Genomic DNA, 144,179 nt, shown 5'->3' with positions numbered 1-144,179 from the left:
TCCAGCAAGGCCCCAGTCCTAACAACAGCTGCAGCACTTTCCATCATTCCCACTAGGGCTTCCATCCTGTTCAGCTACCCCCACAGCACACCCTAACTTGTGGGTTTCCATACACATACATGTATACACTCCATCCTAACCTTCATATTTATCCCCTAGTCACAGGAATGCCTTCCTTCCTGAAATATACAAATGTCATAGATTGAGAAACAGAGTGGGTCAATATGTCTTCCATAAAAAACAGTGTGTGAGCTCTAATTTGTATGCCTTTTTATTCAGGTACCAAGCAGGGCAGGGAAGTTCTGCACATCCCTACTCTCTAGTCACAGTGCAGGCTTTCCATTTTCCTTCTTTCTCCTAATGGCAGGGTCAGCTCAAGTACACACACAATACACTGGCACTCTCCATTCATTTGAGGGGACACTAGGCCATTTTGTATTTTAAGTATATTTTTTATTTTAAACAATTTTTAAAAATGCATGACTAATGTGTTATCGATCCATCATTCTCCAAACAATGAATAATGCCCAATAAGTTATTTTTTACAAGAATATGTAATACATAACTAATGACTTTTTCAAAACAGTGTTACCGGCGCTGGCCTGCTGCTGCCAGAAAGTCACAGAGTTTTTGTGACCAAATAAAGAAACTGTTTTACTTTAGTATCCATCTAACTGATGATCCAGGTAGAAACTCTCAGCACAAGCAAAGCACTGATGTTCAGTCAAAATCTCTGGATGAAGAGATTCCTAAATGTTGATTTTGGCTACCTCTGACTGGTACTCATGTGTAATTAAAATTTAAAAATGGCATGTAAATTATGCAAAGGTTCTGCACGACAGATTTCTCCTCAGCTGTAAAGCTGACCTTCAAGGCTCTGGAAATCTGCTACTGTTTGGCAGAGTGACAGCAATGTGGTGGAGACACAACTGCCAGATAGGAATTACTGGGCATTTAGCACTTTCATCCATCATGCAGCAGATGGAGAGCTATACTGGAGTTGGTGGTGATTACTAGATCAGCAAATGTTAGCACTTTTCCCAGTGCCTTTGACTGCTGTGCTATCATCAACTTGCTAATTCAGAGAGCACACACACAAAAAAAGGCCACCAGTGGCATGAACCAATAAAGCCTCCAACATATTCCTACAAGCTACAGCCCAAGTCTCTAATTTACCTAGTACAGATAATTCGCCTAATTTACCTACATGCTAATTTACCTAACATGTTGTTGTTGTTTCATCATTAAGTCATATCCAACTCTTCATGACCCCATGGACCAGGGCACGCCAGGCCCTCCTGTCTTCCACGGCCTCCCATGGAAGACAGGACATAGTAGATGGAAATGAGCTTTTGGAGCCAGGTGCCATGCCTCTCTTTAGTCCATCCTTCGAGCATGTTCTGGACTCTAAAATCACTTGTTCTGTCAGCCCACCCATGTACCTTGGCATTAAAAAGTCAGGGTTGACATTCTGCCTTGAATGGAATGAGACCAGCCCATTATGGTATAATTCTACTCTGAATTGCAATAAATGTTCTACTGAACCAAGCCAAACCTGCTCCAAGCCCTTTTTGTCCGTAAAGGCCTGGAACTTGGCACTTGCTGCTCTGTAAATGCAGTGTGTGCCACAGCTATGATCATGGCCTCCTTTACCTCACCCCCTCCAGGATGCCATACCTCTGTAGGTAAAACTTTGGGACAAGCTCAGGCTTCTGAGGCTGCATCCATTGCCATGTGGCCAGGCTAATTGCTAGCAGATCAGACAGCCTCTCATTTCAACAGATGTTCAGCTCCAAAAGGGGCGGGATTGAGGGTGGAACTGCCCTATAAAGGTGCCCAGTTTCTGCCTCAGCCAGCAAATCTGAGCTGCTGTTGGTGCCCACAGCAGTCCATCTCCTTCCCAGAGTTAATGCCCACACAGCAATAGTGGGGCTAGCTCTTTGGGAGATCAAAAGACAAGACTGAAAATACAACAGTGCTAGAAAAAGTTGAAGGCAGCTGGAAAAGAGAAAGATCAAATATGAGATGGATTAACTCTATAAAGGAAGTTATTGTCTCAAGTTTGTAAGAACGGAGCAGGGTTGTTAATGACAGGACATTTTGGAGGCCACTCATTCATAGGATCACCATAGGCTGGAGATGACTTGATGACACATCACAACAATTTTTAGAGCAGCTTTTCATGGTTTTGCACTCTTAGTTCAGCAGAAGCCTCTGTGATAATCCTTATGATTAGCTGTCGGAGAATCATTTTTTGCCCATCTAGCATAGATAATTAGGCAAAAGAGAGGTATTGTCACATACCCTATAGTTTCATATTGAACAAAGAAGATCAAGCAACCATTCTATCATATAAGCCTACCAAGGTTGTAAAAACTCACAAGATGCCTTTTTCTCTTTTCTGACGCCATCAGAGCTATATGAATAGTGAGAGAAAAAAAGGACCTCTTGAGGGCCACGATGAAGCACAAAAGGAAAACAGGTTGGTTCCATCTTTATTGTCTTCTGCTGAGAGGCAGATAAATTTATTATTTTATTTATTACTTATTCATGCAAAATTTCACTTTTAAGCTGACTTATTACTTGACAAATATTTTAGTTAGCACTAAATAAATAAGTTCAACACTGCTTGGATTAGCGTTACATGAAAAGCATATCTGTATTTTCTCTGTTGGATTTGTACATTCGTGTTTCATTCCATTAGAACAGATTGAGCAATTATAGCTTTGAAAAATATTTTCCCTGCAATGGATCTATTTTGCTAAGCAAAGTAGTTTCAGAGCTTCAGAGCTTTGTCTCCAAAAGAGTTTGTGTGGTGAGTAAAAATATAAACTGTTTCGCAGTGTTCCTTGGGTGAATGCCAGTCGTCGTTTCAGGTTTACTGCCTGCATACGGAATGAAGGAACGAATATCTGAGAGACTGAAATGTTTGAATGTTGGTGACAGTGGCCCAGAGGATGAAATCATACTGTAATGGAATATAAAATGATAGAGGAAGGATAAATGTGCCCAGTTCTTTGAGGTTTTAAATTAGGCATTTAAAAAGGAAGTAGTCAACCATGCACTTGTGTTCCAGTGCTGTGAACATTAAAACATGAACGTCAGAGCATCAAAGATACAACGGCTGTTTGTAAGCCATGTGCCTCAGTTATTTTTATTGAGAAGAGGCCTGAACACTCACATTTAAAAACTAGGTCTATTGCTGGCCCTGTAGTATATAAGGGTTTCAATGCACGGAGGAAGAAGAATGTGAAAAAGAACAGTTCTTCAAAATAAAATGTTTTGATTTCTCATTCGTGTTGTAGCAGAAATTCAGCTATTTCCTCTGATTCTTAGCAATATTGCAATTGGTATGTAAACTGCTTCCTATGAATTTATCTGTATAAAAAACAAATTCAGTGCCATCAGATTGATTCCAACTTATGGCAACCCTTTCCTGGAATTTTTGGGAAAAGAGTATTTGGAAGTGGTTTTCCTTTCTTTTCAGAGTACTCTGGGACCGTGTGGCTTGACAAAGGCCACATAGCCTGACTTTTCTCCTACAAGGCAGAGCAAGGAATCAAACTCCTGACTTCTGTCTCTGCAACAAGGTGCTTCATGTCACTGAACTATAAATAAGTATTAAGTATAGAACACAGTTGAGAGCCAGGACCCAGATATGAGAAAAAAGATTTCTAAGGACTACAGTTTCTAGAATGGCCAAGCTGGATTTAAGATTTTGAGAGTGATATGCCAGCCATGTTGCCCAAAACAATTGCTTTCCCCATCCCTTTCAGAGTTCTAACTATATTTGGCTATCTTAATAGTAACAACCACCAGTGAGATGTTTTTGTTCCCTTTCTCCTGTGCGAGACAGATGGCATGCCTTCCTAATACTTACTCTGTTCACCACCACAACCTGTTACTACATTTTGCAATATCTGAGTATTTAATTTATTCCATCAGTAAGCATTAATACATGTGGGATTATAATTGTGGAGGTAATGAGAGGAAGCACCTAAATCTCATTTCCACATTTCATTTCCACCTGGAACTAAGACACACCTTCAGATATTCAACAAGGACTGCAGAGGCGCCTGTAAGGACATCCAATTGAACATTCTTAACACATTTCCATGACTGGGTACTTTGATAAGGGGGAGTCCCTGATCGCAGAAATGCTGTAAGCATTTCTGTAACCTTTGCAGATCTTCGTGGTGAATATGTGAAGGCCTGTCTGAGTTCCTGGCAGGATAGTGAGGTAAAGGGTGAGATAGGGCTTATGTGTGCACCCCCTTCCCCATCATAATTACGGCTTTATCTGTTTTCAATCTTAATGCCTAAATAGGACTTTTTTATAAGAAAAATCCGAGAGTGACAATACCCCAAGAAAACTTTTGGTGTGAAGAAAGTCCAAATCATACACTAATGATGGTTAATGTATCATAAAACTAAGAATGACATAAGATTTAGTTGGGAGACTTGATATACAAGTCCCCTATACTGTACTCATAAGAGAGAGTGCCATCTCAAGTCAGACGAAGACCAAAATTGAGTTTTGCTTATTCCCCGTTCCTACACAAGTCCACTACTGGCCATTTGTTGATAATTATTATGGAATATCCCATTTTCCAACAAAAATGGGGGGGGGGGTTCCTGGAAGGGCCTCTCTCCTACCACACATCTCCTAAATACTTCCTCTATACACTTTTTTTGGGCTTAAGTGAGCCTGGGGTATTTGGTAGAGGTAAAAAAATGGAATATTCCTAGCACTGGTCAAAGTGAATGACTGATTTCAAGGGCATTCAAACTTCAGGGAAGAAAGCTCTTTCAAAAACCAATTAGTTTTCAGGGTGTGCTGGAGGAGACTCTCACACATCAAGTCAAACTAAATCATTGCTCTCTAATTAGAAGTGGAAATCTGCTTTCTTGGATGATTCATTTCATCTTACCTAATGCTAGGGCTGGCTCTGTGTTTCAAGAGATGAAGCCAATTCCACCAAAGGAGCCAATAACTGACCCTTCCCCTTGCTAACCAAAATAGTTTTTGCCCTTGCGAAGTTATGCAGAGACAGCTGTCACAAGTCCAGACTGTATACATTGATTAATTTTATAATGTACCAATTATGGATGGTGGTCGGTCTGTTGCATTTCATTATTTATCTTCATATGTTCTAGCCACCGTGACAGGTGGCTATCTGAAGAAAACCTGAATAAAGGCAAACAAATATGATACTAATCGAGTGGAGGTGCACAGGATAAATTAGGTTATATTCATCTCAAAGACAAAGTTTTGTGTGTTTTTTTTTAAAAAAAACCATGGTATGAATATATTGATATTAATCTCTCCCTTCAGAATTACTTCACATTATGCAATTGAGATAACCACATGTGGTTTTGGTAAATGCCTATACAATCTCCCCGTGCCTCACTAAAAAGAAACTTCAAGGACATCACTATGTTCTATTGAGATCAAAAGCCAAATGCTAGTCATTTCCATTTGATCTCGCGTTTTCGTATTGTTACTATGACCTAACAAAGATAAACAGGATCTTTTTCTATTAACTAACTAAATAACTTCTACAGCTTCTGCCACTTTAGACAAAATACCCACAGAGTTTCTTTCACTCAGAATCCTAGTTTTATAAAAGGTAGCCGTGATAGTCTGTGCCAGCATATCTGGCCAAAAACAAGAGAAAAATGAAAAATACAGTGGTGCCTCGCAAGACGATTGCCTCGTGGGATGAAAAACCTGCACAACTATTGGTTTTTGTGATTGCTATGGTGCCTTGCAAGATGGTTTCTTCTATGACCATGCTTTGCAAGATGTTTTTTTTTCTGAGACCAATGCCTCGCAATATGAATAAATTTCATTCATTTTGTGAGGTTCCTATAGGGAACCTCACAAGATGATTTTTTCGCAAGACAGCGATTCTCGTGAAATGAATTACATTCGTCTTGCAGGGCACCACTGTAAAGACAAAAACATTATGGCATTCCTTAAAACCTGCTATATTTGATGTGAGCTGTGAACAGGTCAACTTCCTCAGATATAACTGTCTTATTTATTTCTTATTTTTCTCCTGTTTTTGGTTTCATACTCAGAGTTCTCTTCATGTCATCTGTGGCAAAACACATGAGAGAAGACCTCAACAGCAGGGGCTGCTAATGCCCAGGATACCTGGGGCCACTTTTCAAGTTTCCTAACTCCTCTGGGAACACACATTCAAAGGCAGTATGGCCTACGCACGGAGCTTAGTTTTAAAAAGGGGGGAAATAGATAAAATAGGCTTATAATGCATTTTGCTATAATTTCTGACATTTCAGTTTGCATTTCATTATATTCCATTTTATATTTCATTTTAATAAGATCTCTGAGTATTAAGAGAAAAAGGCCCACTCCAAATCACTGATTAATATTTTTAAAGGCTGGTTTATTTTTTAATTTAATTCACTATATTAAATTTATTGTGGAGTGAATAAATGTACATATGATTCATGAGCTTTAAATTTGCCTACATTTAGTTACTGTAGTAAGCACAGAGAAATACAGTCAGAATTGACTGAACAAAAAGAAGAAGTTACAGCAGCCACCAAGCTGCAGGTCTGTGGTTAACAGAGAGCTGATAGTGCCAGCGCCATACAGATAAGGCATATGCAGACAAACCATAGACAGAAGAAAGAATCAGCATGTGTTTAAATATACAACTATCAAAACCTTCAGCTAAACATCTGAAAGAACTACAAGAAAGGATAATGAAGTTCTTCTATATTACAAAGCATTTAGTTGTTTGCTGCCAAAATTTCTTGGCAAACTGAAACATTGACTTTCAGCAGCAGCTATCAATTCATGCCATAGCTAGTTTACTTTTGCTTCATTTCGCTGTGGAAAATGCAAATTTGTCTTCCACATGGTGAGATCTGCAAGGCTCAGGTGTCTGCTGTGTATGCAAATAATGGAACATGAATTTGCAAAGCTCAGAGGTAGACTTAAACACAAGATTGACACCCAATCCTATCCTTAACCTATGGTCACTGGACATAGATCATTACAATAGTCCCCTTTGTGCATTTCAGAGAGCATCTAGCTGCACAAGGATAGGGATGACATTGCATTAGGATTTAGGTAAAGGTAAAGGTTCCCCTTGACAATTTTTGTCCAGTCATGTTCGACTCTAGGGGACGGTGCTCATCCCCGTTTCCAAGCCATAGAGCCAGCATTTTGTCCAAAGACAATCTTCTGTGGTCACATGGCCAGTGCGACTTAGACACGGAACGCTGTTACCTTCCTACCGAGGTGGTCCCTATTTATCTACTCGCATTTGCATGCTTTCGAACCACTAGGTTGGCGGGAACTGGGACAAGCGACGGGCGCTCACTCCGTAACTGGACTGGTATATCTGGTACTGTGGATAAAAGGGGCAAAAATAGAGAGAGGAGATGAGGAGCACTGGCTAGTCACAGTTTTATACTTCCTTAGGAATGGCTTTCACCATCAGCACCAGCTTTATAGTTCACCAAATAGATGCCATGTATAAAAATACTGAGGTCAGTGTAGCACCTTGGACAATAAGCATGTTGTTAGGTAGAATTGGCCCTCATAAGGGGTACAGAAATGAAACAATGAAGCTTGAAAACAGAAGGAGGAAGTGCTATGTGTCCAGGTATATCCCTGGTCTCTGAAAAGTTTAGGAAGTTTCTCTTCCTCCTGCTCCTAGTTTCATAAGTTGTGAAAGCGGGAAGCTCAAATTCTCTTACTGCTCCCTGGGAAACCTAGTTCCAGCTATGGCTGACAGTTTCTTAGAAATTTTTCCCCACAACCAGAGAAATGGGGAGAACACATACATGGGAAGAAAATAATGTTTAGGTTCTAGATGAGGAGCAGCATCCGCATAAAATTCAGCAATAAAAATATTCATATCAGGTATACAGCACATTTTTAACCCTCCTCCAGATGTTTTTGGATTTCAGCTTTCATCAAGCCCACCAGTATGTCCAATGGTTGTCATCTATTGCAGATATTCATCAAAGCTACTTGACTTGTTGGACCTCAATACATTGTTCAGAAAAATAGGAGAGAAGTTCATCAATAGCAAGTGTCTAACACTAAGTATTACATATGGGTGTCATCCACCTGCCTGCTACCTATACATTTATATATTCTCCTTTTAAATTCTAAACTGAAGAAAACAGATCTTGGAGAAATGGTGCTTCAATTGCAATCAAGATGACTAAAATGTAATGAGCAAATCTGTATTTTGAACCAGGTCATTATGATCTTCAACAGCATTTTGACTCAGTAATTTCCTCAGCCTGAAACTTTTAAGAATCTTGTGTGGAAGTCATTGCACTTGAAATAGTATGAATGCTATAAAAGTTGTGCCTTACCTTATAACAAAGAATCATTCCTCCCTCTATCCACCGTGTCTCTCTCTCTCTCTTGGAAGAATAAATTGCTATATGGTTCAAGAATTCTTCACTGTGTAAAATTAAATGAGCAAATTTAAATTGAATGAAACTTTAAAAGACTGAAAAGGGATTCCCAGTAGCATCTGGACAGCCATGAAACAAAGACAGCTGTAGCCACCGTTTTGGATGACTTCCTTGTGACATTTGGCAGAGGTGAGGTGATATTTCTGAATTTATGTGATCTGGTTGTCAACTTTGATATTTGGGCATTGAGATATTGCAGTAGCAGCTAAGGTGGCTCCCCGTCTCCTTCTATGCAACTTCATCCATCTCTGGATAGCTCCATCTTGATACTACTCTGATGTAACCTCTAAAAAGTTAACAGTTTCTTAGTTTTCTCTGCTGGCCATAATAAGGAAAAGAAGACATTTTGAAGAGCTCCAGGTTCTCTCTGGTGGTAAAAAGTTGAACTACTGGTGAAATAAGTGAGTATACTTTCTCTCTCACTACTGGTGTTTGAGAGAGTATATATAGTCTGGGCAGTTTCCTGTATCATCAGATAAACATGCTTGCCTATCTACCAGTTTGAACCTATGGAGGGAAATCCATGCTATCTTTCTTCTGCTGCGTGTTGCCTAATGGTTTCTAGGCAGTCAATGCTCCTTGATGACAGGTGTCTGCTCTCTGATAAATTATTACAGTGAGAGTTTCCAGATTTAAAATGCAGCTATTAGAGAACTGAACTGAATAAGCATAAAGGAGTAAAAGCCACTGCTGAGAAGATTATGGAATAGAGAAGATAGCTACAAAAATATTTCTGAAAACCAACAATTCAATAGCTCCATGTACATCTATTTTTAAACAAAATCTATCCTTAAATTATTAAATGCCATCAATCCATTCATACCTCCAATCTACTCTTAGATACACTTATGAATTGTCAAGCAAAGGGTGTGTTAATAGGGTGGTGCATATAAAAATATCTGCAGTGTTTAAGGTCTTGTGCATACATGTGTGAGATAAATATTCTAACTCACTGTGCAACCTACATCCTGCACTTGGTGGCAGGTGCTAATTTTCTCCCCAACTGCTGGAATTTTTGAATAATGGAAAAGGAGAAAGAAAGAAGCAAAAACTAATCTAAAGCTCTGTCATTCTTTTAGAAATTTTGGAGCAGAAATAGTAACAGCCATTTCAGAAAAGCTCTATGTTATAGCAGACAAAATCCAGAATATGAATAGAGCTGCTATTCAGTAGCACATTTATGGCACAAAGTTAGTGAGATTTCCCAGCTGCATCCCTGTCTAGACATGGGGGTGCTCACCATGCTGGTCCATGCGCTCGTAGTCTCAAGAATAGACAACTGTAATGCTCTTTATCTGGCGTTTCCTTTGAGACAGATGTGGAAGCTCCAGATCGTCCAGAACACAGCGGCCAGGCTATTAACAGTGGTGAAAAGATTTCACCATCTTTTCCCCACTTTGGCCACCTTACACTGGCTACCTATCTGCTTCCGCATTGATTTGAAGGTGCTAACCATTACTTACAAACCCCTTAATGGTCTAGGCCCTCGATACCTGGCAGAGCACCTTCTTCTGCCCTGTTCTACCTGTATCACCCATTCCAGTCAGGCCAGGCATCTGAGGAGGCCTAACACCAAGAGAGGTCTGGTAGGAAAAAACTAAAAATCAGGCCTTCTCGACAGTGGCCCCTCACCCATGGAATAACCTACCTGTAGAGATCCGCCTGGCTCCCTCACTGAGGGCCTTCAAGACTAACCTGAAGACATGGCTATACAGGCAGGCCTTCCCTACAGCTATTACCTAGCCTATCTCCTCTTTTCTTTTTCTCTCTCTTCCTTCTTCTCTTCCTTTCCCCATCTTGAACTCTGCGATTAACTTAGATTTTGCCTTAGCTTATTTTATGTTATATGTAAACCGCCCAGATTATACACATTCTAGATGGGCATTAAATAAATAAATAAATAAATAAATAAAACACATGTTTCTGCCTATGGACAGATCTGGTATCCACAGGAAACAGATTGATAACAGACTTAATAGAATAGATATGAAGGTCACCTGATTACAGTGTTCCTCACTATAATGAGTAGAGATGGGGGTATTAGTATATGAATATCCTCCCACAGGTGGAAATAATGAGGGTCTGGCCCCATGGGGCCGGATGGTCCACTCACAATTCCATCGCTGCTGCAAGCTCTGCGGAGCCTTCCAATGGATCCAGAGACCGCATTCGGCTCACCACTTCTGGCAGGAGCCAGGACAACAAGCCTCTCTGCTAGGTTGAAGAGTGACTCGCAAATTCAGCAGTATTGTTTGAGGCAAGAATCTTGCCCACTAGTAGGAAGGCTTATGACTTTAGCTTTCATTCCCATGTCTTGGACAGGAAATGGTTCTTAATCTTTGTTGCTCTGTTGGTTCTGAGGTCTGTCAGGATTTCTGATTGTGGCAATGTGAATAATGCCATTGATTACATGATTCATCTTTATAACTAAAGTACAATTCAGGATTTACCATGTATACATATATTACAGCTAGCATATAAGGGGATGACAGAGAACGAGATGGTTGGACAGTCTCATTGAAGCTACCAACATGAATTTGACCCAACTCTGGGAGTCAGTGGAAGACAGGAGGGCCTGCCGTGCTCTGGTTCATGGGGTCACGAAGAGTCAGACACCACTTAACGACTAAACAACAAAGCCTTTAAAAATGGAGAGAAGTCTATTTCTTCATGTATTGCTTAACTCAGATAAAATCCCAGAGTACCCATCTGTTCCTTATGAGCAAGAGACAGAAAACTTGTGGCAATCAGCAAACTATATACAATCGTAGCAGAAGAGGAACTAGGATTCATCTCTCTGTATCAGTAACACTTTCATGGTTTGATTAATTTCACTATTAGTTATCTGCTTCCTTGGTATTCATCTCTCCACAGTGGTCATCCAACTGCCATTTCACCATGCTGTAACAGCAGCATGTTTTGCCTCCCTTGGAAGGCAGCTTCATCAGGGTTTGCCTCAGGTCTCTCCCTTTCACAAGGTACCAGTGAAATTAATTTGGTACTCATGTGACTCCAAATTAACTTCACTGTCAAACCCACAAGAGCCTCCCCTGGCAATATTTAATTTAAGCCTTTTATTTAATCACTGTATTCTTTAATCTCTGTAATAACGGTTTATGTGTTGTAAATGTCTTAACTGCTTCATTATTTAATTTTATTTGTTATTTATTTTATGTTGGCTCTGATTGTGTAGTGTTTTGTTACACTCTTATTATTCCCGTTAACTGCCCAGAGTGATGCCTCAGTTCTGCCTCTCCAATACCGGTGTACTTTCAGCCTTAATCCTAAAGGAGGCTTTAGCCACTTCACTGAAGGATGTTTGCTGTTGATTCAAACTAGACATGGGGACAAATATAAAAATGAATCATGATATTTGTTAAATATCCCTGATTTGTCAGATATTCATTGCTTTGTATTCTTGGGGATCAGAGACCCCAATGAATACGAAGGAACTAATATAACCCTTTCATATTTGTCCCTTCATTCCCCATCTGCTTATGCCCCTGTGGATCAGCTGTTCCTCGGGGACATAAACAGAGAGGGATTTTCCCTTCGGGCGGCTTGCTAAAACCTGCCCAAAGGGAATCCAACCCCCGGGGCTGGGGATGGCTTGGTTCCCCTCCTCTTCCTATGCCCGCACAGCATAAGCAGAGGAGGGAAGGGATCAAAAAGGGATCAAAGGGATCCCCCAGCCTGTGGCTGCAGGATGGCTTTGATAGCTACTTTCCCTCCCCTTGAGGAGAGAAAGCAAAACAACAACAACAACCCTGTGAATGATGAATTCATTCACTGTTCTTTTGGTCACTGGGGGGGGGCAATTCATGCTTCATGGGTCATCAAGTTTGATGACCCATGAACCAAGATGAAGTGTCATTTTGGCACTTTGTCCCCATCTCTAATTCAGACACCAATGGTTGCAGGGCATTCCATCGGCTTTCCAGCCACTGCAATGATATATAGGTCATGGCTCTTTGTTCGATTTTATTTATGTCTTCAGGATAGTAGTATCACTTTAATCTTCTATGGATTTTCACTGAATGTAAGCACTCATTTTTAAGGGTGTATTTTCTCAGATTAGTGGGGTTGCCACACACCATTCAACTAGGGTTTAAATTCATAGATACAAAGACTGAACCACTTATGATATTGTTATACTGTCACTAAAATGTCACATGAGGTCTTGAATTTTTTCAAATCTGAAAATGATTTGGCTAAACAGTATTTTAAAACCATGCAGCTCAGAATGGAGAGATTTTGTCCCCATTGCTTCTCAAATTAGTGTTGCTTGTTTATGCTGCCATCTACAGGTAAGAAGATGTATTTCCACAACTTTTTTAGTTTAGTCATTTTAACTACTAGAAAGAGTTCAAGCTTAGTTTTAGGTAGGTATTTCTGACCATCCCTCGTATCTCGAAAGCTCTGCTCCAGAACCATATTTTGAATGAATCCTTTTCCTCCCACATTGACTTCCTTCACTCTCCAGCTTTCATATCTATACATGCTAACTGAGAATACAATAGTGGAGACATAAACAACTGCCTTTAAAGTAATCTGAATGGCCCGTCTACAGTCATGGCCAAAAATGGCACCTTTGCAATTCTATCAGAAAATGCAACCCTTCTCTCAGAAAATTGTTGCAGTTGCAAATGTTTTGGTACTCACATGTTCATTTCTTTGGTTTGCATTGGAACAACACAAAAACACAAGGGAGAAAAATCAAATCTGATACAATCCCACATAAAAACCCAAAAATGCACTGGCCAAAATTATTGGCATCCTTTCTAAATTGTTATAAATAATTGCTTTTCCAGCATGTGATGCTCCTTTAATTTGTATTTAAGCACACCTGTCAGAAGTAAGAGGCGTGGGCAATATAGTAATCACACTTGCAACCAGTTAAGATGGAGAAAAGTTGACTCAACCTGTGTGTTTTGTATGACACTGAGCATGGAGAAAAGAATGAATTGTAAAGAGTTGTCTGTGGATTTCAGAGGAAAAAAATGTGAAAAAACATTGACAGTCTCAAGGCTACAAGTCCATCTCCAGAGAGATTAATGTTCCTGTATCCATTGTGCACAATGTCATCAAGAGGTTTACAGCTCATGGCACTGTAGCTAACCTCTCTGGACGTGGATGGAAGGGCAAAATTACTGAAACATTACAACAAAAGGTTGTTTGAATGATGGATACAGAATTCAGATTAATTTCCCAACAATTTCAAGCTGATCTGCAGAACAGGGTGCAATAGTGTCAGCTCGCACTATCCATCACCATCTGAATGAAAAGAGACACTATGGTAGGAGACCCAGGAAGACACACTGCTGATATAAAGGCATAAAAAACCAAGACTGGAGTATGGCAAAACCTATGTGACAAAACCACAATCCTTCTGGGAAGACCGTATTGTGGACAGATGAGACAAAAGTAGAGCTTCTTGGTAAAGGACATCATGGCACTGTTTACAGAAAAAGAAATGAGGCATTCAAATAAAAGAACACAGTCCCTACAGTCAAACATGGTGAAGGTTCCAAGATGTTTTGGGGTTGTTTGTTGCTTCTGGCACTGGATGCCTTAACTGTGTGAATGGCATCATGAAATCTGATGATTACCAAAGAATTTTGGAGCACAATGTACAGTAATGGCCAATGTCAGAAAGCTGCATCTCCACCAGAGGTCATGGGTCTTCCAGCAGGACAATGACCTGAAACACACTTCAAAAAGCACTCAGAAATTGTTGCAAACAAAGCACTGGAGAGTTCTGAAATGGCCAGCAATGAGTCCAGATTTGAATCCCATACAACAGCAGTCGTCATCGTTTAGTCGTTTAGTCATGTCCGACTCTTTGTGACCCCATGAACCAGAGCATGCCAGGCCCTCCTGTCGTCCACCACCTCCTGGAGTTGGGTCAAATTCATGTTGGTTGCTTGAATGACATTGTCCAACCATCTCATCCTCTGTCGTCCCCTTCTCCTCTTGCCTTCACACTTTCCCAACATCAAGGTCTTTTCCAAAGAGTCTTCTCTTCTTATGAGATGGCCAAAGTATTGGAGCCTCAGCTTCGGGATCTGTCCTTCCAGTGAGCACTCAGGGTTGATTTCCTTCAGAAGGGATAGGTTTGTTCTCCTTGCAGTCCAGGGGACTCTCAAGAACCTCCTCCAGCACCACAATTCAAAGGCATCAATTCTTCGGCGGTCTGCTTTCTTTATGGTCCAGCTCTCACTTCCATACATCACTACAGGAAAAACCTTTGACTATTTGGACTTTTGTTGGCAAGGTGATGTCTCTGCTTTTTAAGATGCTGTCAAGGTTTGTCATCACTTTCCTCCCAAGAAGCAGGCGTCTTTAATTTTGCGCCTGCTGTCTCCATCTGCAGTGTTTTTAGATCTCCAACAGCAGTGAAGAGATCTAAAAACAGCACTTGGGGGAAGGCATCCTTCAAATCTGAAGGCCCCAGAGCAGTTTGCAGAAGAAGAGTGGTCCAAAATTCCAGTAGAGAGGTGTAAGAAACTCATTTGTGGTTACAGGAAGCAATTGATTTTTGTTTTTCCCCCCAAAGGAAATGCTACCAAATATTAAGTTAAGGTTACCAATAATTTTGGCCAGTGCATTTTTGGGTTTCTGTGTGGGATTGTATAAAATTAGACTTTACTTCTTTTTTTGTGTGTGTGTTGTTCCGACAAAGCAAAGAAATGAACACGTGAGTCCCAAAATATTTGCAACTGCAACAATTTTCTGAGAGAAGGGTTGTCTTACAGAATTGCAAGGGTGCCAATATTTTTGGCCATGACTGTATATAGACTTAAGTGCCTTCCTTCCCTCCTTCCTATCTGCCTGCCTGCAATCAGGAATGGTCTTTTTGTGTGATTGTATAGGTGATCAAAGTTCACAGACTGAAACAGTAATACTATAATTTTAAATTCTAAAGCTGCTTCCTTTTAACAAACAATATAATTATGAAGCAAATTGTGGGGAAAGATCATACATCGAATAATTAAAGAGCCTCCTGTAGTTCATACTACAGTATTCGCACTTTAGTTCACAATGTTTTGGGACCATGAATGTAATTTTTGGGACCATGAATTAGGGTAATAGTATGAGACTGTGGGTGCTGGGTATTCCTAACTGCCTATTTTATAATATTTAATCTGCTCCCTGGCCCAATTATTTTAAATAACAAACTATTTTCCCTAGAAGTATAAATTTTTAAAGCTATATAAGAGGATTATCTTTAGTGGAATTTGCCATAGATTTTCTACACATTTTGGAAAATCTAAGTCTCAGAATATACATTAAGGTATCCAGTAATATAAACTTGAGGATTTATTTAAAGTACAGTACTCAGTAACATTAAAGTCCAGGAAGTTCTAGATACAATGAGGCTAAAAAGCTAGTACAGAACTATAATTGACTGGTGTTTTAAACTTGTCTGGCTTCTGACATTAAGGATTTCTTCCTAGTATTATCTATCTTGGTCGTTTTTCTAATTCCAAGATTCCTCTTTGTGAGGAATGGTAAGCACTTGCCAGTTGTCAGCTGAAGCTAGCAGAGGCCTGGTAACGCTAGCTGTGGCCTTGCCAGCTGTTCCACTGAAGCTCTGATGTCGACTCATGTCAAATGAATTGCAAGAGAAGGAAGAAAGCTCAAGAGTCACAGCATGTGGAGAAGGCTGCAGATTCAATCCCGTCTCGATTTAGCAAATAATCAGATCACAGATGTTAGGAACAACCTCTGTCAAAGATGTAACTTTCAAAGGAGTAGTCGTATTATCCTCCGCAAGCACATCATACAAAAACAAAACAAGAGGAACAAGAAGAATCAAAATGTTGTGGCACCTTAATGACTGTCATAAAACTCACATTAAAATATGGCACTTAGTCTTCAAGGTGCCACAACGTTTTTTTTCTCTTTCTTTTGTTTTGTCTTGTCTCATACACTCTTTCAAAGAGTTTAGACAATTGTGGCCAGGAAGAGGAGACAACAGTCAAAAACATGGATGTACAATAATCTTCCTTGATAAAAAGTAGTGTTATGTGTGGGTGCAGATACGGTATCTTGCAATGCCATCTGCAGCTCCTCTTCCCCCCCCCCAAGCTTGGCCCAAGATTTGAACCAAGCCCAAGTTTCTAGATATCAGGAACTTCCTAACTTTTTGAATGGGGACTTACAAGTGGCTATAGCCAAAGGTGGGTATGCCACACCACTAAATGTGGTAACATGGTAGACCTGAAGGGAGGATTCAGATTTCTCCTTTGCTGCCCGCTTATTTAATTTTTAAAAATTAAATAATTGGCAAGACTCAGCAGCTGTTTGCTGCTGCCAATTCAGGAGTGGGCCTTATATTGGAGGTTAGGTCTAGGAGAGAGAAAAGAGGCTGTCTTCATGTACCCATGAGTGGAAAGAACCAAAGGAAGTGTGAGTGTACATGCAGAAACATAGCACCTTCTTCACTTTCCTTCTTCCCTTACCAAGGGAATACTGTGAGCAAGTACAAGGAAACCTCAGGAAGGGTGGAAAAAGGACTTCATCATGCTGAATTGTATGTCAAAACCCACACAAGAGTGCAAACACCCGTACACACACACACACACACACACACACACACACACACACACACACACACACAGAGAGAGAGAGAGAGAGAGAGAGAGAGAGAGAGAGAGAGAGAGAGAGAGAATCCTAAAAGTGAAACCACAAAAAAGCAGCAATGCAATATGTGGCACCTGTCCTACCCTAGTGTAACAGTAAAATGTGGAAAAATTCAATAAAATAAAATAAAATGTAGCATGCAAAATAGTATAAACCCCATGACCACAGTCTGATCCTTAGTCTTCTGTAGGATGGTGGAAGGAAACTGTCATTTCCTTCCCCAGATTTGCCGATGTCACTGCAGCATCTGCCTTAAATGGCAATGCTAAAAAGTTATCCTTTCCCTGTTTCTCAGCACATCTTTGAATTATATTTAATCTTTCCAGTGCCTCTCCCTGCACATTATGATGTGGGACAAACTTGATTGCTCCAATCCTGAAGGTTCTTTGCAAGAATCAGGTGTAGCCTGAAGCTCATCAAAATATCCCCAATTAGACCTAGAATTTGGCATTTATCAGAAGCTTGTGAACAGCCCCAGTACATCCGTGCTTTTGTTATTACATGCTGTCAAGTCGCCTCTGACTTATGGCAACCCATTTAGGAATTACAATCCATTCCCACCCATTCCACATTCCACATTTCACACCAGATAGAGCTTCTGCCTTTTGTCTATTTACTATTAAATATGAACAGTAATTGCAATAGATGTCCTTGAAATTTTATTTTAAACATAAGCCAAGACAAACTCTTTTGGGTTTTTACCAAAATTCTTCACACACAATGTCTTTTCCTTCTTTGTGACTGGAATCTGTGATGGTGGATGTTATTGTTATGTGCCATCAAATTGCCTTCGACCTATGGTGACCTTATGAGTGAGAGACCTCCACAATGTCATGTCCTCAGCAGCTCTGCCCAGGCTGTTCAGGCTTGATTTGCTGCAGGACAATTTGTTTCTCCTTCTGGTGATCCAGTTCTATGTGAAAAGCTGGTTCAAACAGATGTACAAATGTCCGTTTATACATAGAGATGAGTAGTAGGTGAGATGCATAAAGATTTGAATGAATGAATGAATGAATGAATGAATGAATGAATGAATGAATGAATGAATGAATGAATGACCACATAGTATCTCAGAGGTCAGTCCAAACAAAATTACAGACAAACACAAACAAAACTGACACTTACTGGAAAGAGACTGATCCATTCGTATCCAAGTGTGCTATCAGGGCATGCTCCTCAACGCTAACTGACAGTACTGTACAATGTTGCCCACTCCTGCAGTACATGGTTTGCCCACAAGATGGCTTTACGTGATGATGGCATGGGGAGACTTTGGACAGCAACAGCAAATCTGCTGTGAATCTTTTGTGAGTGCCGATGTTAGAAGGAGACAAATTATCTGATTTTACATATGAGGCAAAACCCACATAAAAAAAAAAGACAAAACCTGTATGGCACCTTAAAGACTCAATGCCAATAATGGTTTGTCTGTATATAAAGACTGCCAGACTTTATTCTGAGCTTTTGTGGACATATGAAGTAAAATACAGAATTCCTAAGTAAAACATTCATGCCAGCTTTGAGATTCAGTGGTGTCTGATTTTACAGACACTCTAAAAGCCTCTGTCTACAACAGGACAGCGAGAAGAAATTATTTGTCAGACCAAAAAAAAGCTTTGAAATGCTACGAAATACGTGTATTTATTCCAATGGAACAGAAAGTCTAGGGAACTGAATGGCATTTTCTATCATTTTTATTCAAATAAGGATGGTAGCTCAGCGGCTTAGTTATCTGGCTGCAGAGCCAGAGGTTTGGGGTTCAATTCCCCACAGTGTGTCCTGCAAGTATGGCCTGCCTGTGTGGCCTTGGGCAAGCTGCACAGTCCCAAGACACCCCCAGAAGAAGGGAACGGTAAACCTGAGTACCCTCTACCTGAGAAATCCTGAAGAGTGTTGCCATAAGTCAACATTGATTTGAGGGCACATAATTGTTGTTGTTCTGTTCAAACATTCTTGCATATTCTCTTTTCCTCAAAATAGTTGCCACTTACGTTTTTCCTAAAATGAATGAATTTCAAGGGAGTACAGAGAGTATGGAAAAGACCAGAAGCAGGAGAAACAGTGGAGGTAACTTCCCATGTATTTAGTATTTAGTGTACACACAAACACAGACACACAGACAGTCAGATACACAGATGTGTGTGATTTAAATCCCTTGCATAAGAGGAAAGTAAATTCTAGTGCTGGGGTACAGTTCCACACTACAAAGTGAATCATACAGCTGAAGCACATTTTTGTTTTTCTAGTGGAAAATTGTTTCAGCAGCCACTTGCAAACACAGTAGCTGTACATCTTCAAGCCCCTAGAAGCACACAGAAAGCTTGTTCAGGAATTGTTTGCACTGTAGCCATTGGGACTTGCTTTGCATGGAGCCTGATCGTCTTCTTGTATACTGTGACACAGTTCCAGATGTTTCTTGGGGCCAAGTCTTTATGCAACAACTGATGAGATGACACTAATAAGTGAACTTGTTCCATTCATTACTCTCTGGCTGTTTTCCAGTCTGCCAATGATAAAGATTGTTTGTTTGTTTGTTTGTTTGTTTGTTTGTTTGTTTGTTTGTTTGTTTGTTTTGCAGAACATCAGTTTCCCAAACAAGCATTCAGAGACCTGAGTGACCCTACTGGATGTGATGGGTGGGAGTTGTAGTCCAGCACATCTGGAAAATGTCAGGTCGGAGAAAAATGTCTTATAACAGTGGTGCGATTGATGTTCTAAATGGTTCTACATCATTGCTCAGAAGTATCTGCCTGTTTGCAGAATAGTGGCTATACATTAGGAGTCTGTTAGTGAAAGCCTTCCTAGGAACATCCACTAAGGAATTTGTTGAGAAGGGCAAGGAGAAAATTGGTTGTTGTGGGTTTTTCGGGCTCTTTGGCCGTGTTCTGAAGGACCTTCAGAACATGGCCAAGGAGCCCGAAAAACCCACAACCACCATTAAATCCCGGCTGTGAAAGCCTTCGCGAATACAAGGAGAAAATTGTTTGCCCCGTGGTGCAACTCTACAGCCTGTCCTTCAAATAAATTTCCCAGATTGGAGGTCAACCAGTAAAGTGTGAAGTGCCACAGAGCTTTCTTTCCTGCTGCAAATAATCACAAGTCTAAGATTGTTTATAGATATGCGGTTCCTTATCTTCCTGTGTCTTTTGTAGCATTCATTGGAAAGCATTAACAAATCTGCTGTGTAATTGATTTGCCCATGAATGAACAACTCTATAATCTCCATCTTAATGGTCAATGAGAACTACCACCACAAGGCTTGCAAAAATCATGTCTTTCTAGGTGGAGGCTGGTGCGATTCTTAAAACTGAAAGTGGGCACAAGTAGTTTGGTGAAACAAAACAGCTGCTGCAAAAATGGCAGAAAATGTAGCCTGTGTTCCTGCATCTGTATATCCATATTCTAACTTTGCATATTTGGGTCCCTTGTGTAGCGTACAATTCATTTTATGTTTTTCTGGGAACAGAAACCAAATGCCATAAAATATATCGAGCTCACAATGAATGCTGTCAACCACTTCTGTAAACCACAGGCAGATCTCATCAGAGCAGTTTTATTGCACTTTTATTGGTCAACAACCAGAAGAAAAATAATTGAGAGATAAATTAGATTTTCTCTTTGCTTTTATCTTCTCATTTAATTTCATGAAGTTTCATTATTCAAGATTCTCTGCAGAGGATGAGTGTCTCTGTGATGTATCCAGATACATTTCATTACAGCCCAGAATCATCACTCACTGGTTTAGCTCTTAACACTTTTTGACATGAATTTATTTTTCTTTGCAATACTTTGCCTTGCTAGAGGGCAGCCCTTATTATGGGAAGGCTATTCAGCTACCTGGAAGTCTAACTACCTGGTATCTTACTTTTCTATTGAAAGTTGTATTGCCTCATTTTTTTCCCTGAGAGGCTCCTGTATGTTCAATAGGCACACAGCAGGAAGAAATCCAACAGGTAACATTTTCTCCACTATGTGTTTTCCCCATCACTGCATCTGGATGATAGATCTTCATCCTGTGAGTTGTTCAAAAAGCTACAGGAACAGTTGGGAAGTAGTGGTAACTGAAATTGCAATGCACATCCTTGAGGTTATCTAGTACTGAGAGTAATATATATACTGTATAAAGAAAGTATGTCAAATGTCTTCCAGACAACAGAAGCTCAAGGCATTTGGCTGGGATGGGATTCCAGTCCATTTATACAACATAAAGCTCTTACCAACCATATCTAACCAACTTGCTTTTAAGTGCTTTAGAGATTTCAGGCCAGTTCTTCTTACCATAGAGAAAGTAAATGGCAATATAATATAAGTCACTTAATGATTATAATTTGGGAATGATTATTGAAAGCTAGGCCCCTTATAAACCTTTCTCTGACAGGTGGAAGTGCTAAGTAATATAAATCAGTTCTCTGTTAAAATATGAAATATTCATTTTATAAATTTATTTATTCTCTATATAAAGTTTGTTAACCACTCAAAAACCGTAAAATGCATGGAGCTGTACACATGGAACAAAGGTGTGGAAGGCTTATGTTCAAAAAACCACAAAAAACATGTTTGTCAACTGTTCTGGAAGAAACTTTAAAAATGGTGATGTTTAGCAGATATGAAGAGGAGATCGCTAAATGGTGGATTAAGGGCAAGATTAAGGGCTGGCTTTGACAATCTCTTCCATTCAGGTACTGTTTTTACATTGTAGAGACAAGAGGATATAACAGGTCTTATTGACGGCATGGTTGTTTTCTATATTACATTTCTTAGTAAGTTATCTGTAGAGTCATACCAGCAAATGCGAGGCTCACTTATAAAACATTCACTAGCAGCTTATTATAGTCTCACAGCAGGGACGTAATTTATGAAGTACAGTAGAATTGTTTTTTTCTAGTTGACAGCCTATTATGGCTTGTAGTTTGTATTTCCTTAGTATGCTTGAGAATCTATTATCTATCCAGTTTCTGGAGAGCTTGTCATAATGCATAATATCACTCCTGTTTCTTTAGGGAGGGGCTTCTTAATACTTGGGATGGAGAGAAGATGTATCTTAGTTCCTGGACAATCAAATATTTTTAAGATTCATTGTCATCACTCCAGATGAATCTTATGGAAATCTATAATGAGAGGCATTTCCTACAAGTATCAGGTTTATATGTACTGAAGATAATAAACACCAAAATGTGAAGACAAAACAAAATGCAGTGAATAGCAGCTGTGTTATGGAATTTAAAGAGTGAAAGCCTGACTTTAAACATTCTAGAATTGTGGGTCTTTCCTATTATTCCCTGCACATGAACTATAAGCTTTAGATGGCATATGGTGTGTGTATGTGCAAGTATATATGCGTGTATGTAAGCTGCATATGGCTGTGTCCCAGGAAACAGAAGGCACAGTGTCTCTCCTCCCAAGTTCAACATATTCCCTTCTCTTACAGTTGTATGAACAATACCACATACTATCCTGGAGAGCCCCCTGACGTATCTTGGGGATGCACAAGACTTGCAAGCATATTAGCACAGCAAAAGGACTGAAATAGGATTGAATAGTACTGATAAAGGAATGAAACCTATTGCCATTCACAACTAGAGTGGACCCACTGAGTTGATGGCTGAAATCCTGTTGCTGTAACTCACACTACACTAGGCTGTTGACAGCAACTGTGATTTTTTAAAAAATTAAACATTTCTGTATTCTCTCTCAATGCTTCCAAGGCTCCTGAGTTACCCCTTTCATCATCAGTAACCTGTAGAAGCCCTGGGATAGGAGGGAGGAAGTCTTTAATTACTGAAAATCCTTGCCACTGCTAAAGTCATCCTGGCAGCTGCATCTTTTGTTATTTAAAGACTTGTTCCTCCCATCCAGAGGCTTCCACACATTCCCAATGATGAAAGGAATAACCTGGGAGCCTCAAGAGGTTTAGGAGAGAAGTCAGAAGTGTAAGATTTTCTGAAAAATCACCACTGATGATGATGCATTACATAGCTTAAGTTTCAGCAATGAGATTACAACCATTGAGGTTTATAGAAGTTTTGACATAAGATGCAAGCTGAAATTACATTGTTACTGAATTGAATTATGTATCCTGTTGCTGCACACCATGTAAGTCGTCCTGGTTTAAAAATAACTGCCAACCTGTCCTTTTAAAAACAGCATTAAGATTTCCACCGCCAGCTGGCCAATGCTTAGAAGCTTCCCAACTGCTGATGGCACTGGAGTCAGGGCAGTAGAGTCCTCACCTCTTGACATGCAGTGAAAACAGAGCCACTGGAGGTGCCTTCCAAGCGAAAACAGTGTTGTCACCTGGCCAATGCTGGGAGGCTTCCTAGCTACCCTCTCCCTGACTGGTCAGTGATGGTGTTACTGATTGTGAGGTTAGCTCTGGCTGTTTTATTTTTGCCACATGTTGAGCAGGTGAGCTGCTGCCCTGAACCTGGTATTGTCGGAAGCCAGGAATCCTCCCTAGTGCTGACCCAGTGGCTGGACCTACACATCCCATTTAATGGGTGGAATTGCATTAAAACAGGATGTATGTTGCAAGCAAGTTTGTTCCTGTTTGCAGGTAACCCAGAGTAAAAAGCTTTGCTTTCGGTTATTGCAAAGGTTTAGATCCTGCCCCTTTTACTCAATGGCTCTGCTCTAAGGACAGATAACTTGGTTTAGTCTATAGAGTCTAAAAAAATATTACAACTTTGTTCTAGCATGAAAACTATTAAGTAGATATGCAATGACCAATGCCATATCTGATTTCCCAAACAGCTAGGAAAATGAACAATTTAATGTATTTTATAATCATTGATTGAAAAATGTATTTGAGAAGTGCAAAGTTTAGCAAAACGATGTCATCATGTGGATTCTGTGATGCTAAACAGTCCCTTTCTTTCTGAAAGCAGAAGGACTTTGGAAGCTCACAGTGTTGATGGCTTGCCAGTCTTATAGTTGTGCCACAGCAGGGAACTCTAGATCTCATTAGAAAGATAAATTTGAGGCATTTGCCTCCCAGTTTGCTTCCTTGCTGAGATTAAGCTTTATTCAGTAACAGTTACAGTGACAAATTTTGAAGAATTATAGCTTAAGATCTCAGCACCAGCCTGTTTTCTTCCCTCCTCATCTTGTTTTCCTTCTTAGAGTACCTTCCCTGCTTATCAGTTTACCAGCCCATATCTAAGAACCTCTGGAAAAAAAAAATCATTATAGCATACAAATTGGACAAAAATTGAAGTCTTCTGTTTCCTGGAGCTAATCCCTCTTTCCTTCTGCCTGTGTTTTCATTTCTACCAGTCTCTCCTGTAATTTTTGCTGCGCCTAGATTTTCATATTACATTTTCATCCATAGTCACTTAACGTGAAAGGCAATGCATTTAACCACTTCTTTTGCTCTCCCGGTGTGTGTAATGATAATAACAACCTTAACTACACTCACTTGAGAGTCAGCACAACCCCAGTATACTTATGAGCACTGGTCAACATGTTTCCTAAGAAGCAAATCTCCCCTGATTTCAATAGGATGAGCATTTCCTTCTGAATAAATGTGTTGAACCTGAAACATCTGTGTCTGTTTGGTTACAGCTAGTAGTAACTTTGGACACTTGATATTTTTCCTCCCTCCTTCCACTTATCTTTTCAGCAGCTCCTGGAATTATAATTTTTGTTTATCTATGTTTACCAACAATACTACAGCTGTTGCTAATGTATTTTAAGACATACCATAATTGATAAATATAATCGCAGGATGCAAAAAAAAATATTAACATATAAATGTCCATGTCAGTAACAGCAGGCCATTTGTTTCTGTTGTAGTGAAACCTAAGTTTGTCACTGCTAAAGTCATTATGGTGCCGTATATAAAAGAGATAGCCAGTGTGGTGTAGTAGATAGAGTAACAGACTGGGACTTAGGGGGGAGGTATAAAATCAAATCCTTACTCAGCCAGGGAAACCCACTGAGAGAGTAGAACTTAAAAAACTACAGTAGTCCTTAACTATCTCACCTACCTAGAAAGCCCTATTAGGATCACTATGTTCTTACTTGACAGCTCATATTAAACAAACAAACAAACAAAAGGTTAGCAACCACTGTCACAAAACATATTCATGGCAGAGTTCTTGCACCCCCATGTAAATCTTAGGTCTGATAAGTTTCAGCATTTTTTGTCTTCAGTTCCTCTTTTTCCTCCTCTGGGGATAAAAACAGAGATTGTGTGTACATCTCTGAATGATGGCGCTCACGTAGGGGCAAGGTAGTAATTATTAATCAAACCAAAACATTTTTAATTGCCATCATTTGTGGCTTTGGGTTTCTTTTAAAAACAAATTATAGTATTCCTATGAGATAGAGAAAAAAGGGAAATGTTGCTGGATTAAGAGCATAACTTTCTTTCTTCAAGGCATTTGAATGACCTTCAAACTAAGCTGGTTTGGGGCTTGAATATGCTGATGAAATCACTTTGCTTGCAAGATGTTTTGTTTTGTGATGAAACTCTAAACGGCCAGCCATACTGAACAGATGATGTTTTCTTGCTTGTACCCTAATATTCATTAATGTAATCTGTAACTAAAGTTCAAGTATGAATATAGATGAACAATAGGATTTACAGGAAGCTCCTGTGATAATCTCCATTAGGTCTTGGTCTTTTTAGTTTTTTGGTTTTTTTTTTTTGTCCTAAACTATTATGACCTTTCCTCTACACTCTTGTTGGGAGGACAAAATACTTGACCATGCATTGACCATTATATACTGTATATTGAAGCAGTTTGGTTCTGTTCTTGTTGATCATGATTTTACTTGACTATGGCGGGGGCGATAGTTTCCCAAATGTATACAATATCCAATAATATTCTGCTAGTGTTAAAGATATTACACTTAATGAACTTCAAGCTCTGACTGTGTGTGAGAGGAAATCTAATACCCACTTGCTCATATTTCTGGTGGTCCATTACATCTGTAAATCTCTCATGCAATAACACATTTCAAATGAATAACATCTTCCTTTCAGCTTTCTTCACTGTCCAGCTTTCACATCTAGTAATTGGGAATCTCACAGTAGAGTTTATCTTGGTCTTGGTCTTTTCCGTGTCTCTATGTCTCCTTGGGACATGGTGGCACTGCAGGATGTGGTGGCGCTGTGGATTAAACCACAGAAGCCTTTGTTCTGCAGGGTCAGAAGACCAGCAGTTGTAAGATCGAATCTACGTGATGGACTGAGCTCCTGTCATTTGTCCCAGCTCCTGCCAACCTAGCAGTTCGGAAGCATGTAAATGTGAATAGATAAATAGGTATCACCTCTGTGGGAAGGTAACTGTGTTCTGTGTCTAGTTGCGCTGGCCACATGACCATAGAAACTGTCTTTGGACAAACACTGGCTCTATGGCTTGGAAACAAGAGTCAGATACAGCTGGACTAAATGTCAAGGGGAACCTTTACCTATGTCTCCTTGGAGAAGTTTTCTAAAGAAAGCAGAAATCTGCAAGCTGAGACACAAACAATAGGATTTCTTCTGAATATCAAGTAGCAGAAGAGCACTTTTTGAGATAAATAGTTCCTGAATTTTTTAGATGTGCTTATACTAATAGTATAGAAGCATATGATCTAATTGTGTGGATATTGTTGGAATTCTCAAGTATCTCATCTCTCCTCAGAAGTTTTTATTTATAGTATGGATGCCTGTTTTTACTTCATCTCTACTTTCCATTTCATGATGGAAACAGATCTAACAGGCTGTTCCCTGCAAGGTAGGATATGGCTGCAAAGAGATTCAAAACACCAAACAAAGAATAAAGCATACCACACAGTTAAGTGTGACTATGTATTTTGACCATCAGGAATTATTAAAAACATACGTAGATGAAACATGCATTTTTGATCAAATGTACTCATATTGCTATTAGAAGGCAAGGCATGTATTGGCTGAAAACCTGTTGCTTTGTTATGCATACTACATGTGTGAGGGGGTGCAGGCGCACATCCCCAGTGAGCTGTTTGGTGCCAGTGCACAAATATCAGGCAACTGGGAGGAAGGTACCTTTTCTCAGCATCAATACAGTAGGAGCAACAGTTCCCTGATGAGAAAGAGTAGGAGGAGAGGGTCAAGGGGAATTAAAGGGAAGGACTGGAAAGGCAGAGGATCATTGCTTATCTCTGAAGAAGAGAGGAAGGATATGGGAGGTGAGAATGCAAGAGGTGAGAATGCTGGAAGCTGTATACCCTCTCCTGGTTTGTTTGTTTGTTTGTTTGTTTGCTTGCTTGTAAAAGGAGTCAGACACCAGAGACTTCAGCCATGTGCTTAGGCAAGGCTATGTTAACCTGGACACCACCGCAGCCCTGGGGAGGAAAGAGAGTGGTAGAGACAAACTGCAGAGGCTAACTTCTTTTACTCATCTATACAAGCATTCCCTAAAAGAGGTGCTTCCTGGGCTTAAGTTCTCCTCTCTTTCCTGCTTTCCAGAACTTGGTTTCTGGGGAATTCCAGTGAAGTAAACTCGGTTCCCAAGCTGGCAAGTGGTGCCCAAGGGTGCAGAGATTGTAATTCAGCCCTTTGAAGACTGTGGGGGGAAAGACAGGGAAAATGATGCTGTGCTGCTAATAAAAACTGTTCTAAGTCAAGAAGCTGGGGCCCATGGAGTGATTGCCAGGGGACCCTGGTGCTATAGGAGAAGCATAACATCCAGTCTTTTCTAGCTGGCAATTAATAAGCTGTAGTGATGGGGGCACACCTGCTGGCATGGTATGTGTAACACAAAGCAACAGGATTTCAGCCATATTTTAGCAATTGCAATGTTTTCAACTTTTTGAAATATTTAGCTTCCATACCCATTCAAACAAAGCAGATGAAGTCAAAGAAACACTTAGTGACAAGTACTATATCCCGCTGATTTCAAGTGGACTTGAAAACATTTATTTCAGTCTGGATGACACATATTACATAGGTAGTTACAGCAAATATTATATATAAGTACAATGCTAGCTTTGCATGGAATATGTAAAAACCAGCACACATAGAAGCAGCAGATTATCATAAAAATGTAGGAAAAGCATAGAGTTGTTTTAATAGGATGTTTTGTGTTGTACAAATAAAATTTTCAATTTTTGTTTTGTGTCCGTGCCGCGTCCAATTATACGTAATTTAGTGGAACTAATATTTCACCTCCTATATCCATTATTTGTTCAGCAGTGTTCTGAGAACCGTGGGAGCACGGACTTTGCTGCTCACATGATATGCTGCCTGTGATATACATTCAGAGGTTGCTTTTCAGCAATCTAATGGGAGGGCAGGTGTCCCAGGAAAACAAATTATCTTAAATTTTTATCCCTTACCAAGTAGGCCCATTTTCCCCTCAATCGGGCTTTAAGACTATTGTCAGCCATAATGCAATTATGTCTGGTTTTAGTCCAAACCCAATGAACCAAAGCTTGGCAACAGGAGCTAATATGTCTTCTATAGGCTTTTAAAAGCTATCTACACTGTATTTGGTTCATGGGAAAGTGTCTTCTCATAAAATCTCTTAATCCTTTCTCTTTTTCAATTATCTAAGGTGCGACCATATGTAGAATACTGTGTACGGTTATGGTTGGTCACTACACCTCTAAATGAATATTGCACATTTAGAAAAATCAAAGATGCTGGAACAATTCTTCTCTGAAAAGATACGGTAACAAATGGAGTGCATCAGCTCAGAAATAAAGGGAAGTTAGAACGGACATGACTAAGTACATAGAGATATACATGGTCTGGAAAAAGTAGATTGAGAGTACCTTTTCCACTTATTTTGTAGCAGTAGACCCTGCACTGACTGATGTGTTGAGATTCACAAGAAATAAAAGGAAGCACTTCTTCAAACATGGAATTATGGTATTCACCATCATAAGATATCATGCTATCACAGGATAATGTCCACTAGCTTGGAAGACTTTAAAGGAAGATTAGACAATCAGTAAAGCTATTAATGAGTACTAGTCAGGATGATTATGTATGATCTCTAGTATCAGAGACTGTTAGGCTCTGGATACCATTTGCTACGGGACACAAAGAGGAGGATGCTATTGTACTCATGTTCTGCATGGGGGCTTCACCAGAATCTGGTGGCCAGCCTTTTGTACAGAATGCTGGGAAGGGCTTGTCCTTGGTGTATTCCATCATGTCTCTACCTATATACTTATTATCTTTGATACAGTCTACTAAGTGTAGCTTAGTGACTATACAATCTAGATTTGAGAAATATGGCATGGATATTAAGTGGGTGCTGATGATATATACCTAAGTCTTGTTTTATGTTTAAAACTGTGTTCTTCAAGTAGGAAATTAACTTGATATTTGCTATAAATATATTCTTGATAAATTGATTGTTTTGGTGTTGGAAAATGCCACGAATAAAGTTTCTATTCTGCTATCTAAGGGGGGGGGGATTGTGTCCTTACTAACAGGAAGGTTCACTGGAATTAAAAAAGGGCTCAAGACCAAGATCCACTGGAAGTAAGAGATTACACTGCTGTGTAACCCAGTTTGCTGGTGAAACTTTCTTGTCTTTGAGAATCTGAGAGGATTCTGTGAGGGAGAGATGTTAGTGGGAATGGGAGAGAGAAAATATTTTAAAAGGGACTAGAACAAGAATCTAAGAACAATCCTGAATTTGTCCTGCTGTTGCTTATGCCTCTGCATTACTTTTCCTGACTCACTTGCTCTTTGGTTGGACTTTGCCTTTGAATCATATTTCCTTGATTTACCTGTTTTCTCCTAGGTCATTGTTTGAATCTTACACTGCGTTTTCACCATTGGAAGCGTGCCTTTGCCCAAATTGCTGTACTTTAGAATTATAATTTTCTAGTGTAACTAGAAGACACCCCAAGGACCATCAAAGCCATCACTCAAGGAAGAAATCCACAGCTAAATAATCCTTGACTAGTGGCCATCTAATCTCTGATTTAAAAACGCCAAGGAAAGAGAATCCTGCCCTCTGAGGCCATCCTCTGCCAGCAAGTCTTATTTTCAAGATGTTCCTCCTAATTTTAAGCAGGAAATCCCTTTCTCATAATTTGAACCCATTACTTAACTCCTACCCTCTGGAGGTACATGATGCCTTGCTCCATCTTTCATATGATAGCACTTTACATATTTGAAGATAGCTATCAGATCACCTCTCCATATTTTCCAAGCTAGACATACCAGTCTCCTTCAACCACTCCTTGTACTCCTTGGTTTCTAGATCTTTTGTTACTCTAGTCACCCTCCTCTGGACATGTTCCAGTTTGATGATATCCTTCTGTGAGCCCCATCACAGAAGGGCAACTTTGGTGGGAGCTACTTCTTCCCTTCCTGATTCCATAGAAGACACCCTAGGCTTCAACAATAACAGGATTTACTGAAACAGAGACAGAGGAAACACATATGGTACAAGGAGCTCCTTTTGTGATAGTTCCCTTCACTTCCCCTAATTGTCTTTTAGAGTCCTAATGTCTCCCGGTTATGGCCACCAATTTGGTTTCTTTTCCCTCCCTTCTCAACAGGTTGAGTCTTGCTGTTCACCTCCTCGCCATCTGCAAGAGGGAAGGTTTATATGCCCACATCAAAAGCAGCACTGGCAGTCCCAGTTCTGACTAGTGACTCATTGTCCCTTGGCTGGCATTGTCTTTTGGATATTTTGTCCCCCCCCCCAGCATCCTGATGGGATTGAGGCTGGTTCACTGGTCTGGGCTTCCTGCTGGTGATGTCTCTGCTCCTATCATACCCTTTCCCTCCAGGAACAGGGCTTGGGAAGAGGCTTAGTATTTAGATCTCTCTCAGCCTTTTCCAGGGATATTCCCAGTTGTACATTAACTACAGTCCAACAGTCTTCTTTGTATACATACTCACACTCATCTGCAAGTTCTAGTTCTTCTGAGGGTTGTACATCTACTTGGTAGCCTTCTTGGAACTCCTGCAAGGCATTTCCCCAGTTTCCCTCCTTTTAAACATCCTCCACTTTCACATCTGGAGAGCATTCTTTTATCTGTTCTGCTTACTCTCTCTCTCTCTCTCTCTCTCTCTCACTCACTCTCACTCACTCCCCTTCTCCTGATCTTTTCCTATGTCCATAATCTGCATTATATTCCTTAGCTCCCAAGGGCCAGTTGCCCCTTCCTGCTCTAGAAGCATCCCCCTTCTTGTGGTATCACCTCCTCAGGGATGTTAGTGGGGGGTTCTAGATTGCTTGGCCTTGGCTTATCATAGTGCATTGCCTTGATCTATTGGGGAACTGGAGGTCTCAAATTCTCCCGGTTAGGGGGAAAGGGGAGATGGTCTGCCAACTGGAGCCCTGGTGGCCATGTTTTCTTCCTCACATGTTCTTAAACTGTGGTGCCCACAAGAGGACACAGTATTCCAGGGGAAGTCTGACTAAAGCAGAAGAAAGTGGCACTATTACATCCCTCAGATTAGAAATGATATTTTTATTTGATATGGCCTGCTGGTAAATTAGCTTTTTTCCTGCTGACCACACTGTATTCATACTAAACTGGTAATCTATCAAGATTCCTGGATCTTTATGACATGTACTAGTGCCAATCTAGTTGTCACTCACCTTAAATTTGTGCATCTAATTTTTCTTGTCTAAAAGTAGAACTTTTTTTCCCTTTGCTTGTTTTGGTCCAGTTCTCATTCCCTATACAAACCTCTTCAATTCTGATTCTTCCATCTGGTTCTTCCATCTGTATTAGCTACCCATCTAAATTTGGTATTGTCTGCAGATTTGATGAGTGTCCCCTTTGCATCCTCATCCAAGTCATTTATAAATATATTGAACAACCCTGGGTCTAGGACAGAATCCTGTGGCACTCTGCTTGCCATTTCCCTCCATGATGAAAAGAAAACATTGGTTAATACTCCTTGGGCATAACCCATCAACTAGCTACAAATCTGTTTAACAGTGACTTTATCTAGCACACTTTTTTACCAGCTTGGTCACAAGACTATCAGAAAGGACCTTGTCAAAAACCTTGCTGAAATCAGGATATACTATGTATACAGCATTCCACTCATCTACTAAGCTCGTAATTATCATTATTTTTAATAAGATTTCTCTGGCATGACTCATTGCTAAGAAACCCACATTTGGTCTCAGAAAAATCACAGCTTTATTATTATTTATTCATTCTTCATTTCTTCATTCTTCATGCAGCAGAATGCTTGGAGTTTAGCAGAAAAATCCTTTTTTGTTGTTTTCTACATACATTGCAAGTCTGAATTTATTCTAAGCTTTAGCCTTCCTAAAGCATTTATTTGCACATATTGGCTATTTGTTCTGCTTTTCTTTGGTGATTTGTCCCTTCTTCCATTTCCTATGCATGGTGAGGAAAGCTGAAACCTTCTGGTTTACCTATAATCTCTGGATTCTCTATATTGAAACAGGACGTAGGAGAGGAGAAATCTAGTGAGCTGCATTATAAACTTGCTGATGGACAAAATGACACAAAGGCCTTTTTAGTACCACAAATAACAATATTTTTAAATAGTGTAATTAAATATTTAATTTGTTTTTAATTTTACCTGTATCTCATATAAGTCCATAATTTTACATTATGCAACACTCCAATATGAACAAATATTTGGTGTTGTTAACATTGTGCAAGAAATTGTTTAATTCATTTCATTAGCATCAAGTAATTTGTTAATTAAATTGTTGGTTTTGAAATACTCTGTGAGCTTTATATAGAAGGAAGTGAGGTTTATCACAATTGATTCCTAGTATATTATTGGCTACTTTAAAAATATTTTTTTAAGAAGGCATTGTCTTCACTCTAGAGCAGTGGTTTCAAACCTTCTTTGAGTCACAACTGCCTTTTATAATAGCCAAGTAACCTGCGACACCCTTTTGTGCCACATTTGCGTAAAAAGGCATTTTTAATGCGGTGAAGTCGTCCCTTCTCAGAAAACAGAGGTTTCTTTCTCCCCCAAAGGGCCTGCTTCTTATATGTAGTCACTTTAATTTCTGTTTCCGACATGTCAAGAAAAAAATCATTTAACAAGGGATACAGCACACATAAGGTGATCCATGACTAGAGATGGGGATATTCGTACTTGTAAACAAATATGAATATCCCTATCCCAGCTGGACCTACTGAGGGTCCGGCCCCCGGGACTGGCCTGTCTACTCATGCATTCTGGAGCCACGAAAGTTCCACTACCCACGACCCCACAGAAAACACTTTGCAATTCCCTTGGGGTCACAACCCTGAGTCTGGGAAACACTGATCTAGAAAGACCTGATCTAAAAAGTTGTGTGGTCTGTGAGAACTATTAAAAGATAAGGGTGAACAATATTGTTATTGGACTATGCACCCTACTTTTAGATTTTGCACATAACAAGGCTGTTTTGGGGAGGAGTTGTTTGTTTTTGTTTTACTAGGGAAAGTAATGGGGAGCTTGTCTTCCTTATTATTATACATTGTTGTATCTTTTCTATAAGATCAATTTTTTCTTGATTTTAAAAAATGGTTTCCATGGGTGTGGAAAGGAATGGATATATCAATTTCTTTTAGTGTGTTACAAGGCAAATCAATAGACAGATTTTAATTAATTAAAATTATTCAATTTGTTTAATAATAAAGTCATGTTATCTTAATTATGCAGCTATAGCAGACTCATGCTCTGTTTAACACCTCCCTCCACACCATATTATTACTAGCAATGTTACATATATTCACACTTTTAAATTATTTTGGATTTTTTAAAAAAGCAATGAAATTACGTGAAAGTTTCAAAAGGTCCATATTAGTTCAAGAGTTGTTGACGTTATTTATACAGAATCATAAAATCACCCTGTCTTGAGTTTCTTAGACTTGGTCCCCTAAAGAAACATTTACTAACCCATAGATTCAAATTCTTCTTCACTCACTAATCTGTATTAATGAGTTTCTTAATATTATCCACCAACTAAGAGTAAAATTGTATCTATTTAATTTTCATGCGCAATACTTTTCAGAGGTTTTAAATTTTTTTACCCAGCTAGCTTGGAAAAACTTGGCAACATGGGGGTTTTTTGTTTTTTGTTTGCAGATGGAAGACTGACAGGTGTTCATACAGATTGAGGACATTGAGGAGCTTTCTGCCGTGATCACGAGAGCAGAAATTGGGGCCAGAAAACCCCCCCTATAGCCTTATCCAATATAGTTCCTTCACAAAAGCCTGCTTGAAAAAAATCTGCAAAACTGAGTCTCTAGTTTCCTCTCATTAATTGGGTGTCTGTTGCGTTTGGGTGGGAAGGAAGGAGGTTCTACGGTGATCAAGCAACATGGCCAGGCAAAACATATTAAAATGGATAAAGGGATTTTCTAGTGGTATAAATACCTGCACACGACTCCCTGTGCACCATAACCCATGTGATGTATATATGCAAGTGAAGAAAACTGGCCATTGAGCTTGAACTGCTGTGAACTGCAACTGATAGTTGGGAGAGAAAGCAAATCTCTCTCTCTTTTTGTGGGAATGAGTTGTCAAGTCTTTCCTTCAGCTGACACCTTCGTCCCACTGAATTCTGACTCATCTCCCACTCTGCCTCTGATAATGCATCACAGTGCTGCAGAGTGCTTACCCGTCTCCAATCATGCCACTAATGTGGTGTCTACAGGTACCTTTTTTATTCTAACAGTGTTGCTGTTGTCAATGTTCCATTTTACTGCCTTAGAATCTTTCATTTTCATGCAAGTACATTAGGAGAAAACTTTCTCTTTTTTTTTTAAAGAGAGCTTCTTAGAGTATGCTTTCACCAGATGAAAATTAGCAAGTGGTATGCTGCTTGCTTTATAAATAGTATCTACAACTAATTGGCCTAGGGAGTTTTTCGGGTGGCACAAAATATTCCTCTAATCCAAGAGGATATATGATTTGAGTAGTGTCTTTGTTTTTTCAAATTAATGGAAATGAATTCAATTTTACAGAAAATGAAACAGAACATTAATGTCATTTCTGCACGTTCTTTTCAAAGAGGTAGGTAAAATAGTGTCATACTGTACATCTTGGTGATTAAAGTGTTCAAGAAAGAAAAGCCAGTCTATTTGTTGAAATTTCTATGGGGGTTAACCTGTCAGTCTGTTTCAGCAAAGACAAAAAAGTATACTTCAGCACCTGAAAGATGAGCATGCCTTATTTGGCATTGTTTTCTGTGGGCTACATGCTGTTTTCTCTGTTGCATCTGACGAAGTGGGCTGCAATATACAAAGATCAATCCTTAGGGTGCCCATAAGATAATTTGTTTCAGGTATTTGTTAAAAAAAAAAAACACCCAGGAGTATGATCCAGTCACTTTTCATAACCATCACCCTGTCCCTTGAGTTTTTCCAATACTCAGTAACTGACCTTTATTTCATATGCATAGCCATTCTGGCAAAGTACAGTCATTAATGTGTGGAACAAACTAGGTTGGATCTTTAAAATTCAAACAAGAATGCAAAGTTTGATTGAATCTACAATAATGTCTTTTAAAACTATTGAAGCACAACATTTTAAAACTCTATGCAAATTAGGTCTGCTTTGCACCCTAATTTCAAGGATGATTTCTCTGGAATCTTCCCACTTCTGCTGTATATTGGCTGTAAAAAGAGATGAGCTACATTCAATTATATAGATGAGGCATGAGCAATGAGCAATTCTGGAGATGCATGTGGGTCCCCAGGCTGTTTTTTGTGGTCTCAGCCATACATTTTAGCAAAGTATCTTCTCATCCCTAGATGTAATGGTAGCTATGATTGAATTCAAATTAATAAACTTTTTAAAGAAGTTTGTATAAGCAATACTTATGCACTTGCGTTTGAAAATAGCCTAAATCTGTCTATAGGTTCCAACTAGAGTAGACTGATTGAATCAATAGACAACTGGCGAGTATTAATTTCCTTGATTCAATTGTTCTGTGTTGATTTTGACTCGTTTGATTAAATCTTTCTTTGGGAGATGGTGCATTATATTATATTATATTATATTATATTATATTATATTATATTATATTATATTATATTATATTATATTATATTATATTATATTTGCCATTAAAATGGCAAATTACATCTCCTGCAGATTTCTGGGGCCTATCAACCATCATTCACATCTATGCTCCAACTCCAGATCCTGCACAAGTGAAAACAGTAAAACTTTTATGCAAAGCCTAGATGGATGACTGATTAAATTTTCTAAATTTTTAATGATAGACAAGAAGCAAAAAGATGATAGAAATAGAAGAATACTAAATGCAAACTTTCAGTGACTGATTGTCATGCAGCGACAGCAATAACTGTTACAATAATCAGAGCAAAGAAATTTAAGAGAACAATAAAGGAGATAAAAATAAGTCTTCTCTTCATAAGATCGAAGCAGTCAAATATAAACCAAGATCATGAATGGTGAGAGGGGGACATGTATCTGTTCAGGCTAAAATAAAGAGAAGATTGAAATAATAAACTGAAGAACTCTACAAAAGATGGCAAATTCCTTTTTAAAAACCCTGATGAAGAACTTGTAATTTTAAAAAGCAGAGTGACAAAACTGAGGATATCATACTTTGGACATACCATGAAAAGACTCACTGGAAAAGGCGATAGTGCTTGGAAAAATAGAAGGCAGGAGGAAAAGTGGAAAACCAAATATGAGATGGATGGACTCCCACATTATACCATTTGCCAATGTAGAAGGGAGATTATTCAGGTGTTCACCTATCACAATGAACTTGTGTTTTTGGTTATGGCCATACTGAGGATGTCATACCATACATACTGAACTTATCTTTATATATGGAACCCAAAAGAAATTGTACAGTATTATGGCTAAGACAGTAATAAATCATCATTGGATACAATAGTAGAACTCTTTCGTAATGATCATCAGCCTTTTGTCACTAATATGGTTGTACTGTCTACTGTGGCAGCTAACAAATTACACCACTCTTTTGTGAAAACAAAAAGTTCAATATAACCCAGAGTCCTGTTTTAAATGTTAACTTTTTACACACACCCCTTTTTAAAAGCTTTTAACTTACCTTTTACTATAAAAACCTACCAGAATGATTTTTGAGCTTTGTTTAAGATTGTTCCAACCCTTTTGTAATCCAAATTTGTGCTCATATTTAATTATGTTTTATTGAGACGGGCAGTGACTAAATACAATTAAAGTTGAGTAGATTCAGGAGAGGAAGCCTTGAGTTTGCATAACCCGGCAGGGCTGTTAACAGGGACTTTTGGTGGTCACTAATTCATAGGACCACCATAAGTTGGAAGCAACTTGACAGCACATAAAAAGCAGCATCCTATATATTAGCACACATAGTTTTATACAAATCATTGTCTTCTCTTGACATCTATTTTGATAATGTGTAAGTGCTCACCATAGCCCACTAGGTGAGAAGCAGAGGAGGAATGTGGCTATGTGGAGCTTTAGCTCAAAAAATATTGTCTCTTATTTCTATCCGCCGTCCTTCTGACAGTGGAAGGAAATGGAGTTAGGCTTTTCTTGAAGATGGGTAAGATCATGTACGTTGCATGCATCTTTAACTATCCAGTCTATTAGGATTTCCTATTCTGGGTGCCATATTAGAAAAAGCTGTGAAAAGAAATCTCAAAAGGTTTTTATTATGACTTGCTTCCACATCTCTCATCCTCTTTCTTCCAAATGAAATACTATTTCAGTGATGCATGAAAGTCATTATGCCCAGAAATGGCAACTCTCTACTTTCCCTTGGAGACAGTTTAAAGGCAGCCTCTTTTCAGCACCTTGAAGGTTTCTTACAACGCTGGCTGTAGGTTTTAATTTTGGAGAAATATCAAGACAGGTATTAAAGCAGATGACCCTGAAACCAGATTATACAATACTCAACTACTTCAAAGATCATTAAGTTGAAACTTTTGCAGTTTCACTGCAAAAAAAGCCATTTATGAATTCAAAACGAAGAAATGAAGAAGCAAGCAGAGCATTGTGCTGAGGTTTTAATTTAAAGTGAAATACAATCCTTCCAGGAATATAATTTATTTCTGTTTTAAAACAAGATCCATGACTGCAAGAATGAAAATCAAGACTATCTTAGCTATTCAGAAATACAATGTATTTCTCTTTCAAACCAATATCAGTGACTGATAAAATGAAAACCAAGAATAGCATGCTGCACAGCAATTTATTTTCTTTATATATGCATTATAAATATTACCAAACCCCAAAACAATAAAAATTTATAATAAAAGAGAAAAGGAAAAAGAAAGGAAAGAATTGGTGGCCAGAATTCTATTCGTTATACCTTCCTGATACAACACAGTCATGTGTCTATAAAATGAGGACAGGAAGCTGAGTCAAACTACTGCTGCATCTAGCTCATGATTGTCAAAACTGAATGTCAGTAACTGCCCAGTGTTTGGGGCATTCAGGATTGTTCTCGATCAGTTGTTCCCAATCATGGATCCCCAGAAATTCTTGAACTACAGCTCCCAGAAATCCTGGCCAGCACAGCTAGTGGTGAAGGGTTCTGAAAGGTTTAGTCCATGGACATCTGGAAACTCAATGTTGGGAATTATTGTTCTTGCTCTACCTAGAGATGCTGTGGACTAAAACTGGTACTATCTACAAGCAAAGCACATGGTGTCTTACTGGGCTCTGGTGTTTCTCAAATGCCATAGCAAATAAAAGTAATTTAATTTCTATGTTCCCCATGGCAGTGTATTAATCTGGGAATGCTTCTGTATGTATTCACATAGTGCAAATTCTTGTTTACACATTTTGACTTTGAAAGGCCCTCTGATAAAGATTAGTTTAAAATTCACACATTTCTGTCTGTACATTTCTATGCTAAGCAACAGGATTTCAACCAATGTAATTATCACAAAAATGAATTAATGAAACACTGACATTACGGAGCTTGAAAACCATTAGTTACAAATAACTAGCTATAATTACAAGTGAGGATTAACTAGCTATTCCCAAGCTCTGTGTGTAATCCCACAATAATGACGAGACCTATGGCCGTTACATGTTGTTTAATTTGGCGTCAGCTTTGATAGGCTGCAGCTCATTTTTTGTTGCTTTTCATGAAAAGCTTGTTCCAAACAAAATTTACCTGCCTTTTAAGGTAGAATTTTTTGTTTTTTTGTTTTTGCTGAGACAGCTACTCAGTTGGAAATCCAATAATGCTAATCTTTGACATTCACCAAACATCTATTCAACAGTGCATATCTGCTGGGAAAAATAATCATAGTGTCTGGAATTGCTAAATGATATGCTGCATAATTAAAAAGAAAATAGTTACAGCTGATGTCCTTCATTGTAGAAACTGTGAGGGAGCCAGTTTGCCAGACCAAACTGCATGTGAGAATATGAGATGGATGAATCCATTCATATTTCAACATGTGACAAAGTGCTACTTTGATTGCATCTACATCTGCCAAGGTCAGACTTAGCCCATAGTTCCTGGGCTTTCACCCAGCTGAGCTTTCCCCAGTTTTCTGTTGGCACAATCTGAGCTGAGTTGAAAGAAAGGTTTGTGGCCATAAAGTGTCACAATAGCTTCATTGGATGCATAGATCAAATCAACTGACAGACTTGTACAATAGCCAGAGTTGCAGGCTCAGTGGAGTTAGAAACTGCGAACATTAACACAATCCATTTTGATTGAAAGGATGCTTCTTGAATCTTTATATGTTTTCTTACAAGCCTCACCTGTTTTGTCTTTGATCCAAACTCTTTAATGCTCCTACATATGCTTCTGTGTGGCATTTTTGGGAAACGGTTGATCAGGACTGCATTATTCTGTCCCTTCATGTCATTATGGAAATCAGCAGGCTGCATATGGGGTAATGGCAGGTAAGATTTTTTTTAAAAAAAAAACAAAAAACCAGTAACACTTTTCTTTAAAAGCAAAACCAATCTTATGACTTGTACTGCAAATCTGATGAAAAACAAATCTGTTTGCCTGGGGTTATTGCCAGGATCTGCCAATAGATATTCTTTCCTAGCTGCTACTTTATTAATGAAAGAAACTGCATAGGAAGCATATCAGAATGTGTCTGAGCAATCAAAATGATGTATATTTATCTCCATGCAGTATTGCAATATACATCTTATCCCCATGCAGTAATGTTAACTACTCATGAACAAGTGAGGTTTTTCCTTACCACAATAAAAAGGGTTAAAAAAATACGACAGGTTGTCACAACCAAATGTTTTGGTTTTAGATTGCCCTCCACCAGTGAACAGGCATAGACCCTCACAGGAACATGTGTTTTGCATTGTCATTGCCAATTCAACATGGAGTGTTCTGATTCCATTTCCAGTTTCCACTGCAGTGTAATCTCCAATCTTCTCTGGGTGTCACATGCCCTCCCTTGCGCATAAATACTGTCCCATCAATTGATAGACCAGGGAACAGGGATGATTTGAAAACTAAGGAATAAAAATAAAAGCAACTGCACAGTCTGTTGTGGTCCCACTTACAATGGCATGAGTCTCACCCACCTGCTCTCCTCTACCATGGCTTTCTGTGTGGGAACATGGTCTAATGGAATGCTCTGGTTTGCCACCACGACACCACTGGGCCTTGGTGCCATGTCTTGGTGACAGAGTAATATCCTCATGCTATCCCTTGGAAACACATCTAAAGGTGAATTGGTGGAGGAACGGGAGGCTGACATGGCTGCAGTTAGAAATTCAACGGACTGTGTGATTATGGCAGGGATCTGAGATGTATGCCACAAGGAAGACGATAGAGAAGAAATGTTTGATTGTGTGGTGTTCAGACCCAATGGCTTGTAAAGGTGACTATTTCTGCACTTGTTCTTGCTGTGCAAGCAGTGCTAAGAAGGCTCCATAGCAGCAACAGCAGCCCTTGCTTTGTGAGGAGGCTGAAGGAAATCATGAGCATGTGAAGGAAGAGGAAACTCATAGGCATAGGAATTATAGAAAATGTCATTGGATAGCCCATGTGGGTATGGTGTCCATCAGCTGTGTGAGTGGATGGTCGAATGATCTCCCACAGAAAGATGATTATGGGAGTACGTGTTTGGTGTTTGGAAGCCAAAGACAGCTACAATTACAATGAACAGCAATGATCAGGAACAGACAAATGAAGTAAAGAAGGATGTCTGGATTCTCCTAATATATCTTTAAGAAATGAGATACAAGGGACAAAAGGAATTCGAGGAAGTACATGAAGCAGAAATGTTATATGGTTGGTTTCCGATGCCTGTTTTATGAGCTTTTAATTAGTGGACCTATCCTAGTTGTGACTCACTACTGGATTTCAGAAGAAGTAGCCATGCTAGTGCTAGCATATAAAGCCGAAACCAATGAATGAATGAATGAATGAATGAATAAGACCAAAGCATTGTGGCACCTTAAAGACTAATTACTATAGTTTAATGTGAGCTTTTGTGGACAAGTTCACTTCTTCAGACTGCATTTCAGTCAGTATAAGGTTTTTTTCTTTTAATATTATTACAGATTCTGACAATTTTTCAAAACATAAAATGGAAAAAAATCCAATAACTGAAGTTGAGCTTATTGCTATATTTTTCTCTCTGGTTGAAGCATTTCTAGATATTTTAATTGCACACATTCAAATTAAGAAGATACCTAAATCTCAAAACCTACCACTTGCATTATTTTATATGCACTTTCATATTTTTAGTACACTTTCAGCTTGCCAGACATCTCAAGTTTACCACTATGAAAACAATCATCAGTCTGTTAGCTGAAGTGATAAACTTTGCATATATAAATATTCATATCTTCCGCCACAATTCAAATTTATTTATGATATCGGCTGTACCTTCTGTCTCTGTGTAAGGGTAAATAAAATACAAGATTCCTCCAAGCATGATGTCATCTGAATGAAAGAATGCTAGATTTGTTTCCTTAAAAATAAGTTTTTGTTCAGAATATAGTTCGAGGCTGTATTTTCTGCTAATGATGTAGAAATAATGCTTGACTAAGGAATGATAATGAATGAAAATATTTGCTGTGATTTTTGTTTTGTTTTCTGTGTTATTCATTTTGTTTCCTGACAGGTAGCCTCACCCCTTGCCTTTATAAATTCCCTGACCATGCTCTGAGTGCAAGTTCATGTGCTCTGGGGCACAGCTTTGCTCCCATGCACCCAACCATCCTTGGAGATGACCCAACCACCACAGATTTTAAGCAGGAATTCCGCAAGAAGAACAAATCAATAGAAGAACCGATAGATATGGATTCTCCAGAAATCAGGGAACTGGAAAAGTTTGCCAATGAATTCAAATTGAGAAGAATTAAGCTGGGTAGGTGAAGGATGTTAAATATCTTTAACCTTCCTTTTTCTACTGCAGTGGTCACACTAATTATGGAACCTGGCCATCACAATCATGATCATCTTCATGCCATCTCAGTGCTGGCAGGCATGGACCTGCCAACTTTGGCCTCTTTAATAGAGCACATGAGAATTTTGTGTGTAATACCAGAGCTTCTGATCCCATCATAAATATGTATGATAGATAATGGTCATATATATAACATCTGATGTAAATGTGCATTCTCTCAGTCATAGAGAAGGTGTGTTTTAGCTATAACTACATTGAGCAGGGGCATGATGTCAGCTTTCCAGCTTTCCTTTTAGCTTGCCTGGATTAAAACAGATGCAATTTTAGTGTCTCTTACTGGTATGAACACTGGTATGAATCTGACCCAAGTCTGGGAGGCAGTGGAATACAGGAGGGCCTGGTCCATAGGGTCACAAAGCGTCGGACATGACTGAACGACTAAACAACAACAACACTGGTATGAAAATAAATCAAAATCAGATTTATGTTGTTAGATGACAGGAAAATGCTGGAACAGCTTTAAAATCACAAATATGTGCAGGACCTTGGGGTGGTATGGCCACATATAAAAAGGAAGGTCAGCATTTTTTGCAAACAGATACACTTCTTTTCTTCTGACAGGATATACGCAGACAAATGTCGGAGAAGCTCTGGCGGCTGTGCATGGCTCTGAGTTTAGCCAAACAACTATTTGCCGGTTTGAAAACCTGCAGCTGAGCTTCAAGAATGCTTGCAAATTAAAATCAATCCTCACAAAGTGGCTGGAAGAAGCAGAGCAAGTGGGAGGTATAACTGACTGTATGGTTCCCCCCCCCCAAAGAGAACTTCTGGTGATGTGCACTTTTTAAAAACTAGAGTGACACAGTGAACATTTTCTAAAAGTGTGGGACACTTAAGCTAATTCCTTGACGTATTTGCTGCAGGAAGAGCCAAATTGTCCCTTTGGCTAAGAAATAGAACACATTCATTTTTTGGACTATAATTTGCAGAATACCCAGCCAGGCTGGGGTATCCTGGGCATTGCAGTCCAAAAGAAGAAACTTTCCATTTCTGCCCTATACACTCCCACAATACTGTAGGGTGGCAACATTCCCTGCAAAAGCTTTGGGTTGTTTTTTTTTTTTTTTTTTTTTTTGGCATCACAGTTACTCCTCTGCAGGTATCATTGTGCCTGCATAAGCCTCCATCACACAAGTGCAGGTCATGTGGTCACCATCAACACTGCCACCCTGGTCAAAGCATCCATAGATTGTATTAAGTGCAATCCTACTTACATCTCACACATTGACTGGACACATGGACAGAGGTGGGGAATCTGTGTGGTCCTTCTGACTTCAGTATTCTAAGTATGTGGCTACTTGTGGCCATGGTGGTTGTAGGAGTCTAACTCCACAAACAACTTCCACCAACAACAGCCAGTATATTGGTGAGGTTTATAACAGCTTAAAAAATGGATTGAAAACTGTTCTCCCACTTTCTCATGACGCCCAAGGCTTGTACTAACAAAATGGCTTAAAGCCTGATCTGGAAAAACAAGTCATATGCAGATACAGATTTTCTTCTTCTTCAATGGATATGTCAAATAAGTATAAGTAATGCAAGTATTAAATTACAGGAATCAAAAATTCACAGATCTTAGTATGCCTGTTGCCATTGTCCACTAGAAATAACTTTCTCAAAATATTCCATTTTGTAGCTTTATACAGTGAAAAGGTTGGAGTGAATGAACGGAAAAGAAAACGCAGAACGACAATTAGGTAACAAAATAATGCAGATGGATTTTGCATCAGACTTTTTGGGTCTCAGTATATGTATGTACAGCATTTGTACCTCAGGGTCCTAAGCAAAATGAGTGTAAATTTTCTCAGTGCTTTTCTTTGAGATATTAGTTTACACATAGTGATGGCCACCAACTTGAACAGCTTTAAAGGGTTTGACAAAATTTCAAAAGGATAAGACTGGTAAACATCATGAGTCCTAGGGGAGGATTTCTATGACATGTCATATTTTTTCACAATCTATGTTTGAGCTTATATGTGGGTTTGAACATGTTTATGAGTAACTGGTGAGAAAGGCCAGATTACTCATAAACATCTTTGAACTTGCTTATGGGTTCAAATGTAGGTTGCAAAGGAAATGTGAAATGCCATAGAAATCCTTCCCTTAATCATGACTATGTATTATCTCTAGTGGGAGTGACTTTGAATTGTTAATATGTAACAAAGGCAGGACAGTGTTTTTAGCTTACCTCCTGCTTGTGCACTTCCCATAAGCATCATGTTGGCTAGTGGGGGAATAAAATGCTACACCAGGCAGGTCTTTGGCCTCATCTAACCCTAGCACATCAGGCCTGGTTCTGATGTTTTATTCCCGCAATCCCAAATGCTGTATTTACAGTTTTATCAGAAGTAATTACATCAGAGGATGAGCTGTCAGAGTGAAATGTGATTTTTCCATTCCCCAATACTATTCAACTTTACTTTTGGAAATACATAGCAAAGTACTGGTCATTTGGCACCTACAAGTTGTATTTATTTATTTATTTGTTCAATTTATATCCCGCCCATCTGGTATATTCTACCACTCTGTAGTTTCCACATACATTCCTGTGTTAGTCTGTCTCAGCATATTGACAAAATTAAAGGGAGAAAGGGGGGAGGGAGAGAGACTAAATATTGTGGCACTTTAAAGACTAACAAATTTGTTTGAGCATCAGTTTCCGTGGATCAAAATATATTTTTCCTTTCTCCCTCTTTAATTTTGCCAACATATATTTATAAAAATGTCTCTAAAGCCAAGTATAACTGGAAGAGAGAAGTTGGAAATCAGTGTGAGCATCTGAGTGCCACAGCATAAGGGATCCTTCATCTCTCCGATTACACAAGTTGTATGGCTAATGGTTTCCAGAATTTAAGGACAGGGTTCCTTTTGAAGTTTGATTTTACAGATATGGAAAGTAAAATGTGGAAATAGTGCCTCAGTCACCTCTCTACAACATTAAGGTTGCTATCTACCTATTTTTGGCAGGTGCTGAATAATGACACGTCTGGGCATTTTCCTCAGAATTTGAATTTCTCTGTATAATATTGCCCTCTTGTGGTCAAAAATAATGGTTGCACCTAGAACAGGGAATCATTTGTTGCATGTTCCATTTGTGTTCCAAACACACACACCCAGAGCTAGGAAACGTTAACTAGTTTTGAACTTCTACTTCCATAATTCCATACTGGCTGCAGACTGTGGGAGTTGTAGTCCAAAAAGTAACATTCCCAAGCTCTGAACACATGATATATTGGAATAGTCTCAACAAGCTGAAAAATACAGCCAATAAGTTACAGGCAGTTTGCAGAAGCACATATAATTTTTCTCAAAAACTAAAGCAATAATGCTAACATATATAACTAAGGCTGACCTGATCAATGTTGCAGAATTTCTGGTAAAATTATTTTTTTTTACACAGTAGAAGTGAGTAAATAGATTCACACAGAAGAATAGCTTCAAGTTCTCCAGAGTTCACTCATTTCACAACTGGCTCTATAAATGTTTCAGAGTGAGTCTTAATAACTCACTCTGAAACAGTTGTAGGAGAAAATAAAAAAGTTTCTGTACATATAGCTGTTTGAAACTACAGACTTTTCTATCCTGCTTTCTTTACTGCACACATACTAGCAACCAATGAACAAATCAACAACAAAGAATAAACAAACAAAAGAACCCTGTCACCAACTAAGGAAAGAGAGGTAATAGAGTGTTCAACAAAAAAGCAGGACTCTCTTTGAAATCAAAAGCTGGAAAGAATGATTGGTTAGTGCTGGACAGATAATCATCCCAAACAAGAAAAGTCCCTCCCAGTCACTCAAACTACAGATAGCATGCCAGTTTGTAACTCAAAGTCCAACCATCAGAATTCTCATCTTTGTGAAAAATGTAGTAATTCCAACCCTCCTCCCCTTTTTTTTTCATTTCTACCAAAGGGGAACAAAATTATCTGCCCATGAAGATATGTGAATTTAGGAGACACCACTATTTCTCTCAGATAGCTTCTTCCAACTGATGGCATCCAAATGACATCATCATATTCAGTCAGACTGGCTGGAATTCTGCACATGATCTGTCTGCAAGATGATGATATATGAAAAATGTCAACAGTGGAACCAAAGAAATATCAGGAGGAAAGAGGAGGAAACAGCACTGAAAAAAGTGGGGATGTTTGTGACATAATTTGGAGGCTTGAGAAGACACCATCTTCTGAATGAATTACTTTTAGCATAACTATCTGAATAGATAAGTTTTTGGTTCAACCCTAATGATAATCTAAGTCAAGAAACAGCCAAACTAACACTACGTCCCTTTTTCTGGATTTCTGAAACCTCATTTTTTTTAACTGCAGCCAAGCAGAGCTTCTTACAAGACTTCTGAACTGCACTAACCCAGAATATTCTGCACTTCTGGTTTGTAGAACTCACACTGTTTCACACTCCATGCTGCTGAGATGTTTTGCAAGCAATAATAGTTTCTTTACATGCAATCATTGAAGACCCAAATAACTCAATGGGGTTTCCATGTGAATGAATGCATGTGAAAATGTATTATCAGCTGTGTGGACTAAGTATTAGGACTTAGTCTTTATTTGAACTCTGCAACAGTAGGAAGCATGTGGCTTCCTCAGATGCAATCGGACTGCAGCTCCCATCAGTTGCTAGCAGACATGGAGAATAGTGAGGATAATAGGAGACATGAGTTCTGCTTCTGCTCACCTGGATTCTGGAGTATATTCAACACGTGTAACAAAGTACATGTGATTTCCAAGCTTCGCCCACAGTATTTCCTATATGGAAATATTGATACATTCCATTTGAAACAGCCCATGGTTTCTATTATTTATACATCAAGAGATAAATTTACCAGGACATGATCGAAAATTGTCTTTGTTCTAGCATTGCTGCAAAAGAAGCCCTAGAAAGCCATTTTGCGGAACAAAGCAAGCCTTCATCTCAGGAGATCATGAGGATGGCCGAGGGGCTCAATCTGGAGAAGGAAGTGGTGCGAGTTTGGTTCTGCAACCGAAGGCAAAGAGAAAAGAGAGTGAAGACCAGTTTACACCAGAACACCTTCAGTTCCATTATTAAGGATCATCAAGAGTGCCAATAGAATCTCTTCCAGCGATAAAGGGATTCTTGACTGCACACTTTTTTTCCAAATTAAAAATAGGCCTAAACTCAGAGTGTGTACTGTCTACAAGTTTCCCAAGTTTAATAATAAAATAACTTTGAATATACACTTTGCTCATAAAGCACTTAGTGTGGCAGCTCTTTACACAATCCCTTTGCTTCGTTAAAGCAGTACCAGACACATGGGAATTGGACAAAACAGGTATCTTTCCAGACACCCTGGAAGTACATAAAGTGCTTGAACCATTATCAGCACCCTACTCTGTAGTGTGTGAACAGGTGGTGTCAGGTCCTGGTGCAGGAGAGAGGAAAACCACATTTAAAAGGTCTTTTACAACATGTTATTGTTAACCCATCAGTGCCTCTGTTTCTTTCAATGGTTGTAGTTGTGATAATTAGGGAATGTCCACTAATGATCCGTTTTTCATTTTAGGGCAATTATTCCCCATGTCTAATGGTCTATGGCTGCATGTCAGGAGTGGGGTTTCCCAAAGCAAAAGAATTGACCAAGGGTACCCTTAAAAAGTGGAAGACAGGCGGGCCTGGCATGCTCTGGTCCATGATGTCACAAAGATTCTGACACAACATAATGACTAAACAACAACAACCCTTTAAAAAGCCTTGTCCCTGCTGCACACATTCACAAAACCCTACAGGGACTTTACAACAGCTTTAGAGCCACTCGGGGTTGTAATTCTGAGTTTCAGTTGCTAATAGGACCAGATGAACTGCATCCAAGAGTACTGAAGGAATTGGCCAAAGGACTCTCAGAACCGCTGTCCATTATTTTATTGAAATCATGGGTAATGGGTGAGATGCCAGATGATTGGATGAGGGTTAATTTTGTCTCTATCTTCAAAAAGAGCAAAAAAAAAAGGAAAAAAAAAAGAGAAACCTGGGAACTACAGGCCAGTCAGCCTGATGTCAATCCCAGGGAAAATTCCGGAACAAATTATATAACGGTCACTATGCAAGCACCTAGAAAATAAGGCAGTAATAACTAGAAGCCAACATGGATTTGTCAAGAACAAATCTTGCCAGATTGATCTGATCTCATTTTTTGATCGGGTAACTTCCCTGATAGAGGAAATTCTGTAGACATAGTGTATCTTGATTTTTACAAAGCTTTTGACAAAGTGTCCAATGATATCCTGATTAGCAAGCTAACCTCAGAACTGAGTATTTGCATTTATTCCCAATATTTTTGTATACGTCTGTATATTTATATATTTTGATGTTTTATTTGTGGCTGGTCTTTGACCGTAATAAAGTTTTATCTATCTATCTATCAAGCTAACTAGATGTGGGCTGGATAGATCAAGTGTCAGAGGGATACACAATTAGCTACAGAATCATAATCGGAGGGTGATGATTAATGGCTCCTTCTCCAACTGGCAGGAGGTAACAAGGGGGGTACCCCAGAGCTCAGTCCTGGGCCCAGTGCTGTTCAAATTTTTTATTAATGACTTGGACAAGGGAGTGCAGGGAATGCTTGTCAGATCTTCAGATGACACAAAATTGGGTAGATAGCTAATACCCTGGAAGACAGAAACAAAATGCAAAATGATCTTGATGGGGTGGAGCACTGGGCTGAAAACAACAGAATGAAATTCAAAAGGGATAAGTGCAAAGTACCGTACTTCATCTCCGAAAAAGAAACCAAATGCATAGTTACAAGATGGAGGATACCTGGCTCAGCAATACTACAAGCAAGAAGGATCTTGGAATTGTCATACATCGCAAACTGAATACAAGCCAACAGTATGATGTGCCTACAAAAAAGGCCAATGCTATTTTAAGCTGTATTAACAGATGTATAGTTTCCAAATCCCACAAAGTGCTACTTCCCCTCTATTCAGCACTGGTTAGGCCTCACCTTGAGTATTGTGTCCAGTTCTGGACACCACACCAAAGATTGACAAATTGGAACACGTTCTGAGGAGGGCAACAAGGATGATCAGGGGGATGGAAACCAAATCCTATGAGGAAAGACTCAAAGAATTTGGCATGTTTCACCTTGAGAAAATAAGATAGAGGGGTGATATGATAACACTTTTCAAATACTTGAAAGGCTGTCATAAAGAGGAAGAGCAGGATCTATTCTCAATCATCCGAGAGTGGACACACAACAATGGGCTCAAGTTGCAGAAAGCCAGATTTCAGTTGAATATCAGGAAAAACTTCCTAACTGTTAGAGTAGTAAGACAGTGGAACCAATTACCTTGAGAGGTGGTGAGTTCTCCAACACTAGAGGCATTCACGAGAAATTTAGACAACCACCTGGCAGATATCCTTTGATTTGTATTCCCACATCGAGCAAGGGGTTGGACTTGATGGCCTTATAGGTCATTTCCAACTTCACTATTCTTTGATTCTATGAGATACAAATCTAATCCAGTGAAATCAGCTGATAAACACCTTAATCATTGAAACAATTATTCCATATAAAAGCTAGCATTCAATTCATGTTTGATACAGCTGCTGGATATATTTTGATCAACAGATCCCACAAAACCACCCCCACCCAGAAAGTTAATTTGTTCAAATGGGCTCAGTTGCTGATGGGAAGCAAAAGAGTAGCACAGTTGCCTCACTGTGTGACTGTCATCATTAAATGACCAGCATAAATATATAATACAGCAGAACTGAAACTCCAAGAGGGACATATTTAGGATTCCCTGTACTGGCAACTACAATCTCTTCTGCTGTTCAACAGGTGGCGTACATACTTCTTGCCCATACTCTGTATTTCAGAAGTGCTGCATCCATCTGTAAGCCCTGAATATTTTGGAAGACCTACAGGTTACAAGTGCTCTTTATACCATGTTTCAGTCTGGATACATACTGAGATGGAGATTTGAAAGCCCAAAACTATGGGAAAATTCTTCTGGCTTTTTTATTACTGTGGTCGTGTAAATCCCAGTACTTGTATTAGTACCATGGATAGCTAAACTAGCTAAATAAGTTACAGCATAAAGTCTTTCCTGCTACAAGTCTGAGATTGTGTAGGAGAGGAGGAGAAACTGCAGGAATTAAGAGATTTTCTAGAACAGGGGGAGAGAGTGAAATAACTGTCAGCTCCCACTGTGACCAGGCTTATTAGCCACTTGATGAGTGCTCTCCTAGTTGACAGGTCCCTTAAGTCAAAAGCTGCTTAAAGTAGCTGTGGCTGAATACTTAAGAAAATGACAAAGGATCCTGCTGGTTAAAATATTGCCAAAAAAATTAATATGGAAAAGGCTTATAGTGAAGACATAATCTATGTTTCTGACATGCATATTTAAGCTACTTCACTCATTTGCATTCTGATTTCTGCTTAGAGAAGCCCAGCAAGGATTAGAAGCTTGCTATTACCAAGAGGAAGTTGACCCAATAAGGCAGCTGTTTATCCTCCTTTGAGTCTTACCCTGGAATCAACGCAGCAATTACCTGTGCATTGGTTGACACAAGAAAGCCAAAGTATGTAGATCTTATTCCAAAAGCTGCAGAAAGGATCATGCAGGCAGCATGCATTGCACATCCCTCTAAGGAGCCAGTTCAAATAGCTCCGTAAGCATACAACTCATATCTTACAGCACAACAGAGTAGCAAAGGTGAGGACAGAAAGGTTTCATTGAGACATTTAACCCATTAATGTCATTGTGTTAGTAAAAATACACAAGAAAGTTGTATTATCCAGATAAGAAGTGGAAGAATGCTTATTTTGTTGGATGGGTTTCTTGTCACATACCAACCAGATTCATATCCACTGGGAGGAGGTTTTCCATTGCTCTTTTATTTTTTTTTAAAGTGATGTAAGTATGTACTGCCCTAATACACTTAAATCGCTGTCCCCCCACTTCCTTGGACCCTACACAGAGCCAAGGAAGTGTTTAGCAATATCTTGATGTGGCAGCCTTCTTAAGTCACTTCACAATTCTGGCAAATTGACAGGAGGCTGGCATGGGCCACGTAGTCACCTGAGGTTCGTATGCCATTTGGACGCAAAGAATAACATCCTTATTAGAGATGGGAACAGAGCACCAAAATGGCGCTGCGTCTTCGTTCGTGGGTTGTCAAACATGACGGCCCATGAACTGCCCCCCAGAGGCCTGATGAACACGAATTGATTCATCAGTTTGTCAGGTCATATTTTTTTAGACAGTCCATGGGGCTAGCTTTAAAAAAAAAAGCCCTAGCCCCTACAGCCTTCCTATGCCATGTAGGCATACGAAGTGGAAGAGGGACCCAAGCGATCCCCCAGCCCCACTGCCTTTGCAAAGGTGGCAGGGCTGGGGGATCACTTTGACCTTTTCCTCCTCTTCCTATGCCGCCACAAAGGCAGCGGGGTTGGGGGATGCTTGGGTCCCTCTTCCCTCCTTTTCCTATGCCTGAAGAAGAGGGAAGTCTGATAGACAAAGGGACAGATATACAAGGGTTATATTCATTGCTTCATATTCATCAGGGTCTCTGGACCTCAAGAATACGAAGAAACAAATATCTAACGAATCAGCAATATTCATTGAAAATCGAGATTCATTTTTATATTCGTCCCCAAATACTTTTCAGTACTGTCTGAAGCAGCATTTATAATACTTTTATGTGGATGAATCTCATGTTCTGCTCCTTAAGTTTATATTACTCTTCTGTTGATGTATACTTTTCTGTAGGAACACAGAATCAATATGTTCCTGACTTTATTCATGGTTTGAATATTGTGAACAAGGATATGACCAGAGGATAGCACAGCTGATTACCTGTATTTATCACATTGGTATTTACAGTACATTAACTGAAGAAGGTCATAATGGGTGTTCTTGCATTTCCTGTGCAGCAGACTCCTATATGAATCTACTCAAGAGCACCAGAGAATTCAGTGGTGGTCATTCTGAAGTGTGTAGAAAGCTGCAGCTTAAGTTGCTTATCAGTGAATATTTTCAGATTGTTTAATCTATCAAAACAAAATAGCACTGGAGGACTTAAAGGAATTTATTTGATTTTTTTACAAAATCCATAGAAAGAAAAACTTACCCAAAGTAGCCACAGCGCCATATAAAGTTTTTTAATATCATTACAAAATCTAATTATTTTTGCACATGAGATCCTCTGACCCCACATTTAAGCAGAAAAATCATACTTGCATTTTAAAATGGAGATCTGGACTCACAAATATTACTGATAATGCTCTACTCCTAATGCAGTACATGATCAGGTGATACAGCCATAGTAATTGCTTTGTCCCATTCTTTAACAATCAGCAGTCATCTTCTTTATTTGTATTTACATGACCAGTGTCAGTTCCACAGCTGTGAAGAAGGTTGTGCTGTAATCTTGCTACACCCTTAACACATCAAGATATCCACTATTTGACTATATTAGGTGCAATTTTAAATCCAGATAAAGCCATTAACATCAAATATGCCATTTTCTGAAAATGTGTTAGAATTGGATTTGACACAGAACATACAGACTACATTGGACAGTGAAGTATATTTTCAAAAACAACACTTTATCTAGGAAAAATACCGCATAGCAGTATGTACAAATCCTATTTCATGAAAAGAAAATGCTATTTCCAGGTACTGAAATCTTTTACATACTTGGTAGCAGCAACTGCAGCTGGATTTACATAACTATCAGTGCTATGTAGATTGAGATAATGGCTTGACATTACTTTTTTCACAATTCAAAGCTTAATTAAAAGAAACCAAGGTCTATGTACACAAAGGCACAGGCTTCTCTTCAAGTTAGTTTTGATACAGTACAATGGAAGTTTTCAGTACCTTTCTTACAATGAATTTTCCTAACATAAAATACTTTGCTTCCAGGAGTTGGACAGCTGTACTGTATTCAAATCTTAGGTAATGCCAGAAATGCACACGTATTTTAACACAAGGTTGAGTCAAGAATTACTTTATTTAAAGGCGCTTAATGAAAGGCTATCAAAACTTTTATCTGTCCTTTACTTGAAGACAACAGCTGCCACCTTCCAGGTGAAAGTGAAGTTTCATTTACGTCATACCCTAAATTAAGAAGTCTTAGTGTATTTGCAATGGACACATAAATAAAACACCTTGCTGCTTGCAATAACTTAAAATGTTAGAAACAGAAAGGAAAAGGAGAATTCTTCCAGCAAAAAGTTTTTGGAGAGTAAAAACACAACACATCCAAATTTAGACCACATGTAACAAACATGCCTGTTTGCTGTCGATCCAAATTTAGTCACAGTATACAAATTCTGTGTTCACAAATCCACACATACTTTGTATTGTTCTTTCAATAATAACTATATTTTTTTTCTCAGCTGCCTCTACAGTTTATGGTCACACTTAATGGCTTAGGCAGGGTTTGCAAGGGAATTTGGTTTTTATTGAAACCTGCATCAGAGGTTCACATGCATGCTGACACTGAAGTAACTGCATAAGGCAGACTGCATGTCACCATGCGGTTAATCTACTCCCAGAGCTTTGAGTTGCCGTTCAATCTCTTCATCTGAAATTGTGGCACTTTGTGATGTAGATGCAGATGGCATGCCTCTAGCAGCTGAAGGAGCCTTGGCCATCTATTGAAAAGAAAATATAAAGAAAAGCTTAATTTAGGCAAACAATATGACACCCAGCAATCCTAAAAACAACATGCAGATTGAAGAAAAGCTGCTGTAACCCTTATTCAAAAAGCAGAGGCAAGGAAATCGGAAAATATCATCTGACTCCTACCTTTCCAGATATTTCAATTCCAATTTCATCAAGGACTTGGTTCACAATATCCTGACTTTCCTGTTCTTCATCAGAATCATTAAAGATGTCATCTAGGGTATCATTGACTTGAAAGAGAGATAAAAACCAGAGCTCCATTTGTACAGAAACAATAATATTCTGCCAAAGTCTCTCATATCACTTCTATGTCCCACCATATAGTAGCTTTGTGATATACTTGCTTTATTGACCATTTGCAGGGAGATTGGGCATTTGTCCTCATCAGTAGGGTGAGGACACCTATGACATTTCACATTTTCTCTGCAAACTACATCTTAATCCATAAGCAAGTTCAAACATGGTTATGAGCAATCTGGCCTTTCTCACCAAATTATTCATAAACATGTTCAAACCCACTCATAAGCTCAAACGTAGGTTGCAGAAAAAAAAATATGACCATCAAAGAAATTCTCTCCCTGCTCATCAGTGACAGGCATAGTATTTCAACTTAGGGAATCATGAAACTTAAAAATCCTTCATCATCATGGCCAAGATTAAACCCTAGTCAGTAAATCAGATGTGAAATCACAACGTGAGACTTGTTTTCTTTGAACTAATCATAGTAAAAAATATGTAAGTTCTGCATAGTTTCAAACAGACTATGAGAAAAAATGTAAACGTGGGTGATTTCAATCAGATGTGAGGTTTCAACTTCTATAGGTTCATCCCCTCAGTGCCAACACAGTACAGCTCAGGATAAATGAATGTTTGCTTAGTTTTTTAACTTTATAAGCAGAGTAAACGGAGACTAAGTTGTAGACTTGAGAAAAACGAATCTGGAGAATATGGGGCACTGAGCTATATATGAAATTAACAATTTCAAAAGTTAATACATGTAAGCCTATGTACTAAATACATTGCTCTCCTGACATGGTAGTCCTGGCAACACAATAAAAAAAAAACAGGGACCAGTTTTAGACATATTGCTGGGAAAACATAACTTACTCATTTCCTCAGTCATCTCCATTTTCATGTTCTCTTTCTGGAAGTTCTGCATAGTTTGCAATGTCTTTTGAGGATCCATTTTTTTATTAACCGCCTGCATTGTCTAGCAAACATCAAAGATAGCACTGTAAATATGGAAACGTGGCTAAAACTTTGCAGTGACAATACTATAAACCTATTCAGATCGTTCAGAAGAAAATTCCTGAGTTACAAATTTAATACGCATTGTACATGCAGAACTACAAAAAAATAATACTCTGGAATGCACCTTGCATAGTAATCCGTTCAACTGCAGTCCCATCATTCCATTATTTTATTTTTTAAGAAAATCCTCATTTGCTAACATCTGTTTCCAATATTTGGACAAAACACTAAACTAATGTTTAGGATTAAATACGTAAGTGTTGGATCTGAAATCTGCCCCATTTCCTTGCCCCTTCCAACGCTATTCTGGGGACAGCAGAAGTCTTCACTTTGGTTTTCAATTAACCTCTTTTCAGCAACACATGCAAACTGTAAATCATATTCAATCATAATTATGTTTTACTACCTTCTCCTGGATGCTCACATTAACATGCTGAGATAGTTTGAGTCAGAGAAGCTAAAAGCAATACCATCAGGAGGCCAGATTCTATTACTAGTCTGGATGCAAAGGGGCCAAGGCAGAATGGCCAATACTGAGCACTAGACTAAGATGAATTCATCCTCTTCAGGTTTAACAGTCACACCAGGAAAAAAGAAGATAGTTCCAATGGTAATGGGGACAGAGAAAGTCCTGGAGGGCTGCAGCAGTTGTTAGTACTGCGCAACAGAAGGCAAGGATAAATTATTTGTGAAGATGATGTACTTTAAAAACCTGATGATGACAAAATTTGAAATGAACAAGAGATAATGCTAGAAGATGAGATTTCCAGGTGAGAAGGTAATCAAACAGTGACAGAAGAAAAGCAAAGGACAAGTATGAATAGCACTGTCACTAATGATGCCACTAGACTGACATCAAAAGGACACCCAGTGACTACCATGCACAGAAGTGAAAGGAAGGTTTGCTGCCACAGGACGCATACAAATGGAACACAGAATGTGAGAAGTATGACTCAAAGTAAACTGGAAAGAAGAAATAGAACATTTAAACATGCTGTGAGTGAACTAAAGTGAACAGGAATATGAAATTTTCAGCCAGACATTTACAAAATATAAAATCAGAAGGAATGGCACAGCTCTAATACTGAGGCAACATGTACCAGAGGTAGTTAGGGGCTATAATATAAAGTCTGATCCAAGAATATAAATCAAACTTCTAAGAAAACCTATTAACATAACCATAATTCAAGTCTATGCTCCAACCTTAGATGCTGCAAAAGAAATCAAAAGGTTTTATGCAAGTATGCAAGAAGGAAACCAACCACATACCAAAAAGGATATATTGATAATCACAAACAACTGTAACACAGAGGTAGGAAACAAAGCAGAACCAAACATTGTTGAAGAATTTGACCAAAGAGTCAGAAGCAAAGCAAGAGAACAACTTACAGAATTCTGTAAAGACAACACCTGCTTCAACAACAAACATGTTTCAACCACAAACATGTTTCAAACAGATGGCTATACTTGTGGGTATCACCAGATGGCCAATATAGAAACCAAATACATTGCATAATTGGAAATAGCAGATGGAGAAGACCTATTCTCTCTTCCAAAACAAGATGTGGAACAGAATGTATTGACCACATATTGTATCTCTATATATTCTTTTTTCAACTTTATTTTTATTTATATATAGTATTTCTAAAGAAGTCCACATTAAGAATAGATTTGTATTATTAAATTCAAGTGACAGTGAACCAGAAGAACTGTTGATTGAAATGCTATGTTATTACAGAAAAATGCAAAAATACACTTCCATTATTCAAAAGAAACACTTTAAATTATGAAGGACAAATGAGAAGCAGAAGTAAAAAGTGGCAGAAATAGGGCTAGAGTGCAACTTTTCAGAAACTAACACATAGAATCAAAGAGAACTGTTATAATAGCCAGTGCAAAGAAACAGAAAAGAACAGAAAAGGAAAAACTAGAGATCTGTTTTACTAGATCCAAGAAATCAAAAGGAATGTTAAACCTAGATTAGGAATGAAGAAAGGTCAACAAGGATAAAAGAAAGAAAAAGCCAGAAACAATATAGTGGGGTCTCTACTTAAGAACTTAATCCATATTGGAAGGTGGTTCTCAAGTTGAAAAGTTCTTATGTTGAACCTGCATTTCCCATAGGAATGCATTGAAAACCATTTAATCCGTATCTGCTCTTTTCCGTCCATGGAACCTCTACTTAAGAACTTAATTGGTTTTGGAATGGTGTTCTTAAGTTGAAACGTTCTTAAGTTGAAGCAAAGTTTCCCATAGGAATGGACTGAAAACCAATTAATCCATTCTGGCTGTTTTTTTGTTATGTAGAGGTGCGTTAGTACACTGAAGCATTAGTTCCCATAGGAACTAATGCAAAGCTGGTTAATATGTACTCTACCACTAGGGGGAGAATTTTTTTTAACCTAAGATGACCTAAGGTTAAAAAAAGAGCAGGAAAGTTTTTTTTTCCTATTCTTATCTTGGATTTCTGTTCTCAAGTAGAAGCAAAATTTAGCTAATGGAGCTGTTCTTAAGTTGGATTGTTCTTAAGTAGGGACGTTCTTAAGTAGAGACCCCACTGTACACTGCAAAAATATTCAGAAGAGATGGAAGGTGCAAGTAAGTTAAGTTAAGCATTATCTGTTGCATGTCAAGTCACAAACCTGCTAGAGGTTACAACTTTGGTGTAACTGTGGCACAGGATTTTGGCCATTGCATTTACCATATTTCATTTATATTATAAATTGCTTGACACAAATATTACGGTATATGGTACACAAATGCTTTAAACTAAGAGGACTCTAAGGGCTCAGGCCAAATTTCAGTCCCCAGAAAATGCCACAGGCCTCACCTGACATCAAAAACCAAACCAGAAGTGGCCGGAAACACACTTCCGCTTTTGTAAAAGTTCTTTTTTGTGGAAAGGGGGAAAAAGGCACAAAGAAAGTGGAGTTCTCAAAAACAGTAGCTCTGTAACTGCGTTCAACCTAATGGGGTTATACAGCCCTCTTCAGATCTTTGTATTGTGCACAAGTCTCACTTGCATCCAGGTTCACTGTTGTGTTTGAGGGTGGGGGTTTCCTGTACACCCATCCATGTCCCCAGTTTTAGCCCTCTGCTTAAGCGGGCAAATGCTTTAATAGTGTTTCAGGAAACCCCATATCTACAAATATGCAATTTATAAAACCATGGCTTCAGCTGGGAAAGACTACAATAATTCCTGTATCTGAATGTGTCAACATTCAATATCCTCCTACTTCATCTCAACTTTGTGTAGAACTACTGCAGTGCTGCTATCTTTGACATTTTAAAATAAGAAAGAGTAGCTGCACAATCTCACACTGCTATTTCAACTTTCTTAACAGCTGAAGTACTCCATTAGTTGCTTTCCTATACCATTCTCTGCACTTCTGTATCCTATTAAAATCAATGTTCCTTTAAGAACAGAAAGGAGGTGTTTTCATGACCACATGGTCCACCCCAAGATGATACTGTGCTTATCTAGTTGCACAGCTAAGTAACAATGAGAGCCTGGATTAAGATAGTGAATAAAAGGCAAACAGCCTTTAAAGCAGGGGTCTCAAACATGCGGCCCGCGGTCCAACTGCGGCCCGCGGGGAGATAGTTTGTGGCCCCCGCCTTAATATGAAAGTTTAAGGAGTGGGAGCAGCAGCAGCGGCACCTACTTGGCAACCGTGGGGCTTCCTCCCCGCCTCATAGGGGCTGGGTCCTGCCTGCCCTCCCTGAAGCACCCACATGTCCAGAAGGGGAGCCCTCTCCCTGCCTGGCAGTCTTCTTCCTCAGGGGTTTGGCATCACTGGGGCTTCTGCTTTTAGGTCTCTCTTCCCCCCACCACTCTTCACGGGTCACCTGGCGAGGCTGCTGCTGCTGTCACCTCGTCCTCTTTGCACTTCTCCTTCCCCCTTGCCTGGCGCTCCTTGCCCAGATGTGCTGCAGGAGGGGGGGTGCTGAGAGAACAGCCTTCTCGCACACGCTCCCCTCCCCCCTGGTTTCGCTGAGCCACACTGGGCAAGACCATGGCATCTTGCCAGAGTGGGAGTCAAGAAGCCCCAGGAAGCGCCATTAGCCCTTGGGTACAGGGGAGAGATTACTCTGCTGATGGGGCCAGCCTTGCAGAAGGGGCACATGCAGCTGCTAGGGGTGTGTATCTGTGGGCATTTAAACTTCAGTGGTTTACTGCCACCCCCTCCACGGAACCGGGGTGCCTTGTCTTCCTGCTGCATCCCTCCATTGTCCCCAACCTGCGTCTAAAGAGGGCACGCTTCTTATGTGGAGAATGGTAACACACGGGCAAGAGCAGACCACAGGTGGAAATCTTGCTCTCTCCGGGTTGTCGTCCTTGCTTGTTCGCTGCACTCATTTACTTCTGGCTCAAAACATGTAGGTGGGAACCCTTATGAAAGCAAGTTCCCTATAAGGAGGAGGACTGTGCTCTTCCCTCCCACCCACCCCTTTCCTGTTTCTGCTCACGGCCAGGTGAGCAATGCACAATTGATTGATTGATTGATTGATTGATTGATTGATTGATTGATTGATTGATTGATTGATTGATTGCATTTATATGCCGCCCATCTAGACATAGTCTGCTCTGGGTGGCTCACAACTTAGAAGATAAAAACAATTTAAAATATACAGTTTTACATTAAAAACAAAATGATATAAAATGTAATATAAATTTACGATTTTAACAGTTAATTTAAAGCAAAGAGTCCCAAGATGGCAAGAAGAAAAGAAGAAAAATAAAGATGACTTAATTGACTGAAGGGAAGGCCTGCTTGAATAGCCAAGTTTTCAGCTGGCTTTTGAAAATGCCCAGCGAGGGTGCCAGCCGAATTTCAGTGGGGAGGGTGTTCCACAAGCCATACCATTGCCAAAGACAGCCGCCTTTTCCCTTGCCTCTGTCCTCAGCTTTCGAATGCTTGCCCAGATATAGTGTGTCTGAACAGGGAGGCTCTGTCCACTGACTGGGGCGGATGGCTTTTGGCACAATTTCCCTCGGCAAGCTGGCCTGATCTGCTGGAGAGGCTGATCACCTTGGCACCCCATCCACAGCAAAAGGGTGCAAAGAAAGCGGCTCCTGCATCGGCAGCTGCGGGTTGTCCTGAGTGGGCAAAGGAGCCACTTCCTTGGGTCAACCCCGTTTGTCCTGCTGCAGGGCAGGGCTCTCACCGGACGGTGCTGGGGCAGGAGGAAGGAGGATAAACGATGGCCAGTCAGCGGACAGAGCCTCCCTGTTCAGACACAGGAAAATCTGATGCGGCCCAGCCTCACCCAGACTCTGCCTCCAGCGGCCCCCAGGTAAATTGAGTTTGAGACCCCCACTTTAAAAACATCTGCAAATGCCTTTTAGAGGGTTATATATTACCATCTCTTACTTTACAAAAAAGTGTCAGCCAGTCCCAAAATATCAACTTAGCTTCTTCCTACAAGGATACGCTATAGCAGTCACAACAATTGGCACAATAAACTGTAATCAAGGACATGTAATTCATGTATCAATTTTTTTGTTAAATTTCTACAGAGCACTTGTGTACATTAAAACAGTATTTGAGGAGTAGAATTTAGGAACTTTAAATTTAATTGCTTACCTTTGCTGTTGTAGACATTGCTCCTGCCATCTTCATTTGGGAGTTCATTAGTTTCGTCTGAGTTGACATAGATGTAACTTTTGAACTAACCGCATATGTCCGAGTTTTCTGCTTCCTCAGCTGCACTAGCTGTTTTGCTAGCACCTTACAGGCTTCCTTGTTTCCAGTCTTAGCCATTTTCTTAATTTCCAACTCCTATGTATTTTTAAAAATGGGTGAGTTTTGCTCTGCATGTATCTATTTTTTAGCATTAACAATAACAATTTATATAATAAATGGTCACAGAAGCACTTCACCAATGGGATAAATCTTGCCCAAGTCAATTCATTTTAGATTGGCAAGGAATCTATCTATAAAATTAAACAATAATTGGAAAAACAGTACTTTTAAAATCAGAAGCTAGAGACCAACATTCCCTCTAAGCTGCAGTGCTGCATTGGGGGTTGGGAGCCAAACCAGTGTTGCTACATATTTGCTTTCAGTTGTGGCCAGAATTCCGCAAATATGGGATGGGGCCCTGTCCTGCACTCCAGAAAAGTAGAGGGAACGTTGCCAGAGATTATAGGCACTAAATGGCACTTTGAAAACAGCTGATGTGTTCTTTACTACTATCTCTTTGGGCACTATATTAATGAAGAATTATGTTCTCTTGACATGCTTACCAGTTGCTTTTCTTGTCTCTCCAAAGCTGCTCGATCTCTTACTATGGCCCTCTGTGTACCTCTTAGCTCCTTATTCTGCTCTTTAATTATATCTGAAATATAAAATATTTACCATTAGTACCACAGATGAAGCAATGAGAAATAGACTCCAGAGCAATAGGTGCTATAGTACTTTGTTGAAAGGTCTAAAACCTCCATACATTTTGTGGCCATGTTAAAAGGACCTATACTGGGAGGGGGGGATCTATGTTGATAATAACATTTTTATATGCACTAACAATGGGTATCAGTGGAAGGAACTCTTCACAACCTAAGGTGATTGTCCTCTGCCACTAACCTATTGCTAAACAATTTTTCCCACTTGAGGCAAGGCCCCTTCTCCCCTTCCTGTTTGTTTGTTTGTTGTTATTGTTGTTTTGTTTCCTCTGTTTGTTAGTCTCTCTCCTTTCTTGACCTTCCAGCATACAGCAAGCATGGAGGACGTTTCTTCCACATACGAAGACTACTTTTTTCCTATTTTTTTTCCTACTGATTGTTACTACAGACAGCAAATATGAGTAAAGAATTCATATGATGTTTAATATATTAAGTGCTAGTCACTGTGAAAAAAAGTGGGCTACTGAGATTTAAGCTATTCTCTCATGCTTTCTCTGCCCAGTTGTTTTTGTACCTCATACTCCTCTAACTATAAAGGAATTAATCAATATTCTGGTGAGAAAAATATGCAACAATCAAGTTAGCATTCCATACAATTCTAAGTTTCCTTTTGTTATTTCAGGCAAAAAAAATGTTTTATTTGTATTGAACATATTTGCTCACAAAAATTATCAGTCAAATGAAGCATCTATAGAGGCCTTCAAAGGAGTGGGGGAGGAGATCTACTGCCACAATCTAATTCCAAATCCATTCATCCATTGCCCAAGAGTGAAGTTGGTAACAGAAGAAAAAAGGCATATGTTGTACTTTTCTATATTAAAAAAATGGTTTTGCGGCAGCTTGGAGAAAAGCCCAAGCACACAATAAGAAAGTTTGAATTAGAGTGAAAACAGCTGGGCAGAGCTGGAGCACCTAGGTCAATCCCCCACTGTGCCTTGCAGAAGAAACACCTTGTACAGCACTGGACAAGCGACATAGTCCCAGGGTGCCCACAGAAGAAGGAAATGGTAAACCACTTCTAAGTATTTTCTGCCTAGAAAACCATGGACGGGATTGCTATTAGTCAGAACTGACTTGACAGATTACTACTATTACTATTAATACCATAAAATTAAGAGAACAATTCAGCAGAAAAGAGGGTGAAATAATTTTCACTCATTTATTCTAAAACGCTACTGAAAGTCTGCAGTATGCCAATTATCAACATATGTAGGCTCCCAATGATATCATAATCTTTCATATAAGTAATCGAAAATTAAAAATGGACATACTGTTTTGGATCCAGAAAAAGGCAGATCCAACCTTATATATCAGATTTTATTAAGGTTATGGGACTTATAGAGCCACTAGAGGAAAGAAAACTTCGAATCTATCATCTATCTATCTATGTATGTATCTATGCATCTATCTATCTATCTATCTAAAAATATTTTACTTATTTACACTTCCTCTCAGTTATTCAAGTATAAGTTTTTTCCTTTGTTGTACAGTAATACAATAAATTATATACTTGAATTTTCAGCTATGAACTGTATGGATTTACTTCCATTTCCTTCTTGTCAACCCTCAGAATAATGCTTTCTTCTGAAACAAAATTAACATCAGAATGTTGAGTTACACATATCATAACTACATACATTATTATACAAACAACTGATTTAGCCAACTCTTGCCAACTCAGGAAAGTTAAATGACACAGTACAGTAGGGAATGAACTATCATGTCAACTACAATCTGGTACTTATTAATCTAAGCACTTTAAATTGCTCTGAATTAAGGGCACTATCAGTATCAGAACAAAATCCTGACTCTCCAGCATAAGGTCTTCCTGATTAAAACACTTAACTGTCAGCAAAAGAGACAGGATACTTTAATACCCCCAAGAGTCAAGTTTGACTGCAGAAGTAAATCTGAACAAGACCAAGGTAGATGTTTTACAACACTGTTACCTGAAGAACTGTAAACAATGTTCCTGAGTATCAGTCACCATGTTCAGTTTTGTTGCTGTTGTTTTTTGCTTGTTTACAGACCTGGGGAAAAACTATTCCAAGCAATCCATTGCATTTTCTCAGTGTGGCACTTTTCTGTCCCACACAACGTAATGTCTTGTGGCAGAAAATGTTGTATCTGCAGTCAAATTATGATGCAGAAAAGCTGGTGTCAGTTCTTGTATGAGAAACAAATTCTGGTCTTCCCAAAACAAGAGAAAGTGAAAGACAACTATAAAAGTGAAATCCTGTCACCTGCATAAATTACCTGGTTGTTGGTTTTTTTTTTTTAACTAAGATAAACGGCACGAATATCCAAACTGAGGTTCATGCCCATCTCTCATCAGAAACAATATGCATATAAACTCATTTAAATGAGGGACAATACTCCTGCACTGCATTAGACTGAAACATAGACTTTTCCCCACCTTGGTGCATCAACCTATCCTTCTGTTCTTGAAAACATTTGTCACCCATCAATAAACTGAGATAAAGTATCAGTATTATGATTACAAGAAATCTAAATGTACAAGAAATCTAAGATTCTCTATAAACCTTAATGACCAGTAACTAACCATCACCAGGCCACATCTCTTGCATCTGTATTTCTACAACAATTCACAATACTATATATCCAGAGCTATAGAAATGTCAATTACAGCTACGCTGTATACATCTGAAGACTTGTGTAACAGTTCACAAAAGTTTACTCCAAATAAACCTTATTATTCTTAAATGTGCCATAGGACTTTTCATTGTTTTCACAAGCCTGTGTTATCTTTTGCAAGATAACTGCTGTGGGCTTACTTACAAAGTTGATTAAGGATAAAATTCTAGTATTCATTAACACAAATAATCTCCACTGAAACCAATGAGAGCTGCATAGGACAACACTGTTAGCTCTAAATCCAATAGGAGTATAGTGGTGCCTTGCAAGACGATGTTAATTCGTTCCGCGAAAAACGCTGTCTTGCAAAAACATCATCTTGCGAAACGTGGTTCCCCATTGGAATGCACTGAAATCTATTTAATGCGTTCCAATGGAAAAAATAACTGTCTTGAGAAAATCATCCATAGAAAACATTGTCTTGCGGAACACGGTTCCCCATTGGAATGCACTGAAATCTAATTAATGGGGGAAAATCATAATCTTGCGAAAATTGTCCATAGAAAACATTGTCTTGCGAAGCGCAACAGCAATCACAAAAACCAATCGTCTTGCGGATTAATTGTCCCACGAGGCAATCATCTTGCGAGGCACCACTGTATGCTCTTTCATGGTTTTGAACTTCCACACTAATTCTCCTACAGAATTCTGGGAGTTTTAGCCCCCAAATTGCAGACCCTTATAGAAGGACCTGCTTCCAACAATGCACTTGCTTTTCCATCTTTTTGTCTTCTGTTTTTAGTTTTTCTTTAAAAACACTAAAAACAGTAATGCCTCTTGGATATTGTAGTTCTTTAGGAGTTACTACCATGTTTCCCTGAAAATAAGACAGGGTCTTATATTAATTTTTGCTCCAAAAAACGCATTAGGGCTTATTTTCAGAGGATGTTTTATTTTACAGTCATGTCATCTTCTGGTTGCTGCACAATGCTGCATAATGGTGGAGGGCAGGGTTTCACTTAACTAGGACTTATTTTTGGGGTAGGGCTTATATTACGAGCATCATGAAAAATCATACTAGGGCTTATTTCAGGTTAGGTCTTATTTTCGGGGAAACAGGGTATCTAATCTATTGATTAGATTATGATGTAATTTACAGTTTATTTTATCTCCATGCACATTTCAAAATCAATAAAACATATGTTTCTCACACACTTCCTAGGAATAATAATCTGAAAAACACGAATTGCTGCAACATTGAAAATGTCAAGCTTGCTGAAAACTGACCTGAATTGTACTAGTTGTGTCTGCTGGCGTTAACACACGTAGGGTGATTTTCAGCAGCAAATAGAGATAAATTAAAAAGCTGACACAGTTATTTTCTATTACACAGCAATTACATGGCTCAATGTGCAATAGGAAATGCCTCCTCTGACTTGTTAAGTTTCAACAACTGCTTATTGAAAGTGACACTGCCACTATTAGAGGATTATCACTGCAACTAAGGAACTTTATGAAAACAATGACCAAAACCCTGTTGCTCAGTGTAGTAAGTTGCACTATAGTAGGTCCACTAATCAGCAGATTTGGTGAGTCAATTCCTCCATAAGTTTCCTAGATTCAAATAGGCTTACTCTAGTGTGACTTAGCAACAGGATTTCAGCCAATATATTTCCAAGGATTTTTCCCCACAGAAAAGGTAAGCACTAGAATTTATTTCCAATAAAGTTTTTCTGTACCATGTCACTAGACCAAAGAAATATTATGTGTGACAGACTAGAAGCAGTTCTCCTTTCTTTTTCCAAGAATGACAAGTGAAATTCTCCTGAACAAGAGGCAGAACAATGACTTCAAGATGGAATGAAGTTTCTAAATTATAGGGCTGCCAAACAATTATTACATTTTTTATTCCTTCTTTAAAAAAAAGAAGTAGTACAGTTTGTGGGGGTTTTTTATGCCCAAGGCCACTTCAAACTAATATATAATAAAAACCAAAATAATTTATTTGGAGTTGTTCAGAAGACAGACAGGCTTTTCTTCCCAGCTTATACAGGGAAGATCATTCTTTTTCTATTAAAAATCCTATTTCTTTTGAAAATGAAACATTCCCAAAAGTAAGTTTCTATCTTGGTTTGACAATCTAAAGAAACTGATTACCAATAATGATAGGATGCTGCGGCTACTGCTGCTACTTTCAAGAAACCAGATTCTCGAAAATGAATAAGACATGAAATGCAGCCATAGATTTATTTTTAGAGCTTACATTAATCTTCCTTGAAAGATGTTTTCCCAGTCACCATTTCAAATCATAACAGAATGAAATTATTTCAATAATAAGAAATGCTGACAGGAAAAGTCTTAATATATGTTAAGAAATATGTGCATTGGCCCAGTTTTTTCACATAAAAACACAACAATCACTCAGATAAATGTGTTCAAGAATGTGGAGTAATTATCTTGAGAGAAGAGAGAAACCTAAAACATTGTTGAATGAAGGGGTTTGGGCAATCTGAGTAATGCAACATTGTCAATGAAAACAAGATAATTCACAATCCATTGTGTCCTGTGCTATGGCTGCTGACACTCTACCTCTTGTTATACCTGATTCCTTCTGTTATAGAAAAGTAAAGTCATCGTTAGTAATAAAACAATGCAGCAATACATTCTAGTTATTTGTTTGAAGATTTGTTTTCTTGCTGCTTAAGAAATCAAAGTGAGCACTGTGATTGGCTTCAAAATTAAACAAAATTGTTATGCCATTTAAAAAAAATCATCTGGCTTTATCCCTATAGAGAAGGACATGGCATAAAGGTTTTTACTGTATTTAACTGAGATTATATAGACGTTAACCTGAGTATAGGAGAATTTATTGCAGAACCCCATATGTGCACAAAGGGGTTTAAAACTTTAAACTTATTTTTGTTTCTTTTCTTTTTTAAACAGGCTGCTTTTTGATCCAATGTTTTTAAGAGCCACCTTAAATGTCCCACAATAAATAATAAAGAAATAAGAAATAAAATTACTTTTTAAAAAGAAGCTATTGAAAACAGGAACAGAATAAACAAGTTATGGGGACAAAACCACATCAAGGTGCCATCAAAACTCACTCATTTTAACCATCTTTTTGAATGTTGCAATGTTTAATGTATGTGCTTATGTTATACACAGGAATGTTACAAATGTCTTGAGAGGGTTTTTTCTGTTTTTTTTTTAAAACCATACATAAAACCACATCAAGGTGCCATCAAAACTCACTCATTTTAACCATCTTTTTGAATGTTGCAATGTTTAATGTATGTGCTTATGTTATACACAGGAATGTTACAAATGTCTTGAGAGGGTTTTTTCTGTGTTTTTTTTTTAAACCATACATATAAATTTAACAGGAGATAGGCAAACGGTGGCCTTTGGGCTGTATATGCCCCACCCAATGGAACCCTACCACTCAATAACTGTAGTTTACTTTGTTTTGTTTGGTGTGGCAAAAATGTGTTTTTCTACTTCTCTAGGCTTCCAGTAGTAGCCCATCCCCCCAAATGCACATATGGATATTTTGTCACTTCTACTTTATTCTGAATGTTTTAAAAACATGTCAGTGGGTTGTGTGCTTCCCTGTGGGCGTTGGGGCAAAAAACCCCTGATCTCCAAGCATGCCAATTTTCATATCCCTGCAGTAATAGAAAAGTGCTATTATTAACAGATACCTTAGTACATGTGTCATTATGCTATTTCATTATACAGTCGTGCCCTGCTGGATGAGTACCCCATTTAATGATGAATCCGCTTAACCTTGACGTTTTTGCAATCGCTATTGCGACCGCAAAACGATGGTTTAAATGTTTGTTTTTGTTTTGTTTTTTTCTATGCGATGATTGGTTCCCTGCTTCGGGAACCGATTTTTGCTTTACGACGATCAGCAAACAGCTGATCGCCAGGTTTCAAAATGGCCACCGGCTAAAAAAATGCCCCCCCCACTGTTTTTAGGACTGATTTTTTGCACTACAGGCACCGAAAATGGCCGCCCCATAGAGGATCTTCGCTGGACGAGCAGGTATTCAGCCCTCTGGAATGTACTGAATGGTTTTCAATGTGTTTCAATGGTTTTTTTTATAATTTCGTTTGACGACGTTTTCACTCTACAGCAATTTCGCTGGAACAAATTAACATCGTCAAGTGAGGCACTACTGTATATACAAAGTGGCAGAGCTGAAGCGGCACAGCTAAGTGAGTAAAAACTAAAAGTGACAACAAACTTAAATCTTATAGAATGATTCAGCAAAAAAGGCTGTTAAAGAAAAACAGTGCAATGTGTTTCCACAGAAATTTGCTTTCACTTACTAGCCTATAACCATACAGAACATTATGTTAATTGTGATAAACACAAACAGTTCTATGTAATGTGGATCTCCTAGCAATCACCTCCAGCAAGCAACATTATTTAAACTGAAACGTACATACATATTATCTGTAGAAAGGATCTCCTCTCCTCAATGCATAAATATGAAAAGTTTGTTAACTGTGACAAGCATCCTATTGAGCCTCCGCTGAGTGGAAATTCCCAACAATGCAAAACATAGGATTATGTTATTTTTGCAAGAGTCAAGTCACCATTAAGCAAGTTATTCAAGCTTTATTTGTACTAGTGGGATGACCCTGCATTACTACACTGAGAGGACTTCCCACTCAGTAAGTTTAACAGGATACCAGCCTACATCTTGACATCTGAATTTACTAATAATCTCATCTCACTAATCTTTATCAACCAGGCCCATACACACACCAGGCTTTTTCTGCTTCCATTTATTTCTCCATGCCAGTTTGCATGAAAATTGAGTTGAACCTAAGATACCTGAATTGGAAACCTTTGTATCTCATAACCTTCTACTGAGAATTGGAGCAGTACCCATCTGTAACTTGTTTAGAATGCACAAGGAAAGCAAGGCATAGATTATATCTAATCTATATATCTGAAACCCTGGAGAGACACTGCTTATCAGAATTGGCAATACTGGGCTAAATGGAACAACGGTATGACTCAGTTTAAGGCAACGGTACTTGTGTTCCTTACATCAGGAGGCCACAAGCTCCCCAAAAAAGCTATAAAACACATTTCTTTTCATAAAATAAGCATGGAGACAACTTTATAAATAACAATCCAACCCTCAGTATAATCATAATGCTACTTTAAAATATGTTGTTCTAAGTATACACATATCAAGCAAAAAAATGGAAAAGTGGTCCAACCAGTCGCCAATTAGGAATATACATGGGGGGGGGGAATTAATGGAATACATATTCAAAGATGCATCATTTATTATTAGTACATTCTAGACCTTGGTAAAATAATAATGTCTGTGTTATGTGCCATACATTTGGGACTGGCTTATGAAATCCCTAGTAGGCTTTCCAAGGTAAGTGAGATACTCAAAGAGTGGTTTTTAGCAATGTCACACCCAACCCCTATGAATCTCTGTGGCTGAGCAAGGATTCAAATCCAAGTCTGGAGTTCTAGTCCACCATTCTATCCACAACACCGCACTCCATATATTAAAATAACAATTACTTGTAAAAAAAAAAAGAGAAATAAAATGCTTCACAGAACTCACAATGAGGTAAATCAAGAAATATATAAAAGCCATTTAAATATGTGGATAGAAACAACCACTTACTTAGACTTCCAAAGATCTGCTTTGAATTATTCTATGATTCTATTTCATCTGCTGCAGAACATAATAAAGAGGGTGCAGTTGCAGTCATGTCCTACTAGGGGCTCTGCACAGTCAACAGAAAGCCACCTGAAAAACCTTTTAAGAGTGTGATTTTCTTAATCATCAGAAAAGGCCCTTCTCTTGCTTCCATCACCCTCAAATTTGGTGAGGACATGAAAGAGGGCCTTATCTGTCACTGCTCTTAAGTGGTAGAACTCCCTCACAGGTGAGGCCAGACATTTTCCCCCTCCGTAATTAGCTGACTAAGAGGGATTAAAATGATGTTGCTGTTTTTTTCTTGCACTGTCAAGTCAATTTTGACTTACGACGAACTTTTTCCAAGGTTTTCTAGGTAGTGAATACTCAGAAGTAGCTTTCCATTCTCTTCTGGAGGCACAGTGTGAAACTGAACTCCCAACCTCTGGTTCCAAAGCCAGATATCTAACTAGCTGAGCGAGTCAGCCAAATTTGTTTTCTTTTTAAGTTTTAAATATTGTTTTAATATTATTCATTTTAATAACTGCCACTGTTATGTGCCATCAAGTCAGAATCGACTTATAGCAACGTAATATGGCTTTCAAGGTAAGTGAAATGCTTAAGGAGTGGTTGTACCCGTTCTAATCCCACAATGAGTTTCTATGGGTGAACAAGGATTTGAACACTTGCCATCACTACTATCCACTATATCACACTGGGTTCCCAGTTTATGGAAGGTACTGCACATTCATCTAAAATGACTAGAACACAAAATGACTGTTGTGAGTTTAATGACCCTTGTTTACTCAAATTGTGACATTTCAAAATCTTCTCTTTGCCTCCTGTGAGACAGAAGGCGAGAGGGATACCCCATTCGTTGGAGAGCCATCCCTTCCCCACAACAAGAATATGGAGGGGAGACCTCAGCCAGTACCAGAGCCTATGGCAGAAGCTCCGTGGGGGAAAGAAATAGAGGAGCTGACTGAAGAGATACAGAGAGTAAGGATGAGAGAGGTTCAGGAGGAAAAGGCGGGACAGGGGAGGAAAAAGAGGGTGGAGTTTGAGGCAGCCACAGGGAAGGCAAAAACGAGAGAGAGTCAGTTGCCGCCCTGTTGGGAATGGGTGTGGATGGAGGATCCCTGGACCGGATTATGAGAGAGACTGAGAGTGCCTAAGGAGGAGGCGGATTACAGAAGGAGAGATCCCCCCAGACCCTCTTATTGGGGAGAAGCTGAGGCTAGAGAGTGGAGGAGGCGGCTGAGAGAAGAGAAAGAGAGTGTAAGGAGAGAAAGGCTGGAATGGAGAATAAAAGAGATGAGGAAGAAGAGTTACAGGGATGGCCCTGGGAGGATCAAGACCCTGAGACACGAGTCCTGTAGAATGGCGATTGGGAGGATGAGACTGTGCCCTTGCTGGAAGGTTCGACGGGGCAGACCGTGAGAGACTGGGTCCCCACCGATTTACCAGGACCATGGGATAATAGTTATGGTAATCCATTTCTGTTTGACAATTGGAAGCCCCCTCCAGACCAGTAGAAAAGACTCACAATCATGTTACAGACACTTTTTTATTGTTAAATCCACCAATAAATCTTTCACCTGTTTTGAAGCAAACAAAAATCTAATGATTTCTTTGAATGTGGAGCCAAAAGTTGAACCCTCACATCTTCACCAACCACTTATTCATTTAAAGCATTCTTCTGAAGTCACTTACTTTGAATTTGGGGAAACAAGTAAAATACACTTATTCATACCTTTTGTCCAGAGGCTTTAATCAACTACTGATTTCTAAAGTATGTTTGTACACCCTGCATATAACAATCGATAGCAGACAATGAGGATAGATTGTGTGTATTACACCAATATGCACCATTACCAGTACAGGGCATCATTTTTTTTTGAGCAGAACACCACAAGCTTTTGGTTAAATGTAGGAACCAGTTTTCCAACCCTGTGCCAGCCCTGCCAACTCCAGATTGAAAAGAAAGCTCACACGTTAATTAAACAATGCACTTTTGTTTCCTTGCTTTTCCAGGACTTTAGAAAGTGCTTGGAATATTGATAGTTACTATTTGGAAAAAGGCATCTTCTTCTGTATTAAGTCCTTTCTTACTATTTTTGAGAACTTCTGTAAAAAGCAGACAATAAGAACCCTGTCATGCATTTAAAGGAGAGACTCAAATCACTCCCTGTACTACTAGTTCCTATTCCATTTTAGAAAAATCCTACACACGTTTACATGAAAATATTCAGTGCAGATTACTCCCAGTTAAATGTACACAGCATCATAGCCCCAATTAGGTCATAACTTTAGTGTGTCAGTTTCTTAAAGTCATCATAACACTCCATATGTGATGACAGGATGAGTCATATTCTTTCTCTTTCTAATGGCACAAACAAGCCAAGCCACCTACATATTTGAATAATACCCACAGAAATGGAGAGGCGTAAAGTAGCCCAAAGGGCAAGGAACCCATAGCAGAACACTCCAGAAAAGAGACCATTCCCTACCGGGAAAGGGAAGCCAAAATCAGTCAGGAAAAGACTGGCTCAACCGGGGCAACCAGGCTGGCCCCTCGCCTTAACACCATAAGAGTCGCTCATTCAAGTTGAAATATTCTGTATAAAGATTTCAAGGTTGGAGCCACCTCCAACCTTGAAATCTCTATTTCAACTTGAATGGGTAGGAAGCAGTGGCGTACTAGTACCACTTCACGTACTGTACAGGTAAATATTGACGGTTACCCCCTGAGGCACCACCACCTTTCCCCAAAGGCATCTCTGACAGCGCCGGGTAAAGGGGGTGGAGGTGGAGGTGGGGGTGGGGGGAAGCGATCCTAAGACATGAAAATGAGCAAGCTCGAAGAAGCAACGCCTGTCTTCCGTGAGAGGAAGGGGAGCCAGTGTGCCCAGAGAAGGGGAACGGCAGCCCCCCACCCCACCCAGCATAGGGACAGGGCTGCCCCACGGTTTGCAGTGTTTAAGGGGGGGGACCCCAACCGCCCATACTCACCATCCACGGTTTTCTTCTTGAAAAGTGAAGCCATGGCAGCGGCCCGGCGGCGATCCCCCGTCGCGCTCCGGGGCTCCTTCTCGCTCCTCAGGTGACCAGGAAGCAGCTTCCGCGGCCCGAGAGAAAACGCCCGCCCGCCTTCCTTCCGCACTCGGCTGAGGAGAGCCCCGCTTGGGAGGGACCGAGAGCCGTCGTGGGGAGGAGGAGGAGGCGGGCTCGGTGAAGCGAGAGACCGTCCTTCCCTTCCGCCCAGCCTCGGCCTCGCGTCCTTTTTTCCGCCCAGCAGAGGGCCCCCCCGCGTCAGTGGCGCGCCGAGTGCGGCGCCCGACTCCGTGACGCGCCCTCTCCGGTCTACACGTGAAGGGGGCTGCTCACGTGGGTAGCGCGCTTACACGTGATGGAGCGCCTCTGCAGCGGTCCGCCGGCAAACCTTTCATCTCCCTAGCAACTTCTTTCCTTTCCTTGCCCCGCCCCCGCCCCTCCTTTGCAGCTGGGTCTCCCTTGACCGCTGAAGGCGCCAGGTCGCAGTACTTGGCGTTGCAACAGGTGTGGTTGGCAATAGAGGGTCGCTGCGCGGGCAGTTTATTTCCCCTGAGAGCTTTTGGGAGCATGACTGGCGCTAAGGGGGAAAGTAAAGTCTGGGGTGGCGGGCAAGTGACGTCATAGTTCCTCCTCATTCAAAAAATCTTACTGCTTGGAGCCTTTGAGTCCTCCTGTTTTCACCATAATGCAGGTATAGGATCTCGCTGACCCTAAACCCGTCCCTCTTAGAAACGACTTCTAATTCGTAAACTCTCTGCATATACAGTACTTGCAGGGGGGCAGAGCTTCCCTTGTTAAAAGTTGTTGTGACAGGAGAGTGGCTTCCACACTTTTAAGACTAACAAGATTTATTTGCATGAACTCTTGTAACCCCCTTCTTCATATAAATGGGGCACAATAATCAAGCCACAGGCTTATACATATGCTGGGTCTGATTATGGAAATGAGGAGAAATGAAATAAAATACAGAAATGACAGCTCTGTTATTAATATTGGTCATAAACATTCAAAGGACTGGTTTGCATAAAAATTCCAATAATGTTAATCTGTGCTCATGACCCGTGTTAATACACTCTCCATTTTTTGTATTTTCCGTATTTTCTATATTTTACCTTATTGCATTCTAACTCAATAACTGGAACACACACATATATATACACCTGTGTCTTGAGTATTGTGATCTATGCATCATTATGAAGACATAAATTTATGTCTATGAAAGTTTGTGCCAAACAATTGTTACACTTAAAAATACTGCTACCTCACTTGCGGGAAAGGAGATTCTAAGTAGAAACAAAGATGTAACACAGTTGCAAAGAGGCACAAAATAATGTGGTGGTTTGGGCATGCTTAGCATGTAGGCTGCCTTGTCTGTGTGCATTATGTGCATATTTCCATTTGCTGAGTGGACAGCTGGGAAGGGAGTCCATGGAAGCAGGCTGTAGAGGTGGAGAAAACTGCTTCAAGGACTATGTGCAATGAGTAGGATGATTTTGCCATCCTTGTACAGTATTCTCTAAGCACCACACTTCACCCATGAATAGCCACTGCTCATGGGTGTAGTGTAGCATTTACTGGAACTGCTCGATAGCCCCGTGGTTTAGGCTGTTTGGCTGTGACTCAAGAGGTTGGGAGTTCAGCTCTGCTTTGCCTCATTGATAGGGGCTGGACTCAATGATCCATTAAGGCAGTGGTTCTTAACCTTTTTGAAAGAAACGCCCCCTTGAGCCATTGAGAAAGTTATCACCGCCCCCTCCCCGTGGTGATGATATCTTTATTTATTTATTTATTTATTTATTTATTTATTTATTTATTTATTTATTTATTTATTTATTTATTTATGACACTTAAATCCAATGACCCCTGAAAACAAAATTCAATTCCAAGAAAATAAAATGCCCCAAAAACATTTAATGATTTAGTTGCAAGCGAATTTTAAGACACAAAAAGAAATATAAAAAGGGCATAAAAACAAACCACAATGCAGGAACTAAAAATTTCAAGACAAAAAAATCTGAAACTAAATTAAGATTGGAGGAAAATATATATTCATGCACACTGTAAAAAGGCTGCAGCCATCTTAACAGGTTTGGCTTGCTCCAGGGCCCCCCTACCGCCCCCCTTCTGCTCCAGCGCCCCCACACCGCCCCTTTTCATTCTATCGCCCCCCTGAAAAATGAAATCGCCCCCTGGGGGGCATTATCGCCCACGTTAAGAACCACTGCATTAAGGGATTCCCCTCTGCAGTTCTAAGGTATATATCATTATTTATAGGATACACTGTCATTCTGCCTGCCAGCTTTATTTAGTTCCCTAAAAAGCTTCATCTAATTGTGAGTAACTTTGCTAAAAAACATTTCAAGTGGATTAGGTACTGATTTTACAAATAATGTGCTTCACTTTTGAAATGGCCTTGGAACATTTGTTTTATTACTGTCAAACCTTTACTGCTAAGCAATGTCCTGTGAAACTGAGCATACTAGACTCCAAACCCTGTGGTGAAAAGTAGTGGTCTTGTGCAGAAGCTGACTCTCTTTGCCAAAATGTAATACCTGTCTCCCTTGCCTGTGTCAGAGATGTTTAGACATGCAAGTTTCCCACCTTGATAATGCTGTGCTATCTACCACACAAAGCTAACATGCTATGCAAATGCCAGGCAGCTCTTCTGGAAAGCAGCATACAATATTTCTATGCCAAATTTGTCTGATGTTCATGATTCACATGAAATATGTTCCTTTGAAGGAGCAGCGTAGTTCACCGTGTGAATTTTCTGCTGTTGTGTGTGTATAAAACAATGTTCCTCCTTTTGCACTTTACATTTCTTTGATGGGGGATATATTGTTGATAAGGAAAGGGAGTTGCTATCCAACCAATGCTGTCAGAAAGACTGAGGTTCTTGTTTGCTGCTGCCACATTTAGCAGTGACTTCCATAATAAGATCATGAATCTTTACCATTAGTATATTGTAAACAAAACAATAAACTTTAAATAGCATTATACAGCATCTTGAGCTAATCAGCTCATATAGATTGTAGAGCCAGTAAAACACCATAAAATGCACATAGTAATGTTATCCCATGACAAATAACATTCACATGTTACTAACGGTCCATGCAATGAACACTGTTGACGAATGTGAGTGAATGGTCTAAATGGATCGCCGAATATAAACTGCAGAATCAGGATGAGTTTTTTGGGGGGAGTGGAAATGAAAGGGGCAATTAAAAAGTGAGAGATTACATAAAATATACTTTTCTCTATGTTAGAAGCAAGTGGTTTCTTCACAGATATGGAAAGAAATCATAGTTATGCATTATTAATTATTACAAAATACAGACTTATGCTGGAGGAGAATTATGTTTCATATTATAATAGCTTTATCAATCTTACACACAAACATTTTTGTCTTATAGTTTCATATTGCAATTGTATCATGATGCTGTACACTGATATATGCAGGCAAATGCCCATTCTACAGTGAAATACAATGTAATTTTCCTGGAAGCAATATAGCATTCTTTTTTTTTCCTTTCAAAAATCAAAACAAGTTTTCATTGTTCTTTGTAAAATCTTTTTATTAATCTGTATCTAGTTGTTATCTTTAAAATATCAAGAACAAAAATAAAATATTAGTGGATATCATGACATAATTACCTTGATCATTAGAAATACTCTGCTAAGTAGACTTCAGTGGCCAGGTCATTTTCATATTCTGATATCTTGCTGGAAGAGTACATTCTTGGCAGTTTCACTAGGCAGCTTGTTTATTGCTGGAGAAAAGCTCTTCATTTTGTAACGTTGTGCCTTCAGAGGACTGCACAAAACAGACACCACAGCTCTGTAGCCACCCTTGTTTTGAACAATTTTTTGTCTAGCAGTCCTATTCCAAACCTTGATCCTTGAGGCTTGTAGATCATCGTAGCTGCAAGAAGGCATAAGGAATTAGCATATACAAAGTCGCTACAGTGACAAAAGTGGTTGTTTAGGTCCTGCTGTATATTACTCATAGTCCCTTGAAAACCTTGTTGCTATCAAGACTTTGCTATGTAGAGGTGCTCCCATGTAGCTGGCTCTGTGCTGACTAAAGTTGTTTTGTGCTTCATAAGTACTATATATGCATTTCCATTCTGTTGTTACATGTCCCACATCTTCAGAATGGTGTGAGCTTCCAAATAAAACATTGAGCTGCTTTTTTTCAGTTCTGACACTTCTCCATTCATTTCCTCAGGCTTTGCATGATGCCTCAACACTACACTTGATATTAAAGGCTCTCACTGATGATAATGAAACAGTGCTGACTCTTCCTGATGTGCTAGCTGAAAGATCTGATCTGGCTTTTAATGCATGGCAACATCACTTGCTGTGATGGTACTTTGATGCTCCAATTATTGAATCTTGTTATAATATGTTTATTTGCTGGGTTGTGATTCTTGAGGATTGATTTTCTAAACAGTTGCTAAGAGTGCAAGCCATTAGGAATTAGCCTAACTAAATACACTTACTCGAGTAACCATGTATTCGAAACCGAGACTTGATCAGATTACACCAAAATTAAAAGCAAGTATAAAAAAAGATAAAGTCATTAGAAAAACAGACCCAATCTTTTAAAGAGATTTTCTCAGGAATCAATAAACTTCCCCAAACCTGCCTGAATAAAAATATTTTTGCCTGCTAGCAGAGTAACAACAAATGGCCAGTTTAAACATAGAGAAAGCCCCCTCTCATGCCCACCAAATGTGTTTGTAAGACAGGCAAGCCAAGAAAAGATCTACAAGATCTCAAGAGAGCTAGCAGGATTGTGTGGAGAACATGGACCCATAGAGCATGGGTCTAAGCATAGATAAAGATGTGCTGTTGACTTTTCTTGGTTGATTAAAAAATAAACTTCTCTTGAATCTGGTGCCAAATATATTTTGGTTTATATAACTAGCAAGAGCATTTACAAGATAGCAGTTGAGTGAATGAAGTTCATGGTTTGACACTTACCTCTGATGTTAGAGGGCCTTTGGTAGGCAAGATTCCTTTAGGTGGACTAAACCACAGAAGCCTGTGCTGCAGGGTCAGAAGACCAGCAGTCATAAGATCGAATCCACGTGACAGAGTGAGCTCCCGTCACTTTGTCCCAGCTCCTCGCCAACCTAGCAGTTCGAAAGCATGTAAATGCGAGTAGATAAATAGGTACCGTCTCGGTGGGAAGGTAAAACAGCGTTCCCTAGTCACGCTGGCTACGTGACAATGGAAACTGTCTTCGGACAGGCACTGGCTCTATCTATGGCTTGAGTCGGACACGACTGGACTAAAAATGTCAAGGGGAACCTTTACCTGCATCTACATCATGAGACTAATAATAATGAGCAGTATTTTTGTAAGATAAATAGTGGGCTGGGGTACACACCCCACCCCATTTTGGTCAGTGTCTGAATATGAGCACACAGGTCAGGATCGAACCTGTTCTGTGTCCGTATGGTGATAATGCAGCCTGATTATTCATGTCAGTATTTGGCTATGACTACTTTGAGAAATAGATTTTGGATTTGCTGTGTAATTAGCATGGGTGAATTCAAAGTATTTCACAATGATCACATGATGCAAAAGTTAATGTGAATCAACCTGGCCCTTTTTGTTTCTGATTTGGAATTTTTCTCCTGTTGCTAGGAACATCTACTTTTTAAAAGCTGGCACAATTCATTTGGTGTTTTCTTGTGTGATAGTTTGTTTCATTCTACAAAAGGATAGGTCTGTGACTCTGGGTGGTGTTTTGGTGATATATTAAGCTGGAGCATGTTGTTTTGGGACAGTGGGAAAACCCACCCCCTCAATCTTTTTCTCTTGTTACACTGAAGTATTTTTTAATTTTATTTTTAACAAAGTACTGAGTTTAGTTCTAGATCACTGTATCACTGCATTGATACATTTGTTTAGTGCTAACTCACCTCTGCATAGACAAGGAAGGAAGGAATGAAGGAAGGAGAGCTGAGGATCAGCAGGTGGGTGATATCAAGGGTGGGGCTGTGGCTGTGAACTGATATCAAATTACATTGGATTGAGGGCCATTATGGATACTGGCTTGAAACAATCCAGGGTCTTTGTGTGATCATCAACTGAACCAAATGCAATTATAAAAAGAGTGGTTGTTGTGGTTTTTTCAGGCTCTTTGGCTGTGTTCTGAAGGTGGTTCTTCCTAACGTTTCGCCAGTCTCTGTGGCCGGCACCCACAACAACCGATCCCAGCCGTGAAAGCCTTCGTGAATACATAAAAAAGAGTGTTAATCAGCCTCAGTAAATCCAAATGGCTCCAGTTTGACTTGCCGCTGTAGTCACACTCTTTGTGTGTTACAAAATCTTCAGGAAAGTTCCATTTCTGTGAATGAGTAAATGCAAACAGCTGTGGAAGAAATACCTAAGGGATCCCTGGGAGGTGCTTGCCTACCTCATGAGTGTCTCTAGAGATAGCCCAGACTTTGTTAGCATTTCAGTAAACGTGGTACAGCCAAATTATCAACATAAAGTATGTTGAACATTAGAATGTGCAAGGTTTTAATAATCTTATTGTTTATGATGATAATAAGCAAATGCATAGGGCTTAGATAATGGACTTAGAGCCAGCAGTTATAATAGAGTGTTGGACTGGGAGAAGGAAACCCTCTGTTCAAATATGCTAACCCCACTTAGACTGCAGTCCTATACATACCAAGTTGAAATAAACTCAATAGGACTTACTTCTGAGGAGAGAAGCATACTCTCATCTATCCCATTGTCGTAAGTAAGACAAAAAACCCACCTGAAAACCTTTCTCTCAGTTGGTCTAGGTTACATGTAGGAATGTAAATCTTCACTTCATTCTTATGGGTAAGAATCACAGAATCATAGAATAATGGAATTGGAAGAGGCTTATAAGAACATTGAGTCCAACCCCTGCTCAATGTAGGAATCCAAATCAAAGCAGATCTGACAGATGGTTGTCTACACTTTCTCTTTAATGTTTCTGTTGTTGGAGCAATACCTCCTGATACAATTGATTCCATTGTCGGACTGCTCTAATAGTTAGGAATTTTTTTCTGATATTCAACTGAAATCTGACTTCTTATGACTTGAACCCATTATTACATACCCTTTCCTCTGCAATGGTTGATCCCGCACCTCCTTTGTTTTCAAGGATTCATATCTCACCTCAACCTTCCTTTCTCAGGGTTACCATGCCCAGTTCTTTCTGTCTTTCTTCATAGGGCTTGGTTTCCATTCCACTGATGACCTTGTTGCCCTCCTCAGGACTTGTTCCAGTTGGTTGGCATCCTTCTTAAATTGCAGTGTTCAGAACTGGGCACAGTACTCAAGATGGGGCCTAACCAGTTCTGAATAGAGACGAACTAGCCTTGAGTCCGTTTGAGGAGAAAGATGGGGTAAAAGTATTTTAAATAAATAAATAAATAATACTTTGTAGGATTTGGAAACTACTGCTAATGAAGCCTTAAATATTCAGCTTATGGTCTACAATAATTCCAAGATCCTCCTTGCATGTAATATTATTGAGTCAAGTATCCCCCCCAGTATATAACTGTGCATTTGTGTGTGTGTGTGTGCAAAGTTATGATGTTTCATGTAATTTTTCTGTATTTGGATTTTTTTTTTAAAAAAAATCAACCAAAGTGGCTTTTTGCTTTTTCAAAAAACAAAAAACAACCCAACCACCCTCAGATTTTGCCCAAACCACCTTTTAAATAATGCTGATGATGATTAAAGGAAGAACTAGGTCTTTCATTCTTTTGCAGAAGTGAAAAATCTCACAGCAGTAGACAATTCTTTCAACAAGGTGTATCAGTTTGTGAAGTGCACCTTTTCACTGTGGATGAGATAAATTTTTGTTACATCTAAGTACTCACATTGTGTGTGTGTGTGCGCGCACACACACACACACATGTGCTATTGCACTGCTAGCCATGAAGCTCATTGGCTGTGTAACCCATCCCACAATGTTGTTGAAGGGTTACCCTGGGAGAGGAAGGGAATACCATTCATGTCGTTCTGTGTAGATTGGGAGCAGTAGTGCAGAGTTACTCTTTCAGAAACAAACCCTAACATGTTTGGAGGGGCTTGTCATCTTGACAAAAATGCACAGCATTGTGATTTATATAAAAATGTTAACTACTATAATTTTTAAAAACTTGAAAAGAAATAAGTAATTTAATCCTTGCCTTTGGAAAAAAAATTCCAGATGTGTGGCTTCATAATTTCAGTTGATTCCTACTTTTTAAATAGTGCAGGCTATTCATATTCAGTGTTCAGATTTGCAAGCATATGAAGTTTCTTTCCAAATTACCTATTGGCAGACAACTACTTCTGTCTTTTATATCTTGACATTAATCTCCTTGTGCAGTTGGTTTCCCTGCAGCTGAATATCTTTGTTCCAAGACATTTAAAAGATAAACACATTATTTGAAGAAGAAAAAAGCACAATATTGGATGGATTTTAGTCTTTGTTTGCCAGGATTATGTTATCTCCCTATTAGCAATAACATTTAAGTAATACTCTTCAATCATAGTGTTCTATTATCTAGTGTTGCATTTGTGATGGAAGCATAAGCTATATTTTCATTTCAAAAACAAGGAAAAACTAAGAAGTAACCATTCCTGATTTCCTTGTAGCTCATTAAATGTTCAAAGAGTTCTGACATACAGAGGACCTAACATTTAAGGTTAGATCCAAACCAGCAAAATGCTTCATACCCAGAAGGGCCATAGGAAACTGATGAAGATGCTTTTCATGGCAATCTTCCACCATTGGAAATCAGCCAACTTATTAGTAATGCTAATTATTACTTTCAAAAGTATTCAGGGCAGACTTTATTTTGAGCATATAGTCTACTTCTGCAGTTGCAAATGATGGCTTCTATGTCTTTGTCCTAAGAGCTAAAACTGAGTTTACCCCTTGCTAGAGGGAATTCACTGAATTGAATGGGACTTCTTACTGACAAGTAACTCAAATCACATTGATTTTAATGGGTCTATTCTTTGTAGCACTAATAGCCCAATCAAGAAAACCACTATTTATCATTCATTGTCCTGAACAGCCTCTGCAGTTTTTCATTGCCAGTGTTCTTCATCTTCAGATCTTCCTTCTTGGAAGAACTTGCACATAATGTACTATATGCCAGAGTTGCAACAAAAGTTAGCTGTGGTACATGAACTAACACAGAATAGAAGACATTTGTGGTTCCTCAGAGACAAGCATAATGTTTTGACATTTTAGATCAGGAAGGTCTTATCAGCACTAGTATATCCCTTTGATGTATTTTGTGAAATAATATTTTTGAAGCATAACAGGATCCAGACTTGCCACTGCAAATCTTAAATACATGTTATAAATTTGCTAAGCAGCTGTCACACAGCTTTCATTAGCTACTGAATGAACCAGTGCTGGTTCCCCTCCCTTTTTTGATACTCTTTCAGGCATTGTACAGTTTCTCAGTGATCTTAGGATCCTGGATGATAGCAGGTCAATATGGTTTCCTTTGTTTATTCAGCCCCACAGAAACTGATAGAAAGCCACAGCCAATAGAAATAGTTAATCACAGTTACTGAGATTAAACTCCACAAGATACAAGTGTAGAATGAAAGCCAAAGGGTTTAAAGCCAAAGGGTTTAAAAGACAAGTTCATAATAGATATGATGTGTTGGACAGAGATAGACCCTTCTGTCTTGGTTTATATATCTTCTGTTTGGTAATGTTAGAAATTCTTGTTGCCATCTTGTTTATTCCCAATGCTACATTGCACTCTTGTGCAATCTTACGGTGTGACTGATAAATTGAAACAATGTACACACTTTGAGGAGAGATATAATTGAATTCTGTACTAGCAACTCAAAAGATAACTTCCTTTTCCATTCAGTTATATAGCTGTATTTTGATTTAATAACCAGAGAGAGATTGCTTTCTACCAGTCTTTCTAGAATATTTGTGCCAAGATGGATGAAAAAAAATCAGGACTTATACAATCTTTCATAGAGACAAAAGAAACATGAGAACGGATAGGTATTTTGTCTAATACTCAGTGAGAAAAGCCCTAATTATTTAAAAATAATTAGCTGGAGTTTGGGGCAGTAAATAATATAAGCTTGCTTTTTGCTCTTTTCTGCATGAGCCAGGGAATGTACTAGGGAAGGTGAATGTAACAAGAGATAAATTATTTTTATGTGCTTTATAAAGCACTTCCGTCCATCAGGCATACAAAATTTTAATACATTTCTCATTTAATATTTATGACAAAGGAGAGCGGTGATCTTTGAAAAGTGTACTTGTTTTAACCTTTGAGCTAAGTGCAAGTTTCTTTGGTGCTAAAAGGTATGTTTTAAAGGCACTACTATTAATCTGAGCAAGATTTTTCTGATTCCATCTGTACGGTTATAAGTTTTGGTGAAATAAATAGTGGTTGCTAGGGTGAAGTAGTTTGACACTTTGAGCCAAAGTCTAGCTTCATCAGCCAAGTACAGTAGGTAAATGTGTTTCTTAAGGGCATTCATAAAACTGCAGCTTATATTTTGAGGCCATTTAACTTACACACACTATATCTTTAAACGACTTTGCCCAAGGTAGAACAGATATCAGGGGTATAACCTCAAAAGGCAAATGCTTTTAGTATTTTATCATGGGCTTCGAGATTTCCTCAAGGCATGGAGTTTTTTTATAAAATGAGATAGATAAGATGAGGGCATTTATTATTATAAACTGCACAGTCAACTGGGATTGATGCTAAATGCTCTTACTATCATAATAGCCAATCTTGTGTTAATTCTAGCCTGAAGCTCCTTGGCTTTTTATGTGCAGAGATAATGGGGGGGTGGGTTGGGTTTAAAACTACCTTTAAAAAAAAGTACAGCAGATTCTTTCCAGCCATGCCAATTAAATTATGCAAGCTTGCAAACTAAAAACAGTTTGGGCATTGGAGGAACTCCCAGCTATAATATGCAATGTTATTACCCTTGATAGTTGACGGATGTTGTGTTTTTTATAGTTGCTGCTATCTGAAGAAATATTCCTTTTACAGCGTACTGGCAAGTAATCTACATTCCACCCTCATACTTTAACCAACTATAGCAGAGGCAAATTCTTTTCTAATGTTTTTCTCCCTTTGTATATATATTATTACTGTGCACTGGAATATTTACCATATGTTTCATGTGTCATTGTACACTTAATAATCTTGCTATTATACTCCACTTTAAGTGGGTGATTATTTGTTATTAAATTACTTTCATGCTAAAATCTTTTTAACCTGCTTTGCCCTTCAATAGCTGACTTGCCTCAATTACTCCCAAGCCAGACAAATTTACAGTGCCTTGATAATACAGTTATTTAAGATGCAATTGTTTAATTACCAGTACCCTTTTAAAAGTTTCAACACTCATACTGAATTGTAGTAGAATATGTGAAACTGAATGTAGGACACCAAGAGGAACATAAAATACAGTAGCAGATTATACAAATGGAATCCAACTTTCAAGTCACAATGCATAGATTTGCAGCCTTAGATAGAGACCATTGATTTTGCCTCCCAGCTAACTAATCAATGAACATATTAATTCATTAGGGTACAGCTGGAACATCCACAGAGTAGACAACTAATTTCTTAATTCTTCAGAAGTAACATTATTAAAGGGTCTAATATTAAACACTTTGAAATGGGATTTTGATAGTTCTTATCCTTAAAAACATTTTTCCCTGGAATAAACTGAAGCTTGTCAGGTTTACAGCATGTGGAGCGTACACAAAGGTTGCCTGGAAGGCTAACCTGACAATAATATGTTCCATGTCTGCCTTGAAAACATGATGTAGAGGCGTGGAAATCACTAAAAACTAGTCCCATGGCATGTTCAGAGAGAATGCTAGATGTATTTTGTGCTGTATTGAACCCTAAAGTTTTTTTAAATCTCCCTTTCCCCCCCCCCCCTTTTTTCTCCTTTTTTATCACTACAAGTCCATGCAGACAGAATCAGATTATTTATGGCATATCTATTGTTTGTGACTTGCAACACTGGTCCTCAGGAGGCCCTTGAGTATAGTTCATTTCTGTAGTATTGTGCAACTGATATAATTCTTTAAAAATTAAATCCACTCTTCCTTTGTTGCCTATTTTAGTTGATGCATTTCAACATCAAATTTAAACACTAAACGGGAGTCCCAACCCTGGATTAGAACTAGACTATCATAGTTACACTTCAGTCCTGCTGAAATAATGGATCAAGTGAGTACTTAATTCCTGCATCTTTCAGTGGGTTTAAGGGATGAGTAGGCATAGTCCCCACAGGCAAACATGAAAAGGCATTAATTAGGGTGTGGGAGAAGCTTCGCTCAACCAGCAGTAGTAGTCAGTGATTTGTCAAATATGGCCCAGTAGGTTAAAGAATTACATCACAATGCTTATATGTCATCAATGTAATTAGGGAAATCATTGGAGTAGGGAATCAAAATTAATTGGGGCTAGTTTCATCTCCTGTTGGCTCTGGCTCCATCTACTGTTTTTCCTGTTCATTGATAAGATCCACTGTTAAAAGTGTCCAGTGTTGTGTTTTAAAACCTACCAGTGTGTATTCGGTCTTAAGACCAGCCGTAGCTAATTCCACCCCATCTCCTCAACTTGCTTTTATTGGGATGATATTGTATAAAGTAAAAATGAGCCCTTATAACTTGTAACATAAGGTTTAGCAGGTGGTGAATGATCTATTACTTTCTTCTTCCATCCACCTCAGTTAGGATTGTTGAATTAGCGTAATTTGGATCCTACCCATTAATGTTAACGCCTTAGTAATGTTGTTACTTAATGGCTGGAATTCAGCAGTAAGTCACAACTGGAGTAGTTCTGTTGAATCAGTGGAGATTTGGTGAGTCAAGTCCTCCATAAGTTCCCTTGATTCAATGATGTTAGCCTAGTTGCAAGTTACTATTAGATTTCAGCCAATATAGTATGTTGGTTGTTGTGGGTTTTCCGGGCTGTTTGGCCGTGTTAAGGTTATAGTGTGTCTTTATCTATCTTTGTGTCAGAACAAAACAAATTATTAAAGGATCAGTTTTAGTGAAATATCAGAAAACAGGATAATCAGAAGATGCAGTACTGAAGTCAATTGTGCTTAAAGTCATAGATACTTGGATACATACTTGGAAAAATGTCCCATTGGATTTAATGTGATTTATTTCCAAGTAATCATTTGCAGGATCCAACTGTATACCTTGTTAATGTACTGATGCTTGGATGTGCCCATTTTAGCAAATTTTCAAATTGAGTGAGGGCATATATTCAAGTACTTTGTCTGTGTATGAGAGTTCTGTGTTCCCATACTGACACTGTTGTAGAATAGGATTACTCATTTGTGTAGGTGTACTTTGTTTTATGGCACTAACAAAACCATACATAGCTAAATTTAGTTATCTTGAGGAAGACATTTGTACAAATAAATGAAGTTAAACACTGGCACACCTACACCTTAGTTTAATTTATCTGTATTGGACTAGTTTAATCTTGATGAAATTCCTTGCCTCTTGCCTTATTTTTAGTAGCTTAAATTGAGAATATGGGAGCAATTCCAGATTACAACACAGTATAACTCTCCTCATCAAAATGGGCATTACAGCATAACTCTCCATACATCTTCAGATCATTTGTATGTAGATATAGTAAAGTCTGCAGATTGATAGCAGTTGTGAAAGAGACTTCCCACAGTGTACAAAAATTTCTTCCCACCAACACTTTAACCACTGTTGTCTCTGATCAGACCAGTTCTGTACATTTTTAAAACTAAAACTGTGTGCTAAGATGACATATATTTCATAAGAAATTATCACTGTCAAACCATATTCAGAGTCTTAGGCATCCAACTTTGCAGAGGACATTCCTCCATCAAAAATGCTGACAGAGGACAATCCTTCTTAAAGCTTTTTGATCATTAAAGTAGACAGGGGCCAAATAGCCCTTCAGATATACCACGACTTTAAATAATTGTAAGAAGGGTCAGCCAGGATCTTGAAATTGATAACGCGGATAGACAGTATTTTCTGTAGAGCACTAAAATCTAACAAACAGGTTAGCTTTTGAATCACTCAGGACTCTTCATCAAGATGAGCTTTACAGAGCTAGAGAGGGTGCAGAAGAAATAAGTAGTTCCAAAAGTAATGGGCAGATGTACGGGCTGGTCTCTCCTGTTTTAAACTTCCAAAACAGAAGCTGCAGGACTATAGAGTTAGGGTGTAACTACTGTAGAGAGCTGGATCGGAATAATTCAGCTTTGCTGGGATTTGATTTGCAGCATTTTCACATTATGTGTGAAATCACAAACAAGTGCTCACACAGGGGACTGTGGAATGATTCATGAGTTTACAGTTCATACATGTTGTAATGCGAGTAGCATTCCAGTCCAAAGCCCCCTCCCTCCATCAGCCCACCCTTTTCCTCCCTCTGCAGTTCTTTTAGGGTTTTGTGTGAGAAAACTAAAGCCCGAGGTAGTGATGATCCTGTTCACCTGTTCTGATATGTGAATTATGTGTGTGTGTGGGGGGGGATCCCAGTGTGTTGTGTGTGAATGCAAGCACACCTTTCAAATAATGTTAGAAAATATCCCACAAGGGGAAACAGTTGGGACTTTGAAACGTACCTCCACACATACAAACACACTACATATTGGGATTCCCCCTCCCACCTGTCTCCCTATTTGCAAACTGAGTGCCTTGGCTCTCTATGATCTTTCCATCTGAACTTCTGCTGAATGTACAAGACACTTGGAATGGTGTGTGCATGTATCCACATGTGTTTTGCATGTGCACATGCACAAGTGTGTACATATGTGTACACATGCATTTTGAAGCTCCAACTGTTTTCCCTTAGTGGGACATTTGAAATCATACCCTAATTCCTTATGTAACTGAAAACACCATCTACAGACACCATCCCCTGTTTTTACAAGAATGTCCACAGGGGAAGAAGTCTGATTAAATCCTTCTGGCTTGAAAAAGTAGAAGTTTCCTAGAGGCAGAGGAAAAAAAATGCTTTGGCAGCAGAAAGGCCAAGAAAGAATCGAGTGACCCTTTGCATAACACAGATAAAAATACTTCGAATTGATCCATTTTATAAGCAGAATAAATTCCACCATATTTAACCATGTAGTTGCACTCAGAGTTAGGGACAGCAAGTTTCCAGTTTCATCCCAGCTGATGAAGATTTCATTGTCCCTCTCTGTCTTGGTAGACAAAAGTTGCTGCTGATCACTAAGTACTCCCCCACCTCATATCAAACCCCTTGGCAGAGAAAGGAGGATTACAGAAATGCGGCAGACCCCTATCAGACAACTCTGTGGTAAATATTAGTTTCGTCGTTAAGTCGTGTCCAACTCTTCATGACCCCATGGACCAGAGCACGCCAGCTGGGGTTCCTGTCTGTGGTCTAGAAAGTCTTTAGGCACTGTTCGGGTCTGGGGTCATTTTCCTTTAATCAGGCTGAGATGACTTTAAAAAGGTTACATAAGTGCAGAATAAATATATTTTTTAAAAAATTAAAATTTTAATTTATTGAACATTTATTTATTCTAGGATGGTCTGAAAAACATTTCTATGAAATTTATATGGGTGCCTTGTTACTACTGGCTAGTGGTAATGCCTTCTGTAGTAGTATTAAACTAAACATTTCTTTCACATTTGTGTTGAGTAAGAGATTTAACACAATAGTTCTTTTGTTGGTAATTGCCTAATCAGCACCATTATAATTTGCTAAGTTAGCTAAATTCTGAAGCCAATGGTGGGTTGCAACATTTTCTCCTAGATCTATTACTGTTAGTTTTCAAGTTCTCATTCTTTCCATAGTGTTAATTGTTTATTCATTTGTGCATTCATTTGTTAAATACACAAAAGCAGTCACAAAACAATCTAACAAGGCAAAATCTCGATATAACAAAGGAAATAAAATAAAAATAAGCAAAACAAGAAGCATAAATACACACAACATATTTAATACAAATTAGAAATCAAATGTTTTTCCTCTTCCTCAGAACATAGAATGAACACCATGAAAAATAACACATGGTAGTAAAGTAAAGTCTCAGCTTTTACCCAAATGTGGTGCTGGAAGGATGAGAATACAGTACTTCAGAGCTTCAGGAGTTTTAAAAAAGGATGAATATACTGACCTGATGGAGACAGGTCTACAACTGAACAGTGGTAGATTGATGCTTCATGAAGGACCAAGCTAAGGATTTCATGTGACTTGCTAAAGATGAAACCTTTCTGTCCTGGATGTGAAATTTATATATCTGACAGAAGCCATGAATAACACTAGCTTCGATCAGTTGTATAAGCAGAAGACTCTTTTGCAAGAGCAAAACTTAGGGGCCTTTGATTTACATGCATTCCCACTAGGTTGATACCTGTGTCTGTTGAAAATCTATATATTAGCAGATAGTATTTTGCCTTTTTTTTTCTCCAGGAGAGCTTCACCTTGTCTGAAATTAGGATTGATAGAATTAAATATATTCTAATTTACATATTAAGGAAGCAGTAGTCTCTGTAAATAGTAGTTGACTTGCATTGCTGTGGTTACATGCCAAAAGAGAACAGTTATGCCAAAAGTGAATTAGTTTTCTTCAAACATAATCATTTATATATCTTGCAGTAATCTGGGTCAGCACAGAAATCAAATAATAATCTTTAAGAATCAATTAAAGACATGGATGTTTCAGCAGGCCTTCCCATCAGATAATTCCTGACGCCCCCTCCTTCCTCTGTCATTGTGTTTTTTGTTCTGTGTAATGCTTTTGTCAGTTGATTTGCTATACATTTTAATGTCTCATTTTATGATTGTTAGCCGCCTAGAGTGGTCCTGACCCGACCAGATAGGCGGGATATTAAATAGATAGATAGATAGATAGATAGATAGATAGATAGATAGATAGATAGATAGATAGATAGATAGATAGATAGATAGATAGATAGATAGATAGATAGATAGATAGATAGATAGATAGATAGATAGATAGATAGATAGATAGATAGATAGATAATACATTTTGAATACATGTTTTGTTTGCCTGTCATAACCAAGGAATCACAGGTAACGGGCTAGAAAGAGGAAACTCTGCATTCAAATTTCTTCATGTTGCTGTATTGGTGTATGACCCTGAACCAATGGTTCCAGTTTTCTGCTTTCTTCTACATTTGACAAATGAAAACACTGTTTTTCATAAGAACAATATTAAGAATGAAATAGGAAATATGAATATTTGAAAAGCACAAGAGTTTTTAACTTTTATATTTAAAGTATATTAATTGCCCTGAGAAAACATGGGGAAAAACACTTTCTAGCATCTGAAGCAAAGAGAGAGGAAATAAATATAATCAAATAATTTATTAGGCACATCTGCTAAACTGCTCACAGCTAGACTACCTGTGGCTTAATTGCTCCTTGTATGGTATTGAATTTATGGATAGTCTTTCTGGCCCGAGTCTCATGAGTAAGAAATCCAGCCTTAGGCAATGAATGTGTTGTACAAGAAAGGGAGGTAGCATTATTCAGCTGTGTCAAATTAATGTTTCTATCCTGGGACATCACAGCATAATGAGAGAAGACTAAGGGCATTAAGGAGAGCTAGTCCTTCAGTAGGACATCCCTTCAGATTTCATCTGGTGTGCAGAGATAAATAATTTCACTTCCCGTCAAAGTGAAAGCAGTGAGTTATAGATGAGCTTAAGTAAGATACATAACCAGAAGGGAATGCATTTCTAATTGTAATTTTTACAGGTTCCCTTTCTCCTTTATAACTGGCACGATCTTATAAATATACTGTAAACACTCTGTAAAACATAAGGATACATTAGAAACTTTCTGTTGAAGAAATTATGTATTGCTAGAATATTCCTCTGGAGTGGTGAAAAGAGAGTTAGTTTTGTTGTAATAGCCAAGAGATTGGAAACATGAGATGTGAGTTAGTTTAATCGAGCACTATCAGTAGATCAATGTGTTTTAACTTGGAATTGTCATGGAGTTCCATTAATTGATTGAATGGCTGATTGATGGACTGGATTTCTATCCCACCTTTCTTGCAAAAATAAAACTCAAGGCTGTGTGAAGTAAGATTTGATTTTTTAAAAATTAAAACACAAAGTAAGTTTAAACACAATGGAAAAATTCTAACTGATAGTCTCAACTAGAATCGATCTGCTGAAGTATTGAGACTTATTGAATAAACACTAATCTTAAATTCAATAGGCTGTTCTAGTGTTACAGCCCAATTTTAGAAACTCAGTAAAGATAACACAGCACCTACCCAGTAGAAAGCAACTTTCTTAACAAGTAGGCCATTGCCAGAATCTTAATAAATAGAAATATCTTTCTCTGCTGTCCAGAGGAAAAAAGGAAGGTTGCAACCCTAAGCATACTATAGCTGAAATCCAGTAGTATAATTTACACCCTGCAAGGTTGATGATGTCAGCAACCAATGTTTTTTGAGCAGGGAGAAATTAAAATTTTCTGATTTCCCCCGTCCCAAAGTTCCCAAGATTTCCTTGGGATTCATTTTGTCTTCAAGAAGCCATTGGGTGCCATGAGATTTGACATAAAACTTTAATTTCCTAAAATCACCACTGGGATGAGTTCCATGGGCGGCTGGAAATCTTAAATTTCTGAAAAGCTGCCATGGCTGGTGGTCATCATCAGCCTTATGCGGCATATGTTACACTGCTGGATTACAGTCATCATATGCTTAGGATGGTAGCCAAAAGATGTTACCCCAAATACGAAATGTAGATTGCAAATCCAGACACTGAAAATACTCATTTAAATCTTTCCCCTCCTCTGACAGACCCTCCCCCCAATTGCCTTCTGCCCCATGGTTCTTGAAAATGCTGGCCTTTAAGTTCATGTTATTAATAAACATGTTGGTCTGTAAGTTCCCACAGAATTCACTGTTAGTTTGCTGTGAAAATAGTGTAATATTCTTTGCATTTCCACATATAACTATATGAATTGAGATCATGAGAGATGCTGGCTATGTGTAATCATTTGGGAGGATAACCCAATTTATTCACAGTAGTTAGAATTCCCATGTCTTGTCTGCGTTTGGACCTGGCTCTTTTCATTATCCCCAGAAATTCTATAAGACCATAAGCCAACCATGACTCACAGTTTATAGCTCTTTGATCCCTAAAGACCAGACATTAAATGCATTGGGATAAATTTAATTGTTGGTCCCAACTGTAAGTGAGTCACTCAGTCAATAAAACTCTGGTTGTTCCACTCAATTCACCTATGCTGAGACTAGATTCTCAGTGTGGTCATAGATAGAGTGATGGGCTAGGATTCTAGAAAACAGGGTTCAAATTCTCACCTGACACCACGAAAATTCACTGGAGGAGTGGAACTGGTAAAACCACTCGTTGAAAGCCTTATTAGGGTTTCTGTAAATTGGTTCTGACTTGACAACACAGAACAGACACACACAACAGGGACTACCAAGTAGATGTAGACCAGTGGGCTTAATGTTTTTATTAGAAAACAGTAGCATTTTAAGGAACATTTTAAAATTAACATATTTTATAGGCCAGAGTATTGCTGTATTACACAACATTACGTCAAATTTCAACTTTTGAATGAACTAAGGGTAGAAAATGTAACAGTGTTTAATGTTTCTGCTCAGTATTCAGCCAACCGGCTAAGACATTTGTATGATACTTTATTTCCATATTCTCATAATTCCTCCTCTATTCAGAAAATTTAAGTGCTTCTTATAGATAAGTCATTCTTGCCAGAAAACAAGTTTGTTATATTAAGCCCACTGATCTACATCTACTAAACAATTGTGGAGAAAATATTAAAGTTAAGTTTTATATTGTAATTGCTCATAGACTTCTCCAGAGTCCCCTTGATGTTTCACCATGTGAAACACTGGGCTAAATCGAATTTTAGTCCCAACTAGAGGAAGCCCACTGAAATGCATGGGTATTGTTCACCAATACAAATTTAAGTTCTCTTCATTCGAATGGGTCTGCTTCAGTTGGGACTAAAATTTGAGTGAGCTTAATATGTAACAGCAGTTGCTTATATGAGGGAAACCTAAGTAGCTGTCTCTGTTTCAGATCATAACAAAGTGCTTTCTTTCTTTCTTTCTTTCTTTCTTTCTTTCTTTCTTTCTTTCTTTCTTTCTTTCTTTCTTTCTTTCTTTCTTTCTTTGTATCAGAATGTTGCACAATTTAAAATTATGGACATATATGAAACATGGGTAAAATTAAAAACCAAATAAAATATTAGGATAATTAGATTAGTTTTGACCAAAAGGGGGCTACTTCAATAGCATTATCTTAACCATTTGCTAGATCTTACGGAAAGAGAGCAATTATAGATAAAAAACCTGCAAACAGGCAGTATGCTTTTCTGTTTACAAAAAATGATTTTTAAAAAGCCATTTTCTGAATATTCTAAGATTTGCATTACAAATATGTGAATTAGTTTCAGAAACAAGCTAACAGATTGTCACTGCCTGGAGCACTGATATATCAGAGACTGCTCCTAAATAGCATAGTTAAATATTTTTCTTAACCCTTTCAGCTGGTTGAAAAATCTGGAGTAGCTGAACATGCCCTAAAACAAACTGGACATGAAATTCTATTTCAAAATACTGAAATACTGGACAACACCAGCAATCATTACATCAGACTGCACAGGGAAGCCATTGAAATCCACAAGCACCAGCAGAACTTCAACAAAAAAGAGGAAAGTGTCAAGCTCAACAAAACTTGGCATACAGCGTGCAAAAGGTCAACGAACTCTACCCAGCCACAAGGACAGGAGATCACTACACACAAAAGACCAGCTAATGACACCCATCAAGCACAGGAACAGATAATCTCTTTTCCTTAGCACAACAATACACCCACAAGACACACTAATCACCCATCGACAGAAAAAGAAAAAAGCCTATCTCACAGCCATAAATATTGCACTCCCAAGCCAACTACACCAGAGCACAGAGTGCTGTCCTCTGAGGATGCCGGCCACAGAGACTGGCGAAATGCTAGGAAAAACAACCTTCAGAACACGGCCAAAGAGCCCAAGAAACCCACAACAACCATTAGATCCTGGCCGTGAAAGCCTTCGCAAATACATTGTTTTTATTACTGTTGTTCAGTTCATTAGAGAACTCTGCCTGTTGTTCTGGAGCCCTAGATTACGTCTGTATGGAGATAATACTGACTTTCATTTTAAGATCCCAGTGACTTCAATAATAGAATTAACTATGTACTGAGATTTCTTCCATTAAAATTACTGCGACTTAATGGTGTTGAACTTAAGCTGGATTGTATGCGAGTTTGGGCTGGAAAGAAACCCAGTTGTATTTGCTTTGTGCAAAAATATTGTGCTGAATAAGAACTTGTGCAGTTTCAGAAAATTACATATTTTTATTAGATGTATTTCTGGATCTATAGTTGCACTACATATGATGGGAACTGTGGCAGACACACAACTCAAATTTTTACATTGTTCCTTTTCCAGGATTTAGAATAGAGTCTGATGGCAATTCATATTATTTTATACTATTTTATTTGCATCCCATCTTTCTTTCAAAACAATGACTTAAAGCAACTTATAAAATTAAAATTTAAAAAAAATCTAAAAATAGAACATGTTGGCCAGAATCCTGTTACTTATATCCATCAGGGTGACTTCAATCACATAAATGCCAATTGCCAAATGCCAACAATGCAGAAGCCAGTCTTTGTGTGTGTGTGTGTGTGTGTGTATGCGTGCATGCGCGCATGCATCAAGAAAACAAATGTCAACTTTGCAACTGGTGGCAATTTGTTGTTGAAGTTTATGTTACTGTTGAAGTGCAATTAAACATATGGAAACAGTCGTTGAACAATTTTGAAGCACATGAGAGAAAAATGGTCCCTTGACTTACGAACGTCCTGACTTACAACCATTTTGAGTTACGACCAGCTCCGGCTGCAAAATTTTGCTTTGAGTTGCGACCGGAAGAAGGCAGGGAAAAAAGGTGGAAAATTCAAATTTGCTTCATTAGTAGGTGAAGGGGCTGCTTCTTTGTAGCTCTTTCACCCCAATGGTTAGAGTGAGTGCGTCGGAGGAGACTTTAGACTGCCTGGTAAGGTAAGGTGCTGCTTTCTGCTTTTTAAAAACTATTCTGGGTGGGGCTTGCAGGGTGGGTTTGGGCTGGGGGTTATGTTTCTATGCTGTGTTGTTTTGTTTTTTGTTGATTTTTTTTTTTTTTGCAGCCCCAGTGCCTTCCGATGGGGCTTGCTCCGCTGTTTATTTTTTGTTTTATTTTGTTTTTAAGCCCCAGCGCCTTCGGTGCTAGCTCTGTTGTTTATTTTATTTTATTTTATTTTATTGCAGCCCCAGCACCTTCCTATGAGGCTTGCAGTGTTTCATTTTAAGTTTATTTTGGGGAGTTATTTTCTTTTTTCTGGAACAGATTAATCACGTTCCAATGCATTTCAATGGGAAATGGTGCTTCGACTTATGACCATTTTGAGTTACGTCCATCTTCTGGAACGGATTATGGCTGTAAGTCGAGGCACCACTGTACAGTATTTCCCATGAAAAGCCGTTGCCTCAACACCCATCTTGTTGTCAAAAGTCTGCCTGTTTGATATGGGAAGGCTCTACCTACTAGCAAAAGCTCCAATCCCACAGCATCTGGACAGTGGTGGGAAAAGTCAGAATTCATAATAATGGTCTGCATCAGCTTTCTCCCACTAGTGTGTTCCAGATGTGTTGGATTCCAGCTCACTGGAGATTAAGGGTTTTTTTAGGTCCACATCTGAAGGTCACCACATCAGGCTGGGCTATAGAAATAAGGCAGCTTCCTGTGTCCCTAAGAACAGCAATGACAGAAGACTTCAAACGGTTGTTTTCTAGACAGTAAACAGGTTAGTTGTATTTCTCACTTGGCAATGGGTACTGGATCTGCAGCAGAGGTCAAAGAGGAGGAGGAGGAGGAAGAAGAGAGGGACAGGGAAGGAGTCTTCATGCAACTTTAACCTTGCATGAGACAATTGTTGACTCCTAAACTGTCAGTCGGGTGACCCTTTTTGTGATATATACCCATGTACATGAATTTTGCCTGACAGAGGGAACACATCCTAATCCCCTCCCTTAAAATTAAATCTGGGATCAACTGAAGAAGATTGCAGAATCTAAATCTAAAGGTTTCCATGTGGACTGCAAGTGGAAAAGCTAAATCGTGGCCTGAAGGTCCCCATAATTCCCAGCTCTCTCCTGTGTATTAGCATAGGCATGTGGTGTCACATGTGACTGTAGCCCTCTGGGTCTAAAATAAAAAGATAGCATGGTAAATGTGTCTAATCAAATGTTGAGTTCACGCATGTAGGCAGAAGGGGAACAGAATCATGCCCACTAACTGCTGGTATCCTTGCCTTTTCCTCATATAGCTGTTCATCTGAACAAGTGAAAAGCCTACTGGGTACAAGATGTATATGAAAAAGACTTTGTTCACATTCTCATGAACCCTTGAGCAGGCAATTGGTCAGCATGTGTGCAATCTTCAGACAAGTGTGCATAAACAAACTAAATCAGAGGTGTTTGTGCAATTCTGGATCAGCTATGAAGTAGAGCAAGGAGATACTGTTTACTCCCAAGACAGAGGAACACCACAGTAGATTCTTTACTTGGCATTCAATGAGGTTAAAAGGTAAGCATTTTGAATTGAGGAAAGGGAAATAAAAAATAATACAGTCGACTGAATGCTGGCACCAAAGGAAAAGCAGCTGAAGCCCTCAATAAAGCCCAAGGTTACCTCTGGACACTTCAACTACTGAAGCACCAGGAACCACTGAGGCACTAAGGCTACACTGAGGCCAATGCATGGTCTACATATGCACATGCAGCTAGTTCCACCAGCGATTTTGTGGAACCACTGGGTGAAGAGAAAGAAATATGTCACTGTCTTGATAGCCATTTTGCATTTTTAAAATATTGGGTTTTTTTCCTTTGTTCTTTCGCTGAGGTTTCTAAGGTTTACTGAACTATCACACTCTTAGGAAAGATTGCATGTCAATTAATAATTATTTATTCATGAACTTAGAGTGGATAGGTTACATGTATAACCCATCCCCCAAGGAATGAAACTAATTTCCCAAGGTGCCTAAATTCAGAGCATACAGGTTCATGGTGCCATACTAAGCACAAACATACTGGGAGAGATACATAAGAATTAACTGGGTATGTTTAAACTGCAGGTTGGGAGATAACGCTTAGAGACATTTGTGTCGATGCATTTCCTGGTCTCATTAAATTCAAAACAGAAGCAGTAGTAGAGCACACTGAGCTCTCCTCCAAAACAGGCCAAGGTCTGGCTCCTTGGTCTTGAAGCTGGACTTTTGCCACTAGTCCATTTAGAAGTGGTGCTGGAGGCAGTGTTAGGTTCCCTGCTGACTTCTGGTTTACACTGAGTAATGGAAACTAGTTTCACCTGCGACCAAGCTTGGAAAAGTTGCTTTTCGAACTATGAGTAACAGAAGCCTCCAGGCAGCATAGACTGTGACCAAAATTAAATTTGCAAGTTTAACATTTTTTGTTGTTCAGTCGTTAAGTCATGTCCGACTCTTCATGACCCCATGGACCAGAGCACATCAAGCCCTCCTGTCTTCCACTACCTCCCGGAGTTTGGTCAAATTCAAATTGGTAGCTTCTATGAAGTTTAACATACAGGCGCACAAACTAGGATTAAGAATAAGGGTTTAAAAGAGAGAGAGAGAGGTTCTTCCTCCATCCCTCATCATATTCCACACATAGGTTCTTTTTGTAAATTAAATGTCTAAATTTCTGTGCAAGTTGACAGTACACAGTTGAGAACAAAATGTCTGTCACAAACAAATAAGCAAACAAATCCATTCAAGTGTTCTACTTTCCCCCAATACCAAATGAAATGAACAAGTGCTCCTCAACACATTTTCCCCCCTGTCTAGGCCATGAACTGCACAAATAAAACAATGTTTCTTTTCTCTTCTTTCCAGGGTACCATTGGAATTATTTTCAGCCTGGTACGTTGTCTTTAAGATGTTTGCCTGGGAGGTAACTTTCTGGACTGAGGTGACTATCACTCTATCCAGCATTAACCAATTGTTCTCTCTCTGCCTAAGAGTATTTCCCCTCCTTTTTCAGTCTGTTGTCTCTTAGTATTTAGTCATGTAGTCAGTATGCAAGTTATGAGTCAGTTAAGGTCTGTTCCTATTTTTCTACAATATTCTGTTTTTTATGTATTCAGAACTGAGAGTAAGTGAACCCTTTTGTTCTTTCTCTTACCACTGTTTCAGAGTTATTGACACTGTAAGTGCCAGTTGATGAAACAATAACAAAGGGTGGTCTAGTCTTGACGCTTGATCTGCTCTGTATGTCCCTGCACTATAGCATAGCTAGGGTTTTTTCCTAGCCAAAACTTCCATACACTGCCAAGAAGCAGAGCTGCAGGAGCAGCCAACCAGTCCAGCCAGCTCAGCGATAAGCCCTTTAGGTCAAGGTAGAGCTTCATTTGATTCCCAACATGTTCAGTTCCATAAGAATCCATTAACTGGGCTTGTCAAACTTTCTGACCCACCCCTGATTGCTGCTTTCTCTTGGAAGCTTCTTTATATGCTGAAAAGCTTTGCATCCGATCTTGTTTTAAAGAACAACAAGTGCTGTGTGCCTGTGAGTTTCGTAGGAGGGACTAGACTGCTGAATTGCACAGATTCAGATGTTAGCCTCATTTAGGCACTGGAACTTGAAAAGCATTAGGGTTTGATATATGGTGGACATGAAGTCACACGCATTCCACTCTGGTGTCCTTTCACATGTTCAGAGTGAAGATCTGCAGTGGTACTTGTAAGAGCATTCCACTGTGTGCACTGACAGGAGTTTCATGATTGGGAGCCCTGCCTCTCAGAACTCTCATTCCAGGAAATACTGTATGCATGTTGAGCAGAATGCACTGACAAGCACCACTTCAGACCTTTGCTGTGAGCATGCAAAAGTCTGCCTGACTTCTGAATGAGGTGAAGATGTGGAGGAGGAACTTAAGTGTGTCCCCGCATCACCACTACACTTCAGGCCTTACGTGGTTTCAGGCACAATGCTGGAATTCAATTATTAACGAACAATAAAGCTAATAGCAGACTCTACCCCCATGATAGGGAGGTAGGCAGTGGACTGAGTAGAGTAACTTGAGTCTAGTAGGGCAGTACCCCACTGCTCCCAATAGACCAGCTTCCAGTGCTATAGCTGGTTTCCAACAAAAGGAGGATCATGATGTACTTGGCAGTCAGTTGGGCTAACAATGAACCTTTCAGCACCATAAACATAATGGAATAGACATGGAATTCAGAGCTTTTTAAGATTTAAAATTTAAAGTCCTCTGTGTTGATGAATTTAATGCATGAGTTCTGTTTTCTTCAATAGTCTTTTTTTCCTTTTGAATTCTTTCTGTTGAAGTCATGAAGAAATTTGGGGAGTTCTTATTTTAGAAAAAAAAAGAATGAAATGCTCTCCTGTATCTATGGCTAGAACAAGAACCAATGTTATGTCTTTCCCTGTGTTATGGCACAGCACCACACTACCACAAAGAATGTTCAGAAAAGCATGTAAGGAGATAAAAGGAGGAAATGGGCAGTATGGATGTATGCAGTATGGATGTATGCGAAATTAGTAATCTGTTCTTTGACTTTTTAAAATGAATTTGTTGATGGCTAAATATGTGGGGTGGAAAAGGTAATTTGCAAAACACCTTTTTTAATCTCCTGCAAAGTATCATTCAATGAATGTTGTTTTAAGTTTGGTAGTTGCAGATCCTGGAAAGCCACTCCTACTATAAATATTGAAAAACTCAGTAGAAGGAACTGAAAACAAAAAAAAAACCCTTTGTCTGGTATTCCTTCTGCAAAAGCAAATATGGCATAGAAAGCATTGTACTGAATGATGAAAGTGGCCATAAGGTGAAGAGAAGACTATGCAAATGATTCTGATTCCTGTACAGTGGAATAGTTCGAATCTTAATCTAAAGACAAGGGGAATGATCCTTTTATTAGACAACTAAAATATCAGAAATATAAGCTCATATTCATGTTTCTTCATTACTCTAATGAAGACATGAACTCAAAACCTAGGTCACATTCATGATAAACAGATCATCCATCCATGTTTTCAGATTGGTAGAAGAACCATATATCTTTCCCGACCTTTCATCAATCATAGTCATGCTTAAAGTAACCCCATTGAAATCAAGAGGTAAGTATGATTGAATTAAGTATCTAGTGTGCCTACGCTATGACTGATTCATTTCTGTATCTCTGTTAATTTTGCAGTGGCAGGCATACAGTCTGTTGTCATTATTTGGAGTGACTTGCGGCAGGAATACGAGTAGATGAGGTTGATATGTATCAGTGTTACACTGATGGATACTTTGCTGTCAAAAAGCCACAACTGCCATGCAACAAAAAGTGCTATGGAACTTAAAAATAATTGTGCCAAACACAAATACATTTAAAGAACCATTGGAACTACAGGATGCAAAAGTGGAATTCAATTCATTACCAAATTTCATTGTGTTTCTCAGAGTGTGAATAACGATTATGATTGGTTCTCTCGTGACAAAAAGTAATTGTCTACCATCTGGCGCCAGAGCAATTGTGTGGAGTACAAGCTTTGATATACTATAGCAAATGCTTTAGTTTATGAATTGTAATGCTGTTTCCCTCTTGTGTTACAGATTCTTCTATAGTAGCTTTTAAGCTTATTTTAGCCTCTGTTCTAGCTCAGTCCACTTCTAGGTAGCTTTCTCATTGATAATGAATGATACAGGATGGTCTTACACAAATCTCTAAACTGCTAAAATACATTTAGTGGCTGAAATATATCTACACATTTACTGGAAACAAAGGATCTCAGATCCTAAAGTACATATCTCTTTCATTTTTATGGATCTGAGTGACTGGGGGCACTGTTGAATGGATGAATGAGTAATGTGTGGCCTTCTACATATTTGGCTATAGTTTCCATCAGTTCTTGCTAGTTTAGCTGATGAGAAATGAAAGATGAGAGCCGCAGTCTCATCACATTTGGTGGACCACAAGATAATTAGCCTTGTTTAAGAAACATAATTATTCATTATTGCTTGGAAAGATGTTAGAAAAGGAAGTGGCCATAATAGCCAAAGGAAGACCTCCAAGTTGTCCTGTAGTTGCAGCCACATCAGAGTTAACAGTATATAAATTAATTGTAATGCACATATATCATAATAAATGATGAGTATCAGCTCACAGATTAAGTCTTCAAAAAGAGTGAGTTAAGTGAGTTCTCTGTTACTGCTGCGGTTTCTGTTTTTATGTTCTAGTCTTCTAAAAGAAGTATACTTCTTGTTTACTGCAAGTCACTGGGAAATAAAAGCTTATTTCCTTTGTGATATATTTTCACATGAAGAGTCCAGTGGTTATAGGCAATTATTGGGATAGAATTACTGTACTTTAATTATTATATTGTTATTATAGTTATTTTGATTGTTTGTTTATTGCTTTATTGAATGATAATTACTTATTGTATGTTTGTATCATTGTAATTATATTATGGTTATATTTTAACTGTTTTTGACTATTGGAATGCGATCTGATATAGTGCAATATAAAATGTTGTTATTTAAATGCATACAATATTTCTATATTGAAGACTTTTTTATGTAATTTGAAAATCTGATCAAGCAGTCTCTGGATTCAGCATAACCTTTGCTCTGTTTACACACACTGCAGTGATGAATCAGAGGATAGTACAGTATAAACAGAGAGGCTAGAGCCCTATGAGTTAGCAAGTGGAATGCTATAAACTGCAGCAGCAAATTACCACTAGTTAACAAATAACTAGTTGCATCACTCATCACATGCCAGTTGTGTCATCTGATGTGTGATGAGGTATACAAGCAACAACTCATTAACTAGTGGCAGTTCACCTGACTGCATTTTCACCACTATAACTAACTTATAAGATTCTGGGCAGTTGAAAATTGATGGCAAAAAATAACAGCCATCTCACAAAAACATCACCAGAAGCCCTTGTGTATAGCTAAATATAGTTATTTCTTAACAGCAATGTACACAAGAACTTTAAATTGTTCTTCCGCCTCCTGCAAAAACCTTAAAAGACAGATTTGACTAAAAGGTATTTTGATCTACACCTGCTCACATGGAAACAAATCTGTTAGCCTAAAGACTAGATGCCACAGTATTTTGACCTGTAAATGGAACATATCACATTCAGTGTCAATAGGTAAAAGTTAGTTACATAACAAGATTTCATACAAACCCTAGTTGTCTATGGGCAATAGCCAGCACTGGAGTTCTGCCGGCTGAATTATGGATTCTGACAGAACTATGCGGGGATGATCTCCCATTTCATTACAGCTTCAATGTGTGCACCCCATATTAGCTCAAAAAGAGTAGGAAACTTTCAAAAGCCATTTTTGGCTAGTGTCGATGGCTGTACTTTGGAGGCAGGGGACAAAATTTCTGTGGCAACAACAATACAATGTTAGATCTAGCTGTGTCTGTTTACCTTCCCTACCTATCTACTACAGAAATATGGAACAGCCATCTTTTTTATTATGCTCAACATCCTGTGTAATGGATGCAGGCAGAAGGAAGGAAATAATACCTTTACATTTTGACAGAGTATGTATCAACATATTTCTCAACATGAGATATGAGAGGAAAATGAAAGGACTTAATGTGCAAGAAGGTTACAGAACATCTGCTAAAAGCATGAACCAATGTAAATCAAGTACACATCCACACCGTTGTCCCAGGAGTTCTCACTGTGCCTGTAAAATTCGTAGAAAAGACATCAACAAGTAAATAAAAAGGCATAGGCTACAGGTAACTGATTTACAATTAGTACTGCAGATAGTTCATTAAAATATTGCCATTGCTGTATGAACATGCATTATCCCTCGCTGACTCTGAGCAGGCAAAAGGGTAAGCTATAAAAGGAAGTAATTTTCTTTCTCCTACATGAATTGGCTGGGGGATTCTAGAAGTGGCAGTTCCACACATCTGAACAGGTTTTCTTGGAAAACAAAACCTGAACTGGACCAAATTTCCCTTCCTACTACCATTAAATTACGGTAATGTTAAATTGACCAACAGATGGCAGCCTTATACTCCTTTTCCCCCTTTCTCAGTCAACCTTGCATTTTAGAATTCTGCTATATATCTCCATTTCTTGCTAAACTTTCATTCCAACTTCTGCATATATTTTGCTTTCAAGATTAAGCTACTGCACTCCTGATCCTTTAGATCATTCAATAATTGTTAATCAGTAATGAATTACAGTTTTATAACACACACACACATTTTTCACTCATGACATCAAATGAAAAGTTACATTGAAATCTATGCTACATATTTGTTTACATAGGCATCCTTCTGTCTCGAGAGACTATGGTAACGTGCTCTGCATGGAGGACTTGGAACAGCGTCTAGTGTTTTGACACTGCACAAAGCTGGAGTGTCCGTTCCAGGGCACAAAGCCTGGGTAAAATAATATGGAGGATAGGCTGTTACCCAACCAGCAAATCCCCCCTCTCCACATTGCTGAAATAGTCCAATGGAAAGGCAAGAGCCAATACAACTGGTTTCAGCGATGTCTCAGGAGTTGACAGAATGACACGAACTGCCCCCGGGACTCCAGCTCTGGATTTTGCCTCAAGGTTAACTCCTAAAGCCTTTTCCATCAGTGGATATAGCCACAAGGCAGTGGAGGTTTGAAATCGGAGTTTTCCTTCTCCTAGAAGGTGGGACTCCCACCTACCCGGCCTGTTCCCTCATGGTGTGGATGCTGATGGCGGCACCTCAGTGGGAGTTTGAAATCGTAGTTTTCCTTCTCCTAGATGGGCTGCCTTCCAGGGCTGATGAGTCCCACCTCTACTCTGGTTGTAGCGATTTCTTAGGATCTCTAAATTCCGTCTGAACATCTGCTCTTTCTGTGATATCTGGGTCTCCCTGTCCCAATACTGGGGATCCTCCTCCTCCTCCAACTTCTTGATCCAGGGAGCCCGAGGCTGCTTCCTTCTTGTGACGCTGTCATACTGGATGAAAAGCTGGCCGTCCACGTACCCCACTGTGATCAACTGGGGCAGCCGCTGGTTGGATTCAGACACAGCAGTGAGGAAATACTGCAGGGAGTGCAAGGAGGAGCCTCACCCTCTGCCCCAGCCTACTCCTTTATCCATATCTATATGTTACCACATGGGATATGTCCACAAGTAGTCCATGGGCCAAATTTATCCACTTGCATTACGAACCTGAAATGAACCAACTTTTACTCAAATACTCTTTAAAATTAAATATAAACACTGCATTCAGATAATAGATATATCCTTACATGTAAAATATTTAAACCACCACCTATAAAGCTGAATAATAACAGTCATGTGCTTTTAAGTCAATTTTGACTTATGGCGACCCTTTTCAGAGTTTTCCAGGTACAGAATACTCAGAAGTGGTTTACTTCTGGATGGTGCAGCTTGTCCAAGGCCACAAAAGCTGGCTCTTCTCCTGAGAGGAACAGTGAGGAATTGAACTCCCAATCTCCAGCTAGATACCTGAACCACATATAAAACTGTTGCTTTAGAGGCAGTCTGTATGATTGTCTTCTCACAACCTGGTGTTCTTACATTGAGATAAGCAACATATAGCATTTTAGTTGTTGTTGGACTACAGCTTGTCCAGCGGAGCCAATGATGAAGAATGTCAGGAGGAGCAAGGCCAAACATTTCTGAAGATGCCACTCCTGTTTTACACAAATCCTGAAATCCTGTTGCTTAGCATACTCGTAGTATGTCAAAACTAGAGTTAGGCCCATTGAATCAATTGGGGTTGGGTAAGTGAACTCCTCCATTAGTCCCATTGATTCAAGTTGGGCCTACTCAAGTTGCAATTTACTATATTAAGCAACAACATTTTAGCCAAAATGTAATACCCATAGCAAGGGGAAGAAGCACTTGGTGTGCTAAATGTGTTGAAACGAAAGAGGGCAGATTCTTGGTGCTTGGATGGGAGACCACATGAGAAATGTGTGTGCCATTTTGAATTACATTACTGAAGAAGAGTAGAATAACAATAGTAATATGAAAACAAAGATATAATGTAAACACACATAGACTATATGCATACATGTACACATATAGTCCTAATAGAGTAGTAAATTATACATAAATAAGTTGAAAATAAACTATGAGAATGCGAGGCCCAAGTTATATATGCTACACTAATAGTTCAACTTTTCATGGATGAACATGAAAGGATTCTGTGGGGGATGAAGGAAAACTGGGGATGTGCACTGCCACTCTGACCTATTCCATGCCCAAATAAGGGTACACAGGTTTGTGCCACCCCTGTCCTATGCTCTTTTGTAGACAGTCCAACCCAGTTCTTGTCTTGTGGGTCAGTATTTATGTGTTTCTATATCTCTGGGAGGTGGTGGTGGGGAAAGAGAGAGAGAGAATCCTATGAATAGGAAAATGGAATCAGCAAAGCCAAGTCATACCAAATGTTACTGCTTCATCAGACTGTGGAGTTTTGGGGGACTCTGAGGTGCAGGTATGAGAGAAGGACTTCTGGCCAGGGCAGGGGCAGCCTGCAGAGGTAAACATTCTCTTTCTCTTTTCCTTCTTCATTTTCCAACTGGTAGGAAGTTTCCAAAGGCACCCCTGAGTAATAAACAGAGGGACTTTAAAAGGGCAACAGGCATTAGACGCCTTTGATTCCTTCTTAAAAAGGTAGTACAGGGAGCCTGCTTTTCCTTCACATTATCTGGAATTTCACTTCATCCTTCCCCTTCCTCAGTATTTTTGTTTGTTTGTTGTTGTTGCTATCCATCGACACATCAAGTAGTCGTCTCTACTGCCATTCATCAGCAAGGAAAAGAATAGTTGATTTCTGTTGAAAAAGCAAGGTGGATTATCTTATGTAGTCCTTTCATTACACTCTCTTTCCTTTCTAGCTCCCTTTTTCTCCTCTCCCCTGGATCTTTAGTAGTGCTGCAGCCTCAGTTCTGATCCATTCCCAATGATCATGGATCATGCTGGAAATGGACCAAATTAGAGTGATCATAGCTGTACACACGCACACACACATGCACACGCATGCACGCACGCACGCACGCACGCACGTACACACACACACACACACACACACACACACACACACACACACACACACACACACACACACACACAAAGCCCCTGACGGGCTCAAAAAAGTGCAGGTAGGGATGATTTGGTTCACTCAATGATTATGTCATAATATTTCTCAAAAAAGGAGGGAACTAATGGGTCCCACAGTAGACCAAACAGTGGGTTTTGTGCGTATCTGATTGGACTTAATGGATTTACAGCAGGAAAGGCAAGGAATATTCACTCCCAAGTAACGTGCATGCTTTCCTTCTCCATTGGTGACAAGTCAACACCTTATTTCCCTACTCCCTGCTTGTAATCATATTACATCTCTTTTTTTTTTTAACATTTTCACCCCTCCTTGAATACCAGTAGCCCATGAGGAGTACTTCTCCATCTTCTGTGTGCATCTGAGCCCTTTGCTCCACCTTGTATTACTCTTGACTCAGTCTATATTTACACATTATTTTGAAGAGAAAGCACATCCCTATTTGAAACCTATTCATAAATTATTGAAGGAATAGTTGTGTTAGTCTATTGCAGCAAAAATGACACAAAAACTTATGCATCTAAAACACCAACACAACCGTAATTGTGTAGTCATGACTGGTGCTGTGCATAAGAATATATGAACCGGAGCTCTGATCAGCATTAATTTTTTTTCCTTTTGGATCACAAAGACATCTGATGTTCCTCCTCTTGATTTACATACCATAGTTGAAACACCATGAGTGTCTTCATTTGTGACTGGAAACTTGTGGTAAATTTATTGCTCTGGGCACCTCTTGTTGGAATTAACTTGTATTTTTTTTAACTTTTTATTACCTGTTCTGATCATAAATTCATGGCCCTAGTGATTCTGTGCACTGTCTATCACTGTTGCTCACCCTTTTATTACAGGCTGGGGATTATTATTATTTTTTCCCTTACAGTATTCCTGACAGAGCCTTAACTTGTGTAGGCCTGTACCTTTATAATTTATATTGTTGCAATAAAAGCCCATACTTAATAAGCTTGTTACATGCTGACAGCATTATTGCAAGCTCTCTGCTGATACATTTTATTGCAGCTTTGTTTGTTCCTGGACCAGTATTTTATTTTCAAGCAATATGTGTTAATTCCAATAGTATTAATGGGGTGTGTATGAAGGCTGTATAGGTTTATAGTTGACAGGCACAGGCAAAGTCCAAGAATGTGCACTATTTGGAGGTTCTCTGGTTCAGATGCAAAGCTTAACAAAGCTTAAGTAGTCTTGCATTCTCATTACCAACTCTATTTTGTGGTCTTCTTCAGTATAACCATCTAATCACTTTTTAATGTAATCCATTCCTTTTATATAGGTTATAAAGACAGGAAACATCTGTGGATAGGCAAGTGCTGGATCTGTCGATAAACATAAGAACAAGGCTTAACTACTAGAATTAGAATGCACAATTGAAGCAATCCATGGTGTAAAATGTAATGGTTGAATGTGACAGTTGTGCTGCAACATCATTAACTTGAGCAAACACCATACTGTGAAGATTAAAGCAATACCTAGTTTTATGATCAAGCTGGGCAGATATAACAACTGTCACAGTTATGATCTATCTATGGAAGATAACAGATTGGAAGGAAATAGATAGCTAGACAGATAGATAGATCCTTTTCTTTTGTTTCCATTGTCTCAGTGCTGGATTTGGAAGGATCTGATTTAGGGAATCTTTTTTAAAAAGCCAAAGGCTCTTTGAATTGTTTATAGATCTGTTTCTTTCTAATGTATAAAAGAGCAGAGTATTATCCAGCACACAATCTGCTCCCCTACAAACTATTATGCAAGGAATGAGTGCAGTATGCCCCCTCATGTTGTGAACTATGACAATTTGTGCTCTTTGGTTTGGTTTCCTATGTTGTTTGGGAGAGTAACATGTGTTTTGGACAATTTCACAGCAAGGCTGTATTCATAGATAGACACAACTGCCTCTGTAACTCCAGAATGAGCATGTAGCTGATAGTGAGCTGGTTGTCAGTATTTACTAAATGCTCCAGTTTAGTAGCATTTGCAGGAAGTTCTGCCAATCTGAAGGAGACATTGTCAGTTACCAAAAGATTTGTAAACCATTGTAATCTATTTCATCCTGTGCAGAAGGCTGAAAATCCCATGGTCATAGTCAGCAATGTGAGGGAAGCAACAGATAAATCAAGCACGGCTCTAAATAACAGCAACCAGGAGGACTTAACAATTCAACAGAAAAAATGGGAAGATGAATCATGTCTTGACAGAGATAGTGGAGATAGGTCAGCCAGTAATGAAGCAAGAGATAAAGAATGTGTGTGGGGATTGACTACAGTTTTTATTAAATGTGTACACCTTGAAAAGAGACTTGAAGGAAAAAGGACAAAGGAAAGCTACTCAGTGAAAAGGGAGCATGTGAATATTTAGATAGGTGTACATACAGAGACAAATGCATGCACATGGACATGCACATGCACACACATACATCCAATAATTTAAATAAAATTTAACATGACGTAAGTAGCTCTATCACTAATGATGCAACTAGATTAAAGCTGAAAGGATGTCTAGTGGCTGACCAGCACAGAAGTGAAAGGAAAGTTCAGTGCTGTACAACACACACATGGAATGTGAGGAGTATGAATTCAGGTAATTTAGAAACTGTTAAACAAGAAAGCATTTAACCATGGGTATGCTTGGTGCTGGGAAACTAAAGTGGACTGGAATGGGACAGTTTCAGTCAGACTATAAACTGTTTTACTCCGGAAGTGACAAATTTAGGAGAAACAGAATGGCTCTAATACTGAGGCAAGATGTAGCATAGGCAGTTATAATGCAAAGTCTAAACTAGTGGTTCTTAACCTTTGTTACTCAGATGCTTTTGAACTGCAACTCCCAGAAACCCCAGTCAGGACAGCTGGTGGTGAAGGCTTCTGGGAGTTGCAGTCCAAAATTCCTGAGTAACCCAAGGTTAAGAACCAGTGGTCTAAACAAATAAAATCCATCAAACGTCTGGGAAAACCTATCAACTTAACCATAATTCAAGGACATCCTCCAAATACCAATGCTGAAGAAGATGAAATTGAGTGTTTATGAAAGCATTCAGGAGGAAACTGATGGCATGTCAAAACAAGACATGCTTATAATAGTAGGCAACAGGAATGCAAAAGTAGGAAAGAAAGCAGAACCAAATGTGCTTAGAAATGTTGGCCTAATCTTCAGAAATGAAGCAAGACAATGACTTGTAGGGTTCGGTTGAGCCAACATTCTGTTATTATGAATATATGCAAACAGACGACTGTGCATGTGGTCATCATCAGATGACCAATATAGAATTCAAATGGACTATGTAATTGGAAGGAGGCAATGGAGAATGTACCTTCTCTGCCAAAACAAGACCAGGAGCAGATTGTGGTACTGATAATAAACTGTTAGTAGCCAACATTAGAGTAAAGCTGGGGGGGGGGGGATGCTAAAAGAATGTGTCAAATATAATTTTAACAACATTTGTGTGAAATTTAAAGTCACCATAAATATTTGCATTACTAAAATCAATTGATCATAAACCAAAACAAGTGTGAATTGAAACCAGAGGCATCATTAGGGAAGATACAAAAAGACAATTCCTGGGGTTGGAGGGGAAGAAAAATCTAGATGGATGACTGAAGAAACATATAAAATTGTAAAGGACAGGTTAGAAGCACAGGTAAATGGTGGCAGAAGTCAGAATCAGAGAACTATTATAATGGCCAAAGAAACCGAAGAGAAGAATAAAAGAGTAAAAACAAGATATCTCTTTCAGAAGAATCAAGATATCAAAGGGAAAATTTAAGCTTAGATTAGTATTGCTTAAAGACCAACAGGGAGGCACACTATCTGATCAGGAGAAAATAAAGAAAAGGTAGAAACAGTACACTGAAGACCTATGCATAAGTAAAAGGACGACAGACTCACTTGAAGAGGAATCCTATGACAAAGAACCTGCAGTTTTGGAAAGTGAAGTGAAAACTGCTCTGAAAGCCCTGGGAAGAAATAAATCAGCAGGACTGGATGGAATGCCAATAGAACTGTCTCAAAGCCACAGAGATGGAATCTGTCAGCAGCCTAACAAGAATATGCCAAATGATATGGAAAACAAAACAATGTCCCACAGACTGGCAAAGTTCAATAAATATTCCAATCCCCAAGATGTTAAGGAGTGTAGTAATTACAAGACCATCATTCTAATTTCCCATGCAAGCAAATATGTTGCACTTTGAGTGATGCTTAAAGTGTTGCAACAGAGACCTTCACCTTATATGGAACAAGAAATGCCTGATATTCAAGCTGGATTCTGAAAAGGAAGAGGCATTCAAGATCATATTACAGGTATCTGTTGGCTAGTGGAATGCACTAAAGTGTATCAGAAGAAGATCAGTCTATGTTTTATAAACTACATCAGAGCCTTTGATTGTGTAGATCATGAGAAGCTGTGGATTGTTCTGAAAGAAAGGAGTGTGCCACACCACTCGATTGTCCTGATACACAACTTGTATTATGAAAAAGAAGCTACTGTTAGGTCAGAATATGGAGAGACGGAATGGTTTCCTATAGTCAAAAGTGTCAAACAAGGATGTATTTTGGTTGTTGTGGGTTTTTCGGGATCTTTGGCTGTGTTCTGAAGGTTGTTCTTCCTAACGTTTTGCCAGTCTCTGTGGCCGGCATCGTCAGAGGACAGGAGTAGCACTCTGTGCTCTGGTGCAGTTTGTTTGGGAGTTAAGTATTTATAGCTGTGCAATCAGCTTTTGTCCTTTTCAGGAGATGGGTGATTATGGTGATCAGTGTTTGTTTTTGTTTTGTTGTTGTTGTTGTGGGTGTATTGTGATAAGGATGTATTTTATTTCCATGTCCATCCAATCTATACATAGAATATATCATATGGAAAACTGGACTAGATTCAGAAGATGACGGGGTGAAAAGTGCTGAAAGAAACATCAATAATTCAAAATATGCACATGATACCATCTTACTGGCAGAAAGCAGCAATGACTTGAAACAACTTCTGATGCAAGTAAAATAAGAAAGTGCCAAAGCAGGGCATCAGCTGAACATTAAGAAAGCAAAAGTGATGAGTACAGAACTGCACAATTTTAATGTTGAAGAAATTGAAATGGTTAAAGTTTCTATATACCTTAACTCAGTCATCAATCCAAAGGGAGACCCATGAAATTGGAAGAAGATTGAGACTTGGAATGGCAGTGATAAAGGAATTAGAAAAGATAATCAAGTGTAAGGATGTGTCTCAGGAGACTAAGACCCAAGACCATCCACATTATTTGTTCCCAATTGCTATGGATGGTTGTGAAAGCTGGATAGTGAAGAAATCTGATAGGAAGAAAAATTATTCATTTGAAATATGGTGCTAGAGGAGAGCTTTGCAGATACCCTTGACTGCCAGAAAAACAAACTATAGAGTCGTAAATCAAATCAAGCCTAAACTTTCTCTGGAAGCAAAAATGAGGAAACCGGGGATGTCCTTCTTTGGGCACATCATGAGATGGAAGATTTGCTGGAAAAAATAGTAATGCTGGGATAAGCTGAAGGCAGCAGGTAGGACAAAGATGAGATGAATTGACTCCCTAAAGGAAGTCAGAGGCTTAGTTTTTAAGAGCTGCAGCGCTGTTGAGAACAGGACATTTTGGAGATCACTCATTCATAGGGTCATCATAAAGACAACTTGATGGCACATAACAACAATATCCATCACAGATTTCAGTCATGAAAAAGGAAAAAAGATTATGCATGTGATGACTTTTGGAAACAACTCAAAAGAGTTAGTGTTGGCTTACATTTAAGATACAATTTCAAGAACATATATTGCAATTACTCTTCACATTTAATAATAAAGAGACAAAGGAACAGGCACCATCTGGTGCGGAATGTGGGGGGTGGCAATGGATTGTGATCCCTAAATGGTGCCTTTGGTTTATAAGGGATTTAGTGACAACTCAGCTTCCTCACATACAAAACAAATGTAAATCAACTGAAACAGGAGCCCATACTCAACTTATTATTGATTTGATTTACATACTATGTTTTTCCCATATGCAGACTCAAAGCAGCTAATATTAGAAGAATACAATGAGATATCTATCAATAATAAATTATTGTACACACAGTTGCATGTGTACTGCTATAGTGTGCAGCAGAATTGTACCTCACTCTGTAGTCAGCCAAAAATCTCAGGGAGTAAAAAAATACGATAAATGTCTCATCATATAAGTGACTATCACCACCAACTTTTGCACAAATATGCCATCTGTGTGACAGGGAATGTCACTCTCCTTGTGTAGTTCTCCTTCAAGTAGGGTAGTTGCATGTACTCTTTTTGGGACTACCACAGGGCAAACCTTCTTTTGAATGTATTGTTCACTTGCCATGTTGTCCAGTCCAAGTCTCATGTAAAGAACCATATGAGTGAAAGAACTTTAATTTGCCTGTCCACAGGTACACAAATCATCTGTTCACTGTCCTTCCTGCTTAGGTAAAGTGCATAGTAATGTTTTTATTAGAGACATTGTTTCTAATTTTTCATGGGCACATACAAATTAGAACATGTGGTTTTATGCAAATCAATTCCCTCTTTTGTCCTCCTTTCCATTGAAACGTGCTCCCTTTTGGTTATGTGTAAATAGCCACCCTACCTACAGTCCTAGAAATGTAGCATAGCTTGAATGGCTGTCACATGACTCCATATGGGACATCCAGAATCACCACAGTTCCTTGGAACACATTACTGCATACCCTCTTTACCTTCCTCTTGCTTGCTTGATTGTAATTCGCACATACCAAAATAGTCAGCAAATACAGTGTTAAATATATTTGAGTAAGGATTTGTGAGAACAGTATTAAATAAGCCTGCTTGTAGCTTTATTGGTTCTCTTCTGAAGCTTGCTGGCATTCGCATCTGTCATTTTTATACTCAGTTGAAAGGAATTTCCTTGTTGCACATCTAAGTGTCTGCATGTGTATGATTAGAGCAGGAAATGAGGCAAAATTTGCATTTGTTTTCTAAAAGGCATGCACCAAAAGCAGATTTATTCTGAAGTGTCTTTTAATAAACTACAAATGTGCAACAAATGATCCATGTTGGCTTTATTTTCCAAACGATATTCCTGGCCCAGAAAAACAGCGTTAAATTTTTATTTTGAGTTCTTTCAACCCTCATGTGCTTATTATTAATAAATATGTGATAAATATATTGCACAACCTAGTGCCAGGCTGAGTGATGAGTGAGTGAACAAGGGTGTTAAAACTGTGCAAAAGAATATTGGCAAGAACAGGTGTGTTCCTGAATGAATTACAGCACTGAAAAGAAATCATTTCATCTTGATATGAACCCTACATTATTCTCCTGATATACAAACAGTCTGAAAGGGTACCACTTGAGTACAAATGCAACATGAAGCCCTGCAGCAAGTTAAAAACTCACCCATTAATTATGGCATGAATGTTCATGGACTACAGGCAAATTTTTCAAGGGAGTGTTAATTCAGAATTTCAAATATATTTGCAATGCACCAAGTAAGGCATGAGATGATACACAATACAAGTGTACCTCAGTTTATGAATTTAACGCATTCTACAGGACATTATGTTATGCGAAAAATTAGTAAACTGAAACGCGGATTGGGTTAGTAACGGGAGCAGTGCTATAAACCTCCAGGCATATTACATCATGGGGAAACGTTCTTCATACTCTGGAAAAAAAACCAACGGTAAACCAAGGCATTGTTTTCAATGTATTTTGCTTCGTAAACTGGAAATTACATTAACCAAGGCGTTTGTAAACCGAGGTACCACTGTACATTCAGAGAGAAATCAAGTATTGTCAAGGACAAGTACAGTATCAATACCAGCCATTCTCACTACTGCTGCTGGTAAAACAACTATTCTGGCACTAGGTAAGCTAGTTGACAAATGTCATGTCATGCAGCCCCGCCCCCTCCTGACTTACCATTGGCTCAAATTTCAGTCTTGCAGTATCTTCTGCAGAAGGAGTTGTGTTCCATCTCAGGAACCAGTGAGTCTATCATGGGATAATTTGCCTGTGGTTGACCAATCAGATGCAACCGATAGGACATGTGGATTAGGCAGTTTTTACTCTAGTCTGTACAGAGAACATGTAGCTACTTCTCAGCTGCTAGAAAGCCTTCCCTAGAATGTCAAAAGGAAAAGTCAAGGAAGTCAAAGATCACCAAGCTGACTGAGCAGAAGATTGGTAGTGAAAATGGCCAGTCAGGAGAAGGACAAGGATATGACCTGACTAGAAAGGAGGCAAACAAGGAGGCCACTACTGGGATGATCCCAAGCCTAAAGCAGTGATGTCAGAGGAAGCTGAGTGGTCCCTCTGCCTGCCAGGAGCTGATATTACAGGACAGTTGAACAACTGTGAACCTGACCTACTGCACCCACAGCAAACTCACCACCCAAACCTCCTCAGGCATGGTCTCCACCAAGGCGTTCAGGGCCCCAACTCTGATTAAAGAGAAGGTTACCAACAAGTGATGTGGAGTCTGACTGATCCAGTCATCCTGAGAAGACCAAGAGGACAGATCCTCCTACTTTCCCCGCTAGAAGGCTACAATAGCTGGAACAAGTGGATGAGGGCATCTCGAAGAAGAAGAGAAGGATTCAAGTCTGGCAGCAGCAGAAACTCAAGTGACTCTTCATCTGGCAGGAAAGGGGCAGGGAGGCTGAATGGCAACAGCATGTGTGCCAGAATTACTGGCATGGGCAATTAAGAGGAAAGAAGAGTGACCACACCAGAGTACAGTGGGGTCTTGACTTGAGAACTTAATCCATATTGGAAGGCGGTTCTCAAGTCAAAAAGTCTGTAAGTCAAGTCTCCATTGACCTACAGTGCATTGAAAGCCGATTAATCCCGTAACAGGCCGTTTTTGTTCCATTTGGGTTTTTTTCTGGTCTGTAAGTCAAATCTCAGTCTGCAAGTCAAACCTAAATTTTGCGGCCAGAGAAGTCTGTAACTCAAAAAGTCTGTAAGTCAAGCCATCTGTAAGTCAAGGGTCCACTGTATCCCACTCTTATGTCTGATAATGTGGATTTCTCCATGAACATTCACATTAAAGTATAGCAGTTTGTCTTTAAGGTGCTACAATATCTTTGTCTTCTTTATTTTTTATTTTTATTTTTGCCTGATATGCTAGCATAGACTTACACAGCTACCTCTTCTAAAACTACAAAGCAGAGTAGGCTCAGAGATGGCCTAAGAAGTAGATCACCCCCTTGTGCTGTCCTGATGATTTTTTTCATACATGAATAATGAGAACTCCCTTTCCCTTCAGGATATACCTTGCCAGTAAAGTGAAAGTGAAGGCATTGATGGACATTATGTGATTCCCCACCCCACCCCCCTTGAAGCCGTGTTATCAAACTGGCCAGATTTGTACAATATTCCTGCAGAATCTCATTTTTGCCAAGACATGTATGTGCATGCCACAGATGGTAGTAACTGGAAGTCTTGTTAGGCCAAGGACAAGGATAGCTTTAAGAACATTGGCTGGGAAAAAGTAGCCTCAGGTCTCATTGTGAGACAAGTCCCCAAGAAGAAATGACAGCAATATTAACAATCCCTATCAAAATTATGTAGAAAACATGAATACCCCAGTCAAAGAGTCATCTCATAGGATAGTCCTCCTGTAGAGAAGTAATATGGATTAGATCAGTGGTTCTTAACCTTTGTTACTCAGATGCTTTTGAACTGCAACTCCCAGAAACCCCAGTCAGCACAGTAGGTGGTGAAGGCTTCTGGAAGTTGCAGTCCAAAACTCCTGAGTAACTCAAGGTTAAGAACCAGTGGATTAGATCACCCTTTTTTACTTTTATGCTACAAGAATTGTCTGAAGGTCTGGGAGAACAAATGCCCTAGAATGGTCTGCAATTTTGTAGACAGAATCACCCTTCTTCTTCCTATGCATTGTCTCTGGACCATCAGATAGGATTGGTACAGTGGGCAAAGATTAAGATCCTGCGAGCCTATGTTGAATTGATGGTTTCTGGCCTAGAGCCTCTGTAATTCCCTTACATTGTTCCAAAGCTCCCTAGCTCCAAGACAGTCTAATGAAACTAAGGAAAGGTGACTTTGTTACCCCTTATCTATCTTTTCAAAATATGTTTCCCATATGGTGGTGACTTCCCACTCTACCCCCACTTTCATGTGTGTGTGTTAGGGAAAGATCCTTCCTTCCTTCCCTATTCTTATCCTTCTAGCAGCTCTGCAAATAGTCTACTCAGGTGCTGCAGAACTTTACAGAGCAACCTGAATCTCAGAAGCCCCTTAGTCATGCGAGTTTGCTTCTTTTGCTTCTGCATTTCCCCATATTAGTTATATACTTTATTGTGAATGTGTGCTATATTTTATTTTTTTTTGGGTTCAATAAAATTCCCCTTATGAATAGTTCTGTGTGAGTGTGGTATACTCAGCCCTTTCTGGGTCAGGGTGCACTATTGCCATAGTTCAAAGGTCCCTTATGGGTGCGTCTCTGAACATGTGTGAATTCATGCTTGTGCTCTGAGAGCATATCTGCAGCTGGAAGCTGATGAGAGCTGATGACATGCATGACAAATAGGGGAGATAAAATGTAACATTAGCAAGGGTCACCAAAAAAAGAGAGAACTTTGGCTGGTAAACTAATCAATGTCCAGGTTGCATACTTGGAGAGGGGCTGAAAGCTGACTACACTTGAGCCATGTGTTAAAGCAGGCTTGTCCAACCTGCGGCCCGTGGGCTGCATGCAGCCCAGGTTGGCTCGTAATGCGGCCCAGTGCAATTTTTTATTTTTAAAGAAATTCCAAAGTTTCAAGTTACACTGCCGGCGCTTGCGGCCGGGGCACGTCACAATGGTGGGGGGGGGAGAGGGAAGGAAGGAAGGAGCTGGAGGGGAGGGGATAGGGGGGGCTGTGTGACTGCATTGTGCCATCCCCATCAATAGGTGGACCCCTCCCGGCCCCATAAAACCGCCGGAGTCAAGCTGGCAGCCTCTGCTGTCTGAGATCGCAGCTGCCGGTAAGCGCACTTGGAGCGGGGCTGAGGAGGACAGCTAGGGCTGCTCCCCCATGCGGCCCAAACCAAATTTATGTGCGGCCCAAACCAAATTTTCATCTAATGCGGCCCAGGGAAGGTGAAAGGTTGGACGCCCTTGTGTTAAGTATGAGGTGTTCCATAAAAGGGCATATCACAATGAGAAAACTTAACAGGACTTTCTCAGTGCTGAACTTTGGCAGATTGTAGGAGGCCTGCACATCCATGTTGAGTGAGGCATAAGGAAGAAAATTATCCAAGTGGATGGGCAGGGAGAGAACCACCCACAGAATTTGCTGGGAGTACACTCTGGGAAGGTGTGACTGGTCCCAGTGCAAGTCTGAACATGATTGTGATCATTGCTTTGGCCTCCATTCTTGGCTGTTATATCACAACAACCAAAAGTACTGCCGATCTGGGCAGAAATAAGTGAGAAGTCCCTGCAGTACCTCTGCTGGAAGCCCCGCCCCTAACTAATAACCATTCCATGCTTGGGGCATGGGGTTGAGTCTTTCCTAAATCACAGTTGACATTGAAATCCTCTGCCCCCTCCTAGAGTTCTCTACCAAAAAGAATGGCAGTTCTCTAACTTTTGCACAATTTTAGTTGTGCCTTTCACATACTTTGGACTTGTACAACCTCAGGTCTGCTCAAAATATTTGACTGTGGTAACAGCCAAGGCAGTTAAGGAGTGCAATGTAATGTGCAGAGGAGTATTTTTCAGATGAATGAATGAAAGATGCATAGATACAATCCCATTTCTACCTACTTTCTGAAAAGAGATGAAATAGTTAATGATTGGCACAAGGACCTAATTTTTCTCCCTGCCAATGTGGTTGCCTTTTGACTGGGTGTCTCAAGCTGTCCACCATCTGGATGCTACTCAGCCATTCTGGCTGTCCAGAATACCAGTGGAATGGAGGCCCACCTACAACCAAATGTCCACACATTTTGCAAGTTCATTATGATTCATGATAGTATAGGAAAATGTGCATGTTGTTAATATGAGAAGGCTTATAAAATTCAACTTGTTAAAAGAGACTGTACAAAAATATCTAAATTTCTTGGACTCTGCATCTGAATTGTTAGAGGCTGGTATTATGTATGTACATACTTGCTTCAGTAATGCTTATGATTCCATCCCCCTGACCCCCAAAACTAGATACTGCATGTCCAAATGTATGGCATGGTTTTGTGACTCATATCTTTGCTTGTTTGCTTCTGTTGTATAAGGAGTATCAGTGATGCACAGTTATGGTAGAAGGTTGAGCTTTTTCATCAGTAGGACAACTAACATGTTTCATGAAAAAGATGCATAAACTTGCCAAAGTCAGTATCCACCAATATGCCAAAGTAGAGGTGATAGTTTCAAAACAGCAGATGAAAGTGGTGTTGGTCACTGTGGTTTCTGAACCATCCCTGGAAGAGAAACAAGAATATTTGATATTGTGCTACAAGTAAGAACTATGACTTCTGAGTTCCTATCCCAGTTGGCAGATCAGTATTTCTACATCCACCATCAACTCTGATTTCAGCCAGTGCCCTGAAACACAGCAACATTATTATCCTGAATGCTTTCTTCAGTTGTATGGAGAACATTGTTCCTGTTTGCCCCTGTCATCTTCTCAAGACCATGGCTTGTTTACCCAATCTATATATTTCAAGACTGCACAGTATAATATCTGGATTTTACTCCTAGCATAGGTGAGGAAATCTTAAAATACCAAATTTTAAAGGGAATACTGAAGATAGATTTAGAGTTTTATTCAACAAAACATAGGATTTGATCAATCATCTCCTCTCCCTATGCTGGAGGACTAATAGGCTGTTTAGAATAGTCCATACTGGAAACTATGGACTCTTGAGTACTCTGGAGGTGTTTCCAGTAGAACTTGGCAAAGGCCGTGTCTCACAGTGGAGCAATGAGGTGAGATGGGCACATGGTGGCGTTCTGAGGGCTGAGGTAGGTCTATGGTCTTTCACAGAGATTCAAGTGTTAAGAATTTAGGATAAAACTTACTGTTAAGAGGAACAAATGCATGTGAGAGTACATAATTGTGCCCACTACATGCTCAGGAAAGCAGAAACAAAAGTTTAATTTGATACCTGCATAACTATTGACAAGCATAAGTAAGTATTGCAATTTAGCTAAGCTCCCACAACACATAACGTACAGTATTGATATTCTTGAAGGCTGGGATAAATCTGCCTAGCATTTTGAGGATGAAGCACCTTATCTCCACAGCAATTTTGGCACCAAGTCGAGATAATTCTAGATGCACCATCTTATTCAGTTTCCAGAATCAGCATAGTTTGGCTTAGCTTAGTTTATATACCACTTTTCTCCTAGACTTGGGACTCAGTATCGATGGGGCCTGAAGTGAGGACAAGCCACTTGAAGCGGTGCAAGTAACTGTATGCTATTTTAATATATTCTAGCCATAAACACAGTTGATCAGGTGAATGTAGCAGAGCTTGGAATGTTACTTTTTAACAGTCATTAGTTACTTTTTAAATTGTTATTTTTAAACAGTAATTTGTAAACATTATTATTCATTTCAAAAGTGTCTCATTCTGTAACACTCTGCTAACTAGTTACTTTAAACTATTTTAAAATATTATTTTAGATCATAGATACACAGACAGACAGACAGACAGACAGACAGACAGACAGACAGACAGACAGACAGACAGACAGACAGACAGACAGACAGACAGACAGACAGACAGACAGACAGAGAGAGTTGTAAGGGGGGCTACTGCCAGTAAGATACTATGGCATCTTACAACTGCAGATAATACATAATATCTATACTCATTCCATTCTGTGTTCAGTCCTAGCTTTGGAGCAGAATTAGTGTGTGTTGGCCTGAAGGATAAATGTCATTGAGAAGTGGACAGGAACAGTTTAGATTCAATGTCTCGCTACACTTTCAGTAATAACTCTCCTCAATTCCATGAGGATAGGGCAGGGGACATTCTAGTGCTATGGCTTCATTCTCACCTGCACATCCCATCCTTTAAAAAATATTTTTATTTAATGTTTTATCATAAAAACAAAACTGAAGAAAATATACATGCACTTACTGTGTCACACGCACCCACCCACTGAGACAGTCTGATCTAGAGAGCACAAGTGGAAGAATGCACTCCTTACTCTGGCAATTGCACTGTGTTGAGCCATGATACATAAATTTATCCTCAAGAGATTTTTAAAAACCTGTACTTGAAGCCCTTACATGTTGTAATTAGGGGGTTAAGGTCAGATAATTTCAAGGTCCAGATGATACATAGACTGTTGCCTGAATATAGTGGTGAGCTGGATCAAGACTAATTAAGTGAAATTGAATGCAGGAAAGATGGCCCCTGTGCGGGTGGATGGTTCCCAGTTATGGGAGACAAGTAATCCCCCTGCCCTAGATGAGAGGGTCTCTTCTGACCCTGTACAGGATGAAGTCTGCAGTCCGTGAATGCTTTTTAAAATTCTGTGTAATGAGAGGGTGGCTCGAAGGGCGTTGGTGGCAAAGATGGCCTACTGCCAGATACACCTAGTAGGGTACTACAGCCATTCATGGATACAGTTAACCTGGCTAAAACTTGCAATGCATTAGTAATCTCAGGATTGGATTATTATCACACCGTTTATATGAGGTTACCATTGAATTAGGTTTGGAAGTTGCAGCTAGTGCTAAAGGCATCAGCTGTGGTACTTAGCAGAGTCCCTTGACATGCATATATGATTCATGTACTGAGAGATCTGCCATGTACCAGATACGTTTATTTTTGGTTTAAACCCTGTAACAACTCAGCACCAAATTAGTTAAGAGAGCGCCTGGTCTGGTCTTTATGTCATGGCTGTATCTGAGGAGGCCCTGCTCATCATAAAGTATTCATTTAGTCACAGTGTGTAACAGCCCTTCCCTACTTTGGTGCCTACTATGTGACGTTATCTGGCCTTTGGAATTTGATAGTTTGTTGGTGTGGACTGTTTCTGTGATCACCTGAAACATCATTCGTTTGTCTAGATATTTTCCTGATCTCTTTCCTGATTATTAAGCTTTGTCAATTGCTAAAATCTAAATAAATTATCTTCAATAAAAGCAATGTTCATGGTTTTACCATTGCTTTATTATTTCACAAATGAATTTTATTGACTCTTGCTGCTCTTCATGCAATCTGCTTTGGGATTTTTAAACAAAGCTAGTGTCTACATATTCATAAATATATAAATACTGTAAATTAATAAACATACCAAAACAATAGCTGTCATTCTAGGGAATGAAACTGCTTTGTTGTAGTAGTACAATTTCAAGAGCAGCTGTAAACTCCCTCCCTGCACTTCTGCTGTGGCTGCTAAGAGGGTTGAAGAAGAAAAAAAATCCTGTTTCACATTTTGGCCCAGAACTAGGAAGTTTGCTTTGGGTTGAGACAACAGCTGGGTAGTTGAAAACTGGAAATTAACACCTTATATACACCAGAAAACTTTGTTCTTCCTTTCCCAAATGGTCCAACATGTATCCTAAATCACTATCTTATTGATTTAGTCACAAAGGATTTTTCCCACTTCTCAGTGTATTTGAAACTGCTTTTTATTGTACCAGATTCTTTCCTTGCATGCTTTTAAATGTGAATGAAAATGGAATGAATAAAATCCAGTTACACATACAGGGGAGGTTTTCATAGCATTTTAAAATGTGAGTTATAGAATTGAATGCGAACCATAACATTAAAGGGAAAAATGGTGTTAGCTTTCATAATTGTATTCTTTACCCTTTTTGCAATGAAAACAGACGCTGAAGAATAGTAAAGAGAATGTCATCCTTTTCAAGCTCAGTTATCTGAAGCATGAGCCCAATGCATTCAAATTGCTGCTGAGAATGGCCAGTGGATTTTGTCAGTGGTCATGCCTTAGAAACAGTTATTTCTGTGTGAGACATGGGTTTACCATCAGCCCTTACACATCTTGCCATGCTCCTCATTGCACTGATACAAGTCTGGATGATGGTACATGCCATCTTCTTTGTCTTTGATAGCTTGACAAGGGCCAACAGACAGCTTCTCAGGCAAAACCAGCTTGCTTGTTCAACCACTTTGAATTCCTCCCTAAGTGTACCAAGCTCTGTTGCACACACCCCATTCTACCACTTGAGCTGACCCAGAATACATACAACATTGCGTTTGTATTAACTGTTTGATAAGATCATAATGGTTTTTAAAGTGTGTGGCTATTGTGAAGCTTTGAGATGAAAATCAGCTGTACAACAATGATATATTTTCTCTTAACGTTTATGTGACATCATTATTCTATTGTGCTAAATGGCAATATCTTACCTATTTCCGTTAAAAGCTGCAAAACTGTTGGATCCTACTGTACGATCAAAAAACATGTTGCTGCTATACAGTGTTCCTACTGTATGATCAAAAACCATGTTGCTGTTATTCAGCTTTACACAATATAAGTGTCACATTAATTTTTTCTTCTTCTATACCTTTGTCATGATCCACAGAAATACTGAGGTGATGAAGTGTGAATTTGAAAAATTTTCAAACATATGCTCAACTCTTTAAGCTATGTAATAATTCAAGGGTGTCATCTCCATATTTAGGCACCTCGAGCATTATTTCTAGAAGTAACATCATCAAGGTATTAGAAAGCCTTTGGCGAGAGAATGCAATTATAGTATTTTAAGCAGTCAATCCAATTAACCAACAACATATTGGATCCAGAAATCTCCAGGGCCTCTGATATGCCTTATAAGTTTGTGAGAAGCATTGGTATATTCAATCTGTACCAAGGAATGAGGTAAAACAAGAAATGAAACTGAAGAATACTTGATCAGCTCTCAGGTAAAAGTGGGATGCTCCTCCCATTAGATCAGACATATATTTCTTGTTAAACTAGCTTGCCCAATCTAACTTCTCCATTCCTCTTTAGTGCAACTATAAATTCTTCAGGGGAAAAGAATGGAATGTAGTTTAGAAAAATGGGGAAAATGAGACTGTAATAGAGTTAACCCCATTGCCCCACCATCATGTTCTGACTTCGTCTGGCTGTTTGTACCTTTCAAAATCATAGATTATTTTATGTCCTATCTACTATGCCCTTGAGGCTAATTGCCCCATCCCATATATGTGTGTGAGAAAAGAGGGAATCAGGAGAGAACAATTGCATTCAAAATAATGCCTGACCTGTGGTGTTGCTCTTGTGCCAAAACATCAGGATGTGGCACTAGCACAGCATTTCAGAGGGCTATAAATCTGTTGTTTAAAGCCTGGCATAATCTGAAGGAAAAAAAGAGGTGAGTCACTTTAAAGACATAGAAGGAGAGTTGTGATACAAAAATAATCTGATACATGTTGATGACTGGAACCATCTACAGTGGTGCCTCGCTTGATGACATTAATCCGTTCCAGCGAAATCGCTGTAGAGCGAAATCGTCAAATGGGGGAAAATGCCATTGAAATGCATTGAAAACTGCTCAATGCGTTCCAGTGGGCTAAATACCTAATTGTCCAGCAAAGATCCTCCATAGGGCGGCCATTTTCCAGTGCCTGTCTTGCAAAAAAATCCATCCTAAAAACAGCAGGGAGCCATTTTGCACAGCGGGCAGCCATTTTGAGAGCCACCGATCAGCTGTTTTTAAACCACCGTTAAGTGAAAAGTTGATTCCCGAAGCAGGGAACTGATCATCATAAAGCAATTTTCTCCCATTAAAACATCAGTGATCTCAAAAACCTCATCATCAAGCAGATTCGTCGTTTAACGAGGTAATCGCTAAGCAAGGCACCACTGTATATAAACTAACACAACATACAAACCACACTCAGTTATTGCCGTTTAACCATATTCAGCTGGCACTCACATGGAGAACCAGTGTGCTGTAGTGATTAGATTGCTGGACTGGTATTAAAGAAATACATGCTGTAGTCTCCATTGAACTGTGGAAGTAACTAATTGAACATGGGCTAGTCACTTTCACCACCCAATGTACTTCACAGGCTTGTTGTGAAGATAAAAGAGGAGGAGGAGGAAGACAGCCATTGGAGAAGTGAGATAGAAGTATGCCTAATAAATAAAATAGATAAGGGTCAAAGGAACCAGAAAAAGAATGGTTTGATGATTGAAAGTGTGGTAAATGAGAAGCATACTGAATAAATAGATTACCTATATATTGAATGCACAGCCATCATAGACCATATACTTGATGAGCATGATTTGCTTCACTAATTCACTTGCTCTGGTGAACTTTAAGACATTTTATATCGTGTATATTTTTAACAATAAAAACATTCTTCTTGGTTCATAATTTCTGACAGCTGTGGTACATAAAGTTCCTGCATGATTAGTGGGGATTTACTTCTATGCCTGTGAAAATTTCAAATACAAAACAGGAGCACATGTACAGAACACTTCTTATAAAGCTCCTGCTCATTTGTGCATCTGAATTCTTACTGTGTACAGAAAAGAGATGTTGCATAAAGGATTATTAATTCAGGGAATGACCACAGAATTGGTGGAAAGTGATTGAGGTCATTCCGTTTCTAGAGAGAGTGGTTATAGATCACCTGTGTTTAGAAGAGAAAATGGTTAAGGGTTGATTGTATTTGAATGTCACAGCAGGAACTTCTCTCACTTTCCAGGGCATGCAGATTAGCTTCGTTAGACCTAGGATTCTGTTTCTCAAACACAGTAGTCTGTTTATTATTGCTGCACAAACATACAGCAATAGATACCGTGCAACAGCAGAATACAGCATTCCATGATCCAACTCAAATACTGGAGCCCCCCCCCAATTTTAAAAAAATTATAACTTTGAATCTAAAACTCAGATTAGCACCAAACTTGGCACAGATGTAAAAGACATTCTGCTCTTGCTCTGTTTGAGGACATTTGGACAGACTGTTTTTGAGTTACGATTTTTTAAGGTCTACAATTTTGACATGCCTATTTCTTTCTTTCTTTCTTTCTTTCTTTCTTTCTTTCTTTCTTTCTTTCTTTCTTTCTTTCTTTCTTTCTTTCTTTCTTTCTTTCTTTCTTTCTTTCTTTCTTTCTTTCTTTCACCCCACCTATCTGGTGCCATGACCCCTCTAGGCGGCTTCCAACAAAGAATAAGCAACAAATAAAATAACACAAAATTTGTACATAGCATAACTTACCAATAACAATTAAAAGCAGGGGGACCAAGTAAGAAGGGGGAAAAATTTAAGTATCAAGTATTGACTGAAGGGAAGGCCTGAGTAAACATCCATGTTTTTAGTTGGTTTTTAAAGATACCCAGCGAAGGGGCCACGCGAATCTCCAGAGGGAGGTTGTTCCATAGGTGAGGAGCTACCACTGAGAAGGCCCAATTTCATGTTTTTTCTTTCCGGGCCTCTCTCGGCGTCAAGCTCCTCAGCCTCACCTCCTGACTCGCTCGGGTGATCCGGGTAGACCTTGGTGGAAGCATTTCACCAAATATCGAGGTCCTAAATCGTTTAGGGCCTTGTGAGTAAACATTAAAACTTTGAAGTTGATGTGGAACCGGATGGGCAGCCAATGCAGTGTGGCTAGAAAAGGAGAGATATGCTGGTGTTTTCTCACTCCACTAAGGAGTCTGGCCACTGCATTCTGCACCACCTGGAGTTTCCACATCAGCCTCAAAGGCAGCCCCACGTAGAGCACGTTACAGTGGTCTAATCTTGAGATTACGAGCGCATGCACCAAGGTAGTGAGTGTCCCCGTGTCGAGATATGGTCGCAGCCGGGCTATCCGCCAAAGATGGAAGAAAGCGGTACGGACTACCAACGCCACCTGGGTTTCCATGGTGAGCGTCGGGTCCAGATGAATCCCCAAGCTGCAGACCCCACTCTTTGTGGCCAGGGTCACCTCCCCAAAAGAGAGAGAATCACCCAAGCCGCCAACCATGGGGGCACCCACCCTCAGAACCTCTGTCTTGTCCGGGTTCAGCCTCAGCCCATTTTCCTGCATCCATTGCAGTATGCTCCCCAGGCAGCACTGGAGGGACAGGACGGCATCACCTGCAGTTGGAAAAAAGGAGATGTAGAGCTGGGTGTCATCAGCATATTAATGACATGATGCTCCACACCCCCTGATGAACCCATCCAGCAGCCTCATATAGATATTAAACAGCATTGGGGAGATAATCGACCCCTGCGGGACCCCACAGTTGAGGCTCCACAGGGCTGAGACACTCTCCCCAAGCTGCACTCTCTGGAGGCGGTACTCCAAGAAGGAATGGAGCCAGGCAAGCACCAGGCCACCAATTCCCAACTCAGAGAGCCTCCCCAGGAGGATACCATGGTCAACGGTATCGAAGGCCGCTGAGATGTCGAGGAGGACCAACAGAGATATTTTACCCCTGTCAGCCTCCCTCAACAGGTCATCATACAGGGCGACCAATGCCGACTCCGTACCATGGCGCGGCCTGAAGCCTGACTGAAACGGATCCAGGGCATCTGTTTCATCCAAATGAGCCTGAAGCTGGTCAGCCACCACTCTCTCCACCACTTTACTTAAGAAAGAAACATTGGCGACGGGCCTATAGTTGCCAATTTCATCCACCGCCAAACTGGGTTTCTTTCTTATGGGCCTAATGAGTGTCTCCTTAAGGGTAGGGGGAAACCTGCCCTCAAGAAGAGACCGATTTATTATTGCTGTGGCCCATTCTGTTGTTATCGGCCTGGCTGCTTTGATTAGCCAGGCTGGGCAAGGTTCAAGGGAGGAGGTGGTGGCACAACAGTGATCAAGCACTTTGTCCACAGAATCTGGCATCACAGGGTGAAAGGAATCAAAAGTTACCGGGCAAGACGGAGTGCTGGACCTCTCAGCTCGACTCACTGTATTCAAAAAAGGAGAGAGCTCCCGGTGGATGGCCTCCACTTTAGATTTTAAAAAGGCTGCAAATTGGTCTGGTGAAAAACTAGGGGGAGGCCCATCACTCAGACCAATTCCGGATAGGTTGCACACTATACGGAATAACTCCGCCTGCTGATTAGAAGCTTCGCTTATCCGGTTAGCGAAGTATGTTTGAAAAACAGCCTTTACCTTAGCTAGGTAGAGGTCAGTCACGACCCTGACAGCTACCCAGTTATGATCCATCGGGTTCTTCCTCCATCTGTGCTCTAGCCCTGTGGTTCTTAACCTTTGTTACTCAGATGCTTTTGAACTGCAACTCCCAGAAACCCCAGTCAGGACAGCTGGTGGTGAAGACCTCTGGGAACTGCAGTCCAAAACTCCTGAGTAACCCAAGGTTAAGAACCAGTGCTCTAGCCTTCTCCTGAACCGCTTCATCACTCGGAGGTCCTGGTTAAACCAGGGTGCAGGCCGAGCTCTGCGTTGGAGAGGGCGTTTAGGTGCGATAGTGTCTATAGCCCTGGTGGCGGCGGAGTACCAGCCATCAACCAGGGCCTCGACAGGAGTGCCAACCAGGTCAGCCGAAACACCTCTCATGACATCCTGGAATCCAACCAGATCCAGTAGTCTTTGAGAGTGGACCATAGAAATAGGTCCCTGCTCCCTGCAAGGGGGGGGGGGAAGAACCACTGCGAGGTTACATTTTACTAGGTGGTGATCCGACCATGCCAAGGGGACTGACACAAGGTCCATCACCATCGGATCACACTCACTCCAACTGGAGGAAAAGACCAGGTCCAACATGTGACCACCCATGTAGGTGGGGCCGTTGACATGTTGGGACATGTTCAAGGAAGCCATGGTTTCCAAGAACTCAAGAGCTGGCCCAGAAGACTCTGCTCCTGCATGCACGTTGAAATCACCCATGATCAGAAGCCTTGGGGATCCCAACAGTGGCGCGGAGACAAAGTCGACCAGCTCCAGAAGGGAAGTAGCTGGGTCGCGGGAAACGCAGTAACCCAGCAAAATCCCAATGCCATCCCTCACCCCAATCAACACGTGGAGTGGCTCTAGACCCAGCTTTACCACTGAGGAGCACCTAGTAACCTCTAAGCTGGATTTGTAAACAATGGCTACTTCCCCCCCGCCCTTCCAGTCTACCCTGGTGCTGGACTGCATAACTGGGGGGACAGACAAGAGCCAGGGTAGGACCCCCCTCTCCACCAATCCATGTCTCGGTTATGCATGCCAAGTCTGCATCCTCCTCCAGGATAAGATCGTGAATCACCTGGGATTTATTGGATACAGACCTGGCATTCAACAGTACCAGATTTAGAGTGGAGGGCTGGCTGGGCTGGCTACCTCGATACTGAGGGTTGGTCACAGTCTCAGAACAATGAAATGCCGTCAAACATCTGTTCATCGTTCTTCTGACATGAGCGGAGACTGTGGCAATGCCATATCTCCCTCTACCCATGATCACCGGGATGTTCAAAGGCCCCCTGGGGGGGGGAAGAGGGGGGAGAAAGAAATATCCAACTAATACAACAGTTTAAGCAATAAAATAAATACTAAACCCAAGTACAGTGTTAACAATTAGAAATCCCAACTTAAAATTACATATATATACGTATGATATTAGATATTCGTTCGTTTAGTCGTTTAGTCGTGTCCGACTCTTCGTGACCCCATTGACCAGAGCATGCCAGTCCCTCCTGTCTTCCACTGCCTCCCGGAGTTGGGTCAGATTCATGTTGGCTGCTTCGGTGACACCGTCCAACCATCTCATCCTCTGTCGTCCCCTTCTCCTCTTGCCTTCACACTTTCCCAACATTAAGGTCTTTTCCAGGGAGTCCTCTCTTCTCATGAGATGGCCAAAGTACTGCAGCCTCAGCTTCAGGATCTTTCCTTCCAGTGAGCACTCAGGGTTGATTTCCTTTAGAATTGATAGGTTTGTTCTCCTTGCAGTCCAGGGGACTCTCAAGAGCCTCCTCCAGCACCACAATTCAAAGGCATCAATTCTTCGGCGGTCAGCTTTCTTTATGGTCCAGCTCTCACTTCCATACATCACAACAGGAAAAACCATAGCTTTGACTATTCGGACTTTTGTTGGCAAGGTGATGTCTCTGCTTTTTAACATGCTGTCAAGGTTTGTCATTGCTTTCCTCCCAAGAAGAAGGCATCTTTTAATTTCATGGCTGCTGTCTCCATCTGCAGTGATTATGGAGCCCAAGAAGGTAAAATCTGTCACTGCCTCCATATCTTCCCCTTCTATTTGCCAGGATGTGATGGGGCCAGTGGCCATGATCTTAGTTTTTTTGATGTTGAGTTTAAGACCGTTTTTTGCACTCTGGTCTTTCACCCTCATTACAAGGTTCTTTAGTTCCTCCTCACTTTCTGCCATCAGAGTGGTATCATCTGCATATCAGAGGTTGTTGATATTTCTTCAGTCTTGATTCCAGCTTGGGATTCCTCCAGTCCGGCCTTTCGCATGATGTATTCTGCATATATTAGATATTACCTCTTAGATATTACCGGACGTGATGTTATAAGTATTAATGTTAGTAGTGGTAGTAATGATGGTAATGATAAGGCTGGAGTGTGAGTCTTACCAGGGTAACAAGTCACAAAGGTCTCAGTAATGAACGCGGGAAAGGGCAGGAGCACCAGAATCCAAATTGAGAGGGACTGCCACTGCCATATCCCTTCCTTGGTGAACAGCAAGAGAGCTAGTGCTGCCAGTTCCAGAAAAGGAGATTGAGAGAGCCGGGCTTGAGGAAAATGTTCGCAGTCGAGGACTCAACATGCCAGTTCGCTGACTCAGCCGGCTGCAGCCACCACGGGTAGTTTTCTCTCACACACACCGCCTCAGCTCTTCCCCTGCAGCCTTTGCTCTGGAACCTAGAGTAGACTGCCTCGCCAGCATCCCAGTGCTCCCGGACTTTGCAAATGCAAACTCCCACGGGCAGTCACAGGGACCCAGCGGTCTCCAGCTCCAACCCCAGGCTCCAGTCTTCGTTCTCAGGCAATCCGTCAGACGAGCCCCTGGGTCCTCTCCCCTTCCCTCGAAGTTCTCTGGGACCATGAGAAGGGCTTCAAAGCTTCGCCAAAAACCTCTGCGGTTTCGCTTTCAGAGCTCCAAACCCAACCACGCTCGTCCCAGCGCTCACCCCAGCGCCCACTCTGCGACTCTCTCAAAAGCCGAGTACCCGGGCTGCCAAGCTGCTCACCCACTCCAGCACACCAGGTCAGATGGAAAGAAGATCAGGATTAAATAAATTTTCAGGAAGAAAGTATTTTAACTCCTTCTTTGCCAAATTGACATTAAAATAATTTGTATTTCTGGTGTAAAAACATTTTAAAAGATATTTTTTAAAAATAGAGAATTAATATTCAGAACTCACTCATTTAGGCTGTGAAATTATGTCCTTCCCCCCTTTGTGGCTGTGGATAGTCTACTTTGACATTAACAGAGCTTGGTTGCCTATTCTAGCCATCTTGTCACTATAAAATTGTTTAGTAATTAAGAAAAAAATCTCTAAAGATGCTATGTGCCATCAAGTAACTCCTGATGTGGGATGGTTATATGAGTTACTGACTTCCAAAATTTCCTATCGTAAATGACTCTGCTCATATCTTGAAAACCAACAATATCTCATGTTAGGTTATTCCCTCTTCCTATTGCCTCCTACTTCATAGCAATACAGTATTGTCTTTTTTCAGTAAGTGCTGCTCAGGTCTTGCAAACTAAAAGGTCTGTGTTCATCTATCAAGCTAACCCACCTCATGTTAAATCTTCCTCTTTTTCTACTGCTCCACTCCACTTTCCCAGCAATATAGTCTATTCTGGTCACTTCTGTGTTTCCATCATATATGTATAGTAGGATAAGCTCAAGTTACTCATTTTTGCTCAAGTGAGAGTTCAAGCTTGACTTGATTGAACACCCACTTTTCTGCTTCTCTGGCTGTCCTTGGAATCTGTATGGATCTCCTCCAATGCCACATTTCAAATGAGTATTTTTGTCCCTGTCTTTCTTCACTCTCTTTCACATAGTATGGATGAGTTTGACCTTGGTTTTGAGTGACATTCTTTGCTAACTCGAACCTCTTCCTTTTAAAAATTTTCAAAAGCCAAAGGGACACCCTTTGGAAAATATGCACACAATACATCCGTAGAGCTTTTGGTCCAATATAGCTTTTCTTCCTCAGCTCATCTAACTGAAAGAAAGGGTTTGGAAATTGAAACATAATTTTCCAGTCTGCATTTTGCAGAGTGGGCATGGCGACATTAGTTTAACCAACAGGTTAAAAGGTGTGTATGTTCCTCCACTGTATGTGTTTTATCTACTCACACCTTTGTTTCACCATTTCATTAAGTCCAAAACAGCCCTTCAAAATATTTTGGCACAGAGGGACTACAGACATATCAAAGCTATTCCAGCTTCTCTTTTCTCCCAGTAACCATAGTACAGATCATAGGCTCATCTTCTGAAATCCTCTACCACTGGGTAATTCTACATGAGGGAAATTAGTGTGTAGTGCATGTATATTTAAATTTCAATTCTGAAAAGCCAGGAAATCTAATTCTTCAAAATAACTGTTTTTTTTAATCTGGGATATTGTGCTTCTGAATACCCTCTTCTACTCACTACCATGCACACTTGCTGAAAAAGAATTGCTTTGTGTTTGGGTGAGAAGTGGTTAACTGATGAATAAAGGAATCAGCTTCTGGGATTTTCCCTTATGTGGTGTCACTTTGTGAAAGGTAGTGAGCAGAAGAAGGTATCCTGTAGACTATCTTGACTGCAGCCATTAGTGTTGTGAACATTCAGGCTGCCATTTGCTTTGTAAAGCTTGGCATCCCTTTTTTTCTACTGGCATTGTGGGCACAATATTGTGCAACAATATTGGGTTATTTCCTGGCTTTTTGAATCATGGATAAAGAAGCACAATCTCCCTCATTCATAAACCAGAGGGTGTTTTTTTTTCAAGAACTGAATATATGAAAGACTTCCTCCACTACTCTTTTCAACAGTCATGTACGTTCAGCTCTATTTTTTTTAAATAATTTCTATAATTTCTGTTTCCTTCCTGACCAGTTGATTAATCTGTGAGTACCTATTAGTTCTGCTCAGCTCTTTGGAGGAAGAGGGAGGGAGATGATTGCAATACATAAAGAAAAATGCTGATGTAAAAAAGAAAGGAACAGAAATGGACAAAAGAAGGAAGAAGAACTGGCAAGGTAAAGTAATAGGAGGCATGGCAGCCTTGCAGAAGGAAATTGGTATGGTCAGAACAGTTAAGACAGCAGAAAACCATACTCATAGAAAACATCTCTGGGGCTGGTCAAGATAAAAGAGCAGCAGTGAAGATGGGGAAACCCAGAAGACTACAATAACCATTTCCCCAGACTGCCAGAGAGAGCGTAGGGAAGCTAAGCTATTTCATTGGCTCTGCTCAGAGACTAGATGTCTCCAAGGGCGGAATTAGACAGAAACTGTAAGTGATCTGCATTTTGTATCGCCTGTGTCATGGTCAGGTGTAAGCTATTTTCTGATTATCATAAAAAGCCCAGAACATTGTGAACCAGCCTTAATCTGCCCCGTGCTGAAGATGGACCTGTTTGGTCCAGCAGCAGGGCCACTCTTTTCTGGGGACAGATTAGAGTGATTCCCATAGGGATGGAAAAATTGCATTAAAGGAGATCACTCCCCATGAAGCAGCCATTTCCAGCATGATCAGACACTGTCATTTCTCACCCTCTGATCACATTCTTAGAGCAAGTTCACACTGGCATATAGTTATAGCATAGGGTTCTCTGATAGCACTGTTTGGTATGGGGAAAAAAGACCTTGTCTGCTTGTGTTTCTACTTAAAATGATCCATCCTTTGCCTTTAAGAGCTGGTATAGAGCAAGGCATGCAGTCTTTTTGGGATGAGTCATTTAAATGCAAAATAGTACTGTCACACACCCCACAGTTCCCTTGTTTGTTCTTCCACCCAATCCTTAGTTCCGCCTCTTCTGTACAACCATTGGCTCCTGAATCAGGGTTCCATTGTGATGGACAGGAGTGGTTACTGACCTGTCCATCACAAGTACTTTATTCTGCCTTTGGGGACAGGTACCAAGAGTTAAAGTAGATTGCACTGAAGAATCTTTTAAGCACTAGCCAGATTGCACCAAATTTCTCATCTAGCACCCAGCAAAAGTCATTCCATCAGCTCAACCAAATGGTTTAAAGTTAAAATCCCACTATTTTTAAGTATTGTAACTTTAAGGATTAGTGACTATGCATAGACACCCTTTCATTTGTACCATGCCTTTTAGAGCAAGCGCAAGAGTGCGAACTGTCTTGCTTGTTATTGATTAAGCCTCTCTGGGAACCTTTTCCATTGAAGAAGGAACCTAAGTATCAAATAGGTCTCTGCCCTGAAGAGCAAACCATCTGCAGTTCAACATTGGATGAATGACAGTGGGAGGTAAACAGAGTCAGGAATAAAGCAGAGGAGGAGTGAGGTGAGTTGACTATGCAGTATAGCATAGGAAACAGAATTGTGCAAAAAAACTAAATGGAAAAAGTAGATTTTGAAGAAGGATATTAAAGAAGCAAGAGAGGTAGCAACAGAAATAATTCCAGAAATATGTTTTTTTGCTGTCTGCAATGCTATTTATTTTATTTCCAAGAAAATGGAAATAGTGGTGTGTTTTCCTTCCTTCCTGTACAAAGATGTATTCACAAAGACTGCTATAAATAAAAGAAAATGGAACATTTCCTCCTCTGAATAGTTTTATTTAACTGAGAAAGAAGCAGCAAAATTGCAAAATAAATTCATAGCCATACAAGCAGATTCATCTGCTATCATATACTGTACAATCTTATATATGTGCCTCTGACGACTAATGTGATGGTACTTCACACTTCTTCTCCCCCCTTTTTCTGCCCCCGTCTGAGGAAGAAATAAAACTTCAACATCTTTTAAGCTAGAGGACTCCTAAAATAGAATATTATTATATTTGATAACCACCTGTAAACCACTTAGAAAGCTGGTCCTGTTTCATAACATTATGTGTCAGCGTACAAGCACCATGGTGATGGTAAGTGCCTATATCTGACCTTCATGGTAGATTTATTTATGGGTAAAAATGCATTCATGTCAGTGGAAATGGTTTTAGGTTGCAATGGCTATGTCAACAGAAAGGTATTTTCTTTAGAATCTGATCCAACAGTTTTAATTTTAATTTATAAGCACAGGGCATAAGACCCTGTGATATTTTGCTGAATGGCTCTACATATATGTAGAGATCTGCTCCTGGTATTCTGGGTATATTATTCATGAAAAATCCCAAGATGGTGTGCCTTGTCCATTCCATTGACAGAAGATGACTGGACTGCCAGCTGAATCTTACTTGAAAAAAGGGGATGGCAAAGTGTTGCCCTCCAGCATCTCACATCTCCCCTAGCCAGAATAACCAATGGTCAGGGATGTTGAGAGTTGCAGTCCTGTTTTAATCGAAGAATAGTTTTTCTCACTCCTGAAGGCAGCAGCTGGGTCAGAACAAGGGCATGCAGCTCACAAAGCTGTGTCCCCCAACAGGGGAATAGCCAGGTTGCTCAGGAAGAATAGCCATTGGATTGCAATCCTAACAGAGATGGGGACTCATGACTCGTGGCTAAGTCCAACTTAAGTCACACCTGCGATTTGACTCAGACTTGTGACTCTGCCCCATTTTTCCTGAGTCATGTTGTCAAGTCTCTAGCCCATACACCTCCCTCACCCTCTCTCCTTTCCAGCATTCGAAGAAGCCATACCTGTGGGGAAGGTGGTGGGGAGGACATGGAGGAGCACACTCCCACAGTCACCCTCCCTACTCCAGAGCTCCTCCAACCTCTTGAACACGGGCCCTGAACCTAGACATAAGTACATGAGAATCCAAGATGGAGACTGCTGTGACTACAACTTTCAGAATTCCCCAGGTAGGGACTTGCAATGCAGACTTAAGGCTTGGAACCTGGACCCCAAAACTCAGACGTGGGTCTAGGACTCCAACACTCGAATTTGGACCCCATGACTTGCCAATATCCTTGCATCCCTACTGAATAAGGTAATTGCCTAACTCTGTCCAAGTGTAGGGCCAGCCCCAAGGTTATCTGCTGGACTCCATCTGTGTGAGATGGCTTTTCCATTTCGCCTTGTCTTTTGGGTTTTTTTAAGCTCATAGTTCAAACAGGTGAAGGTACAACACAGTTCTATGTGATCCTTCTGCTCCTTGCAGTACAAGCAGTCACCCTCCAGTCCCTCATGTTTTGATTTGTTTTTCCCCCCTGTTTTTGTTATGTAAGACAGAAGACACAATAAAAGCCTGAAATATCCACTTGTGCTGTAAAGTGTTTTCTTTGCTTACAGTGCTCACCTACTGCCAGCTCTTATCTGGAGAGCTGGATCTAATAGTCCTCTCCATTCTCTAATGCATCTTGCTTGTGTTAACTCTGTACAGTATGTAGGTCATCATGCATTAGAAGAACTCATGTTTGTTTCACTTCCATCCCTTTTTCTTGAGGTTTTGGAACTTTTTTGTTTTGCTTTTGTTTTTTTTCTGTAGCTGGAAGTGGTGGGAGAGCTGAGGCACTGTTGTAGATGTCATTTTAGTTCCTGTATAGAGAGCATGGATGAGGCATCATAAAGGAATAATCATTTATTAGACTTACCAATTTAAACTAATTAATACTGTACTGCTTTTATATCAGGAGAAAACTCTTTGTTTTTATACCAGACCAATAATCTGGTTATTGTAAACTTTACATTATCTTGCTGTGCCTTTTGCAAGGACTCAATGAAGCTTTAATACACACATCATACTTTCATTTGGGCCAGCTGTTGTCATTCTGGGTACCTGCATCTTCTCACTTATGCTCCATCATGATCCTTGAAATCAGCCAAGAATATCCTTGTTGTCTTGCATCCAATGGAGGAATCCTCCTCAGATAATGACTCTGAGCCTCTAGGGCTTGAGGAGACCGACCAACAGGAACAATTGATGGCCCAGGAGCCCAGAGGGGGTTTCAGAATTGCATCCTATAGAGGCAGGGTGCCCATGGGTTAGAATTTAAGGTGAAGGAAAATAAGGTCTCCTAGCCGAAGAGAATGTTGCTGAATAAGGTCACAAAGCGGGCAGTAGGCAACCTGGAACCCAATGACAAGAGTCTCTTCAGAATTACATACCTGTCATGAGTAAAGGTTCTTCTTGAGAGGAGGTCATCCTCCTGGTGAGTCCTGAGGCTAAAAAGGCTGCAACAGAGTCCTGCTTGGGCACAGAGACAGATCTGTTACTGAAGGCTATATAAATTACTTGGAACACCACTTGCTATTCTCCAGAATACCCATTACCCCGGCTGTATATCTTGAACCTTTTGGCTGCTTTGTTTACCCATGAACAGCCAAAAATATAATTCTGATTCCACGTGTAGTCTTGCTCATCATTTTCCTTCTTGATTAATCTCCAGGCAACATGTCCTTGGCACTCCTTCCACTATTCTTCAACTACTCCCTGTTTGAACTCACATCATGATACGGCTGTTACTTGCGGCATAACAAACTCATCATTTTGACTTTATTTTGCCTGCTCTGTTGAACTCCCTGCTTTTGACTCTTTTGTCAATCAACCCAAGTTGGCTATCTTGGCTTCCTTTTCCTGCCTGGTGTGCTCCCTAGCTGGCTGGAGATTGGCCAACTGGCTAGGGAGAACAGGACATTCACATTCACAACATTTATGCACCAAAGTTATACCCTTGGACAGATTAAATGGCTACCTCAACTAGCAGATGCTCAGGAAGCAAGGGCAGTGACAGCAGCCCCACTTTTCCTAGAGCTTGGAAAAGCACCCTAAGCATTTCTTGAATTATGGCTGAAATTCACTGGTGTGCCTCCATTGGATCCCACTTTGTGTCACATGGAGCAATTCTCCCTTCATCCTGCAGCACTCATGTGCCCTTAATCCCTTTTCCAGATTGTTTGTCACCTACGGTGGGCGGGTCCCAAGTCCAATGGCACTGGGCTCCATGAATAAAACAGGGGTGGGGGGAAGAGTTGGGTAAAATCATTATTGTGGAGGTGGGGGTGGAGGAGAGCACATGTTCAGATAATGCAGACATTTTCACTAGGGTAGTTGTTGCAAAAGATGGGAACAGGGAAGAAACAGAAAACTTTTCCAAGTTTGTACTGGCTAAATATTATAGCCGTGGGAGCTGTAGTTATTTAAGTTCCAAAGAGGAGAGTACATGCTTGGTTGAGGAGTGTTGTCAAGCAAAGTGACTCCAAGTACCTAGCAAACTCTCCATTTATTGCCTTTTAGCCAAAACACTTTGTTCCTAGGTTGGTTTGGAGCAAAGTACCACTAACATGGCAATGCCCTTATCTGCCAAGTTGAAGATTAAATTTAGGTGGCTTGTCTGTTTGTCTGTCTGTTTGTTTGTTTGTTTTATATATTTTATACCACATTTCTCTGAAGAAGGACAATTCTGAAGTGTTTGTATGAATGTAAAGATATAGACAGAATCTGGCTGTGTTAAACAGTCATGGAAGGGCAGTTGAGCAACAGATGCTATGTCTTTTGCTAGTTGTCCATCATGCATCTAGCCATGCCCTGGTTGTGTAACAGGTCATATTGTGAATAGCTGGCAGACGCAAAAACCGCTTGTGTGATTGGCCTTCTCCACACAATATGATAGGCATCCCAATACTAGTATTAGCCAAACCTCATTTAGTATTTACTACATTTTACAGCATATTAAAGTAATTATTTTCATTGTATTTATTCTCCACGTCTTTAGGACTGAATGCCAGTGGTTGTCCCACTAGAGGGGATCCATTGATTTTGAGGTTTATTTGACTCACATGCAAAGAAAAAAGTTACACACTCCCTGAAATCAAAAGAAGGTTTTAAATCAGCAGCAGTCTGCCACTGATGATGATTTCATTCCTCTTGGGCAGGCAGATCCCTGCAACAGGATATTCACCACTGAATGAACAGGATTAACACAAGGATTGATTTACCATTTGGCAATTGATACAGTGGGCCAGCTTTAATTAAGACTATCAATTGGGTTTATTTAATGAGTTAAAAGTATAAATGTGCTGCACACACTTATAAGTAAATAAATCTGTGTGCTTTCATTATATTTTATTTTTATACTAATGCAGAACCTTTGTAAGGACTGATGATAGTTGCCAAAATATGGCTACTAAGAAAAAAGAATAATATTTTTCTCCTTGGGGGGAACCTCCAATAGGTTAGGGGGATGGTCCCTAGGCTGGACGGTATTCCACTCCAGTTTAGGGACTAAGTGCATGATTTGGGTGTTCTTTTGGACCTGGCTATTTCTTGGGAGTCCCAGATTGCAGCTGTGTCCAAGTCAGCCTTTAACCAGCTTAGGCTAATCACCCAACTTCGCCCTTACCTAGATGAGGATTCCCACAGGACTTTGGTGCAGGCCCTGGTCACCTCACAGATTGATCACTGCAATGCCCTCTACGTGGAGTTCCCCTTGAACTTGATCCGGCGACTTCAGTGGGTACAGAATGTAGCAGCCAGACTGCTGGCTGGTGCAAGTACATTTGACCACATCACTCTGGTTCCGGCTTGTATCCATCGGTTGCCTGTGGTGTCGTAGATCAGGTACACGGTTTGGGCCCATGTTACCTGTCGGAGCGCCTCTCCTTAATGTCATCTGCCTGACCCACAAGATCATCCCAGTTGAGGCTCCTCTGGATGGCCACCACAAGAAGGGGTAGGGCCTTCTTTGCAGTGGCTCCAACTTTATGGAACCATCTTCCAGAGAAGCTCCACCTAGCTCCCTCCCTGTGGACTTTTAGGAAGTAATTAAGGACATTGCTTTTCAGGGAGGCTTTCCACACTGACCCCAGCTGATCACTGTGGCGTTCACCCTTATTATGCTGTATAGGTTGTGCATTATTCATGTTCTATGCTGATGTGGTTGGGAGGTGAGGCTACCAGAGATGTTAAAAAGGTGGAGCCTGAGAGGAGAAGGGGGAGTAGAGTTCAGTCAGAGTTAGAAAAAGAGAGAGAGAGACCGAGAATTGAAAGATCTGAGGTGTGATTAGTCTGAGGAGTGAATAGTAACCTGTGAGATTTAAATAGAAGATTGATGCTTGAGGAAACTGAAGTAAATACTTATGAATTATTAAAGAAACATCTGTAATTAATAAACCTGTTATAAGAAAGAGTGAAATCAGAATGGACTTTCATCTTTCCTGTACGTTGATTTAGTGATCAACTGGTGGCAGCGAGTCGAAAGGTGTTTGGTCTGCCTTCATGTCCTCTGTGTTTGGAAGACAAACAGGGGCCACGAGGGGCAAACGTCATTATCAACTTCCCCCTTTTTTCTTTCCCTTCATCTTCTTATCTCCCCTCTTTTCATCCCTCCACTGTGGGATTAGTTGCTGCCATCTGTTTTTTTTTAAAGGGTTCTTGCTATTGGTTTTAATCTCTGTTTTAATCTTTATTTCTTACTTTATGAGTTGTAACCCACCCAGAGTAGTGCTGTGGCACTAATGGGAGCAAGATACAAATTAAACACTTGGTAGAACCCTAACCTTTTCAGAAAGAACATACTAGCAGTGAAATGCCACTTTCCCCATTGTCTAATCAAACCCTGCTGTGTATGGATAGTTTTCAATCCAGTCCATTCCAAGACAAAATGATAGGAGATAATAGAATTAAAATTAAAATTGGATAAATATAAAATATAAATATATAAATATAAAATATTCCACTAAAATTCAATTAGAACCCATATGAACAGCCATACAGACAGTTCCATATTCTTTGCATTGCTATTGCTTAATTCATATATATTGTTTTATTTTCTTTAGCAGTTATTTCAGAATTCACTGTGAGAGAATGATAATGTATTTTATTATAATATGTAATTCTGTTGTTAACAAAAGTAATATATTTGCTCTGAAAGCTAATTATTGTGCCAGTAATTACAGCTTTATCCCAGTGAATTATTAATTTATCACATTACTATTGATTCTACATTCATTTCATGTAGAATCACTTTACAACTCTTATCACTGATTTTTGACACCAGGAAATAATAATTTACTTCCAACCAAGGCAAGAATTTCATGCCTTGGTTAGAAGTTTAATTGACCACATCAATTTAAGCCCAATTTTCTGTTCATTGTGTCTCATTGGCTATGGAAAAGAATGTCTAATAGCTATAATCTGGAATTAATATCTGGGGCCCAAGAAATTCTGAATGCCCAAAGAGACTTTTGTTTTCAGTTGCTCAAGCAGAAGTCCAACTTCAAAAAATTGCAATACATTTTGAGCATGTGGAGGATACAGGAATTAGGAAGACCTCCCTTCTTCACATTTTGTATGTTTCACAGAGGAAAGCCTAGTTTTGCTATGAAATGGGCAAACTAAAATGCATATAGTATGGTGTTCCTTCTCAAATGCAGCTTGATTGTACCAAGGGAATTGTGCAACAAAATGGTTTTCCATTTTTTCTATCCCCTGAAATAGTCATCAAACATTCCATTGATCATAGATCACAAGTATGAGCCAACAGTTTGATGTGGCAACAAAAAAGGCAAATGCTATTTTAGGCTGCATTAACAGAAGTGTAGTCTCCAAATTCCACAAGGTACAAATTCTCCTCTATTTAGCACTGGTTAGGCCTCACCTTGAGTACTGTGTCCAGTTCTGGACATCACACTTCAAGAAGGATACTGACAAATTGGAACAAGTTCAGATAGAGGGCAACAAGGCTGATTATGGGGCTGGAAACCAAGCCCTCTGAGGAAAGACTGAAAGAACAGGGCATACAGCCTTGAGAAAAGAAGACCTGAGGAGAGATATAATAGCACTTTTCAAATATTTGAAACACAGTCATTCAGAGGAGGGGCATGATCTGTTTTTGATTATCCCTGAGTGCAGGACATAGGACAATGGACTCAAGTTACAGGAAGCCAGGTTTCAATAGAATATCAGGAAAAACCTAGTAACTGTTAGAGCAGTATGGCAGTGGAACCAATTACCTTGAGAGGTGGTGAGTCCTCCAGCACTGGAGGCATTCAAGAGAAATTTAGAAAACCACCTGGCAGATATCCTTTGATTTGTATCCCTTAATTGAGCAGAAGGCTGGACTCAATTGCCTTATAAGCCAATTCCAACTTAATTCTTCTACAGTACTGTAATTCTATGCCCATTGAGCATACTTAGTCCTTCAGCATTACCCCCATGTGTTTTTGTGATTCTGAATACCTTAGCATTAGAGATGGGGGAGTCAGCTGGCTGGACTGATTAAACCCTCCTTCCCCCCCCCCCGCAACCAGGTGTACATCTGTGCACACCTACAGTGTGGCGTGTGTTGGCATCATTCATCTCTTGGCACCATTCATGGAAGTAATCTGGCTGCGGCTTCAGTGTCTTCTCTTTATGATCTCTGTATCACCACCATTTGTGCTAATGGTTAAACCACAATCTGACCAGTTGCTTCCTTAAAACATACATACACATAACAGTCCAGTAGCCAGAGTGGATTGCTGCTATAGCATAAAGAACTAGGACAGTTTGATCTCTCCCTCCTTCTGTGTTATCTTTCAGAGCTTGGTCAATTTCATTTCTGGGAGTACAACCTCCAGAATCCCTCAGCCATTATGGCCACTGAGTAAGCTGGCTAGGGGGAGTCATAGTCCAAAAGGCAACTTCTCCAAGCCCTAGCTTTCCCACTCAAAATTGTCACCATGCTACTCTTTGCACAAATTGGCAAAATATACATGTGATTCACATATTGATTGCCCGCCACCACTAGAAGACAGTGGGTGGTTAGTTTTGTTGTTGTTGTTGTTTTTAAATCCTTTGATCAGTGTCGTGGCTTTTATCAGGGGTGGAATTTTATCTTTAGTTTCCTATTAGTATAGCCGGACCTTTAGAATACCTGATTTGTTTCTCAAAGAAGAATGTCAACACATAAAATGATTTTCCCTGGAGAGGTTTACTTTTGGAATGATATGGGGAAAGTACTAAAACAAAACCCAACAAATTTGTTAGTTATTTTCCATTTGGGAGACTAAATGCATGGCTACTCAGAAGTAATTCCTACTGTGTCCCCTGGGGCTTACTCTCTAGTAACCCCATTTTGAATTATAAACTTTGTTCATCTGTTTGAAAATGGCAGGACTGAGTCCTCACAAATGTGGCTTCAAATATACTCTGCATATTGGATAAAAGCTAGCATTTGTTGATTTACAAGGCACAGCATTAATTCCTTCAGTGACCAGAGCTCAACTTTTAACAGTAGGAGAGGGTAGAGAATATCATGATGTACACAACATAGTCTGCTATTGTCTGTCTGAGTACATCAGTTCCATTTACAAATGACTCAAGGACTGCTCTCATCTCTCATCTATCCTGTAGACTAATGGAAATGAGAAAATAGAGAATATTTTAAGTAGAGTTTGAGAAAATAGATATTCAGGTCCTAGTCATTTTCTCGCCTTGCTGTACCATGTTTGACATACAGTATTTAGGGAATGGATTATGCCTAGCAGAGCCCACAAATTTAACTTCTGCAAGTCTTTGTTATCTTAGAGTCTGTAAATAAAATTAAATAATCATTTTAATTCCCCAGCACTGTCCATACAATGTATAGATTTGCCCATACTAACTAACTAACCAACTAACCAACTAACCAACTAACCAACTAACCAACTAACCAACCAACTATCTATCTATTATCTATCTATCTATCTATCTATCTATCTATCTATCTATCTATCTATCTATCTATCTATCTATCTATCTATCTATCTATCTATCTATCTATCTATCTATCTATCTATCTATCTATATGTCTTTGAAAGTCTGTTGTCTTGCTCTAAAAGATATCTGAAACAGCAAGACCTAGAAAAATTAATTTTTGCATAGATTCCACAACTTTCCCAGCTTATATAATTGAGTGGCTTACATCTTAGAATCAGTTCTCCTAGCGCCACTTTTGTTGCTTGTTTGGTTCTCTTTCTCTCTCTCTCCTTCCTCATATATACATGCACACCTAGGCATACATGCCTGCGCACACAGAAGAAACTGATGGGGTAGAAGAGGATCTGCTACAAGTGAGTTTGTAAGTTTTAACATTCTAGCTTTTGGTTCTGAAACTTATACATGAGGTAGAGAGGCTGGCTTCTGGGCTAGTTTTCGTAGGTGAAGATGGTTGGTGATTCAGATGAGGACAATTTCGGTGATTAGCAAAGTGCTGAAAGTGCATCATGGTGAGTCAATAGGTGCATTGGCAGATAGTGAAGTCAGCAGGAGAAAGTATCACACCCTAGGGGTTCATGGGTAAAGGAGCCAAGAGAATGATCCACAGTAAAGGGGGAGGATGGGTTGAGACAGAAGGATACTACTTTTCCTCTTTACAACAGGGTCTCTGTTGGAATCAACTTCCACTGCATCCATCCTTTCTGTATAATTATCAACCAATCTGCCTCTTGCCCTTTGCTTCTAAAATGTGAGATATTAGCTTTATAATAAAAATTAATTATAGATGATTAACAAAGCAATCAAATAATATTTTTGAAAAACAATTTTTTTAAATTTCTGATGTGAAGATCATGTGCGTTGTTGAAAATGCTTCAAACTATTAATTTATAAATAAAAGTAACATTCTGGCTGTCTGGCTGTCTTACTTTATCATGTGAAAACAGCTGGAGGGATTATCACCAAATTTGGAGGATAGATTTGGGGTAGTCTGACTTAAAAAAACATACTAGATGACCATACATGAAAATCACATTGTGGGTCTTCATGGGCACCCCAGTTAGTTTTTCGTGAATGGATGGGTGGATCTTCACCTTATTTGGAGGGCATATCTGCCCTGGCTTGACAGATAAGCTA

The 144,179-nt window shown here is 39.6% G+C and overlaps 2 protein-coding genes and 2 long non-coding RNA genes across 4 annotated transcripts; 3 read left to right on the top strand and 1 right to left on the bottom strand.

The window, feature by feature from the left end:
• Positions 1-34,111: 34,111 nt before the first annotated feature.
• Positions 34,112-47,616, top strand: POU1F1 (POU class 1 homeobox 1). The gene is made up of 6 exons (XM_078389807.1): positions 34,112-34,706; positions 39,842-39,907; positions 42,109-42,354; positions 43,015-43,179; positions 44,090-44,150; positions 47,331-47,616. The coding sequence occupies exons 1-6, from the start codon at positions 34,565-34,567 to the stop codon at positions 47,542-47,544; spliced, it is 894 nt and encodes a 297-aa protein (XP_078245933.1). The 5' UTR covers positions 34,112-34,564; the 3' UTR covers positions 47,545-47,616.
• Positions 47,617-52,514: 4,898 nt separating this feature from the next.
• CHMP2B (charged multivesicular body protein 2B) lies at positions 52,515-73,459 on the bottom strand. Its single transcript, XM_020811023.3, has 6 exons — positions 73,085-73,459; positions 61,638-61,729; positions 60,976-61,170; positions 55,244-55,346; positions 54,260-54,366; positions 52,515-54,105 (listed from the first exon to the last, which is right to left on the bottom strand). The coding sequence occupies exons 1-6, from the start codon at positions 73,116-73,118 to the stop codon at positions 53,992-53,994; spliced, it is 645 nt and encodes a 214-aa protein (XP_020666682.2). The 5' UTR covers positions 73,119-73,459; the 3' UTR covers positions 52,515-53,991.
• Positions 73,460-73,558: 99 nt separating this feature from the next.
• LOC140705643 (uncharacterized) lies at positions 73,559-94,442 on the top strand. Its single transcript, XR_012085086.2, has 2 exons — positions 73,559-73,630; positions 93,700-94,442. It is a non-coding gene; the product is annotated as an uncharacterized LOC140705643 (long non-coding RNA).
• Positions 94,443-96,563: 2,121 nt separating this feature from the next.
• Positions 96,564-101,812, top strand: LOC140705642 (uncharacterized). The gene is made up of 3 exons (XR_012085085.2): positions 96,564-96,823; positions 98,148-98,223; positions 100,470-101,812. It is a non-coding gene; the product is annotated as an uncharacterized LOC140705642 (long non-coding RNA).
• Positions 101,813-144,179: the final 42,367 nt, after the last annotated feature.

This window comes from Pogona vitticeps, chromosome 3, assembly GCF_051106095.1.
Source record: "Pogona vitticeps strain Pit_001003342236 chromosome 3, PviZW2.1, whole genome shotgun sequence".
Classification (NCBI taxonomy): Eukaryota; Metazoa; Chordata; class Lepidosauria; order Squamata; family Agamidae; genus Pogona; species Pogona vitticeps.
Note: the sequence above shows the minus strand (reverse complement) of the source record. Positions and strands in the feature narration are given on the sequence as shown.

Bases quoted from the DNA above. Each gene is read 5' to 3' on its own strand.
- POU1F1 (XM_078389807.1), top strand. From the start codon at position 34,565: ATGAGTTGTCAAGTCTTTCCTTCAGCTGACACCTTCGTCCCACTGAAT. The intron at 39,908-42,108 runs GTAAGATTTTTT...GTTTCCTGACAG, and splicing joins TGCATATGGGGTAATGGCAG to GTAGCCTCACCCCTTGCCTT. The intron at 43,180-44,089 runs GTATAACTGACT...TCCATTTTGTAG, and splicing joins AGAAGCAGAGCAAGTGGGAG to CTTTATACAGTGAAAAGGTT.
- CHMP2B (XM_020811023.3), bottom strand. From the start codon at position 73,118: ATGGCTTCACTTTTCAAGAAGAAAACCGTGGATG. The intron at 61,730-73,084 runs GTGAGTATGGGC...TTTATATTTCAG, and splicing joins CAAGAAGAAAACCGTGGATG to ATATAATTAAAGAGCAGAAT. The intron at 54,367-55,243 runs GTAAGTTATGTT...CTCTCTTTCAAG, and splicing joins GGAGATGACTGAGGAAATGA to TCAATGATACCCTAGATGAC.